The 142,011-nt window shown below is 42.7% G+C and overlaps 9 protein-coding genes and 1 pseudogene across 22 annotated transcripts; 4 read left to right on the top strand and 6 right to left on the bottom strand.

Annotated features, from left to right (window-relative positions):
• Positions 1-291: 291 nt before the first annotated feature.
• Positions 292-5,486, bottom strand: LOC116358076 (uncharacterized). 2 transcript variants are annotated; one of them, XM_031807409.1, is made up of 7 exons: positions 4,497-5,486; positions 4,351-4,425; positions 3,565-3,669; positions 1,419-1,919; positions 954-1,238; positions 685-821; positions 417-520 (listed from the first exon to the last, which is right to left on the bottom strand). In XM_031807409.1, exons 1-7 carry the CDS (start codon positions 4,596-4,598, stop codon positions 475-477), a joined length of 1,251 nt encoding a protein of 416 aa, XP_031663269.1. In that variant the 5' UTR covers positions 4,599-5,486; the 3' UTR covers positions 417-474. The 2 variants fall into 2 exon arrangements, with proteins under 2 accessions (XP_031663270.1, XP_031663269.1); XM_031807410.1 differs by lacking the exon at positions 685-821 and having other exon boundaries at positions 292-520.
• A 2,209-nt stretch (positions 5,487-7,695) lies between these two features.
• Positions 7,696-13,970, bottom strand: LOC116358083 (uncharacterized). Of its 2 annotated transcripts, XM_031807442.1 has the most exons (7): positions 13,188-13,970; positions 13,042-13,116; positions 12,270-12,374; positions 10,124-10,624; positions 9,659-9,943; positions 9,390-9,526; positions 9,130-9,225 (listed from the first exon to the last, which is right to left on the bottom strand). In XM_031807442.1, the coding sequence occupies exons 1-7, from the start codon at positions 13,287-13,289 to the stop codon at positions 9,180-9,182; spliced, it is 1,251 nt and encodes a 416-aa protein (XP_031663302.1). In that variant the 5' UTR covers positions 13,290-13,970; the 3' UTR covers positions 9,130-9,179. The 2 variants fall into 2 exon arrangements, with proteins under 2 accessions (XP_031663303.1, XP_031663302.1); XM_031807443.1 differs by lacking the exon at positions 9,390-9,526 and having other exon boundaries at positions 7,696-9,225.
• Positions 13,971-24,159: 10,189 nt separating this feature from the next.
• On the bottom strand, positions 24,160-30,609 carry LOC116358075 (uncharacterized). 2 transcript variants are annotated; one of them, XM_031807404.1, is made up of 7 exons: positions 30,095-30,609; positions 29,949-30,023; positions 29,529-29,633; positions 27,376-27,882; positions 26,911-27,195; positions 26,642-26,778; positions 24,160-26,477 (listed from the first exon to the last, which is right to left on the bottom strand). In XM_031807404.1, exons 1-7 carry the CDS (start codon positions 30,194-30,196, stop codon positions 26,432-26,434), a joined length of 1,257 nt encoding a protein of 418 aa, XP_031663264.1. In that variant the 5' UTR covers positions 30,197-30,609; the 3' UTR covers positions 24,160-26,431. The 2 variants fall into 2 exon arrangements, with proteins under 2 accessions (XP_031663264.1, XP_031663265.1); XM_031807405.1 differs by lacking the exon at positions 26,642-26,778.
• Positions 30,610-37,652: 7,043 nt separating this feature from the next.
• LOC109873421 (uncharacterized) lies at positions 37,653-43,098 on the bottom strand. Of its 2 annotated transcripts, XM_031808253.1 has the most exons (7): positions 42,531-43,098; positions 42,385-42,459; positions 41,965-42,069; positions 39,812-40,318; positions 39,347-39,631; positions 39,078-39,214; positions 37,653-38,913 (listed from the first exon to the last, which is right to left on the bottom strand). In XM_031808253.1, exons 1-7 carry the CDS (start codon positions 42,630-42,632, stop codon positions 38,868-38,870), a joined length of 1,257 nt encoding a protein of 418 aa, XP_031664113.1. In that variant the 5' UTR covers positions 42,633-43,098; the 3' UTR covers positions 37,653-38,867. The 2 variants fall into 2 exon arrangements, with proteins under 2 accessions (XP_031664113.1, XP_031664114.1); XM_031808254.1 differs by lacking the exon at positions 39,078-39,214.
• Positions 43,085-45,967, top strand: rhbdd2 (rhomboid domain containing 2). 2 transcript variants are annotated; one of them, XM_031808256.1, is made up of 4 exons: positions 43,085-43,728; positions 43,943-44,188; positions 44,566-44,713; positions 44,961-45,967. In XM_031808256.1, the coding sequence occupies exons 1-4, from the start codon at positions 43,542-43,544 to the stop codon at positions 45,436-45,438; spliced, it is 1,059 nt and encodes a 352-aa protein (XP_031664116.1). In that variant the 5' UTR covers positions 43,085-43,541; the 3' UTR covers positions 45,439-45,967. The 2 variants fall into 2 exon arrangements, with proteins under 2 accessions (XP_031664116.1, XP_031664115.1); XM_031808255.1 differs by having other exon boundaries at positions 43,943-44,347.
• A 6,164-nt stretch (positions 45,968-52,131) lies between these two features.
• On the bottom strand, positions 52,132-75,421 carry LOC109872762 (NADPH--cytochrome P450 reductase-like; annotated as a pseudogene).
• tmem120aa (transmembrane protein 120Aa) lies at positions 75,390-99,938 on the bottom strand. Of its 3 annotated transcripts, XM_031807434.1 has the most exons (17): positions 99,795-99,935; positions 99,314-99,434; positions 99,094-99,155; positions 97,744-97,839; positions 97,354-97,443; positions 94,532-94,616; positions 92,477-92,595; positions 92,197-92,313; positions 91,897-91,956; positions 91,665-91,760; positions 91,149-91,238; positions 90,584-90,649; positions 90,223-90,284; positions 89,894-89,986; positions 88,508-88,572; positions 88,305-88,373; positions 87,663-88,135 (listed from the first exon to the last, which is right to left on the bottom strand). In XM_031807434.1, exons 4-17 carry the CDS (start codon positions 97,755-97,757, stop codon positions 88,022-88,024), a joined length of 1,140 nt encoding a protein of 379 aa, XP_031663294.1. In that variant the 5' UTR covers positions 97,758-97,839; positions 99,094-99,155; positions 99,314-99,434; positions 99,795-99,935; the 3' UTR covers positions 87,663-88,021. The 3 variants fall into 3 exon arrangements, with proteins under 3 accessions (XP_031663295.1, XP_031663294.1, XP_020319664.1); XM_031807435.1 differs by lacking the exons at positions 87,663-88,135; positions 88,305-88,373; positions 88,508-88,572 and adding an exon at positions 75,390-75,525 and having other exon boundaries at positions 99,795-99,938; XM_020464075.2 differs by lacking the exons at positions 97,354-97,443; positions 97,744-97,839; positions 99,094-99,155; positions 99,314-99,434 and having other exon boundaries at positions 99,795-99,933.
• Positions 99,939-100,042: 104 nt separating this feature from the next.
• prr11 (proline rich 11) lies at positions 100,043-105,037 on the top strand. 7 transcript variants are annotated; one of them, XM_031807432.1, is made up of 11 exons: positions 100,065-100,208; positions 101,069-101,187; positions 101,409-101,523; positions 102,442-102,515; positions 102,610-102,732; positions 102,816-103,058; positions 103,157-103,255; positions 103,414-103,532; positions 103,809-103,868; positions 103,986-104,082; positions 104,188-105,037. In XM_031807432.1, exons 3-11 carry the CDS (start codon positions 101,493-101,495, stop codon positions 104,254-104,256), a joined length of 915 nt encoding a protein of 304 aa, XP_031663292.1. In that variant the 5' UTR covers positions 100,065-100,208; positions 101,069-101,187; positions 101,409-101,492; the 3' UTR covers positions 104,257-105,037. The 7 variants fall into 7 exon arrangements, with proteins under 7 accessions (XP_020320540.1, XP_020320539.1, XP_031663292.1 ...); XM_031807433.1 differs by lacking the exon at positions 100,065-100,208 and adding an exon at positions 100,858-100,986 and having other exon boundaries at positions 102,819-103,058; XM_020464951.2 differs by lacking the exon at positions 102,442-102,515 and having other exon boundaries at positions 100,043-100,208; positions 102,819-103,058.
• Positions 105,038-105,189: 152 nt separating this feature from the next.
• Positions 105,190-113,978, top strand: LOC109872965 (protein SMG8). Its single transcript, XM_020464402.2, has 4 exons — positions 105,190-106,807; positions 106,984-107,129; positions 112,287-113,186; positions 113,476-113,978. Exons 1-4 carry the CDS (start codon positions 105,289-105,291, stop codon positions 113,689-113,691), a joined length of 2,781 nt encoding a protein of 926 aa, XP_020319991.1. The 5' UTR covers positions 105,190-105,288; the 3' UTR covers positions 113,692-113,978.
• An 8,144-nt stretch (positions 113,979-122,122) lies between these two features.
• On the top strand, positions 122,123-138,750 carry ypel2a (yippee-like 2a). Its single transcript, XM_020464616.2, has 5 exons — positions 122,123-122,318; positions 131,525-131,804; positions 136,125-136,168; positions 136,307-136,415; positions 137,010-138,750. Exons 2-5 carry the CDS (start codon positions 131,697-131,699, stop codon positions 137,097-137,099), a joined length of 351 nt encoding a protein of 116 aa, XP_020320205.1. The 5' UTR covers positions 122,123-122,318; positions 131,525-131,696; the 3' UTR covers positions 137,100-138,750.
• Positions 138,751-142,011: the final 3,261 nt, after the last annotated feature.

Genomic DNA, 142,011 nt, shown 5'->3' with positions numbered 1-142,011 from the left:
CCTCCAACTTTTCATTACATCATCTACAGCTACTGTTGTCATGTTATCATTATCTGCTAAGAAAGTTTGTGCTCTCTCATACTGGCCCTCTTCACTTCCCTTTGGCCAAAGAAGACCTAAGACCCCAATGCCAGACACTGCCCTGCGGCCGGTGCTGTCCTTCGGATGAGACTGTGCACACAGAGGTCCTATCTCTCTGTGGTCACTAAACATCTCATGGCACTTATGACATGAGTAGGGGTGTTGACCCTGCATCTCCTGGCTATATTTTCAAGCCTGATTACTACACGCTATGTAAATCCAACCCATTATCATACGCTACCCTAGTAGGCTGTATGGGAACCAATATAATTATTGGGTCTTTTTTATTTTTTTAAGAATGGTGCATATCTCAAAATATAACAATGAGACCAATATCAATAGTATGTGTGTGTGTGTGTGTGTGTGTGTGTGTGTTGTAGTAGTAGTTGGCCATTATTTCTTCGAACATCTCAGTTTGGGCAGCAGCCACTGGAGAAACCTGTCAATCAAACACAACAGGAGAATAAATAGTAGTTTGCCATTAAACATCAGATAGCTGCTCTTTCTCTGCTACCTCATTCAATTTCTATATTTCTCTACCTCATTCTATTTCTATAAATCTCTAAAACGCCCTTGTTATGTTCCCCTCTTCTATTTCCTCACCTCTTCCTCAGACTCTTCTTTTCATCTTTCTTGTCCTCCTTAGTTTCTCCAACATTTTCCACCTGCTGCATCTTACTGGCCTTCTCTTTCTTCACTTGCTTTTTTCCCTTGGTCTTTTTCCTTTTGACCTTCCTTTCCTGAATATTTTGGACAAGGAGATAAAGTAATATAAGCTTATGGCTATTTTCTACTCTTGAGCTATGGTATCTAGAGGTATGATATACTGTAGAAGGAAATATGGCTAATATTCCCTTCCTGTTTCCTCTCACCTGTGGCGTCACTCCTGACATTTTCTGGAGCAGCTTCCTGCCGTTCTCACTCAGGTTGGTGATTGGGGCCAGGCGAGGGCTGCGGTGGTATGGTAAGTACTCCACAGCAGGCGAAGCAACAATGACAGAGACAGGGCTTGGAGGTGTCGGAGGCTTTGGGACATCCTTTTGGGAGGGACGGGCCACAGCAGAGGGCAGGGCTTGTAGGGCTTCAGCCAGGGTCCGGGGTGCTGAGGTCACAAGAGGAGAGAGGCCAGACACAGGACCAGAGACTTTCCCTGGGCTCTGTAAGACCAGAAACAACAAACAAACTGTTAGGACAGTGCTATGTTATACAAAATCTGTAGATATACTGTATGACTAATCTATAAATACATTAGATACATGACTACACTCAATAAGTAAGATTCATTTACAAAGCTCTGGACATAGTTATTTTTTCTGCATTTCTGCCATGCTCTCTACCATTTCGGCCATCTCTCCAGTGCATTTCTTGAAGGCCACTTTCAACCTTTCCAAGTCATTCAGCCAACTGTCCAGGTTTACTGCCTCAAGATCACTTTCACTGCAGTTTCTCTTCATCACTTGGATCAGTGCCCTCACTTCCTCGCCCATCCTCCCTTTATCTTCCCTATTCACATCTTCATCCCTCAGTCTTTCCTCCTTCCTCTTCCCCATCCACTTCTCAATCCAGGCTCTGAAGCATCCCTCATTCTTCTGCCTCTCTTGGTTGATGTCCTGACCGTCGTTGACCTTGTTCAGGCCTTCCTCCAGGTCGAGCTCTATGGAGGCCAGTTTTTTTTTAATCCTCCTCAGGCTCTCCTCGTTGGTGTTGGTCCACTGTGTCTTCTTGTCCAGCTGCTCCCTGCAGGGCCGGACAGTAGGGACCAACTCCATCAGGCGTGATGCCTTCTTCAGGGCACTCACAGAGGCAGGGAGAAGGATGTTGGGCTTGGCCACAATAATCTGTACAGACATAAGGTCAAATCATTGAGATGTAACACACACTAGTGATGCATTGACTAATAAGCAGCAGTCCCGCGGTTATATCCACAGGGCGGCGGGTTTAGGGTCATGAAATATTATGTGGGAGGCGGTCGGGTTGAATAAAGAGAAAACAATACGTGAAAAAATTCCATACATGTATCATTCTTGTGTCATTTATATCTATAGGCTATTTAGCATTTGTACGTAAACCTAAGCTTTAGGGCCTAATTTGGCACGTGCCAAATAGACTAGACACCAATCACCAAACACTTTTGGGAAAGGGCAGAAAAAGTTACTGTTGATCCACTGACGCAAAAAGGACAATGTCAGAGTTTAATTCAATAAAAGGAAATCTACGAAATGGAGAGTTGAAAATAAAGAAGGGATGGCCAGAAAAGGAATGTTTGGAAAAGATTTGATGAAGTATTCAAAGAGGATGATGGCAGTGTCTCTATTATGTGTGAAGATTGTGAGGCACTATACAAACTCGACAGTCACAAGAGGGGGATTCAAATAGGCCTATGGCACATCAAGGGAACAAACTGTTCAGATGAGTTAAATGGAAACTGAAATCTGGACACTGACTGTAGATCTTTAATTAACCTCTCACAGTCTTAATATTAACTCCTGCAGAATTAAGCCTTTATTGCAGTAAAATGATAGGCGACAACAAATGTAGACTATATTTTGACTCGGGAACAGGAGTGGAGAAATATGATTTCTTTCAGCATCTTGAGAGAATGCGATTGTGCAGTTAGGGACTGCTTTATCAGCCTCCTAAAAGCTGATAGTAGTTTCCCTTTTTTTATCTTGAGTTTTTGCATTTTCTTCTTGCTCCGCGAAAGAATCAAAGATGACGGAGATCTTTACCGATGTCAACTAGATTGAAGCATTCATTCTACCATTTATAACATTATTCCGATGAGCAAGGGTTTATTTAGTCTTCTATCAATTTATAGACAAGTTGACTAACAAATAGCCTGCCAAAATGTCGGAAATGATAAGCAGAAACATATCCATATTAGCCACAACAAAATCCTGCACCCCCTGACAAAAAAATCGTTCCGTCTTCTCTGATGGTGTTCTATATTTGTGGACTAGGGTCAGGTTTTCACTTTTTCACATATAGTCGGGCGGTTGCGGATGGGTTATTAGCAATTGCGGGTGGGCTTGGTTGAACAAACAGCTGACCTGCGCACCACTAACACACAAATGTAAGAGAATACCAGTCGAGGGTCCTTCAGTGAAGCCCCTTTTCTCTGTGGTTCCTTTGAAGACCCTGGACTGTCCTCAGCAGAGGCATCATTGCCATTATCACACTGTGTCAGAGAGCTAGTTGGTCATAGTCCATTTTCCACATTCAGTCAAAGAGTTACTCAAATACATGGTGCAGAACATACCAGAAAGTCTGAATCATCCAAGGAGTGGAGAGACAGATTGTCGTCCTCTACCATTTCCCTCACTTCAAACTTTGTCACCTTTCCATCCTCCTTATCCTTCACTATCAGCGGTGGTGTCCTCCTTTCATGATCCTCATCAGACTGTGTATCAGAGTCAATTAGTCTGAGACTATTCTCTTCACAGTCATATCACTCAACACATCTATGGTGTACAACTCTCTTACCTCAGATTCACAGTCAGTGAAGGAGTAGATAGAGATGTCATCAGAGTTGGAGGATGAGATCACCCCATCATAATTTCTCTCCATCAGCCGAGTCACCCTTCCAGACTGAGGAGACAGACAAAGGCATGTACTTAGGGCAGCCATGGAATTCACTGGCATTGACTGCCAAGAAAATGTTGAATATTTAGGCAATCCAACATACTTGTACAAGTAGTGAGTAATTCATGGGTAATTGAAAATGCAAGTGGATTGAAATGCAATAAATGCAACTCCCATAACATTAGGGATGGGACTAAAGACCTTCCATACTGTAGGATTCTTTAGCATTTCCAATGAAGTATTGTCAATTCAACCAAGCCAACCAAAATTGCCATTTGAATCAACAGATTGATCTCTATGGGAACAGCAGAGATGTCTGACCTGGCTGAGACGCTCTGGATTCATGTCCCGTCCATCCCCAGATGTCTGTTCCTGCCCACAGTTCTCAATGATTGGCTGTGAACAGTAAAAAATATTTTGCTCATTTTGGCCTTGGAAATAAATGATGTAGCTATCAATAAATCATTTAAGTAGCTACTGTTGTGTGGTTGATTTGAATGTGACTTACAGGCCTTTTGTGGATCTGAGGGGTCTGCGCTGAAGTAGACTGTCAAGAGAGCATTCAATTTCAAATGAGTTTAGATGGGGAGGGATATCTGCAGTTGCTTTTATTGTGATAACTGCAGTTTGTACATGGAGCATAAGTAATGTTTATGTGTAATTGTTTTCAGGTCGGATTTGACTTACAGGCCTTGGTCTTCTGTGCACCTTACCGGTTGGCCACATCACAGAATCAGGGGAGTTCACCCTCACTGGATTCAACTGTCAACACAACACTCAATTTAAAATGTGATAACAAAGACAGAACACAAAATAAATAAATAGGTATTTACCACATAAGGGCGGCGCCTTAAAGCTCTTCTGATTCTCTCATCACTACGATCCATCTTGTTTTCTGAGGGATACATTTTCATCAATTGATTGGCACAAAACATATCCTAACACACACACACACACACAGACAAATGGCACGCCATTCCCTATATAGCGCACTTACTTTGACTTGTGCACATATTTTGATCTGAGCCCACTGGGCACAGGTCAAAAGTACTACACTACAGGGTGCCATTTGGGACCTCCCCAAAGAATGTAAGAGCCTACCAGACATTCTAAACTCCAAATCACCTTGTGCAGTGCGAACGGGTCTAACCAACCGTTTCCAATCGTAGTATTCTCTGCACAGCGTCAGCTAGGGCAGACTATGCGGCAAAAGATTAGCTGAAACAAGCTGATTGAAGAAAGAGATTGTACTGTTGATATCAAAGATGAACACAGTTCATGTAGCGAATTGATGCTTGGTTACGTCACAATAGGTCACCGTTTTATGGCCGCGCATAATACGTCACAAGAAAGGCGTGTAAGGGACCGGACTGGTGGTATCTTCCCCCTGGGTGTAATTTATAACTGTCAAATCAAATCTATGTAGCTATCTAACTCAAATGGCTGTTGAGGACTCTTTGATAATCACATTTGAGGCACATGTCAGCAGGTGGCAGTGTCTTCAAATGCAGTAGTTGATCCCCTGTGCAACAGTTGAGCAACTTTGAAGTTGTACACATTTTGGGGCTAGCAAGCTTGCCCGCATATTTCTACAATTCATCTTCTTATAAACGGATTTTAAACCTAACCACACTGCTGATGTAATGGCCCAACCTTAAATTAAGACCAAAACGCGTATTTTGGTTTTCATACATTTTTACGATATAGCCAATTACTACTTTGTGGCTGTGTTATCTAGTGGGAATCTCTTGCTAGCTAGTTATCTACCCTCTGGCGTTCCGTAATATTGGAGAAAAAATTGATTGATAATCCAAGTACTAGTTTGAAAAATATGTACTGGGCATCAAATTGATCTCCCGAATTGTTTTAAAAGATATGGTTCAGAGGTTCAAGAGTTTTACTCCTGAGTTCAGGCTGGGATTGTTTCTGTCATTATAGTATAATTTGTTTACTGTCACTAACGTTACATATTTCGGTTTATTAGAGGATGTCTTCAGTCTTGGAACGACTGAAGTACAAAAACACTTGACCGTCTCTCTTGATCCTAGGTCCTGGCAGAGTTGTGCAGACTCAGGACAACAGAGCTTTGGAGGAATTTAAAGAGGAGTCCGTAATTGGCTTTCTAATGATCATGATCTTTTCCTCAAAGAAGTTCATGAATTTATTACTGCTGAAGTGAAAGCCATCCTCACTTGAGGAATGCTGCTTTTTAGTTAGCTTTGCGACACTATAAAAAATAAATTTCTGATTGTTCTTATTTTCCTCAATTAAGTTGGAAAAATAGGATGATCGAGCAGGAAGGAGGGCTGGGTCACTGTCTTCCACCACAAGACAGTGACCCAGCTACTCCTCAGTATTGGGGTTCTGGGGCCTCTCTGGTGGCATTGAGAAGAGTGTGAGCACTGTTTGGTTTCTGCTGCTCTCTATCAGCACATGGGTGTTGTACAGCATACTGGGTCTGCTACTGTTTGGTGGAGGGGTTCATGCCAGTATCCTTCTCCTGTATGTGTATGGCCACAGTGCACTCATCGCAGGGGAGATCTGTATCCTTATTCCAACCTCATTGCGGTTCAAAATAAATGTGATACGCTCCTCTGCAGTATGTCACAGCTTTAGAAGTGTGCTTAGTAGTGTAGTTAAGTGTTATTAGGTTATAGGTCTTGTGTATGAGTCCTGCTGCTAAACATTATGGCATGTTTGTTTAGAAAAATCTTGCATCACTGCTTCACACATTCTCCTTAACTTGCACCGGTGAAACAGACGGAAAGGGCTTGCTCTCACTTCTGAACATGTCCGATGCCAGGGCATCAGTGCTGGATAAGAAGATGCCTTTCAGGCTGCTGAGGAACATTGGTGTCCTGTATGTCCCTGCATCAATAGAGGCGAGAAGGAAGACGGTCCACCCACCGTGAGTACTGAGAAAGCACCAGAACCATCATTTATCAGACAAGACATTAAATAACATTTGCTGTGTGCAAGCCAGAGCACATGATGTACTTGTATAACAGTATAACTTCGCCCTCGCCCATACCCGGGCGCGAACCAGGGACCCTCTGCACACATCAACAACAGTCACCCACGAAGCATCGTTACACATAGCTCCACAAAAGACGCGACTCTTGCAGAGCAAGGGGAACTACTACTTCAAGGTCTCAGAGCAAGTGACGTCACCGATTGAAACGCTATTTAGCGCGCACCGCTAACTAAGCTAGCCGTTTCACATCCGTTACACACTACAGTATAATGAGGTGCAGTTATAATAGATGATCCTCAGCTGTAATTGAATACTTTACAATAGGCACCTAGTGGTCCCCCATGATTAGATAGAGAATCACTGGTATAGAGAAGCTCTCTGAAATCTGTCTACGTTCTCATTGATTGCAGAATCATTCCAACACCAGGCTCCTGCCCAGATCAAGCCTACGCTCCAGTGTCCTCTACCTCCAACCTACAGGCTACCGAGACCCCACCAAAGAAATTTGAAGGCTGGGCCCACTCCTACTATACACAGGGGAGCCCTGTTCAGCTCATAGGTTTTTACGGACACAACCATGGGGGGCTTGAGGCCAAGTCACGGACATGGTCACAAGCATGGACACAGCTGCAGCCATGGACATAGTCACAAACACAGCTTTGGCCATGGACTCAGTCATGGGCATGCATCTGCCTCTCAAACCAGCAGTCACTGGGCTCCAGTGGCTCAACATCCACATTTTCAACATTCCCACCTCAGCCCACTGTCTGTCTGTCAGTGTCCCCCAGAGTTTCACAGCAAACATGCCGGAGTCACTATAACAGAATCTGTGACGGTTCATCCAGGAGCACCTGTGTCTTCACTGACAGATTGATGACTTCAATCAGTAACACCAAAACTCACTATAGCTCGATTGAAATTCAAAGGCAATGTTCTCAAAGATTGGAAATGACCTTTACATTTCAAGTGCGCTATTTTCAGCAATCACAATCCTTGTAAAAACGTCAACTTATGGTATAACTAATAACGTTTTTAAAAATGATGTCAGTGTGGTTATAAGCCGCTATAGCTCTGAACTTCAGCGATACAGATTTAATCGAGCCCATAGTTTTCATTCAATGTGTTTTCTGTCTCATGTTATACATTGAGATGTAATATGCTTGGACAAGTGGTTTGAGGCAGTACTTGAAGGTCCACTTTTTCTTCACGGATGTTTTTGGTTTGAATACACAAGCAGGCTCTGAATGTTCAAGGTCAAATCAATGCAAGAAAACTTTGATTGTCAGTTGATTGTAAAGACCTCCTTTTGGCTTGTGTGTTTTGTACTTTGTGTTTTTTTACCCATACAGTCGACAAATCTCTTGGTACTCTTGATTTATACAACCTAGATTAAAACAACGTTTTTCAAAACCCTTAGTAAATGGACCAACCAGACCCTCAAGACAGCCATGGGCAAGTCCCTTGATTGGTATCAGGAAGGGTGGGAGAACAACCTGAAGGTAATTCTCTTTGCACACAACAGCAGCATCCAGGCTGAGTATGGACGGGAGCCGCAGCTGTTGACTGAGGTAAACAATGCAATTGTATATACAATTATTGCATATACTGTAGTCTTTCAAAATTGGGATTGACTTAGTGTTTGTCTATTGCTATTTTTGCATAACGTGCTTTCAGATCACTGAAACCCCACCTGATGTGGTGGAAGTTGTCGAACCAGATCAGAACGCCTTTGAGTACTATCTTCAAGCACAGACTGAGAAGGACGTGGAGGTTTTTGACCAGGTAAAAATGATTGTCCTCTGTTAATGTATTTTCTGTCCCTCCAAGAGATATGTAAGAAATATATTTGTAATATGAAATATAATTGCATGTATTCCTGTCATCAATCAAGGTGAGACAGAACATGGACAAGGCGCAGGAGAAACAGAAGGAGAGCTACCGGAGTGTTTACGTCTCTGTCGCCTACCCTGTTCCCTTTAACTCTACTCCTGTTCTCCAGGAGCTAAGGGTCCTGCCCAACACCCAGACGTGGATCCACCCGATGTTCTCCATTACCAACCACCCTCCAACTTTTCATTACATCATCTACAGCTACTGTTGTCATGTTATCATTATCTGCTAAGAAAGTTTGTGCTCTCTCATACTGGCCCTCTTCACTTCCCTTTGGCCAAAGAAGACCTAAGACCCCAATGCCAGACACTGCCCTGCGGCCGGTGCTGTCCTTCGGATGAGACTGTGCACACAGAGGTCCTATCTCTCTGTGGTCACTAAACATCTCATGGCACTTATGACATGAGTAGGGGTGTTGACCCTGCATCTCCTGGCTATATTTTCAAGCCTGATAACTACACGCTATGTAAATCCAACCCATTATCATACGCTACCCTAGTAGGCTGTATGGGAACCAATATAATTATTGGGTCTTTTTTATTTTTTTAAGAATGGTGCATATCTCAAAATATAACAATGAGACCAATATCAATAGTATGTGTGTGTGTGTGTGTGTGTGTGTGTGTGTGTGTGTTGTAGTAGTAGTTGGCCATTATTTCTTCGAACATCTCAGTTTGGGCAGCAGCCACTGGAGAAACCTGTCAATCAAACACAACAGGAGAATAAATAGTAGTTTGCCATTAAACATCAGATAGCTGCTCTTTCTCTGCTACCTCATTCAATTTCTATATTTCTCTACCTCATTCTATTTCTATAAATCTCTAAAACGCCCTTGTTATGTTCCCCTCTTCTATTTCCTCACCTCTTCCTCAGACTCTTCTTTTCATCTTTCTTGTCCTCCTTAGTTTCTCCAACATTTTCCACCTGCTGCATCTTACTGGCCTTCTCTTTCTTCACTTGCTTTTTTCCCTTGGTCTTTTTCCTTTTGACCTTCCTTTCCTGAATATTTTGGACAAGGAGATAAAGTAATATAAGCTTATGGCTATTTTCTACTCTTGAGCTATGGTATCTAGAGGTATGATATACTGTAGAAGGAAATATGGCTAATATTCCCTTCCTGTTTCCTCTCACCTGTGGCGTCACTCCTGACATTTTCTGGAGCAGCTTCCTGCCGTTCTCACTCAGGTTGGTGATTGGGGCCAGGCGAGGGCTGCGGTGGTATGGTAAGTACTCCACAGCAGGCGAAGCAACAATGACAGAGACAGGGCTTGGAGGTGTCGGAGGCTTTGGGACATCCTTTTGGGAGGGACGGGCCACAGCAGAGGGCAGGGCTTGTAGGGCTTCAGCCAGGGTCCGGGGTGCTGAGGTCACAAGAGGAGAGAGGCCAGACACAGGACCAGAGACTTTCCCTGGGCTCTGTAAGACCAGAAACAACAAACAAACTGTTAGGACAGTGCTATGTTATACAAAATCTGTAGATATACTGTATGACTAATCTATAAATACATTAGATACATGACTACACTCAATAAGTAAGATTCATTTACAAAGCTCTGGACATAGTTATTTTTTCTGCATTTCTGCCATGCTCTCTACCATTTCGGCCATCTCTCCAGTGCATTTCTTGAAGGCCACTTTCAACCTTTCCAAGTCATTCAGCCAACTGTCCAGGTTTACTGCCTCAAGATCACTTTCACTGCAGTTTCTCTTCATCACTTGGATCAGTGCCCTCACTTCCTCGCCCATCCTCCCTTTATCTTCCCTATTCACATCTTCATCCCTCAGTCTTTCCTCCTTCCTCTTCCCCATCCACTTCTCAATCCAGGCTCTGAAGCATCCCTCATTCTTCTGCCTCTCTTGGTTGATGTCCTGACCGTCGTTGACCTTGTTCAGGCCTTCCTCCAGGTCGAGCTCTATGGAGGCCAGTTTTTTTTTAATCCTCCTCAGGCTCTCCTCGTTGGTGTTGGTCCACTGTGTCTTCTTGTCCAGCTGCTCCCTGCAGGGCCGGACAGTAGGGACCAACTCCATCAGGCGTGATGCCTTCTTCAGGGCACTCACAGAGGCAGGGAGAAGGATGTTGGGCTTGGCCACAATAATCTGTACAGACATAAGGTCAAATCATTGAGATGTAACACACACTAGTGATGCATTGACTAATAAGCAGCAGTCCCGCGGTTATATCCACAGGGCGGCGGGTTTAGGGTCATGAAATATTATGTGGGAGGCGGTCGGGTTGAATAAAGAGAAAACAATACGTGAAAAAATTCCATACATGTATCATTCTTGTGTCATTTATATCTATAGGCTATTTAGCATTTGTACGTAAACCTAAGCTTTAGGGCCTAATTTGGCACGTGCCAAATAGACTAGACACCAATCACCAAACACTTTTGGGAAAGGGCAGAAAAAGTTACTGTTGATCCACTGACGCAAAAAGGACAATGTCAGAGTTTAATTCAATAAAAGGAAATCTACGAAATGGAGAGTTGAAAATAAAGAAGGGATGGCCAGAAAAGGAATGTTTGGAAAAGATTTGATGAAGTATTCAACGAGGATGATGGCAGTGTCTCTATTATGTGTGAAGATTGTGAGGCACTATACAAACTCGACAGTCACAAGAGGGGGATTCAAATAGGCCTATGGCACATCAAGGGAACAAACTGTTCAGATGAGTTAAATGGAAACTGAAATCTGGACACTGACTGTAGATCTTTAATTAACCTCTCACAGTCTTAATATTAACTCCTGCAGAATTAAGCCTTTATTGCAGTAAAATGATAGGCTACAACAAATGTAGACTATATTTTGACTCGGGAACAGGAGTGGAGAAATATGATTTCTTTCAGCATCTTGAGAGAATGCGATTGTGCAGTTAGGGACTGCTTTATCAGCCTCCTAAAAGCTGATAGTAGTTTCCCTTTTTTTATCTTGAGTTTTTGCATTTTCTTCTTGCTCCGCGAAAGAATCAAAGATGACGGAGATCTTTACCGATGTCAACTAGATTGAAGCATTCATTCTACCATTTATAACATTATTCCGATGAGCAAGGGTTTATTTAGTCTTCTATCAATTTATAGACAAGTTGACTAACAAATAGCCTGCCAAAATGTCGGAAATGATAAGCAGAAACATATCCATATTAGCCACAACAAAATCCTGCACCCCCTGACAAAAAAATCGTTCCGTCTTCTCTGATGGTGTTCTATATTTGTGGACTAGGGTCAGGTTTTCACTTTTTCACATATAGTCGGGCGGTTGCGGATGGGTTATTAGCAATTGCGGGTGGGCTTGGTTGAACAAACAGCTGACCTGCGCACCACTAACACACAAATGTAAGAGAATACCAGTCGAGGGTCCTTCAGTGAAGCCCCTTTTCTCTGTGGTTCCTTTGAAGACCCTGGACTGTCCTCAGCAGAGGCATCATTGCCATTATCACACTGTGTCAGAGAGCTAGTTGGTCATAGTCCATTTTCCACATTCAGTCAAAGAGTTACTCAAATACATGGTGCAGAACATACCAGAAAGTCTGAATCATCCAAGGAGTGGAGAGACAGATTGTCGTCCTCTACCATTTCCCTCACTTCAAACTTTGTCACCTTTCCATCCTCCTTATCCTTCACTATCAGCGGTGGTGTCCTCCTTTCATGATCCTCATCAGACTGTGTATCAGAGTCAATTAGTCTGAGACTATTCTCTTCACAGTCATATCACTCAACACATCTATGGTGTACAACTCTCTTACCTCAGATTCACAGTCAGTGAAGGAGTAGATAGAGATGTCATCAGAGTTGGAGGATGAGATCACCCCATCATAATTTCTCTCCATCAGCCGAGTCACCCTTCCAGACTGAGGAGACAGACAAAGGCATGTACTTAGGGCAGCCATGGAATTCACTGGCATTGACTGCCAAGAAAATGTTGAATATTTAGGCAATCCAACATACTTGTACAAGTAGTGAGTAATTCATGGGTAATTGAAAATGCAAGTGGATTGAAATGCAATAAATGCAACTCCCATAACATTAGGGATGGGACTAAAGACCTTCCATACTGTAGGATTCTTTAGCATTTCCAATGAAGTATTGTCAATTCAACCAAGCCAACCAAAATTGCCATTTGAATCAACAGATTGATCTCTATGGGAACAGCAGAGATGTCTGACCTGGCTGAGACGCTCTGGATTCATGTCCCGTCCATCCCCAGATGTCTGTTCCTGCCCACAGTTCTCAATGATTGGCTGTGAACAGTAAAAAATTTCCTTGGAAATAAATGATGTAGCTATCAATAAATCATTTAAGTAGCTACTGTTATGTGGTTGATTTGAATGTGACTTACAGGCCTTTTGTGGATCTGAGGGGTCTGCGCTGAAGTAGACTGTCAAGAGAGCATTCAATTTCAAATGAGTTTAGATGGGGAGGGATATCTGCAGTTGCTTTTATTGTGATAACTGCAGTTTGTACATGGAGCATAAGTAATGTTTATGTGTAATTGTTTTCAGGTCGGATTTGACTTACAGGCCTTGGTCTTCTGTGCACCTTACCGGTTGGCCACATCACAGAATCAGGGGAGTTCACCCTCACTGGATTCAACTGTCAACACAACACTCAATTTAAAATGTGATAACAAAGACAGAACACAAAATAAATAAATAGGTATTTACCACATAAGGGCGGCGCCTTAAAGCTCTTCTGATTCTCTCATCACTACGATCCATCTTGTTTTCTGAGGGATACATTTTCATCAATTGATTGGCACAAAACATATCCTAACACACACACACACACACACAGACAAATGGCACGCCATTCCCTATATAGCGCACTTACTTTGACTTGTGCACATATTTTGATCTGAGCCCACTGGGCACAGGTCAAAAGTACTACACTACAGGGTGCCATTTGGGACCTCCCCAAAGAATGTAAGAGCCTACCAGACATTCTAAACTCCAAATCACCTTGTGCAGTGCGAACGGGTCTAACCAACCGTTTCCAATCGTAGTATTCTCTGCACAGCGTCAGCTAGGGCAGACTATGCGGCAAAAGATTAGCTGAAACAAGCTGATTGAAGAAAGAGATTGTACTGTTGATATCAAAGATGAACACAGTTCATGTAGCGAATTGATGCTTGGTTACGTCACAATAGGTCACCGTTTTATGGCCGCGCATAATACGTCACAAGAAAGGCGTGTAAGGGACCGGACTGGTGGTATCTTCCCCCTGGGTGTAATTTATAACTGTCAAATCAAATCTATGTAGCTATCTAACTCAAATGGCTGTTGAGGACTCTTTGATAATCACATTTGAGGCACATGTCAGCAGGTGGCAGTGTCTTCAAATGCAGTAGTTGATCCCCTGTGCAACAGTTGAGCAACTTTGAAGTTGTACACATTTTGGGGCTAGCAAGCTTGCCCGCATATTTCTACAATTCATCTTCTTATAAACGGATTTTAAACCTAACCACACTGCTGATCTAATGGCCCAACCTTAAATTAAGACCAAAACGCGTATTTTGGTTTTCATACATTTTTACGATATAGCCAATTTGTACTTTGTGGCTGTGTTATCTAGTGGGAATATCTTGCTAGCTAGTTATCTACCCTCTGGCGTTCCGTAATATTGGAGAAAAAATTTATTGATAATCCAAGTACTAGTTTGAAAAATATGTACTGGGCATCAAAATGATCTCCCGAATAGTTTTAAAAGATATGGTTCAGAGGTTCAAGAGTTTTACTCCTGAGTTCAGGCTGGGAATGTTTCTGTCATTATAGTATAATTTGTTTACTGTCACTAACGTTACATATTTCGGTTTATTAGAGGATGTCTTCAGTCTTGGAACGACTGAAGTACAAAAACACTTGACCGTCTCTCTTGATCCTAGGTCCTGGCAGAGTTGTGCAGACTCAGGACAACTGAGCTTTGGAGGAATTTAAAGAGGAGTCCGTAATTGGCTTTCTAATGATCATGATCTTTTCCTCAAAGAAGTTCATGAATTTATTACTGCTGAAGTGAAAGCCATCCTCACTTGAGGAATGCTGCTTTTTAGTTATCTTTGCGACACTATCAAAAATAAATTTCTGATTGTTCTTATTTTCCTCAATTAAGTTGGAAAAATAGGATGATCGAGCAGCAGTGAGGGCTGGGTCACTGTCTTCCACCACAAGACAGTGACCCAGCTACTCCTCAGTATTGGGGTTCTGGGGCCTCTCTGGTGGCATTGAGAAGAGTGTGAGCACTGTTTGGTTTCTGCTGCTCTCTATCAGCACATGGGTGTTGTACAGCATACTGGGTCTGCTACTGTTTGGTGGAGGGGTTCATGCCAGTATCCTTCTCCTGTATGTGTATGGCCACAGTGCACTCATCGCAGGGGAGATCTGTATCCTTATTCCAACCTCATTGCGGTTCAAAATAAATGTGATACGCTCCTCTGCAGTATGTCACAGCTTTAGAAGTGTGCTTAGTAGTGTAGTTAAGTGTTATTAGGTTATAGGTCTTGTGTATGAGTCCTGCTGCTAAACATTATGGCATGTTTGTTCAGACGGAAAGGGCTTGCTCTCACTTCTGAACATGTCCGATGCCAGGGCATCAGTGCTGGATAAGAAGATGCCTTTCAGGCTGCTGAGGAACATTGGTGTCCTGTATGTCCCTGCATCAATAGAGGCGAGAAGGAAGACGGTCCACCCACCGTGAGTACTGAGAAAGCACCAGAACCATCATTTATCAGAATCTTGCAAGAGGTCATTAAATAACATTTGCTGTGTGCAAGCCAGAGCACATGATGTACTTGTAACAGTATAACTTCGCCCTCGCCCATACCCGGGCGCGAACCAGGGACCCTCTGCACACATCAACAACAGTCACCCACGAAGCAATGTTACCCATCGCTCCACAAAAGCCGCGGCTATTGCAGAGCAAGGGGAACTACCACTTCAAGGTCTCAGAGCAAGTGACGTCACCGATTGAAGCGCTATTTAGCGCGCACCGCTAACTAAGCTAGCCGTTTCACATCCGTTACACACTACAGTATAATGAGGTGCAGTTATAATAGATGATCCTCAGCTGTAATTGAATACTTTACAATAGGCACCTAGTGGTCCCCCATGATTAGATAGAGAATCACTGGTATAGAGAAGCTCTCTGAAATCTGTCTACGTTCTCATTGATTGCAGAATCATTCCAACACCAGGCTCCTGCCCAGATCAAGCCTACGCTCCAGTGTCCTCTACCTCCAACCTACAGGCTACCGAGACCACACCAAAGACATTTGAAGGCTGGGCCCACTCCTACTATACACAGGGGAGCCCTGTTCAGCTCACAGGTTATTATGGACACAACCATGGGGGGCTTGAGGCCAAGTCACGGACATGGTCACAAGCATGGACACAGCTGCAGCCATGGACATAGTCACAAACACAGCTTTGGCCATGGACTCAGTCATGGGCATGCATCTGCCTCTCAAACCAGCAGTCACTGGGCTCCATTTTCAACATTCCCACCTCAGTCCACTGTCTGTCTGTCAGTGTCCCCCAGAGTTTCACAGCAAACATGCCGGAGTCACTAACAGAATCTGTGACGGTTCATCCAGGAGCACCTGTGTCTTCACTGACAGATTGATGACTTCAATCAGTAACACCAAAACTCACTATAGCTCGATTGAAATTCAAAGGCAATGTTCTCAAAGATTGGAAATGACCTTTACATTTCAAGTGCGCTATTTTCAGCAATCACAATCCTTGTAAAAACGTCAACTTATGGTATAACTAATAACGTTTTTAAAAATGATGTCAGTGTGGTTATAAGCCGCTATAGCTCTGAACTTCAGCGATACAGATTTAATCGAGCCCATAGTTTTCATTCAATGTGTTTTCTGTCTCATGTTATACATTGAGATGTAATATGCTTGGACAAGTGGTTTGAGGCAGTACTTGAAGGTCCACTTTTTCTTCACGGATGTTTTTGGTTTGAATACACAAGCAGGCTCTGAATGTTCAAGGTCAAATCAATGCAAGAAAACTTTGATTGTCAGTTGATTGTAAAGACCTCCTTTTGGCTTGTGTGTTTTGTACTTTGTGTTTTTTTACCCATACAGTCGACAAATCTCTTGGTACTCTTGATTTATACAACCTAGATTAAAACAACGTTTTTCAAAACCCTTAGTAAATGGACCAACCAGACCCTCAAGACAGCCATGGGCAAGTCCCTTGATTGGTATCAGGAAGGGTGGGAGAACAACCTGAAGGTAATTCTCTTTGCACACAACAGCAGCATCCAGGCTGAGTATGGACGGGAGCCGCAGCTGTTGACTGAGGTAAACAATGCAATTGTATATACAATTATTGCATATACTGTAGTCTTTCAAAATTGGGATTGACTTAGTGTTTGTCTATTGCTATTTTTGCATAACGTGCTTTCAGATCACTGAAACCCCACCTGATGTGGTGGAAGTTGTCGAACCAGATCAGAACGCCTTTGAGTACTATCTTCAAGCACAGACTGAGAAGGACGTGGAGGTTTTTGACCAGGTAAAAATGATTGTCCTCTGTTAATGTATTTTCTGTCCCTCCAAGAGATATGTAAGAAATATATTTGTAATATGAAATATAATTGCATGTATTCCTGTCATCAATCAAGGTGAGACAGAACATGGACAAGGCGCAGGAGAAACAGAAGGAGAGCTACCGGAGTGTTTACGTCTCTGTCGCCTACCCTGTTCCCTTTAACTCTACTCCTGTTCTCCAGGAGCTAAGGGTCCTGCCCAACACCCAGACGTGGATCCACCCGATGTTCTCCATTACCAACCACCCTCCAACTTTTCATTACATCATCTACAGCTACTGTTGTCATGTTATCATTATCTGCTAAGAAAGTTTGTGCTCTCTCATACTGGCCCTCTTCACTTCCCTTTGGCCAAAGAAGACCTAAGACCTTCGGATGAGACTGTGCACACAGAGGTCCTATCTCTCTGTGGTCACTAAACATCTCATGGCACTTATGACATGAGTAGGGGTGTTGACCCTGCATCTCCTGGCTATATTTTCAAGCCTGATAACTACACGCTATGTAAATCCAACCCATTATCATACGCTACCCTAGTAGGCTGTATGGGAACCAATATAATTATTGGGTCTTTTTAATTTTTTAAAGAATGGTGCATGTCTCAAAATATAACAATGAGACCAATATCAATAGTATGTGTGTGTGTGTGTGTGTGTGTTGTAGTAGTAGTTGGCCATTATTTCTTCGAACATCTCAGTTTGGGCAGCAGCCACTGGAGAAACCTGTCAATCAAACACAACAGGAGAATAAATAGTAGTTTGCCATTAAACATCAGATAGCTGCTCTTTCTCTGCTACCTCATTCAATTTCTATATTTCTCTACCTCATTCTATTTCTATAAATCTCTAACACGCCCTTGTTATGTTCCCCTCTTCTATTTCCTCACCTCTTCCTCAGACTCTTCTTTTCATCTTTCTTGTCCTCCTTAGTTTCTCCAACATTTTCCACCTGCTGCATCTTACTGGCCTTCTCTTTCTTCACTTGCTTTTTTCCCTTGGTCTTTTTCCTTTTGACCTTCCTTTCCTGAATATTTTGGACAAGGAGATAAAGTAATATAAGCTTATGGCTACTTTCTACTCTTGAGCTATGGTATCTAGAGGTATGATATACTGTAGAAGGAAATATGGCTAATATTCCCTTCCTGTTTCCTCTCACCTGTGGCGTCACTCCTGACATTTTCTGGAGCAGCTTCCTGCCGTTCTCACTCAGGTTGGTGATTGGGGCCAGGCGAGGGCTGCGGTGGTATGGTAAGTACTCCACAGCAGGCGAAGCAACAATGACAGAGACAGGGCTTGGAGGTGTCGGAGGCTTTGGGACATCCTTTTGGGAGGGACGGGCCACAGCAGAGGGCAGGGCTTGTAGGGCTTCAGCCAGGGTCCGGGGTGCTGAGGTCACAAGAGGAGAGAGGCCAGACACAGGACCAGAGACTTTCCCTGGGCTCTGTAAGACCAGAAACAACAAACAAACTGTTAGGACAGTGCTATGTTATACAAAATCTGTAGATATACTGTATGACTAATCTATAAATACATTAGATACATGACTACACTCAATAAGTAAGATTCATTTACAAAGCTCTGGACATAGTTATTTTTTCTGCATTTCTGCCATGCTCTCTACCATTTCGGCCATCTCTCCAGTGCATTTCTTGAAGGCCACTTTCAACCTTTCCAAGTCATTCAGCCAACTGTCCAGGTTTACTGCCTCAAGATCACTTTCACTGCAGTTTCTCTTCATCACTTGGATCAGTGCCCTCACTTCCTCGCCCATCCTCCCTTTATCTTCCCTATTCACATCTTCATCCCTCAGTCTTTGCTCCTTCCTCTTCCCCATCCACTTCTCAATCCAGGCTCTGAAGCATCCCTCATTCTTCTGCCTCTCTTGGTTGATGTCCTGACCGTCGTTGACCTTGTTCAGGCCTTCCTCCAGGTCGAGCTCTATGGAGGCCAGTTTTTTTTTATCCTCCTCAGGCTCTCCTCGTTGGTGTTGGTCCACTGTGTCTTCTTGTCCAGCTGCTCCCTGCAGGGCCGGACAGTAGGGACCAACTCCATCAGGCGTGATGCCTTCTTCAGGGCACTCACAGAGGCAGGGAGAAGGATGTTGGGCTTGGCCACAATAATCTGTACAGACATAAGGTCAAATCATTGAGATGTAACACACACTAGTGATGCATTGACTCATAAGCAGCAGTCCCGCGGTTATATCCACAGGGCGGCGGGTTTAGGGTCATGAAATATTATGTGGGAGGCGGTCGGGTTGAATAAAGAGAAAACAATACATGAAAAAATTCCATACATGTATCATTCTTGTGTCATTTATATCTATAGGCTATTAAGCTTTAGGGCCTAATTTGGCACGTGCCAAATAGACTAGACACCAATCACCAAACACTTTTGGGAAAGGGCAGAAAAAGTTACTGTTGATCCACTGATGCAAAAAGGACAATGTCAGAGTTTAATTCAATAAGAGGAAATCTACGAAATGGAGAGTTGAAAATAAAGAAGGGATGGCCAGAAAAGGAATGTTTGGAAAAGATTTGATGAAGTATTCAAAGAGGATGATGGCAGTGTCTCTATTATGTGTGAAGATTGTGAGGCACTATACAAACTCGACAGTCACAAGAGGGGGATTCAAATAGGCCTATGGCACATCAAGGGAACAAACTGTTCAGATGAGTTAAATGGAAACTGAAATCTGGACACTGACTGTAGATCTTTAATTAACCTCTCACAGTCTTAATATTAACTCCTGCAGAATTAAGCCTTTATTGCAGTAAAATGATAGGCGACAACAAATGTAGACTATATTTTGACTCGGGAACAGGAGTGGAGAAATATGATTTCTTTCAGCATCTTGAGAGAATGCGATTGTGCAGTTAGGGACTGCTTTATCAGCCTCCTAAAAGCTGATAGTAGTTTCCCTTTTTTTATCTTGAGTTTTTGCATTTTCTTCTTGCTCCGCGAAAGAATCAAAGATGACGGAGAACTTTACCGATGTCAACTAGATTGAAGCATTCATTCTACCATTTATAACATTATTCCGGTGAGCAAGGGTTTATTTAGTCTTCTATCAATTTATAGACAAGTTGACTAACAAATAGCCTGCCAAAATGTCGGAAATGATAAGCAGAAACATATCCATATTAGCCACAACAAAATCCTGCACCCCCTGACAAAAAAATCGTTCCGTCTTCTCTGATGGTGTTCTATATTTGTGGACTAGGGTCAGGTTTTCACTTTTTCACATATAGTCGGGCGGTTGCGGATGGCTTATTAGCAATTGCGGGTGGGCTTGGTTGAACAAACAGCTGACCTGCGCACCACTAACACACAAATGTAAGAGAATACCAGTCGAGGGTCCTTCAGTGAAGCCCCTTTTCTCTGTGGTTTCTCTGTGGTTCCTTTGAAGACCCTGGACTGTCCTCAGCAGAGGCATCATTGCCATTATCACACTGTGTCAGAGAGCTAGTTGGTCATAGTCCATTTTCCACATTCAGTCAAAGAGTTACTCAAATACATGGTGCAGAACATACCAGAAAGTCTGAATCATCCAAGGAGTGGAGAGACAGATTGTCGTCCTCTACCATTTCCCTCACTTCAAACTTTGTCACCTTTCCATCCTCCTTATCCTTCACTATCAGCGGTGGTGTCCTCCTTTCATGATCCTCATCAGACTGTGTATCAGAGTCAATTAGTCTGAGACTATTCTCTTCACAGTCATATCACTCAACACATCTATGGTGTACAACTCTCTTACCTCAGATTCACAGTCAGTGAAGGAGTAGATAGAGATGTCATCAGAGTTGGAGGATGAGATCACCCCATCATAATTTCTCTCCATCAGCCGAGTCACCCTTCCAGACTGAGGAGACAGACAAAGGCATGTACTTAGGGCAGCCATGGAATTCACTGGCATTGACTGCCAAGAAAATGTTGAATATTTAGGCAATCCAACATACTTGTACAAGTAGTGAGTAATTCATGGGTAATTGAAAATGCAAGTGGATTGAAATGCAATAAATGCAACTCCCATAACATTAGGGATGGGACTAAAGACCTTCCATACTGTAGGATTCTTTAGCATTTCCAATGAAGGATTGTCAATTCAACCAAGCCAACCAAAATTGCCATTTGAATCAACAGATTGATCTCTATGGGAACAGCAGAGATGTCTGACCTGGCTGAGACGCTCTGTATTCATGTCCCGTCCATCCCCAGATGTCTGTTCCTGCCCACAGTTCTCAATGATTGGCTGTGAACAGTAAAAAATATTTTGCTCATTTTGGCCTTGGAAATAAATGATGTAGCTATCAATAAATCATTTAAGTAGCTACTGTTATGTGGTTGATTTGAATGTGACTTACAGGCCTTTTGTGGATCTGAGGGGTCTGCGCTGAAGTAGACTGTCAAGAGAGCATTCAATTTCAAATGAGTTTAGATGGGGAGGGATATCTGCAGTTGCTTTTATTGTGATAACTGCAGTTTGTACATGGAGCATAAGTAATGTTTATGTGTAATTGTTTTCAGGTCGGATTTGACTTACAGGCCTTGGTCTTCTGTGCACCTTACCGGTTGGCCACATCACAGAATCAGGGGAGTTCACCCTCACTGGATTCAACTGTCAACACAACACTCAATTTAAAATGTGATAACAAAGACAGAACACAAAATAAATAAATAGGTATTTACCACATAAGGGCGGCGCCTTAAAGCTCTTCTGATTCTCTCATCACTACGATCCATCTTGTTTTCTGAGGGATACATTTTCATCAATTGATTGGCACAAAACATATCCTAACACACACACACACACACACAGACAAATGGCACGCCATTCCCTATATAGCGCACTTACTTTGACTTGTGCACATATTTTGATCTGAGCCCACTGGGCACAGGTCAAAAGTACTACACTACAGGGTGCCATTTGGGACCTCCCCAAAGAATGTAAGAGCCTACCAGACATTCTAAACTCCAAATCACCTTGTGCAGTGCGAACGGGTCTAACCAACCGTTTCCAATCGTAGTATTCTCTGCACAGCGTCAGCTAGGGCAGACTATGCGGCAAAAGATTAGCTGAAACAAGCTGATTGAAGAAAGAGATTGTACTGTTGATATCAAAGCTGAACACAGTTCATGTAGCGAATTGATGCTTGGTTACGTCACAATAGGTCACCGTTTTATGGCCGCGCATAATACGTCACAAGAAAGGCGTGTAAGGGACCGGACTGGTGGTATCTTCCCCCTGGGTGTAATTTATAACTGTCAAATCAAATCTATGTAGCTATCTAACTCAAATGGCTGTTGAGGACTCTTTGATAATCACATTTGAGGCACATGTCAGCAGGTGGCAGTGTCTTCAAATGCAGTAGTTGATCCCCTGTGCAACAGTTGAGCAACTTTGAAGTTGTACACATTTTGGGGCTAGCAAGCTTGCCCGCATATTTCTACAATTCATCTTCTTATAAACGGATTTTAAACCTAACCACACTGCTGATGTAATGGCCCAACCTTAAATTAAGACCAAAACGCGTATTTTGGTTTTCATACATTTTTACGATATAGCCAATTACTACTTTGTGGCTGTGTTATCTAGTGGGAATCTCTTGCTAGCTAGTTATCTACCCTCTGGCGTTCCGTAATATTGGAGAAAAAATTGATTGATAATCCAAGTACTAGTTTGAAAAATATGTACTGGGCATCAAAATGATCTCCCGAATAGTTTTAAAAGATATGGTTCAGAGGTTCAAGAGTTTTACTCCTGAGTTCAGGCTGGGATTGTTTCTGTCATTATAGTATAATTTGTTTACTGTCACTAACGTTACATATTTCGGTTTATTAGAGGATGTCTTCAGTCTTGGAACGACTGAAGTACAAAAACACTTGACCGTCTCTCTTGATCCTAGGTCCTGGCAGAGTTGTGCAGACTCAGGACAACAGAGCTTTGGAGGAATTTAAAGAGGAGTCCGTAATTGGCTTTCTAATGATCATGATCTTTTCCTCAAAGAAGTTCATGAATTTATTACTGCTGAAGTGAAAGCCATCCTCACTTGAGGAATGCTGCTTTTTAGTTAGCTTTGCGACACTATAAAAAAAAAATCTGATTGTTCTTATTTTCCTCAATTAAGTTGGAAAAATAGGATGATCGAGCAGGAAGGAGGGCTGGGTCACTGTCTTCCAGCTACTCCTCAGTATTGGGGTTCTGGGGCCTCTCTGGTGGCATTGAGAAGAGTGTGAGCACTGTTTGGTTTCTGCTGCTCTCTATCAGCACATGGGTGTTGTACAGCATACTGGGTCTGCTACTGTTTGGTGGAGGGGTTCATGCCAGTATCCTTCTCCTGTATGTGTATGGCCACAGTGCACTCATCGCAGGGGAGATCTGTATCCTTATTCCAACCTCATTGCGGTTCAAAATAAATGTGATACGCTCCTCTGCAGTATGTCACAGCTTTAGAAGTGTGCTTAGTAGTGTAGTTAAGTGTTATTAGGTTATAGGTCTTGTGTATGAGTCCTGCTGCTAAACATTATGGCATGTTTGTTTAGAAAAATCTTGCATCACTGCTTCACACATTCTCCTTAACTTGCACCGGTGAAACAGACGGAAAGGGCTTGCTCTCACTTCTGAACATGTCCGATGCCAGGGCATCAGTGCTGGATAAGAAGATGCCTTTCAGGCTGCTGAGGAACATTGGTGTACTGTATGTCCCTGCATCAATAGAGGCGAGAAGGAAGACGGTCCACCCACCGTGAGTACTGAGAAAGCACCAGAACCATCATTTATCAGACAAGACATTAAATAACATTTGCTGTGTGCAAGCCAGAGCACATGATGTACTTGTATAACAGTATAACTTCGCCCTCGCCCATACCCGGGCGCGAACCAGGGACCCTCTGCACACATCAACAACAGTCACCCACGAAGCATCGTTACACATCGCTCCACAAAAGACGCGACTCTTGCAGAGCAAGGGGAACTACTACTTCAAGGTCTCAGAGCAAGTGACGTCACCGATTGAAACGCTATTTAGCGCGCACCGCTAACTAAGCTAGCCGTTTCACATCCGTTACACACTACAGTATAATGAGGTGCAGTTATAATAGATGAGCCTCAGCTGTAATTGAATACTTTACAATAGGCACCTAGTGGTCCCCCATGATTAGATAGAGAATCACTGGTATAGAGAAGCTCTCTGAAATCTGTCTACGTTCTCATTGATTGCAGAATCATTCCAACACCAGGCTCCTGCCCAGATCAAGCCTACGCTCCAGTGTCCTCTACCTCCAACCTACAGGCTACCGAGACCCCACCAAAGAAATTTGAAGGCTGGGCCCACTCCTACTATACACAGGGGAGCCCTGTTCAGCTCACAGGTTTTTACGGACACAACCATGGGGGGCTTGAGGCCAAGTCACGGACATGGTCACAAGCATGGACACAGCTGCAGCCATGGACATAGTCACAAACACAGCTTTGGCCATGGACTCAGTCATGGGCATGCATCTGCCTCTCAAACCAGCAGTCACTGGGCTCCAGTGGCTCAACATCCACATTTTCAACATTCCCACCTCAGCCCACTGTCTGTCTGTCAGTGTCCCCCAGAGTTTCACAGCCAACATGCCGGAGTCACTATAACAGAATCTGTGACGGTTCATCCAGGAGCACCTGTGTCTTCACTGACAGATTGATGACTTCAATCAGTAACACCAAAACTCACTATAGCTCGATTGAAATTCAAAGGCAATGTTCTCAAAGATTGGAAATGACCTTTACATTTCAAGTGCGCTATTTTCAGCAATCACAATCCTTGTAAAAACGTCAACTTATGGTATAACTAATAACGTTTTTAAAAAATGATGTCAGTGTGGTTATAAGCCGCTATAGCTCTGAACTTCAGCGATACAGATTTAATCGAGCCCATAGTTTTCATTCAATGTGTTTTCTGTCTCATGTTATACATTGAGATGTAATATGCTTGGACAAGTGGTTTGAGGCAGTACTTGAAGGTCCACTTTTTCTTCACGGATGTTTTTGGTTTGAATACACAAGCAGGCTCTGAATGTTCAAGGTCAAATCAATGCAAGAAAACTTTGATTGTCAGTTGATTGTAAAGACCTCCTTTTGGCTTGTGTGTTTTGTACTTTGTGTTTTTTTACCCATACAGTCGACAAATCTCTTGGTACTCTTGATTTATACAACCTAGATTAAAACAACGTTTTTCAAAACCCTTAGTAAATGGACCAACCAGACCCTCAAGACAGCCATGGGCAAGTCCCTTGATTGGTATCAGGAAGGGTGGGAGAACAACCTGAAGGTAATTCTCTTTGCACACAACAGCAGCATCCAGGCTGAGTATGGACGGGAGCCGCAGCTGTTGACTGAGGTAAACAATGCAATTGTATATACAATTATTGCATATACTGTAGTCTTTCAAAATTGGGATTGACTTAGTGTTTGTCTATTGCTATTTTTGCATAACGTGCTTTCAGATCACTGAAACCCCACCTGATGTGGTGGAAGTTGTCGAACCAGATCAGAACGCCTTTGAGTACTATCTTCAAGCACAGACTGAGAAGGACGTGGAGGTTTTTGACCAGGTAAAAATGATTGTCCTCTGTTAATGTATTTTCTGTCCCTCCAAGAGATATGTAAGAAATATATTTGTAATATGAAATATAATTGCATGTATTCCTGTCATCAATCAAGGTGAGACAGAACATGGACAAGGCGCAGGAGAAACAGAAGGAGAGCTACCGGAGTGTTTACGTCTCTGTCGCCTACCCTGTTCCCTTTAACTCTACTCCTGTTCTCCAGGAGCTAAGGGTCCTGCCCAACACCCAGACGTGGATCCACCCGATGTTCTCCATTACCAACCACCCTCCAACTTTTCATTACATCATCTACAGCTACTGTTGTCATGTTATCATTATCTGCTAAGAAAGTTTGTGCTCTCTCATACTGGCCCTCTTCACTTCCCTTTGGCCAAAGAAGACCTAAGACCCCAATGCCAGACACTGCCCTGCGGCCGGTGCTGTCCTTCGGATGAGACTGTGCACACAGAGGTCCTATCTCTCTGTGGTCACTAAACATCTCATGGCACTTATGACATGAGTAGGGGTGTTGACCCTGCATCTCCTGGCTATATTTTCAAGCCTGATAACTACACGCTATGTAAATCCAACCCATTATCATACGCTACCCTAGTAGGCTGTATGGGAACCAATATAATTATTGGGTCTTTTTTATTTTTTTAAGAATGGTGCATATCTCAAAATATAACAATGAGACCAATATCAATAGTATGTGTGTGTGTGTGTGTGTGTGTGTGTGTGTGTGTTGTAGTAGTAGTTGGCCATTATTTCTTCGAACATCTCAGTTTGGGCAGCAGCCACTGGAGAAACCTGTCAATCAAACACAACAGGAGAATAAATAGTAGTTTGCCATTAAACATCAGATAGCTGCTCTTTCTCTGCTACCTCATTCAATTTCTATATTTCTCTACCTCATTCTATTTCTATAAATCTCTAAAACGCCCTTGTTATGTTCCCCTCTTCTATTTCCTCACCTCTTCCTCAGACTCTTCTTTTCATCTTTCTTGTCCTCCTTAGTTTCTCCAACATTTTCCACCTGCTGCATCTTACTGGCCTTCTCTTTCTTCACTTGCTTTTTTCCCTTGGTCTTTTTCCTTTTGACCTTCCTTTCCTGAATATTTTGGACAAGGAGATAAAGTAATATAAGCTTATGGCTATTTTCTACTCTTGAGCTATGGTATCTAGAGGTATGATATACTGTAGAAGGAAATATGGCTAATATTCCCTTCCTGTTTCCTCTCACCTGTGGCGTCACTCCTGACATTTTCTGGAGCAGCTTCCTGCCGTTCTCACTCAGGTTGGTGATTGGGGCCAGGCGAGGGCTGCGGTGGTATGGTAAGTACTCCACAGCAGGCGAAGCAACAATGACAGAGACAGGGCTTGGAGGTGTCGGAGGCTTTGGGACATCCTTTTGGGAGGGACGGGCCACAGCAGAGGGCAGGGCTTGTAGGGCTTCAGCCAGGGTCCGGGGTGCTGAGGTCACAAGAGGAGAGAGGCCAGACACAGGACCAGAGACTTTCCCTGGGCTCTGTAAGACCAGAAACAACAAACAAACTGTTAGGACAGTGCTATGTTATACAAAATCTGTAGATATACTGTATGACTAATCTATAAATACATTAGATACATGACTACACTCAATAAGTAAGATTCATTTACAAAGCTCTGGACATAGTTATTTTTTCTGCATTTCTGCCATGCTCTCTACCATTTCGGCCATCTCTCCAGTGCATTTCTTGAAGGCCACTTTCAACCTTTCCAAGTCATTCAGCCAACTGTCCAGGTTTACTGCCTCAAGATCACTTTCACTGCAGTTTCTCTTCATCACTTGGATCAGTGCCCTCACTTCCTCGCCCATCCTCCCTTTATCTTCCCTATTCACATCTTCATCCCTCAGTCTTTCCTCCTTCCTCTTCCTCTTCCCCATCCACTTCTCAATCCAGGCTCTGAAGCATCCCTCATTCTTCTGCCTCTCTTGGTTGATGTCCTGACCGTCGTTGACCTTGTTCAGGCCTTCCTCCAGGTCGAGCTCTATGGAGGCCAGTTTTTTTTTAATCCTCCTCAGGCTCTCCTCGTTGGTGTTGGTCCACTGTGTCTTCTTGTCCAGCTGCTCCCTGCAGGGCCGGACAGTAGGGACCAACTCCATCAGGCGTGATGCCTTCTTCAGGGCACTCACAGAGGCAGGGAGAAGGATGTTGGGCTTGGCCACAATAATCTGTACAGACATAAGGTCAAATCATTGAGATGTAACACACACTAGTGATGCATTGACTAATAAGCAGCAGTCCCGCGGTTATATCCACAGGGCGGCGGGTTTAGGGTCATGAAATATTATGTGGGAGGCGGTCGGGTTGAATAAAGAGAAAACAATACGTGAAAAAATTCCATACATGTATCATTCTTGTGTCATTTATATCTATAGGCTATTTAGCATTTGTACGTAAACCTAAGCTTTAGGGCCTAATTTGGCACGTGCCAAATAGACTAGACACCAATCACCAAACACTTTTGGGAAAGGGCAGAAAAAGTTACTGTTAATCCACTGACGCAAAAAGGACAATGTCAGAGTTTAATTCAATAAGAGGAAATCTACGAAATGGAGAGTTGAAAATAAAGAAGGGATGGCCAGAAAAGGAATGTTTGGAAAAGATTTGATGAAGTATTCAAAGAGGATGATGGCAGTGTCTCTATTATGTGTGAAGATTGTGAGGCACTATACAAACTCGACAGTCACAAGAGGGGGATTCAAATAGGCCTATGGCACATCAAGGGAACAAACTGTTCAGATGAGTTAAATGGAAACTGAAATCTGGACACTGACTGTAGATCTTTAATTAACCTCTCACAGTCTTAATATTAACTCCTGCAGAATTAAGCCTTTATTGCAGTAAAATGATAGGCTACAACAAATGTAGACTATATTTTGACTCGGGAACAGGAGTGGAGAAATATGATTTCTTTCAGCATCTTGAGAGAATGCGATTGTGCAGTTAGGGACTGCTTTATCAGCCTCCTAAAAGCTGATAGTAGTTTCCCTTTTTTTATCTTGAGTTTTTGCATTTTCTTCTTGCTCCGCGAAAGAATCAAAGATGACGGAGATCTTTACCGATGTCAACTAGATTGAAGCATTCATTCTACCATTTATAACATTATTCCGGTGAGCAAGGGTTTATTTAGTCTTCTATCAATTTATAGACAAGTTGACTAACAAATAGCCTGCCAAAATGTCGGAAATGATAAGCAGAAACATATCCATATTAGCCACAACAAAATCTTGCACCCCCTGACAAAAAAAATGGTTCCGTCTTCTCTGATGGTGTTCTATATTTGTGGACTAGGGTCAGGTTTTCACTTTTTCACATATAGTCGGGCGGTTGCGGATGGGTTATTAGCAATTGCGGGTGGGCTTGGTTGATCAAACAGCTGACCTGCGCACCACTAACACACAAATGTAAGAGAATACCAGTCGAGGGTCCTTCAGTGAAGCCCCTTTTCTCTGTGGTTCCTTTGAAGACCCTGGGCTGTCCTCAGCAGAGGCATCATTGCCATTATCACACTGTGTCAGAGAGCTAGTTGGTTATAGTCCATTTTCCACATTCAGTCAAAGAGTTACTCAAATACATGGTGCAGAACATACCAGAAAGTCTGAATCATCCAAGGAGTGGAGAGACAGATTGTCGTCCTCTACCATTTCCCTCACTTCAAACTTTGTCACCTTTCCATCCTCCTTATCCTTCACTATCAGCGGTGGTGTCCTCCTTTCATGATCCTCATCAGACTGTGTATCAGAGTCAATTAGTCTGAGACTATTCTCTTCACAGTCATATCACTCAACACATCTATGGTGTACAACTCTCTTACCTCAGATTCACAGTCAGTGAAGGAGTAGATAGAGATGTCATCAGAGTTGGAGGATGAGATCACCCCATCATAATTTCTCTCCATCAGCCGAGTCACCCTTCCAGACTGAGGAGACAGACAAAGGCATGTACTTAGGGCAGCCATGGAATTCACTGGCATTGACTGCCAAGAAAATGTTGAATATTTAGGCAATCCAACATACTTGTACAAGTAGTGAGTAATTCATGGGTAATTGAAAATGCAAGTGGATTGAAATCTGAGGGGTCTGCGCTGAAGTAGACTGTCAAGAGAGCATTCAATTTCAAATGAGTTTAGATGGGGAGGGATATCTGCAGTTGCTTTTATTGTGATAACTGCAGTTTGTACATGGAGCATAAGTAATGTTTATGTGTAATTGTTTTCAGGTCGGATTTGACTTACAGGCCTTGGTCTTCTGTGCACCTTACCGGTTGGCCACATCACAGAATCAGGGGAGTTCACCCTCACTGGATTCAACTGTCAACACAACACTCAATTTAAAATGTGATAACAAAGACAGAACACAAAATAAATAAATAGGTATTTACCACATAAGGGCGGCGCCTTAAAGCTCTTCTGATTCTCTCATCACTACGATCCATCTTGTTTTCTGAGGGATACATTTTCATCAATTGATTGGCACAAAACATATCCTAACACACACACACACACAGACAAATGGCACGCCATTCCCTATATAGCGCACTTACTTTGACTTGTGCACTTATTTTGATCTGAGCCCACTGGACACAGGTCAAAAGTACTACACTACAGGGTGCCATTTGGGACCTCCCCAAAGAATGTAAGAGCCTACCAGACATTCTAAACTCCAAATCACCTTGTGCAGTGCGAACGGGTCTAACCAACCGTTTCCAATCGTAGTATTCTCTGCACAGCGTCAGCTAGGGCAGACTATGAGGCAAAAGATTAGCTGAAACAAGCTGATTGAATAAAGAGATTGTACTGTTGATATCAAAGCTGAACACAGTTCATGTAGCGAATTGATGCTTGGTTACGTCACAATAGGTCACCATTTTATGGCCGCGCAAAATACGTCACAAGAAAGGCGTGGTAAGGGACCGGACTGGTGGTATCTTCCCCCAGGTTGTAATTTATAACTGTCAAATCAAATCTATGTAGCTATCTAACTCAAATGGCTGTTGAGGACTCTTTGATAATCACATTTGAGGCAAATGTCAGCAGGTGGCAGTGTCTTCAAATCTGTGCAACTTTGAGGTTGTTGATAATTGAAATGCGGAAGTCTAGTACATTTGTTTTGGCTGAGCAAGCGTGTTCGCATATTTCTACAATTAATCTTCTTAAAATCGGATTTTAAACTTATTCATACTGCTAACCCAATGCCACAACCTTAAAATAAGACCAAAAAGCTTATTTCTTTCATTAATTTTCTACGACATAGCCAATACTACTTTGTGGCTGTGTTATCTATTGGGAACCGCTAGCTAGCTAGCTATACTCTGGCTAAAGGTACTGCAATTTTGTATAAAAGTTGATTGATTATCCAAGTACTAGTTTGAAAAATATGCACTGTGCATCAAAATGATCTCCGAATAGTTTAAAAGATATGGTTCAGAGGTTCAAGAGTTTTACTCCTGAGTTCAGGCTGGGATTGTTTCTGTCATTATAGTATAATTTGTTTACTGTCACTAACGTTACATATTTCGGTTATTAGAGGATGTCTTCAGTCTTGGAACGACTGAAGTACAAAAACACTTGACCGTCTCTCTTGATCCTAGGTCCTGGCAGAGTTGTGCAGACTCAGGACAACAGAGCTTTGGAGGAATTAAAGAGGAGTCCGTAATTGCTTTCTAATGATCATGATCTTTTCCTCAAAGAAGTTCTGGAATTTATTACTGCTGAAGTGAAAGCCATCCTCACTTGAGGAATGCTGCTTTTTAGTTAGCTGTTGCGACACTATAAAATAAATTTTCTGATTGTTCCCTTATTTCCTCAATTAAGTTGGAAAAAAGATGCTATCGAGCCAGGGAGGAGGGCTGGGTCACTGTCTTCCACCACAAGACAGTGACCCAGCTACTCCTCAGTATTGGGGTCTGGGGCCTCTCTGGTGGCATTGAGAAGAGTGTGAGCACTGTTTGGTTTCTGCTGCTCTCTATCAGCACCATGGTGTTGTACAGCATAACTGGGTCTGCCTACTGTTTGGTGGAGGGGTTCATGCACAGTATCCTTCTCCTGTATGTGTATGGCCACAGTGCACTCATCGCAGGGAGATCTGTATCCTATTCCAAACCTCATTGCGGTTCAAAATAAATGTGATACGCTCCTCTGCAGTATGTCACAGCTTTAGAAGTGTGCTTAGTAGTGTAGTTAAGTGTTATTAGGTTATAGGTCTTGTGTATGAGTCCTGCTGCTAAACATTATGGCATGTTTGTTTAGAAAATCTTGCATCACTGCTTCACACATTCTCCTTAACTTGCACCGGTGAAACAGACGGAAAAGGGCTTGCTCTCACTTCTGAACATGTCCGATGCCATGGGCATCAGTGCTGGATAAGAAGATGCCTTTCAGGCTGCTGAGGAACATTGGTGTCCTGTTGTCCCTGCATCAATAGAGGCGAGAAGGAAGACGGTCCACCCACCTGTGAGTACTTGAGAAAGCACCAGAACCATCATTTATCAGACAAGACATTAAATAACATTTGCTGTGTGCAAGCCAGAGCACATGATGTACTTGTATAACAGTATACTTCGCCCCTCGCCCATACCCGGGCGCGAACCAGGGACCCCTCTGCACACATCAACAACAGTCACCCACGAAGCATCGTTACACATAGCTCCACAAAAGACGCGGACTCTGCGAGCAAGGGGAACTACTACTCAAGGTCTCAGAGCAAGTGACGTCACCGATTGAACCGCGATTTAGCGCGCACCGCTAACTAAGCTAGCCGTTTCACATCCGTTACACACTACAGTATAATGAGGTGCAGTTTATAATAGATGATCCTCAGCTGTAATTGAATACTTTACAATAGGCACCTAGTGGTCCCCCATGATTAGATAGAGAATCACTGGTATAGAGAAGCTCTCTGAAATCTGTCTACGTTCTCATTGATTGCAGAATCATTCCAACACCAGGCTCCTGCCCAGATCAAGCCTACGCTCCAGTGTCCTCTACCTCCAACCTACAGGCTACCGAGACCCCACCAAAGAAATTTGAAGGCTGGGCCCACTCCTACTATACACAGGGGAGCCCTGTTCAGCTCATAGGTTTTTACGGACACAACCATGGGGGGCTTGAGGCCAAGTCACGGACATGGTCACAAGCATGGACACAGCTGCAGCCATGGACATAGTCACAAACACAGCTTTGGCCATGGACTCAGTCATGGGCATGCATCTGCCTCTCAAACCAGCAGTCACTGGGCTCCAGTGGCTCAACATCCACATTTTCAACATTCCCACCTCAGCCCACTGTCTGTCTGTCAGTGTCCCCCAGAGTTTCACAGCAAACATGCCGGAGTCACTATAACAGAATCTGTGACGGTTCATCCAGGAGCACCTGTGTCTTCACTGACAGATTGATGACTTCAATCAGTAACACCAAAACTCACTATAGCTCGATTGAAATTCAAAGGCAATGTTCTCAAAGATTGGAAATGACCTTTACATTTCAAGTGCGCTATTTTCAGCAATCACAATCCTTGTAAAAACGTCAACTTATGGTATAACTAATAACGTTTTTTAAAAATGATGTCAGTGTGGTTATAAGCCGCTATAGCTCTGAACTTCAGCGATACAGATTTAATCGAGCCCATAGTTTTCATTCAATGTGTTTTCTGTCTCATGTTATACATTGAGATGTAATATGCTTGGACAAGTGGTTTGAGGCAGTACTTGAAGGTCCACTTTTTCTTCACGGATGTTTTTGGTTTGAATACACAAGCAGGCTCTGAATGTTCAAGGTCAAATCAATGCAAGAAACTTTGATTGTCAGTTGATTGTAAAGACCTCCTTTTGGCTTGTGTGTTTTGTACTTTGTGTTTTTTTACCCATACAGTCGACAAATCTCTTGGTACTCATTATACAACCTAGATTAAAACAATTTTTCCAAACCAACCAAAATTGCCATTTGAATCAACAGATTGATCTCATGGGAACAGCAGGATGTCAACCTGGGTGAGACGCTCTGCATTCATGTCCCGTCCATCCCCAGATGTCTGTTCCTGACCACAGTTCTCAATGATTGGCTGTGAACAGTAAAAATATTTGCTCATTTTGGCCTTGGAAATAAATGATGTAGCTATCAATAAATCATTTAAGTAGCTACTGTTATGTGGTTGATTTGAATGTGACTTACAGGCCTTTTGTGGATCTGAGGGGTCTGCGCTGAAGTAGACTGTCAAGAGAGCATTCAATTTCAAATGAGTTTAGATGGGGAGGGATATCTGCAGTTGCTTTTATTGTGATAACTGCAGTTTGTACATGGAGCATAAGTAATGTTTATGTGTAATTGTTTTCAGGTCGGATTTGACTTACAGGCCTTGGTCTTCTGTGCACCTTACCGGTTGGCCACATCACAGAATCAGGGGAGTTCACCCTCACTGGATTCAACTGTCAACACAACACTCAATTTAAAATGTGATAACAAAGACAGAACACAAAATAAATAAATAGTATTTACCACATAAGGGCGGCGCCTTAAGCTCTTCTGATTCTCTCATCACTACGATCCATCTTGTTTTCTGAGGGATACATTTTCATCATTGATTGGCACAAAACATATCCTAACACACACACACACACACACAGACAAATGGCACCGCCATTCCCTATATAGCGCACTTACTTTGACTTGTGCACATATTTTGATCTGAGCCCACTGGGCACAGGTCAAAAGTACTACACTACAGGGTGCCATTTGGGACCTCCCCAAAGAATGTAAGAGCCTACCAGACATTCTAAACTCCAAATCACCTTGTGCAGTGCGAACGGGTCTAACCAACCGTTTCCAATCGTAGTATTCTCTGCACAGCGTCAGCTAGGGCAGACTATGCGGCAAAAGATTAGCTGAAACAAGCTGATTGAAGAAAGAGATTGTACTGTTGATATCAAAGCTGAACACAGTTCATGTAGCGAATTGATGCTTGGTTTACGTCACAATAGGTCACCGTTTTATGGCCGCGCATAATACGTCACAAGAAAGGCGTGTAAGGGACCGGACTGGTGGTATCTTCCCCCTGGGTGTAATTTATAACTGTCAAATCAAATCTATGTAGCTATCTAACTCAAATGGCTGTTGAGGACTCTTTGATAATCACATTTGAGGCACATGTCAGCAGGTGCAGTGTCTTCAAATGCAGTAGTTGATCCCCTGTGCAACAGTTGAGCAACTTTGAAGTTGTACACATTTGGGGCTAGCAAGCTTGCCCGCATATTTCTACAATTCATCTTCTTATAAACGGATTTTAAACCTAACCACCACTGCTGATGTAATGGCCCAACCTTAAATTAAGACCAAAAACGCGTATTTTGGTTTTCATACATTTTTACGATATAGCCAATTACTACTTTGTGGCTGTGTTATCTAGTGGGAATCTCTTGCTAGCTAGTTATCTACCCTCTGGCGTTCCGTAATATTGGAGAAAAAATTGATTGATAATCCAAGTACTAGTTTGAAAAATATGTACTGGGGCATCAAAATGATCTCCCGAATAGTTTTAAAAGATATGGTTCAGAGGTTCAAGAGTTTTACTCCTGAGTTCAGGCTGGGATTGTTTCTGTCATTATAGTATAATTTGTTTACTGTCACTAACGTTACATATTTCGGTTTATTAGAGGATGTCTTCAGTCTTGGAACGACTGAAGTACAAAACACTTGACCGTCTCTCTTGATCCTAGGTCCTGGCAGAGTTGTGCAGACTCAGGACAACAGAGCTTTGGAGGAATTTAAAGAGGAGTCCGTAATTGGCTTTCTAATGATCATGATCTTTTCCTCAAAGAAGTTCATGAATTTATTACTGCTGAAGTGAAAGCCATCCTCACTTGAGGAATGCTGCTTTTTAGTTAGCTTTGCGACACTATAAAAAAAAAAATCTGATTGTTCTTATTTTCCTCAATTAAGTTGGAAAAATAGGATGATCGAGCAGGAAGGAGGGCTGGGTCACTGTCTTCCAGCTACTCCTCAGTATTGGGGTTCTGGGGCCTCTCTGGTGGCATTGAGAAGAGTGTGAGCACTGTTTGGTTTCTGCTGCTCTCTATCAGCACATGGGTGTTGTACAGCATACTGGGTCTGCTACTGTTTGGTGGAGGGGTTCATGCCAGTATCCTTCTCCTGTATGTGTATGGCCACAGTGCACTCATCGCAGGGGAGATCTGTATCCTTATTCCAACCTCATTGCGGTTCAAAATAAATGTGATACGCTCCTCTGCAGTATGTCACAGCTTTAGAAGTGTGCTTAGTAGTGTAGTTAAGTGTTATTAGGTTATAGGTCTGTGTATGAGTCCTGCTGCTAAACATTATGGCATGTTTGTTTAGAAAAATCTTGCATCACTGCTTCACACATTCTCCTTAACTTGCACCGGTGAAACAGACGGAAAGGGCTTGCTCTCACTTCTGAACATGTCCGATGCCAGGGCATCAGTGCTGGATAAGAAGATGCCTTTCAGGCTGCTGAGGAACATTGGTGTACTGTATGTCCCTGCATCAATAGAGGCGAGAAGGAAGACGGTCCACCCACCGTGAGTACTGAGAAAGCACCAGAACCATCATTTATCAGACAAGACATTAAATAACATTTGCTGTGTGCAAGCCAGAGCACATGATGTACTTGTATAACAGTATAACTTCGCCCTCGCCCATACCCGGGCGCGAACCAGGGACCCTCTGCACACATCAACAACAGTCACCCACGAAGCATCGTTACACATCGCTCCACAAAAGACGCGACTCTTGCAGAGCAAGGGGAACTACTACTTCAAGGTCTCAGAGCAAGTGACGTCACCGATTGAAACGCTATTTAGCGCGCACCGCTAACTAAGCTAGCCGTTTCACATCCGTTACACACTACAGTATAATGAGGTGCAGTTATAATAGATGAGCCTCAGCTGTAATTGAATACTTTACAATAGGCACCTAGTGGTCCCCCATGATTAGATAGAGAATCACTGGTATAGAGAAGCTCTCTGAAATCTGTCTACGTTCTCATTGATTGCAGAATCATTCCAACACCAGGCTCCTGCCCAGATCAAGCCTACGCTCCAGTGTCCTCTACCTCCAACCTACAGGCTACCGAGACCCCACCAAAGAAATTTGAAGGCTGGGCCCACTCCTACTATACACAGGGGAGCCCTGTTCAGCTCACAGGTTTTTACGGACACAACCATGGGGGCTTGAGGCCAAGTCACGGACATGGTCACAAGCATGGACACAGCTGCAGCCATGGACATAGTCACAAACACAGCTTTGGCCATGGACTCAGTCATGGGCATGCATCTGCCTCTCAAACCAGCAGTCACTGGGCTCCAGTGGCTCAACATCCACATTTTCAACATTCCCACCTCAGCCCACTGTCTGTCTGTCAGTGTCCCCCAGAGTTTCACAGCCAACATGCCGGAGTCACTATAACAGAATCTGTGACGGTTCATCCAGGAGCACCTGTGTCTTCACTGACAGATTGATGACTTCAATCAGTAACACCAAAACTCACTATAGCTCGATTGAAATTCAAAGGCAATGTTCTCAAAGATTGGAAATGACCTTTACATTTCAAGTGCGCTATTTTCAGCAATCACAATCCTTGTAAAAACGTCAACTTATGGTATAACTAATAACGTTTTTAAAAAATGATGTCAGTGTGGTTATAAGCCGCTATAGCTCTGAACTTCAGCGATACAGATTTAATCGAGCCCATAGTTTTCATTCAATGTGTTTTCTGTCTCATGTTATACATTGAGATGTAATATGCTTGGACAAGTGGTTTGAGGCAGTACTTGAAGGTCCACTTTTTCTTCACGGATGTTTTTGGTTTGAATACACAAGCAGGCTCTGAATGTTCAAGGTCAAATCAATGCAAGAAAACTTTGATTGTCAGTTGATTGTAAAGACCTCCTTTTGGCTTGTGTGTTTGTACTTTGTGTTTTTTTACCCATACAGTCGACAAATCTCTTGGTACTCTTGATTTATACAACCTAGATTAAAACAACGTTTTTCAAAACCCTTAGTAAATGGACCAACCAGACCCTCAAGACAGCCATGGGCAAGTCCCTTGATTGGTATCAGGAAGGGTGGGAGAACAACCTGAAGGTAATTCTCTTTGCACACAACAGCAGCATCCAGGCTGAGTATGGACGGGAGCCGCAGCTGTTGACTGAGGTAAACAATGCAATTGTATATACAATTATTGCATATACTGTAGTCTTTCAAAATTGGGATTGACTTAGTGTTTGTCTATTGCTATTTTTGCATAACGTGCTTTCAGATCACTGAAACCCCACCTGATGTGGTGGAAGTTGTCGAACCAGATCAGAACGCCTTTGAGTACTATCTTCAAGCACAGACTGAGAAGGACGTGGAGGTTTTTGACCAGGTAAAAATGATTGTCCTCTGTTAATGTATTTTCTGTCCCTCCAAGAGATATGTAAGAAATATATTTGTAATATGAAATATAATTGCATGTATTCCTGTCATCAATCAAGGTGAGACAGAACATGGACAAGGCGCAGGAGAAACAGAAGGAGAGCTACCGGAGTGTTTACGTCTCTGTCGCCTACCCTGTTCCCTTTAACTCTACTCCTGTTCTCCAGGAGCTAAGGGTCCTGCCCAACACCCAGACGTGGATCCACCCGATGTTCTCCATTACCAACCACCCTCCAACTTTTCATTACATCATCTACAGCTACTGTTGTCATGTTATCATTATCTGCTAAGAAAGTTTGTGCTCTCTCATACTGGCCCTCTTCACTTCCCTTTGGCCAAAGAAGACCTAAGACCCCAATGCCAGACACTGCCCTGCGGCCGGTGCTGTCCTTCGGATGAGACTGTGCACACAGAGGTCCTATCTCTCTGTGGTCACTAAACATCTCATGGCACTTATGACATGAGTAGGGGTGTTGACCCTGCATCTCCTGGCTATATTTTCAAGCCTGATAACTACACGCTATGTAAATCCAACCCATTATCATACGCTACCCTAGTAGGCTGTATGGGAACCAATATAATTATTGGGTCTTTTTTATTTTTTTAAGAATGGTGCATATCTCAAAATATAACAATGAGACCAATATCAATAGTATGTGTGTGTGTGTGTGTGTGTGTGTGTGTGTGTGTTGTAGTAGTAGTTGGCCATTATTTCTTCGAACATCTCAGTTTGGGCAGCAGCCACTGGAGAAACCTGTCAATCAAACACAACAGGAGAATAAATAGTAGTTTGCCATTAAACATCAGATAGCTGCTCTTTCTCTGCTACCTCATTCAATTTCTATATTTCTCTACCTCATTCTATTTCTATAAATCTCTAAAACGCCCTTGTTATGTTCCCCTCTTCTATTTCCTCACCTCTTCCTCAGACTCTTCTTTTCATCTTTCTTGTCCTCCTTAGTTTCTCCAACATTTTCCACCTGCTGCATCTTACTGGCCTTCTCTTTCTTCACTTGCTTTTTTCCCTTGGTCTTTTTCCTTTTGACCTTCCTTTCCTGAATATTTTGGACAAGGAGATAAAGTAATATAAGCTTATGGCTATTTTCTACTCTTGAGCTATGGTATCTAGAGGTATGATATACTGTAGAAGGAAATATGGCTAATATTCCCTTCCTGTTTCCTCTCACCTGTGGCGTCACTCCTGACATTTTCTGGAGCAGCTTCCTGCCGTTCTCACTCAGGTTGGTGATTGGGGCCAGGCGAGGGCTGCGGTGGTATGGTAAGTACTCCACAGCAGGCGAAGCAACAATGACAGAGACAGGGCTTGGAGGTGTCGGAGGCTTTGGGACATCCTTTTGGGAGGGACGGGCCACAGCAGAGGGCAGGGCTTGTAGGGCTTCAGCCAGGGTCCGGGGTGCTGAGGTCACAAGAGGAGAGAGGCCAGACACAGGACCAGAGACTTTCCCTGGGCTCTGTAAGACCAGAAACAACAAACAAACTGTTAGGACAGTGCTATGTTATACAAAATCTGTAGATATACTGTATGACTAATCTATAAATACATTAGATACATGACTACACTCAATAAGTAAGATTCATTTACAAAGCTCTGGACATAGTTATTTTTTCTGCATTTCTGCCATGCTCTCTACCATTTCGGCCATCTCTCCAGTGCATTTCTTGAAGGCCACTTTCAACCTTTCCAAGTCATTCAGCCAACTGTCCAGGTTTACTGCCTCAAGATCACTTTCACTGCAGTTTCTCTTCATCACTTGGATCAGTGCCCTCACTTCCTCGCCCATCCTCCCTTTATCTTCCCTATTCACATCTTCATCCCTCAGTCTTTCCTCCTTCCTCTTCCTCTTCCCCATCCACTTCTCAATCCAGGCTCTGAAGCATCCCTCATTCTTCTGCCTCTCTTGGTTGATGTCCTGACCGTCGTTGACCTTGTTCAGGCCTTCCTCCAGGTCGAGCTCTATGGAGGCCAGTTTTTTTTTAATCCTCCTCAGGCTCTCCTCGTTGGTGTTGGTCCACTGTGTCTTCTTGTCCAGCTGCTCCCTGCAGGGCCGGACAGTAGGGACCAACTCCATCAGGCGTGATGCCTTCTTCAGGGCACTCACAGAGGCAGGGAGAAGGATGTTGGGCTTGGCCACAATAATCTGTACAGACATAAGGTCAAATCATTGAGATGTAACACACACTAGTGATGCATTGACTAATAAGCAGCAGTCCCGCGGTTATATCCACAGGGCGGCGGGTTTAGGGTCATGAAATATTATGTGGGAGGCGGTCGGGTTGAATAAAGAGAAAACAATACGTGAAAAAATTCCATACATGTATCATTCTTGTGTCATTTATATCTATAGGCTATTTAGCATTTGTACGTAAACCTAAGCTTTAGGGCCTAATTTGGCACGTGCCAAATAGACTAGACACCAATCACCAAACACTTTTGGGAAAGGGCAGAAAAAGTTACTGTTAATCCACTGACGCAAAAAGGACAATGTCAGAGTTTAATTCAATAAGAGGAAATCTACGAAATGGAGAGTTGAAAATAAAGAAGGGATGGCCAGAAAAGGAATGTTTGGAAAAGATTTGATGAAGTATTCAAAGAGGATGATGGCAGTGTCTCTATTATGTGTGAAGATTGTGAGGCACTATACAAACTCGACAGTCACAAGAGGGGGATTCAAATAGGCCTATGGCACATCAAGGGAACAAACTGTTCAGATGAGTTAAATGGAAACTGAAATCTGGACACTGACTGTAGATCTTTAATTAACCTCTCACAGTCTTAATATTAACTCCTGCAGAATTAAGCCTTTATTGCAGTAAAATGATAGGCTACAACAAATGTAGACTATATTTTGACTCGGGAACAGGAGTGGAGAAATATGATTTCTTTCAGCATCTTGAGAGAATGCGATTGTGCAGTTAGGGACTGCTTTATCAGCCTCCTAAAAGCTGATAGTAGTTTCCCTTTTTTTATCTTGAGTTTTTGCATTTTCTTCTTGCTCCGCGAAAGAATCAAAGATGACGGAGATCTTTACCGATGTCAACTAGATTGAAGCATTCATTCTACCATTTATAACATTATTCCGGTGAGCAAGGGTTTATTTAGTCTTCTATCAATTTATAGACAAGTTGACTAACAAATAGCCTGCCAAAATGTCGGAAATGATAAGCAGAAACATATCCATATTAGCCACAACAAAATCTTGCACCCCCTGACAAAAAAAATGGTTCCGTCTTCTCTGATGGTGTTCTATATTTGTGGACTAGGGTCAGGTTTTCACTTTTTCACATATAGTCGGGCGGTTGCGGATGGGTTATTAGCAATTGCGGGTGGGCTTGGTTGATCAAACAGCTGACCTGCGCACCACTAACACACAAATGTAAGAGAATACCAGTCGAGGGTCCTTCAGTGAAGCCCCTTTTCTCTGTGGTTCCTTTGAAGACCCTGGGCTGTCCTCAGCAGAGGCATCATTGCCATTATCACACTGTGTCAGAGAGCTAGTTGGTTATAGTCCATTTTCCACATTCAGTCAAAGAGTTACTCAAATACATGGTGCAGAACATACCAGAAAGTCTGAATCATCCAAGGAGTGGAGAGACAGATTGTCGTCCTCTACCATTTCCCTCACTTCAAACTTTGTCACCTTTCCATCCTCCTTATCCTTCACTATCAGCGGTGGTGTCCTCCTTTCATGATCCTCATCAGACTGTGTATCAGAGTCAATTAGTCTGAGACTATTCTCTTCACAGTCATATCACTCAACACATCTATGGTGTACAACTCTCTTACCTCAGATTCACAGTCAGTGAAGGAGTAGATAGAGATGTCATCAGAGTTGGAGGATGAGATCACCCCATCATAATTTCTCTCCATCAGCCGAGTCACCCTTCCAGACTGAGGAGACAGACAAAGGCATGTACTTAGGGCAGCCATGGAATTCACTGGCATTGACTGCCAAGAAAATGTTGAATATTTAGGCAATCCAACATACTTGTACAAGTAGTGAGTAATTCATGGGTAATTGAAAATGCAAGTGGATTGAAATCTGAGGGGTCTGCGCTGAAGTAGACTGTCAAGAGAGCATTCAATTTCAAATGAGTTTAGATGGGGAGGGATATCTGCAGTTGCTTTTATTGTGATAACTGCAGTTTGTACATGGAGCATAAGTAATGTTTATGTGTAATTGTTTTCAGGTCGGATTTGACTTACAGGCCTTGGTCTTCTGTGCACCTTACCGGTTGGCCACATCACAGAATCAGGGGAGTTCACCCTCACTGGATTCAACTGTCAACACAACACTCAATTTAAAATGTGATAACAAAGACAGAACACAAAATAAATAAATAGGTATTTACCACATAAGGGCGGCGCCTTAAAGCTCTTCTGATTCTCTCATCACTACGATCCATCTTGTTTTCTGAGGGATACATTTTCATCAATTGATTGGCACAAAACATATCCTAACACACACACACACACAGACAAATGGCACGCCATTCCCTATATAGCGCACTTACTTTGACTTGTGCACTTATTTTGATCTGAGCCCACTGGACACAGGTCAAAAGTACTACACTACAGGGTGCCATTTGGGACCTCCCCAAAGAATGTAAGAGCCTACCAGACATTCTAAACTCCAAATCACCTTGTGCAGTGCGAACGGGTCTAACCAACCGTTTCCAATCGTAGTATTCTCTGCACAGCGTCAGCTAGGGCAGACTATGAGGCAAAAGATTAGCTGAAACAAGCTGATTGAATAAAGAGATTGTACTGTTGATATCAAAGCTGAACACAGTTCATGTAGCGAATTGATGCTTGGTTACGTCACAATAGGTCACCATTTTATGGCCGCGCAAAATACGTCACAAGAAAGGCGTGTAAGGGACCGGACTGGTGGTATCTTCCCCCAGGTTGTAATTTATAACTGTCAAATCAAATCTATGTAGCTATCTAACTCAAATGGCTGTTGAGGACTCTTTGATAATCACATTTGAGGCAAATGTCAGCAGGTGGCAGTGTCTTCAAATCTGTGCAACTTTGAGGTTGTGATAATTGAAATGCGGAAGTCTAGTACATTTGTTTTGGCTGAGCAAGCGTGTTCGCATATTTCTACAATTAATCTTCTTAAAATCGGATTTTAAACTTATTCATACTGCTAACCCAATGCCACAACCTTAAAATAAGACCAAAAAGCTTATTTCTTTCATTAATTTTCTACGACATAGCCAATACTACTTTGTGGCTGTGTTATCTATTGGGAACCGCTAGCTAGCTAGCTATACTCTGGCTAAAGGGTACTGCAATTTTGTATAAAAGTTGATTGATTATCCAAGTACTAGTTTGAAAAATATGCACTGTGCATCAAAATGATCTCCCGAATAGTTTTAAAAGATATGGTTCAGAGGTTCAAGAGTTTTACTCCTGAGTTCATGCTCACGAGTGGGATTGTTTCTGTCATTATAGTATCATTTGTTTTGTTTACTGTCACTACATTTTTCGGTTTATCAGAGGATGTCTTCAGTCTTGGAACGACAGTTTTTGACAATGGTCATGGTAAGTTAGCTAGGAGGGGCTGAGTGAATCAACAATCATATGCTAGGTAGCTACTTGGAATGGGAGTGTTGTAACGTTAGCTAGCGTCCTAAAACGTATGGCTAACGTAACCGACGGTGCCAGTAGACTACAGCAGCAAGCTACAACATCACGGCATGTTTATATCTTTCAACTCTATTATGTATGTTTTAAACCTTTTCCTCTTCCTTTCCAGTGCACAAGCTCATCACATACTCCTTCCACCACAAGTCAGTGACCCAGCTACTCCTCAGTATTGGGGTTCTGGGGCCCCTCTGTGGTGGCATTGAGAAGAGTGTGGGCACTGTTCGGTTCCTCTTCATGTTTCTTCTGCTCTCTATCAGCACAGGGGTGTTGTACAGCATACTGGGTCTGCTACTGTTTGGTGCATCTGCCCAGAACCAGGTGGAGGGGTTCATTCCAGTATCCCTCTCCCTTATGGGTATGGCCACAGTGCACTCCCGTATGGTTAAGGGCTTTCTTTTCGGGGTTACTGTACCCATGTTAGCCCTGCCCTGGCTGTTTCTGTTCATCATAACACTTTTGGTCCCACACACTGTCTTCCTTTGCAATGTCATCGCCATCATCGTAGGGGGGATCTGTATCCTAACTTCAACCTCATTGCGGTTCGAAATAAATGTGACACGCTCCTCTACAGTATCTCACAGCTTTATAAGTGTGCTTAGTAGTGTAGTTAAGTGGTATTAGGTTATAGGTGTTGTATATGAGTCCTGCTGCTAAACATTATGGCATGTTTGTTTAGAAAAAATCTTGCTTCACTGTTTCACACATTCTCCTTAACTTGCACTGGTGAAACAGACGGAAAGGGCTGGCTCTCACTTCTGGACATGTCCGATGCCAGGGCATCAGTGCTGGACAAGAAGATGCCTTTCAGGCTGCTGAGGAACATTGGTGTCCTGTATGTCCCTGCATCAATAGAGGCGAGGAGGAAGACTGTCCACCCACCGTGAGTACTGAGAAAGCACCAGAACCATCATTTATCAGACAAGACAAGAGGTCATTAAATAACAATTGCTGTGTGCAAGCCAGAGCACATGATGTACTACAGTATAATGAGGTGCAGTTATAATAGATGATCCTCAGCTGTAATTGAATACTTTACAATAGGCACCTAGTGGTCCCCCATGATTAGATAGAGAATCACTGGTATAGATAAGCTCTCTGAAATCTGTCTATGTTCTCATTGATTGCAGAATCATTCCAACACCAGGCTCCTACCCAGTCCAAGCCTATGCTCCAGTGTCCTCTACCTCCAACCTACAGGCTACTGAGACCACACCAAAGACATTTGAAGGCTGGGCCCACTCCTACTATACACAGGGGAGCCCTGTTCAGCTCTCAGGTTATTACGGACACAACCATGGATATTTCATCAAGGATAGCTTTGGGCCAAGTCACAAACATGGACACAGCTGCAGCCACAGCCAAGGTCATGGACATAGTCATGAACACAGCTTTGGCCATGGACTCAGTCATGGGCATGCATCTGCCTCTCAAACCAGCAGTCACTGGGCTCCAGTGGCTCAACATCCACATTCTCAACATTCCCACCTCAGTTCACTGTCTGTGTCTGTCAGTGTCCCCCAGAGTTTCACAGCAAACATGCCGGAGTCACTAACAGAATCTGTGACGGTTCATCCAGGAGCACCTGTGTCTTCACTGACAGATTGATGACTTCAATCAGTAACACCAAAACTCACTATAGCTCGATTGAAATTCAAAGGCAATGTTCTCAAAGATTGGAAATGACCTTTACATTTCATGTGCTCTATTTTCAACAATCCTTGTAAAAACGTCAACTTATGGTATAACTAATAACATAAAACAAATTATATCAGTGTGGTTATAAACCGCTATAGTCTGAACTTCGGCGATACAGATTTAATAGAGCCCATAGTTGTCATTCAATGTGTTTTCTGTCTCATGTTATACATTGAGATGTAATATGCTTGGACAAGTGGTTTGAGGCAGTACTTGAAGGTCCACTTTTTCTTCACTGATGTTTTTGGTTTGAATACACAAGCAGGCTCTGAATGTTCAAGGTCAAATCAATGCAAGAAAACTTTGATTGTCAGTTGATTGTAAAGACCTCCTTTTGGCTTGTGTGTTTTGTACTATGTGTTTTTTACCCATACAGTCGACAAATCTCTTGGTACTCTTGATTTATACAACCTAGATTAAAACAAAGTTTTTCAAAACCCTTAGTAAATAATAACTGTTTTTACTTCAAACTGGTAGGATATTTTAATCACCCTTAACTACACTGAACAACAATATAAATGCAACATGTAAAGTGTTGGTCCCATGTTTCATGAGGTGAAATCAATCATTTCAGAAATTTTCCAAATGTACAAAAATCTTATTTCACAAATTTGATTAAATCCCTGTTATTGGGCATTTCTCCTTTGCCAAGATAATCCACCCACCTGACAGGTGTGGCATATCAAGAAGCTGATTCAACAGGATGCTCATTACACTGGTGCATCTTGTGCTGGGGAGACTAAAAGGTCACTCTAAAATGTGCAGTTTTGTCACACAACACAATGCTACGCTTTGAGGGAGCTTGCAATTGGCATGCTGACTGCAGGAATGTCCACCAGAGCTGTTACCAGAGATTTTAAAGTTAATTTCTCTACCGTAAGCCAAATCCGATGTCGTTTTAGAGAATTTGGCAGTACGTCCAACCGGCCCCTCACATCCGCAGACCACGTGTAACCATGCCAGCCCAGGACCTCCACAGTTAGCTTCTTCACCTGCGGGATTGTCTGACAGCCACCTCATGAAACTGAGTTTGCACAGCCAAATAATTTCTGCACAAACTGACAGAAACCATCCCAGGGAAGGTCATCTGGTTGCTCGTCATCCTCACCAGGGTCTTGACCTAACTGCATTCAGCGTTGTAACTGACCCCAGTGGACAAATGCTCACCTTCTATGGCCACTGGCATGCTGGAGAAGTGTGCTCTTCATGGTTGAATCCCGGTTTCGGCTCTACCTGGCAGATTTATGACTGCAAAATTAATTGCCTCGGAGGACAAAGTTTAACTGTGTGGGTGAGCGGTTTGCTGATGTGAAGGTTGTGAGCAGAGTGCCTAATGGTGGCAGTGGGGTTCTGGTATGGGCAGGCATAAGCTACGGACAACGAGCAACATATTTGCACAGCCGTTGAAGAGGAGTGGGACAACTTTCCACAGGCCACAATCAACAGCCTGATCAACTCTATGCGAAGGTGATGCGTCGCGCTGCTTGAGGCAAATGGTGGTCACACCAGATACTGACCGGTTTTCTGATCCACGCACCTACCTTTCTTTTTAGGTATCTTATGACCAACAGATGCATATCTGTTTTCCCAATCATGTAAAAAGGCACATTTCTTATTTAAATGACATGTACCATGTCATATTTGATTCTGTATCACTACAATAGTTGAGGGGTTTTTATATTTAAAGAAACACAAGATGACATGCTAAAATGATAGACTGCTGAACATTTGTAATTAGGCTTTCAACCATCAGCATAATAAAATAAAACTACATAAAGTTCTACCAGAATTAGTGATTATCAGAACACACATAAATGACAATAATTAGCCGGCTGGCTAAAACCGGCACTTTTACTGAAACGTTGATTAATGTGCACTGTCCCTGTAAAAAATAAACTCAAACTCAATAGATCTATTCATGTTGACTGCAAGTGCACATACCATACAACACATTTTGCATTGCCTAAATGCCGAGGTAGTGTCCAGCTAAACATAACTAGTCGGCACTAAGCATTACAGTCGGAGAGGATGAGAAAAAAACCACCATTTAATCGAATACCTTTTCTGTAATGAACCGATGAAGATCAAGGCTCAATGACTAAACAGTTACTGCAATTTAAATGTATGAATTGTACAGTATGGTACAATATGAATATGCTACTAGTTTGCATATTTGACTCATCTTGCACTGCTCTGTATTTACACAACCTTCGTGCATCTGAATAGTCAGCCATGTTGAACTTGTAAATGCATTTAAAGACGGCAAATATAGAATGCTTTCAATGCCTTAGACATTTCAGATAAGTTAATTGACAATATATATGTATATGTTTTCACCTTGTGGGTACTTCACAGCATGATAAACGTCCAGAGGCAATATTTCATATCATAATCACCTCTGTTTACTCCTAGTTACACTTACAAAAACAATGTGTAACATTCAATGTATAATATCTCCAACTTTTCTAATCTGATGGGAAACAGTGAAGGTCTGCACTCTATTTTAATTAAAAACGAATTGGTTTAAAAATGTCCATAACCCTAAAAGGAGCGCATGGACCAAATGTACACTGAACAAAAATATGGATGCAACATGCAACAATTTCAAAGATTTTACTGAGTTACAGTTCATAAGGAAATCATTCAATTTAAATAAATAAATTAGGCCCTAATCTATGGATTTCACATGACTAGCAGTACAGATGTGTGTCTGACAAAAAAAAGTACGGGTGTGGATCAGGAAACCAGTCAGTATCTAGTGTGACCACCATTTGCATCATGCAGCGTGACATCTCCTTCACATAGTGTTGATCAGGCTGTTGATTGTGGAATGTTGTCCCACTCTTCTTCATTGGCTGTGCGAAGTTGCTGGATATTGGCGGAAACTGGAAAAAACTGTCATGCATGTCAATCCAGAGCATCCCAAGTCTGCTCAATGGGTGACATGTCTGGTGAGTATGCAGGCCATCGAATAACTGGTACATTTTCAGCTTCCAGAAATGGTGTACCGATCCATGTGACATGGGTTCATGCATTATCATGCTGAAACATGGCAGGACAATGTAAAGTGTTGGTCCCATGTTTCATGAGGTGAAATCAATCATTTCAGAAATTTTCCAAATGTACAAAAATCTTATTTCACAAATTTGATTAAATCCCTGTTATTGGGCATTTCTCCTTTGCCAAGATAATCCACCCACCTGACAGGTGTGGCATATCAAGAAGCTGATTCAACAGGATGCTCATTACACTGGTGCATCTTGTGCTGGGGAGACTAAAAGGTCACTCTAAAATGTGCAGTTTTGTCACACAACACAATGCTACGCTTTGAGGGAGCTTGCAATTGGCATGCTGACTGCAGGAATGTCCACCAGAGCTGTTACCAGAGATTTTAAAGTTAATTTCTCTACCGTAAGCCAAATCCGATGTCGTTTTAGAGAATTTGGCAGTACGTCCAACCGGCCCCTCACATCCGCAGACCACGTGTAACCATGCCAGCCCAGGACCTCCACAGTTAGCTTCTTCACCTGCGGGATTGTCTGACAGCCACCTCATGAAACTGAGTTTGCACAGCCAAATAATTTCTGCACAAACTGACAGAAACCATCCCAGGGAAGGTCATCTGGTTGCTCGTCATCCTCACCAGGGTCTTGACCTAACTGCATTCAGCGTTGTAACTGACCCCAGTGGACAAATGCTCACCTTCTATGGCCACTGGCATGCTGGAGAAGTGTGCTCTTCATGGTTGAATCCCGGTTTCGGCTCTACCTGGCAGATTTATGACTGCAAAATTAATTGCCTCGGAGGACAAAGTTTAACTGTGTGGGTGAGCGGTTTGCTGATGTGAAGGTTGTGAGCAGAGTGCCTAATGGTGGCAGTGGGGTTCTGGTATGGGCAGGCATAAGCTACGGACAACGAGCAACATATTTGCACAGCCGTTGAAGAGGAGTGGGACAACTTTCCACAGGCCACAATCAACAGCCTGATCAACTCTATGCGAAGGTGATGCGTCGCGCTGCTTGAGGCAAATGGTGGTCACACCAGATACTGACCGGTTTTCTGATCCACGCACCTACCTTTCTTTTTAGGTATCTTATGACCAACAGATGCATATCTGTTTTCCCAATCATGTAAAAAGGCACATTTCTTATTTAAATGACATGTACCATGTCATATTTGATTCTGTATCACTACAATAGTTGAGGGGTTTTTATATTTAAAGAAACACAAGATGACATGCTAAAATGATAGACTGCTGAACATTTGTAATTAGGCTTTCAACCATCAGCATAATAAAATAAAACTACATAAAGTTCTACCAGAATTAGTGATTATCAGAACACACATAAATGACAATAATTAGCCGGCTGGCTAAAACCGGCACTTTTACTGAAACGTTGATTAATGTGCACTGTCCCTGTAAAAAATAAACTCAAACTCAATAGATCTATTCATGTTGACTGCAAGTGCACATACCATACAACACATTTTGCATTGCCTAAATGCCGAGGTAGTGTCCAGCTAAACATAACTAGTCGGCACTAAGCATTACAGTCGGAGAGGATGAGAAAAAAACCACCATTTAATCGAATACCTTTTCTGTAATGAACCGATGAAGATCAAGGCTCAATGACTAAACAGTTACTGCAATTTAAATGTATGAATTGTACAGTATGGTACAATATGAATATGCTACTAGTTTGCATATTTGACTCATCTTGCACTGCTCTGTATTTACACAACCTTCGTGCATCTGAATAGTCAGCCATGTTGAACTTGTAAATGCATTTAAAGACGGCAAATATAGAATGCTTTCAATGCCTTAGACATTTCAGATAAGTTAATTGACAATATATATGTATATGTTTTCACCTTGTGGGTACTTCACAGCATGATAAACGTCCAGAGGCAATATTTCATATCATAATCACCTCTGTTTACTCCTAGTTACACTTACAAAAACAATGTGTAACATTCAATGTATAATATCTCCAACTTTTCTAATCTGATGGGAAACAGTGAAGGTCTGCACTCTATTTTAATTAAAAACGAATTGGTTTAAAAATGTCCATAACCTTAAAAGGAGCGCATGGACCAAATGTACACTGAACAAAAATATGGATGCAACATGCAACAATTTCAAAGATTTTACTGAGTTACAGTTCATAAGGAAATCATTCAATTTAAATAAATAAATTAGGCCCTAATCTATGGATTTCACATGACTAGCAGTACAGATGTGTGTCTGACAAAAAAAAGTAAGGGTGTGGATCAGGAAACCAGTCAGTATCTAGTGTGACCACCATTTGCATCATGCAGCGTGACATCTCCTTCACATAGTGTTGATCAGGCTGTTGATTGTGGAATGTTGTCCCACTCTTCTTCATTGGCTGTGCGAAGTTGCTGGATATTGGCGGAAACTGGAAAAAACTGTCATGCATGTCAATCCAGAGCATCCCAAGTCTGCTCAATGGGTGACATGTCTGGTGAGTATGCAGGCCATCGAATAACTGGTACATTTTCAGCTTCCAGAAATGGTGTACCGATCCATGTGACATGGGTTCATGCATTATCATGCTGAAACATGGCAGGACAATGGCCCTCAGGACCTCGTCACGGTATCTCAGTGCATTCAAATTGCCATCGATAAAATGCAATTGTGTTTGTTGTCAGTAGCTTATGCCTGCCTGCCTGCCCATACCATAACTCCACCCCATACACGCTGTCTGCCATCTGCCCGGTACAGTTGAAACTGGGATTAATCCGTGCAGAGCACACTTCTCCAGCATGCCAGTTGTCATCGAAGGTGAGCATTTTCCCACTGAAGTCGGTTATGGTGCCGAAATGCAGTCAAGTCAGACCCTGGTGAGGACGACGAGCACGCAGATGAGCTTCCCTGAGATGGTTTCTGACAGTTTGTGCAGAAATTCTTTGGTTGTATAAACCCAGTTTCATCAGCTGTCCGGGTGGTTGGTCTCAAACGATCCTGCAGCTGAAAGAGCCGGATGTGGAGGTCCTGGGCTGGCGTGGTTACACATGGTCTGCGGTTATGAGGTCGGTTGGAATTCTCTAAAATTACGTTGGAGGTGGCTTATGGTAGAGAAATGTAAATTAAATTATCTGGCAACAGTTCTGGTGCCAATTGCACGCTCCCTCAAAAGATGAGACATCTGTGGTGGCGTTGTGTTACAAAACTGCACATTTTAGAGTGGCCTTTTATTGCCCCCAGCACAAGGTGCACCTGTGTAATGATCATGCTGTTTAATAAGCTTTTTGATTATCTTGGCAAATGAGAAATGCTCACTAACAGTGAAGTAAACATATTTGTGCACAACATTTGAGAGAAATAAGCTTTTTGTGTGTATGGAACATTTCTGTGATCTTTTATTTTAGCTCATGAAACATGGGACCAACACTTTACATGTTGCATTTATATTTTGGTTCCGTGTACATGAAAGGACTGGGGGTTAGGGGTCAATTTGGAGTATGAGACCATTCCCAACAAATCTTGAATGAATTGCACACCCTCTCAGCACGAGTCTCCACAAAATGCTGTCAGTAAGATTACACACCAAAACAATAAGTACAACAAACATTCATCCATACGTCTTTCCATTTAGTGATTATGTGCTGACCTTCTAAAACAGTTCACCGTTACCACTCACCCTCCACCAGAATTAAATAGGTTAACATAGGGATTTGTGAGTGTGTGATGTAACATTAGCTTCATCTTCTTTAGCTCCACACGTCCTGAGAGTAGCAGCCCTTTGTCATCAGCTTCTTGATGTAAGCCACAGCCTGTGTGTGTGTGAGGCCTCCCACCTCCTCAGCAGTGCCATAGAAGGCATTCTGCGCCATGTTCCGAGCATCCCTAGGAAAAGACAAGTGGCAGCCATATTTACAGAGGGCACACAATAATGATAGATTTTCCTTTTCAAAAAACCCTCAAAGCATTTACAGTGTCTTCAGAAAGTATTCACACCCACATGTTGTTGTGTTACAGCCTGAATTTAAAATTGAATAAATGTAGATTTTCTGTCACTGGCCTACACACAATACCCCATAATGTCAAAGTGGATTTATGTTTTTAGAAATATTTAGAAAGCTACAAAGAATGAAAAGCTCCAATCTCTTGAGTCAATAAGTGTTAAACCCCTTTGTTATGGCAAGCCTACATAAGTTCAGGAGTAAAAATGTGCTTAACAACTCACATAATAAGATGTATGGACTCACTGTGTGTGCAATAATAGTGTTGAACATGATTTTTGAATGACTACCTCATCTTTGTACCCCACACATACAATGATCTGTAAGGTCCCTCAGTCAAGCAGTGAATTTCAAACACAGATTCACCACAAAGACGAGGGAGGTTTTCCAATGCTTCGCAGAGAAGGGCACCTATTGGTAGATGGGTAAAAATAAAAAAGCAGACATTTGATATCCCTTTGGGCAAGGTGAAGTTATTAATTACACTGTGGATGGTGTATCAATACACCTAGTCACTACAAAGATACAGGCGTCCTTCCTAACTCAGTTGCCGGCTGTGATAGGAGAAAACTGAGGATGGATCAACAACATTTAAATTACTCCACAATACTAACCTAAATGACAGAGTAAAGAAGGAAGCCTGTACAGAATACACATTTTCCAAAACACGCATTCTGTTTGCAACAATGCACTAAAGTAAAACTGCAAAAAATGAGGAAAGGAAATTAACTGTCCTGAAAAGAAAGCATTACATGTTATGTTGGATTTTTCCCAAACATCACTGAGTACCCCTCTTCATATTTTCAAGAATGGTGGTGGTTGCATCATGTTATGGGTATGCTTATCTTTGGCAAGGACTAGGGAATTTTGGGGGATAAAAATAAATGGAATAGAGCTAAGCATAGGCAAATCCGAGAGGAAAACCTGGTTCAGTCTGCTTTTCAACAGACACTGGGAGACAAATTCACCTTTCAATAGGACAATAACCTTAAACACAAGGCCAAATATACACTGGAGTTGCTTGCCAAGACGACATTGAATGTTCCTGAGTGGCCTAATTACAGTTTTGAAATCGTCTTGAAAATCTATGGCAAGACTTCAAAATGGCTGTCTAGCAATGATCATCAACCAACTTGAACTTGAATAATTTTAAAAGGAATAATGTCCAAATATTGTACAATACAGGTGTGCAAAGCTCTTAGAGAGACTTACCCAGAAAGACGCACAGCTGTAATCGCTGCCAAAGGTGGTTCTAATATGTATTGACTCAGTGGTGTGAATACTTATGTAAATGAGATATTTCTGAATATCATTTTCAATAAATTAGCAAACATTTCTAAAAACTTTGTCATTATGGGTTATTGTGTGTAGATGGGTGAATTAAAAAAAATATTTAATCCATTTTAAATTCAGCCTAACAACAAAATGTGGAATAATTCCAAAATGTAGAATAATTTCTTCCTAGGTTCTGGCCTTTCTTTCCTAGCCACCGTGCTTCTACACCTGCATTGCTTGCTGTTTGGGGTTTTAGGCTGGGTTTCTGTACAGCACATGGTGACATCAGCTGATGTAAGAAGGGTTTTATAAATAAATGTGATTGAAATTTGATTGATTGAAGGGGTATGAATACTTTCTGAAGACACTATACATATACAGCTGGTCTGAAATGGTTCTTACCCACAAATGTAGATGTGAGCATTGTCAGTATGGATCAGCTTCCACAGGTGTTCATTGTTCTTCTTCAGGAGATGCTGGACGTACACCTGAGCATGGATAATCAAACAATTAGCCTAACTGAACAATTAATTTAAGTGATACAAAAGACATTCTCTTGAAGTCTGCAGGTTCTTAAGGCAATACGAATCATAGGAAGTATCAACAATTGTATCTTATCTAAGTCATAGATAGATAAGAGTGTATTGAATCTTATCCCATAGTTAACGCCTCAGAGCTGACAGAGAAGTTAAGGTGTGCTGTGTTACCTTCTCCTCTTGGTCTCTGGAGAAGGCCACGTTGAGCTGAGTCAGCACGCCCACCTTCTCAAACTCTACCAGTTCCTGCTGGTACATGAAGTCCTGATATCTGTGGCGACAGCCGAAGTACAGTATCGTCTCGCCGACATCCTTCCCTGATAGAAAAACAACACACTCTTTTATTTACTTATTTTATTTAACCCTTATTTTACCAGGTAAGTACACACTCTTGATGTGAAACTGTGTCACACTGGCACTCTTTTCCCTTATGCTAACATATTAAAAGATACTTGTTGAAAACAAATTCAGGTCAACCTAATTTACAGTAGAACATGGAGACTTGCTTGCTGTGGACTCCATCTATTCTATGCACAAACACTTCTGTTTTAACAGATGTTCTTCAAAATCACAAAATACCAGAAAATCCACACTCTGGACACATTTCAATTTTCCAATTCAATAAGTAGACTTAGATGCCAGACGAGGCCCAGGCTTTCTTCCTCCCTAGCTGGTTACCTTGCTCCTTCATCCAGCCTCTCTCCTGGAGGAAGCCCATGAAGGGGGCGATGCCTGTGCCGGGCCCAATCATCACCACCGGGTTGCTGGCCTTGAAGGGCAGCTGGAACTGGGACTTGCGGACGTACATGGGCACCGTGGCCTTGTGGCCGTTGTCCGTCACCACCAACTTGTTCTTCAGCCAGTTGGTGGCCACTCCCTTGAAGCTCCGCCCTGTGCTGGTCTGGAACTCCACCACCACCACCGCACAGATGCTCACCATGTCGGAGTACACCTGACATCAAGACAATACACAGTTATTAAGTAAACATAAAGAAACAAATAACTGAAAAAGTGGGAACTGAACTGGCAATAACAGGTCTGCTGTTCTCCGATTCCTAGTATCATATCCTGAACTCCTATATTGCTCTCCCTTCATGGGCTCTGCTGTACAAATGTATATTTCTCCCTAAAATGGACAACGTATTATTATTATTTCTAATAGTGGGTCTCAACTCGCCAGAGGAGGCGATGGAGTAGTAGCGAGCCTGTAGGCGGGGCAGCAGCTCACACAGGTGGTCTATGGTAGGGTGGAGGGACGGCATGTCCTCCAACACAGCCAGGATGTTCCTCTGAGAATCCAGCACCCAGCTCTGGTACAGACCCTGACAGAGAGACACAGACAGACAACAGTTACTCTCCATTGAGTATGTTTACATACACACTAATAATTCAATATTAAACTGATTATGGCAGAAGGCAGAGTACGGCATTCGTCATGTAAACACCTAACTCTGCTTATCTTAATCGGTGTAAGGTCATAATGGAAGTAAGCATACGCCGATTAAAACACCTGGTTTTCTGAGCAATCTTTTCTAAATATTAGGACATGTAAACAGCTTAGTTGGCATTCCAGTGGTGTATTTGATCTGCACATGTGCCAGCAGCGGGTAGTGCCAGCAGCGGGTAGTGTCAGCAGAGGGTAGTGTCAGCAGCGGGTAGTGTCAGCAGCAGGTAGTGTCAGCAGCGGGTAGTGTCAGAAGCGGGTAGTGTCAGCAGAGGGTAGTGTCAGCAGCGGGTAGTGTCAGCAGCGGGTGGTGTCAGCAGCGGGTAGTGTCAGCAGAGGGTAGTGTCAGCAGCGGGTAGTGTCAGAAGCGGGTAGTGTCAGCAGCGGGTAGTGTCAGCAGAGGGTAGTGTCAGCAGCGGGTAGTGTCAGCAGCGGGTAGTGTCAGCAGCGGGTAGTGTCAGCAGCGGGTGGTGTCAGCAGCGGGTAGTGTCAGCAGAGGGTAGTGTCAGCAGCGGGTAGTGTCAGAAGCGGGTAGTGTCAGCAGCGGGTAGTGTCAGAAGCGGGTAGTGTCAGCAGCGGGTAGTGTCAGCAGCGGGAAGTGTCAACAGCAGGTAGTGTCAGCAGCGGGTAGTGTCAGAAGCGGGTAGTGTCAGCAGAGGGTAGTGTCAGCAGCGGGTAGTGTCAGCAGAGGGTAGTGTCAGCAGCGGGTAGTGTCAGAAGCGGGTAGTGTCAGCAGCGGGTAGTGTCAGAAGCGGGTAGTGTCAGCAGCGGGTAGTGTCAGCAGCGGGTAGTGTCAGCAGCGGGTAGTGTCAGAAGCGGGTAGTGTCAGCAGCGGGTAGTGTCAGCAGCGGGAAGTGTCAACAGCAGGTAGTGTCAGCAGCGGGTAGTGTCAGAAGCGGGTAGTGTCAGCAGAGGGTAGTGTCAGCAGCGGGTAGTGTCAGCAGAGGGTAGTGTCAGCAGCGGGTAGTGTCAGAAGCGGGTAGTGTCAGCAGCGGGTAGTGTCAGAAGCGGGTAGTGTCAGCAGCGGGTAGTGTCAGAAGCGGGTAGTGTCAGCAGCGGGTAGTGTCAGAAGCGGGTAGTGTCAGAAGCGGGTAGTGTCAGAAGCGGGTAGTGTCAGCAGCGGGTAGTGTCAGAAGCGGGTAGTGTCAGAAGCGGGTAGTGTCAGAAGCGGGTAGTGTCAGCAGCGGGTAGTGTCAGAAGCGGGTAGTGTCAGAAGCGGGTAGTGTCAGAAGCGGGTAGTGTCAGCAGCGGGTAGTGTCAGAAGAGGGTAGTGTCAGCAGCGGGTAGTGTCAGCAGCGGGAAGTGTCAACAGCAGGTAGTGTCAGCAGCGGGTAGTGTCAGAAGCGGGTAGTGTCAGCAGAGGGTAGTGTCAGCAGCGGGTAGTGTCAGCAGAGGGTAGTGTCAGCAGCGGGTAGTGTCAGAAGCGGGTAGTGTCAGCAGCGGGTAGTGTCAGAAGCGGGTAGTGTCAGCAGCGGGTAGTGTCAGAAGCGGGTAGTGTCAGCAGCGGGTAGTGTCAGAAGCGGGTAGTGTCAGAAGCGGGTAGTGTCAGAAGCGGGTAGTGTCAGCAGCGGGTAGTGTCAGAAGCGGGTAGTGTCAGAAGCGGGTAGTGTCAGAAGCGGGTAGTGTCAGCAGCGGGTAGTGTCAGAAGCGGGTAGTGTCAGAAGCGGGTAGTGTCAGAAGCGGGTAGTGTCAGCAGCGGGTAGTGTCAGAAGCGGGTAGTGTCAGAAGCGGGTAGTGTCAGCAGCGGGTAGTGTCAGAAGCGGGTAGTGTCAGCAGCGGGTAGTGTCAGCAGCGGGAAGTGTCAACAGCAGGTAGCGCAAGCTTCTCTCTTATGCTCGAGTGAAGTGAGTTCGAAAAAACTGAAAGTATGCATCTTATAAATAGTTTTCACATACAAACTTTATATGTCTGAATCAAATAGTCTGAACAAAAATAACATGGTCACTGTAGTAGAACGTTTAATTTGATTGGTGATTTTCAGCATTCATCAAAAGTCCCATCAGGTAGACTGATGTCAGATGTGTCCATACAAACAGGATTATTAGGGAAATGGTTCTTCTTGCAAAGCATGTAAACGTTTTAAACAAACTATTCTATTAACCTGACTATCCACAATAATCACATTATTGTATGGATGTAACCGTGCTCAATGATACAGAGCATTTACAGTTATTCAACCCTATTGACAGCATGCATTTCTGGGTGGGCAGTGGAGTGTCAGTCAGTCAGAGGTTTGAGGGGTGCCAACCTTGCCCTCGGGGGAAGTGTAGGCCATCTTGCGCAGGATGTCCTGGTCCTTGGGGTCGGTGACGTACTGGGCCAGCTCAAATAGTGGGTCAGAGCCGTGCGGTACGTTGTCGGACACGGGAATGGGTGCTTCTTATTGGACTCCTCTGAAACACACACAGATGAAGAATCTTATCAGCATCATTGTTTAAGATTCAAGTTCTCTTTATTTTGAGGCCACTGCATCCATTTTGGTTGTTAATGGTGGACCACATGGTTTAGTTGACAATGTGTGCAGCAGTATCTTTTCAACCTCTAGATCATGTGCATTATATGGCAACCAAATATTATGGAAAATGCCAATAGAAAAAATAACTACTCCAATGCAAATACAGATGCAAAGTAGCTCACATCATGTCCCTGAGCCATGATTTAGAACTGACTTTCAAGGTTGTTGAGAGAGATAACAGTGTCCAGGTCAGCATCCAGGATCTGACCTATTCTGTTCACTATTGACACGTCATTAATGGGGTAAACAGCAACGTGGTCTCCAGAGTCATATCTACAGGGAAGGTGAAAGACACGGGAGATGGATGAACAAGACTTCCCACTGTATTTATCTAACAAGCAAATGTCATTACATATACAAGATATTTACATGCTTTTTGCCAGTGTGTGAAAAATAAAATAAAATTGATTAACCAACTTGACACTTGTTAGCAGACAGAAGTAATGCAGTAGGCATAGGAAGGCAGAAATGCATTATATTTAAAGGCCCACTGCAGACAAAAATGTGATTTTCCTTTGTTTTATTTATATTTCCACACTTTGACGTTGGAATAATACTGTGAAATTGTGAAAATGATAATGCCCTTTTAGTGTAAGAGCTGTTTGCAAAGACTGCCTGAAATGTGGGATGGAGCTTTGGCCTGCCATCACCAGGTTGTAAATAGGTTAATAGCCCAATAAGAGAGTTCCATACCTAACAATATTTTCTGTTTTCCAGACCAGACAGTCTTAGCAAAATTCTTGCTTGGGAAATGTTTATTTTTTGACCATTTTAATTGAAAACAATCACAGTAAGGTACTTAATTGTTACCCAGAAATGATTTGATATTAAGATAAAAACAACTGCATTGGACCTTTAATGGCATAGGACTTTTCATATAAAATATGAATAAAAGAGCAGATACCTGATTTGGGAGCCTGAGATGTCCAGCTCTAGATGCGTCAGATGTCGGTCGCCGGCTTAGTTCAGCTGGCGGTTAACCGCTACCGTGGTCAAGTAGGGGTTCTTAGCATCAAAACGCCTCCAATGACAAATAATACTGGAGTTATCACAAAGCCATTTCAGACAAATGGAGAAAAGTGCTACTGTTGTAAAAAGGGTTCAATAAATAACTAACATTTGAGAGGAGATTTCTAATATTAAGGATAAAATTAAAATTAAATGATCTGAGAAGACAGGTGAAGGCACTTTGGCCAAGGTCTATAGAGGGATTTAGTTTACACCTGTCTAGTTCTCTCAGATCAGTGCAGATGAAGGAAAATATAATTTAGACTAGACTATTGAGATGCACCCTAAAAGCACACTGTCTTTGCTGTTGGCATTGGGGAGATGGTGAGAATCATGTCAGCGTCATGACAACAGTCATCCCTTTATTGCCCTGAACAACAATCATAATCTATTAATTCCATTCCATGACAACACAGCTCTGTCATTACGCCTGTGTGAGTGAAGTTGTCAACTCACGGTTTCTGGGTCTCAAAGCTCTTGAGGCGACCCATCTCCCCAGTATACACCTTATTCATGTTGATATCAGTTGGAAACACCAACTCGTACTGCTGGTTGCTAAAGGAGAGGAAGAAACGGACAGGTGGTTACTTCCTGCTCCGCATCTCCACCAATCATGATCACACACCTTTGAAGTCTAAAAATAACCCATCAGTGCAGCTAAGGACCGATATCAAATCAAACTTTATTTGTCACATGCGCCGAATACAACAAGTGTAGATCTTACCGTGAAATGCTTATTTACAAGCAGTGCAGATCAAGAAATGTTAAGAAAATATTTACCAAATACACTAAAGTAAAAAATTATAAAAAGTAACACAATAGCATAACAATAACGAGGCTATATACAGGGGGTACCGGTACCGAGTCAGAGTGCAGAGGTACAGGTTAGTTGAGGTAATTTGTACATGTAGGTAGGGGTGAAGTGGCTATGCATAGATAATAACAGCAAGTATCAACAAATGGAAGGGGGGGGGGGGTCAATGTAAATACATGGTGGCCATTTGAGATGAATTGTTCAGCAGTCTTATGGCTTGGGGGTAGAAGCTGTTAACGAGCCTTTTGGTCCTAGACGTGGCGCTCCAGTACTGTTTGCCGTGAGGTAGCAGAGAAAACAGTCTATGACTTGGGTGACTGGCGTCTCTGACAATTTTATGGGCTTTCCTCTGACACCGCCTATTGTAGAGGTCCTGGATTGCAGGAAGCTTGGCTCCAGTTATGCACTGGCCCGTACACACTACCCTCTGTAGCGCCTTACGGTCAGATGCCGAGCAGTTGCCATACCAGGCGGTGATTCAACCGGTCAGGATGCTCTCGATGGTGTAGCTGTAGAACTTTTTGAGGATCTGGGCACCCAGACCAAACATTTTCAGTCTCCTGAGGGGAAAAGGTTTTGTCGTGCCCTCTTCATGACTGTCTTGGTGTGTTTGGACCATGATAGATCGTTGGTGATGTGGACACCAAGGAACTTGAAACTCTCAACCCGCTCCACTGCAGCCCCATTGATGTTAATGGGGGCCTGTTCGGCCCGCCTTTTCCTGTAGTCCACAATCAGCTCCTTTGTCTTGCTCACATTGAGGGAGAGGTTGTTGTCCTGGCACCACGGCCCGTTCTCTGACCTCCCTATAGGCCGTCTCATCGTTGTCGGTGATCAGGCCTACCACTGTTGTGTCGTCTGCAAACTTAATGATGGTATTGGAGTTGTGTTTGGCCACGGAGTCATGGGTGAACAGGGAGTACAGGAGGGACTAAGTACACACCCCTGGGGGGCTCCAGTGTTGAGGATCAGCGTGGCAGACATGTTATTGCCTACCCTACCCGGGCTGCCCCCCGTCAGGAAGTCTTGGATTCAGTTGGAAAGTGAGGTGTTTAGTCCCAGGGTCCTTAGCTTAGTGATGAGCTTCGTGGGCACTATGGTGTTGAACACTGAGCTGTAGTCAATGAATAGCATTCTCACATAGGTGTTCCTTTTGTCCATGTCGGAAAGGGCAGTGTGGAGTGCGATTGACATTGTGTCATCTGTGGATCTGTTGGGGCAGTATGCGAATTGGAGTGGGTCTAGGGTATCTGGGAGGATGCTGTTGATGTGAGCCATGACCAGCCTTGCAAAGCACTTAATGGCTACCAAAGTGAGTGTTACAGGGGCGGTAATCATTTAGGCAGGTTACCTTCGCTTCCTTTGGCACAGGGACTATGGTGGTCTGCTTGAAACATGTAGGTATTACAGACACGGTCAGGGAGAGGTTGAAAATGTCAGTGAAGACACTTGCCAGTTGATCCGCGCATGCTTTGAGTACACGTCCTGGTAATCCGTCTGGATATGGACAGCCACATACGCTTTTAGTGGGGTTCGCTCTCTGTGATGCAAATGCTATGATGCATGTGCGTATGGTAAAAGGGTTGGATGCCATGCAGAGCAGAGTGAAAAGCCTCAAAGCACAGGGGAGACATTCATGTCAGGCACTATTATGCATGCAAACAGAATTTGAAATGGAAATGTGCCATTGTTTAACCAAATGTGTTAACCAGGTTTGTTATTCGCAGTTGAAGCTTTATGGTTGTTTTTCTGAAAACATGCAAACAATGTCAGGGTCTATCAAACATGACTTATTCAATTGTTTACTATATCTGATATGTCCAGGATTCATAGCTGGTGATATTACCAAGATCCCTTGTTCTGTATTGAATTGGAATACAAAGTAAAACATTATAGGCTGGTTTCCCAGACACAGATTAAGTCTAGTCCTGGACTATAAAGCTTTTCAATGGAGAATCTCAATTGAGAATATTTTTTTATCCTGAACTAGGCTTAATTTGTTTCTGGGAAACCAGCCCTCTGGGTCATTAAAAAACATGTATAAAATGATGTACATCTGCTCCTAGAGCTCCATAGTAAATATCTCTACTTGGCAACCAGTTTGACCAGGAGAGAGAGAGGGGGTAGCCAACTAGCTATTAACTGGTGTTATCTCCTGTGGCCTCCACCCTAAAGTGTTCACACACAGCAGGCCAGAACGGCTCCTTCCATGATACAAAGTCTTCCTCAAGGCTGGGGAAGAGGGTAAGACAGACATAGAACACAGTCATAGGATATTTTGATAAGATAAAAACATACATATTTATGAATATGGATTAATTTATTACTCACGTGCCATCATCGTCTCCCATTCCCAGGTCATAGATCCTCCTGCCACCCAGCTCTTCCAGTCTCTTGTCAGTATACTTTCCCATTGCATTGAAGTGCTCATATGTTTTATTCCCCAAGCCAAACACCTGCACAGTTCAAAGGCAGATGCTATCAGCTATCATAGTAGATCAAAATGAATTAACTACATATAAATGTAAAGCTTCCATGATATACAGTACCAGTCAAAAGTTTGGACACACCTACTCATTACAGGGTTTTTCTTTATTTTTTACTATTTTCTACATTGTAGAATAATAGTGAAGACATCAAAACTATTAAATAACACATTTGATTCCAAGAACACAGGATGAGATGTTGCTATCCTTTGTGCAAGCACTTCCAAGAGTTAATGAACAGTGAGCCTGGTGAAATTTGGGGAGCGCATCGTCAGTAGTGTACCTTTGGTTCCTAGGGTGTTTCGGCCTTTCACACTATACACCCTCCCCAAAGGCGGCCAGCGACAGGGTGATCAATCCTACGCTTGCGTCCCATTCCCAATTAGTCATAGGAGTTGCCTTGTTGATGATAGCCAACATCCCATGGGACTATGCATGGCAGGGGCGTCCTCCTCCTTGAGTCAAGCATTGTTGACCGCATACCTCCTGGCCCTCTCACTTCGGGGCCCAGCTGGGGTCTTTCCTCTTCATCCAGAGCCACTGACTGCTGCCTTCTGTCGCCTCCGATACAGCTTTGATTGCCGAACGCTGGCTCTGGCCCTTAATTCCAAGGTCTCTAAGCAGTCACAAAACCACAAAACAAAACCACAAAACCTCTGCAGCCCACCTCCACTGGTCGGACTTCTGTGTTCCAGCCATGATGCCGTGCTTCGGCAGCTAGATCGGCATAGCGCAGATGCTTTCGCTCATAAGCCTCATCTACTGAGTCCTCCCAGGGTACTGTGAGCTCAATGATGAAGACCTTCTTGAGCGAACGGGACCAGAGCACCATGTCAGGTCTTAGGGTGGTGGTTGCGATCTCCGGAGGAAACACAAGTTGCCGGCCAATGTCAGCTAGCATTTTCTAGTCGCGGGCCAAGCGCAGCTGGTCTCGCTCTAATGGTGTCGAGCCGCGCTTCGGTGGTTTAGCCCCTTCGCGGACAAAGTTTGTCCGTAAGGGGTGTGATGCTGCTGGGGGTGGTAGGGAGTTGGTGGCAGCTCGCTTGTCCTCCAGGGCGGACGCAAGGTTTTTAAGGACTTGGTTGTGTCGCCAAGTGTAGCGTCCTTGGGTGAGGCTTGTTTTACACCCCGTGAGAATGTGCCTGAGGTTGGCTGGCATGGAACAGAGGGCACAGTCCGGATCTTCACCATACCATTGGTGAAGATTAACTGGAGTTGGAAAGACGTCATATGTTGCTCTGATGGAAAAGCTCAACCGCCTCGCTTCCATGGCCCACAGATCCTTCCAGCTGATCTTCCTCTTCTCCACACTGTCCCATCGAGTCCACTGTCCCTGTTTGGAAAGAGAGACTGCCTTGGCCCACCTTGCAGCCTCCTCCTGATGGCGTACTTCCTGCACTACCATCTTCCGCCGCTCTGGTGCAGTGGCCTTACTCCAAGCAGCACGGCTAGTTAGCCCAAGGCCTCCTCTCCCTTGCTGAACATGACCCACAATGTCAGCATGTCTGAGGGCTACTGTTGCCTCCTGGACTGCTTTTCCTGGCCTCCATTTGCGCCCAGTTGCCAAGGTCGGCGCGTTGTTGCTCACCACTGGGTCTCGAGATTCATTCAGTGTCATCTGGAGCCTGGTTTTTGAACACATGAATTCCTCTGTTAGACTGCTGAGGGGCAGCTTGAGGACACCATCTCCATAGAGGCCGATGGTGGTAAGGCATCGTGGAACTCCGAGCCACTTCTTTAAGTAGCCTGTGACTCCTCTTTCCATCTTCTCCACTGTTGAGATTGGAACCTCATACACTGCTAAGGGCCACAACACCCGGGGTAGGAGACCAAACTGCAGACACCAGGCCTTTAACTTTCCAGGTAGCTGGGTGTTGTCGATGGACTGTAGGCTACTACTGATGTCTTTGCGCAGCTGTTGCACCTGGTCTTTGTCCTTCAGGCTTGCATCATACCACCTTCCAAGGCTTTTTACCGGCTGCTCAGACACTGTTGGGATTTGGTCATCTCCGATGAAGAATTTCAGGTCAGAGAGTACTCCCTTCACAATCGAGATGCTGCGTGACTTGGATGGTTTAATCTTCATACGGGCCCAGCTGATGTTCTCCTCGAGTTTTCTGAGCAGTCTCCTGGTGCATGGGACAGTGGTGGTCAATGTTGTAATGTCGTCCATGTAGGCTCTGAGTGGAGGGAGGCGGAAACCAGAGTCGACTCGCTGTGCACCAGCAACCCATTTTGAGGATCTGATGATAACCTCCATTGCCATTATGAATGCCAACGGAGAAATGGTACATCCTGCCATTATACCTACATTCAGGCACTGCCATGAGGTGGTGAACTCTGAGGTGGTGAAGCAGAACTGCAGATCCTGGAAGTACGACTTCACCAGGGTTGTGATGGTGTCCGGTATGTGGAAAGATCTGAAGGCAGACCACAGGAGTTCATGGGGCACAGAGCCAAATGCATTGGCGAGGTCGAGAAAGACTACACGGAGGTCCCTTTTCTCCACCTTGGCCATTTGGATCTGGTGCCAGATCATGCTGGAATGTTCCAAGCAGCCAGAGAACCCTGATATTCCTGCCTTCTGTACAGATGTATCGACGTACGCATTCCTTTGCAGGTACTCGGCCATCCTCTGGGCAATGACCCTAAAGAAGATTTTACCCTCGACATTCAGTAAGGAGATTGGGCGGAATTGGCTGATGTTCACTGCATCCTTCTCCTTAGGGATCAGGACCCCGCCTGCCCTACGCCACACTTTGGGTATTATCTTATTTTTCCAAGCTGTTCTCATAAGCCTCCAGAGGAACCTCAGGACGTCTGGTGCGTTCTTATACACTTTGTACGGGACTCCATTTGGCCCCGGGGCTGATGCTGTTCTTGCCCCTCGAACTGTGTTTTCCACCTCTTTCCATGTCGGAGGGCTGGTCTCAATATGATGTTCAATGGGTGGGATATCTGATGGGATGGCCAGATGTTCATGTCGCTTTGAGTCAAAGTTTGTTGTTCTCAGGTGCTCCTCTAGGTCTTTCTTTGTTGTTTTTAGAGCTCCACTTCTTTCCTTCGTGAAGAGACTTTTAAGGAACTTGAAGGGATCTTTATAGAATCGAGTTCTAGTTTGTTCTTTCTTCCTTCTGCGTTTCCGTAGGTTCTCTGCTCTACGGAGGGATGCCAACCGGGTTTTGATATCAGCCTGAAGTGCCTCTATGCCCTCCTTCTCCACTTCCGAGGCCTTCTTCCACTGTTTCTTAAGCTGTCGCCTTTCTTGAACGAGGCGCTTGATTTCTTGTTGCCTCCTGGAAACTGGTGGGGTTGGAACCTTTCTCCTGCCTTTTGCCTCTTCCACTCCAAATCTTTCTGTCCCGTACTCATAGATAATGTCCCCCATCCTCTCCAACTTCTTCTCCACTGTGCCTCGAAGTTTCTCGAGGGTCAAGGTAAGGTCAGTATTCACTGTTTCCCACAACTTCTTGTCACTGGCGCCGGGCCACTTCACATATGGTCTGTGCCCTGGTAGTCTCCTCTCGACTGCAGGTCTGGGAGGCTCGGTGAGTTCCACTCCTGTTGTTGGTTCCACCTCAGTTGTTACTTCGGTGCTTGAGTTTACGTCCTCCATGACAGTGGTACTGATGCACTGCAAACTATGGTTTGCGTCCAGTTGCTGTGCTTCATTCGACTGATTTGATCGCTTTCGCAGAAAGTAATCAATGCGAGGCCTCTGTCTCTCTTTACCCAAACACCCCTTCTTCCCCTGGTGGATCCTCAACCCATGGTGTGATGTAACTTTCCTCCAACCACAGACACATACCTGCATCTGTTTGTGGCCCGCTGTTGCAGCAGAACTTGTGACAGTTGCTGTGGTGTTCTCTTGTGCTGTGCTCTCATTACTCGTAGTCGTTTGCGGTCCAGTCGTTACCATGTTGTCAGCCGATGAGTCATCTTCCGCCCCCGCCCCCGCTTGGAATCATGCAGTAACCAAAAAAGTGTTAAACAAATCAAAATATATTACACATTTGAGATTTTTCAAAGTAGCCACCCTTTGCCTTGATGACAGCTTTACATACTCTTGGCATTCTCTCAACCAGCTTCATGAGGTAGTCACCTGGAACGCAGTTCAATTAACAGGTGTGCCTTGTTAAAATGTATTTCCTTCTTAATGCGTTTGAGCCAACCAATTGTGTTGTATACCATCCCCCCAAGGTAGGGGTGGTATACAGAATATACGGACTTGGTCTTTTACCAAATAGGGCTATTATTAAGAACAGCTGTCAAGAACACCTGACCTTAGAGAGACTTTTTATGTCTCTATTTGGTTTGATCAGGGTGTGATTTGGGTGGGCATTCTATGTTCTGTTTTCTATGTTTTTGTATTTCTATGTTTTGGCCGGGTATGGTTCTCAATCAGGGACAGCTGTCTATCGTTGTCTCTGATTGGGAATCATACTCAGGCAGCCTTTTTTCCCTTTTGTCATTGTGGGAAGTTGTCTTTGTTAGGGTTATTATAGCCCTTGTAAGCTTCACTGTCGTTTTTGTTGGCGTCATTTTAACAAATAAAGGAAAATGTACACTCACCACGCTGCACCTTGGTCTCATTCCGACACCGGCCGTGACAACAGCTTAAATAAGCAAAGAGCAACGACAGTCCATCATTACTTTAAGACATGAAGGTCAGTCAATCAGGAACATTTCTTTAATTGCAGTCGCAAAAAACATCAAGCGCTATGATGAAACTCTCATGAGGACCGACACAGGAAAATAAGACCCCGAGTTACCTCTGCTGCAGAGGGTAAGTTCATTCGAGTTACCAGCCTCAGAAATTGCTTCACAGAGTTCAAGTAACAGACACATCTCAAAATAAACTGTACAGAGGAGACTGTGTGAAATCAGGTCTTAGTGGTCAAATTGCTGCAAAGAAACCACTACTAAAGGACACCAATAATAAGAAGAGACTTCCTTGGGCCAAGAAACACGAGAAATGGACATTAGCAATGGACACTGATCTTCGGTCTGATGAGTCCAAATTTTTGATTTTTGGTTCCAACCTCCATGTCTTTGTGAGATGCAGAATAGGTTAAAGGATGATCTCTGCATGTGTGGTTCTCACCATGAAGTATGGAGGAGAAGGTGTGATGGTGTGATGGTGCTTTGCTAGTGACACTGTCAGTGATATATTTAGAATTCAAGGCACACTTAACCATTATGGCTACCAGAGCATTCTGCAGCGATACGCCATTCCATCTTGTTTGCGCTTAGTGGGACTATAATTTGTTTTTCAACAGGACAACAACCCAACACACCTCCAGGCTGTGTAAGGGCTATTTGACCAAAAAGGAGAGTGATGGAGTGCTGCATCAGATGACCTGGCCTCCACAATCACCTGACCTCAACCCAATTCTGATGATTTTGGGATGAGTTGGACCACAGAGTGAAGGAAAAGCAGCCAACAAGTGCTCATCATATGTGGGAACTCCTTCAAGACTTGGAAAAGCATTCCAGGTGAGGCTGGTTGAGAGAATCTCAAGAGTGTGCAAAGCTGTCATCAAGGCAAAGGCTGGCTAGTTTGAATAATCTCAAATATTTTTGAATTTGTTAACCACTTTTTTGGTTACCACATGATTCAATGTGTTATTTCATAGTTTTGATGTCTTCACTATTATTCTACAATATAGAAAATAGTAAAAAAATAAAGAAAAACCCTTGAATGAGTAGGTGTGTCCAAACTTTTGACTGGTACTGTAGGTCAGGTAGGGCCTATATCATAATGCAAATCTGAGTTGACTGTAAATGCAGTAATACCCTATCTCCTCTTGTCCAAGCTGTACATTTTGTCACGCCCTGACCTTAGAGATTATTTTATTCTCTATTTTGGTTAGGTCAGGGTGTGACTAGGGTGTGTAGTCTATTTTTTTTTCATTTCTATGTTGGCCTGGTATGGTTCCCAATCAGAGGCAAGCTGTCTATCATTGTCTCTGATTGGGGGGGATCATATTTAGGCTGCCTTTTCCCACAGTTTTTTTGTGGGACCTTGTTTTTTGTGTAGCTGCCTGTGAGCAGCCCAGAACGTCATGTTTCGTTTTCTTCTATATTGTTTTTGGTGAGTTTCAGATTTATTAAACATGTGAAACTCTAAGTACGCTGCGCCTTGGTCCATTCATTCAGACGATCGTGACCCATTTACTCAATTACACCATATGGATCAGATCTGTAATCTAAGTGGCTTTCTATGGCTGGATGCACAACAAATGTCAAGACCAAGAAAATATGGATTTCCCAGATAAAATGCCACAACCACATCACAATGCTGTCTCAGGTGAGTCACACAGTGAGACCCAGAAGAATCCATGGTTAACATTGTTCAGTATTGATGTCAATGAGAAAACACTCCAAAATGGAGACACCCAATGTCTCCAAGCTGCCAGTGCTCTCCTGCTCCAGCCTTGAGGTTGGTCAGGCCCATAGCTTTGTGTGGCAGGACCACATGTTTCCAATCCCTACCTCCCCTTCAATGGAGATGCAATATGACTTCTGTGTGGATCCTGTCATAGCTAAACATGCTGCACCGCACACCAATGTTGATGCCCATGCTCCTTGATGCACCTACTACAGATCAATCTCAATACTAAATTCAGAGAGCAAAATACAAACCGCAAAGTTGACTCTGTTCAGTTCCCCATTGGTCTCCTGCATCCAGTCGTAGAAGTCCTGAGCGTTGTCTGTGGGGTCCCCCTCCCCATAGGTGGCCATGCAGAACACAGCCAGGGAGTTGTCGATCTCCACAAGACGAGGCAGCTCTGACTGATGAGAGAAAGGAAGAAAAATACATTGGAAATTGAAACGGGATTCGTTCACCAAACAGCTCTCAGGATGCAACAATCAAGTCATTAGCTCTCCTAATGTTATTAATATAATAAATATACATTTTTGGATTTAACTTGAAATAAACAAAAATACACAAGAACCTAAATATTCACCACAAAGCTTCTGGAGGTTACATGCAGTATGTAGAACACTGATACAATATAAATAGTGTACTATACACATGTATAGCCAATGTGATTAAGACCAGTACCATGTCATATTCTTCAAGGTCAGCTGACATGCCGCTCATTCCGTAGCGCTGGGCGTCTTTGGCCAATCGGCCGCAGAACTCCTCAGCTGTGCCCGTCTGAGAGCCATAGAATACCACCATGTTCCTGTTCTGGAGAGGCAGAGGGAGATGGCATCATCACCAGTCATCCTACATTATAGAGGACTTTTTAAAGTTTCTTAGCTGGACCCATTGGGAACATTGCTTACATCTGATATGACAGGCTCATTGTCCACCCTCCCTCCCAAAAGCCTGGGAGGAATGAGAGAGCCAAGCCTCAGGGTCGGTAGCTTCAGTCCAACATCACACACACACACAAACATTTATTTTGTCTATCTCCGATAAGCTACCAAGGAAAGGGCTAAGAATAGCCCATACTCATATGTGTAGCCTTAGAAATAAGGTTCATGAAATCAATAACTTGCTAACATCAGATAATATTCATACTGGTCATCTCTGAAACTAATTTAGATAATTATAGGGTACAACAGTAGCGATACAGAGATATAACATTACAGAATAGACAGGAATGCCTATGGGGGAGGTGTTGCTGTATATCTTCAGAGCCATATTTCTGTAAAGCTTAGATAGGATCTCATGTCAAATGTTGTTAAAGTGTTGTAGTTGCAAGTTCCCCTGCCTCATCAAGCCTCTTCTTTTAGGTAGCTGTTAAAGACCAAGTTCTAACAGTCAGTATTTGGATAATATGTGTGCAATGCTTGATAAATGTGTGTGATGTTAACAAGAGAGGTCTATTTTCTGGGTGACTTGAACATTGACTGGTTAGCAACTAGCTGTCCTCTCAAGAGGAAGCTTCTAACTGTGACTTATGCCTTAATACGACCCACGTTATCACTCAAACAACTAGAGTGTATACCAATAGTGTTGGATCTGTGACATCCATTTGTATTGATCATATATTCACTAATGCTGCAGAGATTTTCTGCAAAGCAATATCAATTTCCATTGGTTGTAGTGACCATAAGATTGTGGCAATAAGAAGGAAAGCCAAGTGCCAAAGTTTGGGCCCAAAGTAATTTATTAGAGATCATACAAAATATTTTCACAGGACTCTTGTTGAAGATGCAAAACATGTATGTTGGTGTATTAGGAAGTGAATCCAGATGCAGCACTGGAAGTATATATAAATAGTTGACAAACATGCAGCTGTTAAGAAACTAACTGTGAGAACTGTTAGAGCCCCTGGATTTATTATGACATTTAAAACAATTGTTGTTCAAAGAAACTTTGCAAAAGTTGTGGCAAACAAGTCAGGCTGCTCAGCAGGTTTATATTCTGAAAATTGAGAAATGTTGTGACTAAACTTAACAAAAAGAACAATAAATTATATTACCAAACACAATGGAAAAGAGACTTTGGAGTACCATAAATTATACTGAACAAAAATATACACCCAACATGTGAAGTGTTGGTCCCATGTTCCATGAGCTGAAATAAAAAAAGCTTAATTCTCTAAAATGTTGTGCACAAATGTGTTTACATCCCTGTTAGTAAGCATTTCTCATTTGCAAAGATAATCCATCCACCTGACAGGTGTTGCATATCAAGAAGCTGATTAAACAGCATGATCATTACACAGGTGCAGCTTGTGTTGGGGACAATAAAAGGCCACTCTAAAATGTGCTGTTTTGAGGGAGCATGCAGTTGGTATGCTGACAGCAGGAATGTCCACCAGAGCTGTTGACAGAGAATTTAATGTTAATTTCTCTACCATAAACCGCCTCCAATGTCATTTTAGAGAATCTGACAGTGTGTCTAACCGGGCTCACAACCGCAGACCAAGTGTATTATATCTTGTGGTTGAGTGGTTTGCACATTGTGAACAGAGTTCCCCATGGTGGTGATAGGGTTAAGGTATGGGTAGGCAGAAGGTATTTTATAAAAAATATAAAACATACTCCATTCTGAACTTAAATGACTAAAACCAGGTAGAAAGTGTGTAGAAATTATAATGAACCTATACTTATAAATAATTCAACCTCAACTATTTTTCTTCAATCACAGTATTTTTGGATTTGGTTGATTTTGTAGTCTCAAATCAGTGAGCTTAACATTCTTCATCAAGAAAATTGGCAAAATTGAATTATTGTCAGTGAAATGTTGGGACTGTTGTTCCCTTGTCATATAATTGGTACATTTAGAATATAACATTAAACATAGTTTTCCAGATTGCATTTTGGCAACAACAACAACAACAAATTAGTTGAGAATATTGGACTGAGAATATAAACTGGTCTAAAAATCAACACCATCATCCCGGAAACCCTAGACCCATTTCAATTCGCATACCGCCCCAACAGATCCATAGATGATGCAATCTCAATTGCACTCCACACTGCCCTTTCCCACCTGGATAAAAGGAACACCTATGTGAGAATGCTGTTCATTGACTACAGCTCAGCGTTCAACACCATAGCGCCCACAAAGCTCATCCCTAAGCTAAGGACCCTGGGACTAAACACCTCCCTCTGCAACTAGATCCTGGACTTCCTGATGGGCCCCAGGTGGTAAGGGTAGGCAACAACACATCTGCCACGCTGATCCTCAAGCGTGCTTAGTCCCCTCCTGTACTCCCTGTTCACCCACGACTGTGGCCAAGCACGACTCCAACACCATCATTAAGTTTGCTGACGACAACGGTGGTAGGCCTGATCACCGACAACGATGAGACAGCCTATAGGGAGGTCAGAGACCTGGCAGTGTGGTGCCAGGACAACAACCTCTCCCTCAACGTGAGCAAGACAAAGGAGATGATCGTGGACTACAGGAAAAGGAGTTCCGAACACGCCCCCATTCACGTCGACAGGGCTGTAGTGGAGCGGGTCGAGAGTTTCAAGTTCCTTTGGTGTCCACATCACCAACAAACTATCATGTTCTAAACACACCAAGAAAGTCATGAAGAGGGCACGACAACACCTTTTCCCCCTCAGGAGACTGAAAAGATTTGGCATTGTATTTGATTCAAAACATTCTCTAAGACCTAAACCTCATAAGCGTGTGACCATTGAGCAAGTTGAGGAAGCTAAACTCCTAGGTATAACATTGGATGATCAATTATCATGGTCAAGTCATATAAGTTGTTGTGAAGATGGGAGGGGTATGTCTGGTATGAAAATATGTTCTGTGTTTTTACACAAATCAACTGTACTAGTTTTTCAGGCTCTAGGTCTTGTCCCATCTTGATTACTGTCCAGTAATATGGTAAAGTGCAGCAAAATAAACTGAGCAGTACGCCTTGCCCTTAATTGCGCTACAGAACTAATATCAACAACATTCATGCCAGTCTCTCCTGGTTGAGGGTTGACGAGAGATTTAATTGCTTCTCATTTAGTTTTTACTGTGACGAAAATTCCAGATTTTCTGCATAATCAACTAACATTCAGCTCAGACACCCATACACACCACACAAGACATGCACCAGGGGTCTCTTCACAGTCCCCAAGTCCAAAACGAATTCACAGCCAGGCACAGTTTTATACAGAGTCATGATCACATGGAACTCCCTTCTATCTCCATTTACTCAAGCAAACAGCTAAATTACCTTTAGAAATGTATAAAACAACATCTCATGGAACGGTGGGGACTGTGAGAGGACACAGACATTTTTTGTTGTATTAAACATTTGTGTGACTGTCCTTGTATTTATTATGGATCCCCATTAGTTGTTGCCAAGGCAGCAGCTACTCTTCCTGGGGTCCAGAAAAATTAAGGCATTTATATAAAAAAATTTATACAATTCAATACATTTTACAACACATTAAGCGTGTGCACTCAGGCCACTACTCTACAACACAAAATCCATGTGTATGTGTGTGTATAGTCCGTATGTTATTGTGTGTACGTGTGTGACTGTGCATCTGTAGTCATGGCTCTATGTAGTACTGTGTGCCTCCTATAGTCTATTCTGGACCTGGGGACAGTGAAGAGACCTCTGGTGGCATGTCTTGTGGGGTATGCATGGGTGTCCTAGCTGTGTGCTAGTAGTCTAAACAGACAGCTCAGTGCATTCAACATGTCAATACCTCTCACAAATACAAGTAGTGATGAAGTCAATCTGTCCTCCACTTTGAGCCAGGAGAGACGGACATGCATATTATTAATATTAGCTCTCTATGTACATTTAAGGGCCAGCTGTGCTGCCCTGTTCTGAGCAAATTGTAATGTTCCTAAGTCCCTCTTTGTGGAACCTGACCACACAACTAGACAGTAGTCCAGGTTCGACAAAACAAGGGCCTGTAAGACCTGCCTTGTTGATAGCGTTGTTAAGGCAGAGTAATGCTTTATTATGGACAGATCTCTCCCCATCTTAGCTACTGTTGCATCAATATTTATTGACCATGACTGTTTACAATCTAGGGTTACTCCAAGCAGTTTAGTCTCCTTAACTGCTCAATTTACACATTATAAGATTTAGTTGAGTTTTAGGGTTTATTGAATATTTGTCCCAAATACAATACAATCCCCTTTTAGTTTTAAAAAAATATTTAGGACTAACTTATTTCTTGCCACCCATTCTGAAACTGACTACAGCTCTTTGTCTTATCAGTGTATCAGTGTTTTGTTACTTTTCATGTTTTGTGCTGATTATGGACCTCAGGAAATGTAGCTGCTGCTTCTGCAAAAGCTAATATCGCCCATATATACCCTGACTAGAAACCACATGTTTTAATATGACAGTCACCAAAGCAAGTTAAGTGGCATATAGCCTACATATCCATTTACTACATAAATAGACATAATTTTGTCTAAACTAATTGCTTTCTACATATGACACAGCATTTAGCATAAAGCTACTAACCGTTTTCTTCATTTTCTCAATGAAGCTGGTTTCTCGCTGTGAGGTGACTCTGGAGAAAAAGACAAAGCAGATGTTAAAGGAAAACATCCACATGTTAACTTAGTCATTCAATCTACTAAATGGCTATTACACTGCCTCGTAAATAAGAGGCCATTTGAGGAGGGAGAGTAGAACATGTTTTTTACTCTGGCATTCTCAACCCCTTCTGACCCCATGGGAGAGATTTTCGTATGAGTCACACCCACTTGCTAACATGCACCACAGTACTGAAATCCCTTCACAAGTCATGGAAAAGCAGAACAGAAATAGCTCAGTTGATCATTGGTAAAAACTTTGAACAAAGACAGTAACTGCGTGTAAAACTCACCAATGAAAATAACATGTCAATTGTCAATTAAATGTGTGCTCCTTAGCAAAGAACATTGGGGGTATCATTTCAAGTTATGCGCTTGCAACAGAATTATCAAGAGGAAGTCCTTCAAGAAGTGACAAGTGTTGCATGTGGTGAAAGTATCTTAAGTAAACAGTTTGGCTACTTGTACTGCACACACCTGTAATTCAGACTGTAGCCTTTTTGATGACAGGATATCATAATCATAACATTCTGCAACATTGATTGATTTCTAAAACACTGGTAAGCAGCCTGGGAAGCTGACGTGCAAATGAGCTAATCAAGTCTAATCTTTTCCAACAGTAACACACATTTCCCTGAAGAGCATTAACATGATAGACAGTGAAGAGAGCATAGTTGAACAAGCTGTCACACACACACACACACACACACACACACAGAGAGAGAGAGAGAAAGCGACTAACCTGGCTGCTGCTACCTGTCTTTCTTTGGGCAGAGGGAACACACATCCCATGGCTAGAGGCAGTGTTCTCCAGCGCCCCACAGAACATGTGTCTGATCCACAGTGGGACACAATCCAATAAAGCAGTTGCGGAAGAAGCCCCCTCAGGACGGACTAAGGGCTGGCCTCTCCATAGTGAATTATGCCGATGCAGGAGCGAATCTGTCTCTCACTGAACATGTCGGGTTTTGGTGGTGCGGAGGGGAGGGGAGGGGAGCCAGGGGATAACACAGAGGGAGAGAGGCAGTTGAAAAAGAGAGAGAGAGGAGAACGAGAGAGTGAGGAGAAAGAGCAAGAGAAAAAGGGAGAGGAAAGAGAAACAACTCATGACCAATAATTATTTAAGAATTTACATTGTATATAACTTACAAGTAATAGCGTAACCATCATCCATGTACATTTAGTTGTTTATTTATTAGCCATTCTCTCTTTTTATTTTGTATAGTATTATTTATCCTCATTGCATTGTACTGTATTTACTGAAATGCTGTACCACTATTGCTTTGGCAATAACTACAAAAGAGAGCGAGAGAGAGTTTGAGGTTTAAAAAAACCTTTGGGTCTGGGAACCAACACAATAAACACTCAAATCAACAAAAACATGGTTAAACATAAATAAAAAACACCACCAAATCTTCCTCCACAGTAACTAAACACAACAACCTCTGAATACCCCATATGCTCATAAACAGCCCAATGTTATTAACCAGTTTGTAATAGGAAAACTCAACCCTCAGTCTCGCTGCCAACATCCCCTCCAACATGCCCACCACGTCCCCAGACCCCTGTCCCCGAATACTGTTCTTTCGTGTCTTCCAAATTGCTAATTTATAAAGTTAAGTAAGAGAACTAAACCCCTTCGACTAAACCTGTACTTTGGTCCAAATATAAACTGTTGGGAAGAGAGAACCTCTCCCATAGCTGAGAACCAGCTAGTGATCAGGTCAATCATCCTGACCAGCCTGGGACTCACAGGTGGACACCCCTCCCCAGCAGTAGGCTCCAGGTGTACCAGATGCATATTGGTGGTTATAGCTCCATGTATTATCCTCCATTGGAGGTCAGCTGTCCTCTTATCAATAGGCAGTTTATAAAACGACCGCCAACAGCCTTTTGGGGAGGCACCTGGACCAAACTGTCAGATGTGTGCATACTGGTAGTGAAGTCAGGTGCAGGAGAGCAGAGATTTGTGAACAGGCGCACACTTTATTTAGGCAAAAGTGCAAAACACGCAAAACAGTCACAAGAATTATGTTTAACTTCATTGGGATAGGGGGCAGTATTTTCACGTCCGGATGAAAAGCATGTCCAAAGTAAACTGCCTGCTACTCAGGCCCAGAAGCTAAAATATGCATATATATGCATTAGTAGATTTGGATAGAAAACACTCTGAAGTTTCTAAAACTGTTTGAATGATGTCTGTGAGTATAACAGAACTTATTTGGCAGGCGAAACCCCGAGGACAAACCATTCAAAATTTTGTTTTTAGGTCACTCTTTTCAATGGGTTTTCATTGGGAATCCAGATTTCTAAGGGACTTGCTTGCAGTTCCTATTGCTTCCACTGGTTGTCAAAGTCTTTAGAAATTGTTTGAGGTTTTTCCTTTGAGAAATGAAGAATTAGCACTGTTAAAAACGAGGGTAGAGAGAAGTGTACTCTGTTAGAGGCGTGTGACCTGAAAGCTCGCTACACTTTGTTTTCCTCCGGTATTGAACACAGTTTATCCCGTCTTCAATTTGATCAATTATTTACGTAAAAAATACCTAAAATTGTATTAGGAAAATTGTTTGGACAAAGATTACAGGTAGCTAATGAGATATTTTGTAGTCATGTTGCGCGAGTTGGAACCGGTGTTTTTCTGGATCAAACACACCACATAAATGGACATTTTGGATATACACTGCTCAAAAAAATAAAGGGAACACTAAAATAACACATCCTAGATCTGAATGAATGAAATATTCTTATTAAATACTTTTTTCTTTACATAGTTGAATGTGCTGACAACAAAATCACACAAAAATGATCAATGGAAATCAAATTTATCAACCCATGGAGGTCTGGATTTGGAGTCACACTCAAAATTAAAGTGGAAAACCACACTGCAGGCTGATCCAACTTTGATGTAATGTCCTTAAAACAAGTCAAAATGAGGCTCAGTAGTGTGTGTGGCCTCCACGTGCCTGTATGACCTCCCTACAACGCCTGGGCATGCTCCTGATGAGGTGGCGCATGGTCTCCTGAGTGATCTCCTCCCAGACCTGGACTAAAGCATCCGCCAACTCCTGGACAGTCTGTGGTGCAACGTGGCGTTGTTGGATGGAGCGAGACATGATGTCCCAGATGTGCTCAATTGGATTCAGGTCTGGGGAACAGGCGGGCCAGTCCATAGCATCAATGCCTTCCTCTTGCAGGAACTGCTGACACACTCCAGTCACATGAGGTCTAGCATTGTCTTGCATTAGGAGGAACCCAGGGCCAACCGCACCAACATATGGTCTCACAAGGGGTCTGAGGATCTCATCTCGGTACCTAATGGCAGTTAGGCTACCTCTGGCGAACACATGGAGGGCTGTGAGGCCCCCCAAAGAAATGCCACCCCACACCATGACTGACCCACCCCAAACCGCTCATGCTGGAGGATGTTGCAGGCAGCAGAACGTTCTCCACGGCGTCTCCAGACTGTCACGTCTGTCACATGTGCTCAGTGTGAACCTGCTTTCATCTGTGAAGAGCACAGGGCGCCAGTGGCGAATTTGCCAATCTTGGTGTTCTCTGGCAAATGAAAAACGTCCTGCACGGTGTTGGGCTGTAAGCACAACCCCCACCTGTGGACGTCGGGCCCTCATACCACCCTCATGGAGTCTGTTTCGGACCGTTTGAGCAGACACATGCACATTTGTGGCCTGCTGGAGGTCATTTTGCAGGGCTCTGGCAGTGCTCCTCCTTGCACAAAGGCGGAGGTAGCAGTCCTGCTGCTGGGATGTTGCCCTCCTACGGCCTTCTCCACGTCTCCTGATGTACTGGCCTGTCTCCTGGTAGCGCCTCCATGCTCTGGACACTACGCTGCCAGACACAGCAAACATTCTTGCCACAGCTCGCATTGATGTGTCATCCTGGATGAGCTGCACTACCTGAGCCACTTGTGTGGGTTGTAGACTCCGTCTCATGCTAACACTAGAGTGAAAGCACCGCCAGCATTCAAAAGTGACCAAAACATCAGCCAGGAAGCATTGGAACTGAGAAGTGGTCTGTGGTCACCACCTGCAGAACCACTCCTTTATTGGGGGTGTCTTGCTTATTGCCTATAATTTCCACCTTTTGTCTATTCCATTTGCACAACAGCATGTGAAATGTATTGTCAATCAGTGTTGCTTCTGAAGTGGACAGTTTGATTTCACAGAAGTGTGATTGACTTGGAGTTACATTGTGTTGTTTGTGTTCCCTTTATTTTTTTGAGCAGTGTATATCGACGTAATTAATCAAACAAAAATACCATTTGTGATGTTTATGGGACATTTTGGAGTGCCAACAGAAGAAGCTCGTGAAAGGTAAGGCATGAATTATATCTTTATTTCTGCATTTTGTGTCACGCCTGGCGGGTTGAAATATGATCGTCTGTGTTTGTTTGCTGGGGTGCTGTACTCAGTTATTAGCATCGTTTGCTTTCGCCGTAAAGCCTTTTGAAATCTGACACGTTGGCTGGATTTTTGGTGTATTGGTGTAATTTGGTGTATTGGTGTAATTTGGTGTATTGGTGTAATTTGGTGTATTGCGTGTGTGATTTCATGAAAGTTAATATTTATTGTAATTGATTTGAATTTGGCGCTCTGCATTTTTACTGGATGTTGGCCAGGTGGGACGCTAGCGTCCCACATATCCCAGAGAAGTTAATAATAAACATCTTTGTAAAAAATAACACGGAAAAAACAAGCCAATACACACGTAACACAAACAATCTTACACAAAGACATGATGAGGAACAGAGGAATAAGTACATGTAGATTGATTGGGGAATGAAAACCAGGTGTGCAGGGAACAAGACAAAACAACAAATGGATACATGAAAAATGGAGCGCCCGAACAAGGAGAGGAGCCGACTTCGGCGGAAGTTGTGACAAACACACCCGCTCACCTCCTCCATTTGACCCCTTCCTGGGAAGAAGCACGGGACACTTTTACACATTATGTACATGGCCTTCTTTCTCACCTCCCAGCTCCGGGGTATGGAAGGAAAGCAGCATCCCCACTTCCTCCTCTAATGCCCCCGCCGCAGCACTAACATTCAGCGCAGGGAACACATAATCCAGACCCTCCGTCCACCAATCAGAGTTGGAAGTATCAGTCACATTCTGCCGATGAGGTACTGGAAAGGAATATCAGACCTCAGCTACGACCTTCCTCAGTAGGTGAGATAATCGGATTCCCACTCTTTCTCCTAGCTCCTCCAACGCTCTGCTCCTGCTCCGCATCAGATGACCCAGCTTGGTACGCCCCACACCTAACATGCATGAACATAGGCTGGCTGAACCCACAGCATGGGACTGGATCAGAGGCTCTTCAAAAAGCCACATCCCTGGTGGCGTACCAGCCTTACGGGACATATCGGACACTCTCCAAGAATGCATAACAGACTCATAGAATGGAGTCAGGCCAGACAAATCACCCCCCTCTAGTTTTAAGAGGAAAAGGGGCTTGTCTATGCCCAAACGGCCCGCTCTCCTCATCGTGTAGACTGTATTGACCCAGCTAGAACCGTCACTGTACAACAGTCTCTGGGCTGCTTGAAGCCGGGAAAGCCAAGAAATGTCCACCAGGCCTTGCCCACCCTTGTGCAGTGGCAGGTACAGGGCAGCAACTTTAATCCAATGTTGTCCAGACAAGAAGAAATTGACAAGTGTCCTCTGAAGCTTTTGTATCAGGCGGATAGCTGTAAAATCATTAGTCTGTGCCACAAGGTAGAGGCGGCTAGGTTATTGGCTAGCAGAACCCTTCACCTATAAGACAGCTGGGGTAGCTCCCATTTCCACCTAGACGATCTGGCACACACCTTCTCCACTACACCCTCCCAGTTCTTTTTCTGATGTACATCAGAGCCTAGAAAAAAAAACAAAGTCTTCATCCCAACTCTGCCCCACTGGAGCCCCCCTGGTAACCGTGGAGCGAACCCTATCTGAAGCTGACCTGCCCACAGTGATTCACTCTTTTCCCAATTAACGCTAGCTGAGGAGGCCCCCTCATACACCTTCAGAGCGTTTGAGAGAAGCTTAACATCCTCACCCCCTGTAATAAAAACTGTCATCATCTGCATACACAGACAGTGCTATCGTAGGTCCCTTCATAACCCCTGGCTCAGAGAAACCAGTAAGCCTCGCTCTTAAAAAACAAAGCATTGGTTCAATTGTCAGACAATATAACTGTCCTGAATTTGGGCATCCCAGCCTGATACCCCTCTGGACGGGGATGGGGCAGCTCAAACCACACCCCCACCTTCACGATACATGAGGCCCCAGCATACAGTAAACTCATCCATGACAAAAAAAACATCCCCAAACCCAAAGGCTTTTCATTGTTTTGAACAAGTACTGGTGGTCCACACGGTCAAAAGCCTTCTCCTGATCCAAAGAAAGAAAACCCACATTCACATCAGACAGTTTACAAATGTCAAAAACATCTCTTATTAGAAATAAGTTATCAACAATAGAGTGGTCAGGTACACAGTAAGACTGGTCCAGATAACAGCCCAAGATATTCATTTCAACCCGTTTGAGATTCACTTCGATATAATTTGATATTCTGTACACAGGATGCCATTTGTTTTTGGTTTTTTTTTGGGGGGGGGGGGGGGGGGGGGGGCAACAATGAAAGCACAGCATGTTGACAGGATACAGGAAGAGAACCCTCATTGAAAGATTCACACCGCACTTCATAAAAAATCCCCCCAATAGACCCCCAAAAGTTGTTATACAACTCAGATGGTAAACCATCAACGCCAGGGGCTCGCTGCATAACTGAAATGGAAAGCTCCTGAAGAGTAATGTCAGAGTCCAAAGCAGCTCTCTGCTCAGGGCCCAAATTGAGGAAGTCCATGTAACAACCATCCTCCGCCTTATAGAGGGACAGAATAGAAATCCACAGCATGTTGGCACATCTTACCGCCATCCGTGGTCATCTTCCTTTTTACTCCATACATTTTCCCTGACACCCAAAAGTACTGTAACGAGCCTGGGTTTATAAGCGCGGAAATCGACCCTGCCGCACGAGCATGCTTTTGCGGCACAGTCGATAGCGCACCGGACGTCGGGCTAGAAGGTCGAGGGTTCGAGACCTGCTCCCTACTGTTTCATTATAGTACTTGTTACATTTTTGAATGCTTAGCAGGACAGGAAAATGGTCCAATTCACGCACTTATCAAGATAACATCCCGGGTCATCCCAACTACCTGATCTGGCGGATTCACTAAACACAAATGCTTTGTTTGTAAATTATGTCTGAGTGTTTGGGTGTGCCCCTGGCTATCCGTAAAATAGAAAAAATAAAAATCATGCCATCTGGTTGGCTTAATATAAGGAATTTGAAATGATTTATACTTTTACTTTTGATACTTAAGTACATTTTATCAATTACATTTACTTTCGATACTTAAGTATATTTAAAACCAAATACTTTTAGACTTGTACTCAAGTAGTATTTTACTGGGTGATGCTCACTTTTACTTGAGTCATTTTCTATTAAGGTATCTTTACTTTTACTCAAGTATGACAATTGGGTATTTTTTCCACCACTGGCTGGGCTGACTGTTAGGGGATACGATTAGGTTAAGGTTAGTGTTAGGAGTTAGATTAAAGGGTTAGAGTTAGGGGAAGGGTTAGCTAACATGCTAAGTAGTTGCAAAGTAGATCAAAAGTAGTAAGTACACTGAACAAAAATATAAAAACGCAACATGCAACAATTTGAAATATTTTACTGAGTTTGTATTTGTATTTATTATGGATCCCCATGATCTTCTCTTAGCTGATGCCTATCAGCTATTTCCTACTCTACTACCACATATCTACAACACAAAACACATGATAATGTATGCCCTATACACACATGTGTTTGTATGCATGTGTCTGTGCCTATGTTTGTATTCCGTCACAGTCCCTGTTGTTCCATAAGGTGTATTTTTATCATTTTTTCAAATCAAATTTTACTGCTGCATGAGTTACTTGATGTGGAATAGAGTAACATGTAGCCATGACTCTATGTAGTACTGTGCGCCTCCCATAGTCTGTATTGGACTTGGGGACAGTGAAGAGACTTCTGGTGGCATGTCTTGTGGGGTATACATGGGTGTCCTAGCAGTGTGCCAGTAGTTCAAACAGAGAGCTCGGTGCATTCAACATGTCAATACCTCTCACAAATGCAAGTAGTGTTGAAGTCAATCTCTCCTCCACTTTGAGCCAGGAGAGATTGACGTGCATATTATTAATGTTAGCTCGCTGCGTACAGCCAAGGGCCAGCTGTGCTGCCCTGTTCTGAGCCAATTGCAATTTTCCTAAGTCCCTCTTTGTGGCACCTGACCACATGACTGAACAGTAGTCCAGGTATGACAAAACTAGGGCCTGTAGGACCTGCCTTGTTGATAGTGCTGTTAAGAATGCAGAGCAACGCTTTATTATGGACAGATTTCTCCCCATCCTAGCTACTGTTGTATCAATATGTTTTGACCATGACAATTTACAATCCAGGGTTACTCCAAGCAGTTAAGTCTCCTCAACTTGCTCAATTTCCACATTATTCATTACAAGATTTAGTTGAGGTTTAGGGTTTAGTGATTTGTCCCAAATACAATGCTTTTAGTTTTTGAATAAATTAAGGGGCCTAGACAGCTACCCTTGGAATTCCTGATTCTACCTGGATTTTGTTGGAGAGGGTTCCATTAAATTACACCCTCTGTGTTCTGTTAGGTAACTCTTTATCCACAATATAGCAGAGGGTGTAAAGCAGTAACACATAAGTGTTTCCAGCAACAGATTATGATTGATAATGTTAAAATCCACACTGAAGTCTAACAAAACAGTTAATATAGCCCTAATCTATGGATTTCACGACTGGGAATACATATATGCATCTGTTGGTCACAGATAACTTTTTTTTTATTTTTTGTTGTCCCACTCCTCTTCATGCCAATTGCATGCTCCCTCAACTTGAAACATCTGTGGCATTGTGTTGTGTGACAAAACTGCACATTTTAGAGTGGCCTTTTATTTTCCTCAGCACAAGGTGCACCTGTGTAGTGATAATGCTGTTTAATCAGCTTCTTGATATGCCTGTCAGGTGGGTGGATTATCTTGGCAAAGGAGAAATGCTCACTAACAGGGATGTAAACAAATGTGTGCACAAAATGTGAGACAAATACTATTTTTGTGCATATGGAACATATCTGGAATATTTTATTTCAGCTCATGAAACATAGGACTAACACTTTAGAAGTTAAGTTCATATTTTTGTTCAGTGTAGTTGCAAAGTTGCGAATTAGCTCAAATGCTAAAGTTGTTCATGATGAGATTAGAACACACAACCTTTGTTGCTAGACATTCATTTTTGCTTTACCAAACTTAATATATCATACTAATTTGAATGTCCTGGGTTGACGTTTACTATGTTACGTCTAATCAATGTAATGTAAGATAAAGTAACATATCATACTAAATGAAGTGGCAAGGATTTTTGTTTAAGGTGCACTATGCAGAAATCGCTTCGTTATTTCCTGGTTGCAAAAATTCGAATAGTTTGCCTAATTTCCATTTATTTGACAAAACAAGCAAGTATAGTGTAGAGAATAATTTTACCATCTAAACCGCTGTGAAATAGATTTTCCATAACCCAAAATATTATATTTTCAGTTGTTTGAAGCTGGTTTACAAAACCAAAAGACGCAAAACGAAACTTAAGAATGGGAAGCATATAGAACAGATCGACCACGTCTTTCAAGTAATCGACAGATCTATATATCTATATTTCTATGTGAATTTGGTCTGGTCTCCCAAAAAGTTACATATTGGAATATAATAAGTTACATATTTTAAATATAATAAGTTTGCTCTGAGACCAGGTTAAACATTTTGGTTGCTAGAGTTTTGCTTAATATACACACCTCCCTTCACCCCAGCCAACAACCCTGTTTAGTTTTTTTTATTCCGCAAGAGGCCTTTTGCTAGGCCGTCATTGTAAATAAGAAAACCTACTCTCCATACCAAATTGTAACATATCATACTTATGTGTCCCAGATACATTTTTTACTATGATACCTCTAGTAAATGTAATATAACTGTACATAAAGTAACATATTATACTCAAAGGAATAACATATTTTTTTTTCAAATATAACGTTTTATCTCTGAGACCAAGGTTTGTGACTTTGTGGCTGTGGTAACTCCAGATGAGCTTCACATTTATGTACATGGTGCTAAAGGCCTGCAGATGGCGATAATGAGTCATTTCATCTTACCATTCAAAGGGAATGTGTGCAGCCAGCTATACACTCCTATCCCCCTTGGACCAGTTCATACATAAAACATTCTCCATTCAGGCTGGCAAGAACGCGGAAAAAAATGGGGGAAATATGCATACTTTTTTTCTCCTTTACAAAAAAAGATTGCACTCAGAGTGCTGTCACGGTTTTTGTAATGGACGGACCAAGGCGCAGCGTGGGCACCGGCGCAGAGGAGAGCTCCGGCCATGGAGCTGGGTTGGATGCCGTGCCTGGAATGGGCACCGGCGCAGAGGAAGGCTCCTGCCATGAAGCTGGACTGGACGCTGTGCCTGGACTGGGCACAGGCGCAGAGGAGAGCTCCGGCCATGGAGCTGGGTTGGACGCCGTGCCTGGACTGGGCACCGGCGCAGAAGGCGGCTCCGGCCTAGGAGCGGGACTGGGGAGGCACACTGGAGGCCTGGTGCGTGGAGCCGGCACAGGTGGCACCGGACTGGTGACACGCACTTCAGGGAGGGTGCGGGGAGCTGGCACAGGACGTACCGGACTGGGGAGGCGCACTGGAGGCCAGATGCGTGGAGCCGGCACAGACGTCACCAGACTGCTGACAGGCTCTTTATGTCAAATGTTGAGCAGAACCCACCTGCACAACAGCTCTCTCCTCTCGCTCTCCCAACTTCTCCATCACCTCCCTGACGGTCTCTGGCTCTTCAGGGTGAGTACGAGGAGCTGGCACAGATGACACGCTCTTCAGCACGCCTGCGCTGCAGCAGACTCCTCACTAACTCTTCTCTCCGGTATCCCTCATTGCACTCCTCCAGCGACTCCCATTCGGGGTCTGGCACTCTCCGCTGCTCAGCCGGCCACTCCATGTGCCCCCCCCCCCGGAAATCTTGTGGTTTCTGTGGCCGAGGCCCCCGGCGTCATCGCTGTCCTTCCCAATTACTCTGCGACTCCCGCCAAGGAAGGGTCTAGCAACCTCCCATTATCTCTTCCCAGGTCCAACTCACTTTTCCATCCGTTGGAAGCTGCTTGGTCCTTTCGTGGTGGGATATTCTGTCACGGTTGTTGTAATGGACGGACCAATGCGCAGCGTGTGTAGAGTTCCACATCTATATTATGGTGAAAACTTTTTAAAAAATAACTCAACAACAAAACCGTGACATCAGTGGTGCAACAAACACAATATCCCACAAATCAGGTGGGAGAAAGGGCTTCCTAAATATGATCCCCAATTAGAGGTAACGATTACCAGCTGCCTCTAATTGGGAACCATACAACCCACCAACATAGAAATAGAATGACTAGAACACCCCCCTAGTCACGCTCTGACCTAAACACCAAAGAGATCCAAGGGCTCTCTATGGTCAGAGCGTGACAATAACTGCATTATGCTGCAAACACTGTGTCCAAAATAACAGTTTTTTTACTGTAGTAATTTTGCAGTATAACTGCAGTACAATGCAGTTATTCTGCAATAACTGCGTCTAAAATACCATTGTCAACTGCAGTTACTGCAGTTTCAAAACGGCAATCTTTTTTGTAAGGGATGAAACACTATTTTCCATCACCATGTGGCTAATGCTAGTCCTGGATGTTATGTAATGCATTCAGCCAATAAGGTTGCAGTAGTTTTTTCACGGTCAGTGCTATCTGGGATCCTTGGGACTTCTCTACCCTTACCTTAATCATTTTTTATTTAAACTTTAATGGGGTAGGGACGTTGCAAAGACCCTGGCTGTGCCTGTGTCCAATCCACCTGGTCCTGCTACCTATCCTGTGCTGCTGACTACCTGGCGTGCCCTAGAATGATGTCCGACTGCCATGCCCCTTACCATTACACCCACATACATTGAATTCCTAAAACATGCACACTATTCATTATGTGTTTCAGGCTGAACATCTGTAAAACACTTGTTGATGTCAAAAGGGCTTTAGAAAATAAATGTTTTGAAGTGTGCTGCCTTCCATTTTGTTATATATTATCAGATAAAATTCCCTTATAAGATCCAATTTGTTTTATTGATATTATTTGACTATTAATTACATTTTTCAGATTGCACAAATTTATGAACATATAATTTAATAAACCTCTAAACAAAACTATCATTACATTAATTGCATGTTGCATCTGGGGTGAAAAATACATGTATTTTACTCTTAATCTAATTTTTACTTCATAACTTCACTGCATAAATGTTTAATCTTTCTTATTAAAACTATGAATAATGTTCTGTAAATGAGTTCATGGCAACAAATATAATTACATGTAATTTTGAAACTATCAGATCAAATATGAAAAAATTTACTGATACAACCTGATTGGCTGAACGCGTTACGCAACATCCGGGACTAGCATTAGCCACTCTAGCATGGTGGTGGAAAACGGCTTCATAAAGAAAGTATGCATATTTTCAGTTTTTTCCGCCTTCTCGCCATTAAATCGATTTAAAGTTGAAAAACAGACTCCTTCACAGCCTGAATGAAGAATATTTGATGTACGAACCAGTCCACAGGGGATACGAATGTATAGCCGGCTGCACACATTCCCTTTGGATGGTAGATGAAACGACTCGATATCGCCATCTGCTGGCCTTTGGGCTATAGTGAAATGTGATAACACCATGTTCCTGAAAGGTCCGATAATTGAATTAAATAGAATTCACTTTGGTATCAACCATCCTATCAAACCATCGAGAAGAAGACTATCCGTCTTCAAAATAGTATCAGCCAAGAAGAAGAAAGTAAAATTGTCAACATATCCCTAACATATCAGTGGTAATACACATGGCATAGTCTCCTGATGAGACATTTAATGAACAAAGCACAGACTCGGTCAGTGGCTTATTAATGCAGTGAGCTCTCTTTTGACACAGCTGAACATGTAGACAGTTTAGTGACAGTCAGTGCAAGGCATGTAATTCTCTTCCACTATAATATCTCCAACCTATTCAGGTAATCTCACACACAATTAAATCATACGATGATGAAAGTGACAAGCTGCATTTCTCAGAAAAACAAAGAACAATGTGGTTCAACATTTCTACTCAAAACTAAACACATTAGATAAAATGGTACAACAGAAAAAGTAAACGTTTACAAGACAAACGCATAAAATAGACATAAAAAGCATATTAGTATAAAACACCTTTTGCACATATTCTTTTGAATAAATCTTTCTTTTCAAGTCTTATAGGCTCTTGGACTTGTCTTGGTTGTGGATGTACTTATGGTAGACTACTCCAAGTGTGGTGGAGAAGTTCCCCATGAACAACACAAGGTAGGAGCAGCCACACATGAAGACCTGTAGGGTGGGGAGGGAGGACAGGTTAGGAATACTGTTGCAAATGCTCACTATAAATTTGACAGTCAACAAAATAAACAACAAAAAACTAAAGGAGCTTGCCATATATTAATATAAGTTTCATTCATTTCTCTGTGAAATGAAAAGAGCATCTGTGAAATGCACTGACTTGCCACTCTTTACACTCTGGGAGCTGGGCCATCCTGAACAGTGTTAGGCCATTGTAAAGCTGCCAGAACTACAAACACACAGAACATAGTGGTGTCACTCTCTCTAAAAACAATACATACAACTGTAGAAACAACAATATCCAGAAATAACTTTGGTACTTTCAATAACCCCCCCCCCCCCCCCCCCCCTGCTGATACTCACATGACCAAAGAACAGGAAGGGCAGAAGGAAGGTCAGGCCTCGCCACATCCACGACTGGAAACCCTCTGAGGTGGTGGAATGTTTGTTTATGTCACTAAATACACTACATGACCAAAGTATGTAGACACCTGCTCGTTGAACATCTCATTCCCAAATCATGGGCATTAATATGGAGGTGGTCCCCTTTGCTGCTATAACAGCCTCCACTCTTCTTGGAAGGCTTTCCACTAGATGTTGAAACATTGCTTCCAATCATACATAAGAGGATTAGTGAGGTAGGGCAATGATGATGGGCGATTAGGCCTGGCTTGCTGTCAGCGTTCCAATTCATTCCAAAGGTCTTAGATAGGGTTGAGGTCAGGGCTCTGTGCAGGCCAGTCAAGTTCTTCCGCACTGATCTCGACAAACCATTTCTGTATGGACCTCGCTTTGTCCACGGGGGTATTGTCATGCTGAAACAGGAAAGGGCCTTCACCAAACTGTTGCCACAAAGTTGGAAGCCCAAAATCATCTAGATTGTCATTGTATGCTGTAGTCTTAAGATTTACCCTCACTGGAACTAATAGCCCTGGACCATTATTCCTTCTCCACCAAACTTTACAGTTGGCACTATGCATTGGGTTCCCACTGATCCAGTGTCCAATGGCGGTGAGCTTTACACCACTCTAGCTGACTCTTGGAATTGTGCATGGTGATCTTAGGCTTGTGTGCGGCTGCTTGGCCATGGAAACCCATTTCAAGAAGCTCCAGACGAACAGTTCTTGTGCTGATGTTGCTTCCAGAGGCAATTTGGAAGTAGCGTTGTAACCGAGAACAGACGGTTTTTACGCGCTACGCGCTTCACTACTCGCGTCCTGTTCTGTGAGCTTGTGTGGCCTACCACTTCACGGCTGACCTGTTGTTGCTCCTAGACGTTTCCACATCACAATAACAGCACTTACAGTTGACCGGAGCAGCTCTACCAGGGCAGAAATTTGACGAACCAACTTGTTGGAAAGGTGCTATTCTACGACGGTGCCACGTTGAAAGTCACTGAGCTCTTCATTAATGCCATTCTATTGCCAATGTTAGTCTATGGAGATTGCATGGCTGTGTGCTCGATTTTATACACCTGTCAGCAACGGGTGTCAAACTAATTTGAAGGGGTGTCCACATACTTTTGTATATATAGTGTATATGGAATGCACATATAATAACCATGTACTATACAATATCAGTAAACATGTACGATACAGCTGCAAACTACACTATGTGTTGATGATGATATCAGGTCAATGAGGAGTGATGGAGGAGGATGCGTTTTTGTAATTTTGGTCATGTTACTCTTAAACACGTGATCAGTGAGTAGTCATGATGACACACAACAATATGTGACTTCTCACTCACCAACTGTCAAGTCCATGTTGTGACTCTCTCCCAGGGCTCGAAGTCTGTACAGACAGCCACTCTGGTAGTAGTACTGGAGAAACTGGACAAAACCTATTTTGCACAGACAACACAACAGAAGTGTATTGTATTAATATTGACACTGTTCTATTTCGTCCCAGGTTTCAGGTCAATCCCAGTTCAAAGGTGAATCAATTGAAATGCCTATTCAAAAGTTGAATGGTGCCATTTGTTTTCAATAATGATAGCTTCATATTAAAAACAACTGTATGTGATTTACTCCATAGTCATTCTATCTCGCACTTAAAGATATTACAGTTGTGTCTTACTTTGGTACAAGCAGTAGGTGAGAAACTGATTCCTGAACATCTGGTAGAGTATGCCTTCCGGCCTGTAGGACGGACAGGGCAGTTAGATAAGTACTATGGTGCAAATTCCATTCTAGCCAATCAGAGGTAAAAAATAAATAAAATGCATTTGGGTTAAAGGTCAACAAGCTACCTAATCTGTTCTTCTTGTCTTGTGCACTCATAAATATGGTAATAAAAATGGTAACATGGTAACTTACTAAAACTCCAGGCCTCTGGGGCTGCAGTGTTCAGTGTCTCCCTCGTGCTTAATTTGATCACACGCCCAGCCATAGTTAGAGTGATATCATATTGCAGATGTAGAACATTGGGGAGTACTTACCAAGTCAGCATCACTCCAGACAGGAAGCAGAACACATAGTGATGAAACACCCACCAACCCTTGATCCTGAAGGAACAAACAAACAAGTCACACCAAGATCTATGTACAGGCCACAGCGAATAAATAGCTAGAATGGACAGTACATATGAGATATAAATCTAAGTGTATTATACAGGCAGGATTGTACATCAAAGTACAGTAGTTAGTATCAATTCAGGACTGCAGTGTGTGATGTAAAAAGCCTCACAGCATAAAAATCCTAATAAAATTGAATTGTGAGGATTTTTACATCACACACTGTGCAGGTAGGTATACGGAAGACGACAAAGAAAAATAGTATCGTATAGAAGTCAATCTATAGTGCAGGCAAAGTATCCTTATGTTTCACACAAGAGATGGCATATGCTGAGGGGACAAAGCAGCATCAACATGCCTCCGTTTAATGAGGCTGACACAAACAAGGTACTGTTTCATTGGACCACTGTTGTAGCCCAAACACACAGTGGTGCAGTGTCTTCAGCTGAATACACACACACACCAGCAGTATGAAGTGCTGACTACTGACCTGGAGCCATTGCTAATGAGGATACTCTCCCGAATGGTCAGTGTGCAGTAGTACCACACCAGCAGGAAGTTGAAGAGAGCATCTATGGCTCTGCCAAACAAAGACAGACATAACCACAAACACTAGTTCACCAAGTTCACAGTTAAGTTCACAGAGTTCAGAGTCAAAGACAAACAGGAGCAAATGTAATTTATAGGTATTACTGCATAATAACAATATATTACAGCTAATAATACATACAATAGTGGAATGTTTTTAATGAGTTGCTAATTTTATCGTAGCCTAGTGGTTAGAGCGTTGGACTAGTAACTGAAAGGTTGCAAGATCGAATCCCCGAGCTGACAAGGTACAAATCTGTCGTTCTTCCCCTGAACAAGGCAGTTAACCCACTGTTCCTAGGCCGTCATTGAAAATAAGAATTTGTTCTTAACTGACTTGCCTAGTTAAATAAAGGTAAAATAAAAATTCTAAATAAATATGGATTGTCAATAAAATGGTATATGAGAGGTTACTCACCTGTAACTAAATACAAAGCGACATGTGAATGAGAAGACGAGGAGTAGGACGGTGAGGACCAATTTGAATTTCTCATATTCATCTTTGTAGGCAAATCTTGTGGCGAGAGAACAGAGAAAAAGCATCTGTTATGTTCACCAAGAGGCAAACAGTTTGAGTATGAGTTCTCATTATCATGTTGACTTCATTATTACATTGCAATACATTTGTTAAATTACTGAAAAGCTCTTACTTGGAGTGCTTGTTGAGCAATGTTACATTCACGTTCCCAAGAACGAGACTGAGGTATAACCTGTACAGCAAAGGGGAGAGAATTTTATCAAGAAAATAATTGTCTACAAATCTTCTCTAATAGAGAGCCAAACTCATGTTGTCTAGTAGTGAGCCAACCCGTATCAAGCTAAACTGTTTTACACTGACAGTTTGGACTACACACTATGTGCTTAAGGCGTGTTGTAGTAGATAGCATAACACCGAGACGGTAGCCTGCGAGAAGCTACTGCTATGCAAAAGACGCCTATATTTGTTTTACCCATTCTTCTTTGGCAGGAAAGACTCCATTTCAAAGAAAACATTTGGTCTGTCCTTGATAGATTCCTGGATCCCATTTATTGCATTAATTTCCTCTGGACTCGGTGTTTCTTTGCATCTAAAGAGGAAAAGCACAACATGATTTAGTAATAAGTACAAAGCGGACCAATAGAATAATGAGAATTATGACTACAGTGAGGTCTATTACACTGTGATTACTAGATAATTGAAAAATGTGAAGTTCCATGTGTCCTATTACATCAACTGTGCTTGATACTCACTCTTCCAGCGACACTGTGAGCTCTTTTAATTTCTTCCTCTGTCGTGCTATGGCATTGGAACAGCTGTCTTGAAGCTTGGAGACCTCCTCAAGCTTCTGTTTATACAGACGGTGAGTCTCCTAGAGGAAAATAGAGATGGTAAGAACAATTTTGCATCTCTGTGGTGCATATGCAGCACGCTGTATCATCTCAGTCACTCAGCAATGAGGTTGCACTAGATATGATGGGATATTCCACTGACACTTATTGTCATTGCACGTAACCTAAGAATGACCATAAGAGCTGTATTAAAGCTTGCTTGTGCTGAGCCAATTCATTTTGTTTAGGTTAAGTGTTACAATCTACCTTGACATTTGTACAGACTTAACCGGATGTGGCCTAGGTCTCACACTTTGGAAATTATGGAAATCAATTTCTAAATGTTGGTCTAGTTGTACTGCTTGCTTGTGAGGCTTCCAATGCAGCTGTTTTTATCTCAATATCAACAACTTTCGGGATAACAATTAAGTACCTTACTGTGATTGTTTTTAATTGAAATGGTCAAAAAGAAAACAAAAGTAGCTTCTTAGCAAAGAGCAATTTCTCTAGCAAGAATTTTGCTTGGACTGTCTGGGAGTCATCTGAGTATGGAGGAGAAAACAGAAAACTCTTATGGACAAAGAGGTTTGGAACTCTTGGTCTATAACTAATTTACTCCCTGGTGATGTCACCTGGCAGGCCAAAACTTCCTCCCACCACAACAGGCTAACATTTTAAGCGGTCTTTTCAAACAGCTCTTACACTAAAAGAGCATTGTTGTAATTTCAGGAAAATCACATTGACCGCAATGGGCCTTTAAAAAAGAAGAAGAAAAGTGATAGCTACTGATCTGTATGTCCTCCAATGTTATAACTTCTCAAGAGTTTGTCCATTTACAGTAATAAGTTCTATTAGAAATTTTAATTAGTTCCAAATATATTTCATAGCGATAGCTTTTGTAGGTAGAAATCAGTTACTCTGGAAGCAGCCTAATATCACCAGGTTGTATACAGAACGTGTTTGATATCATAGTGGAATTGAATATGATATATTTAAGCAATAAGGCCCAAGGAAGTGTGGTATATGGCCAATATACCACAGCTAAGGGTTGATCTTAAGCATGACACAACGCGGAGTGCCTGGACACAGCGCTTAGCCGTAGTATATTGGCCATATACCACAAACCCCCGAGGTGCCTTACTGCTATTATAATCTGGTTACCAACGTAATTAAAGCGGTAAAAATAAATGTTTTGTCATACCCGTGGTATACAGTCTGATATACCAAAGCTGTCCGCCAATCAGCATTCAGGCCTCGAACCACACAGAGTATAAAGTATGATATATTACATGTATTCAATTTAGTATTGTACTGTGGTATGATTGTTGAATGTATTTTGGGAAATTAATAATTATATGTCAAGGTACAATTAAACAAAAAAACTGTTTACGACATTGTTATGCCTGTCCAACTACTGCTGTAATAAGAACCTGTGTGCCCGTTTTTATTTAATAAAATAAAATATGTATCCTAAAAAATGAAATCAGATGATCAAAACAGCTTTCAAACAAATTTCTGCTGTAGTGGCTTTCAACAAGTTTTTGGTCTGGAGTGGTCCATACAATTATCCTACTGAAGAACCTTCATTCTTGCATTCTTTCTTGGGTGTGCTAGCTAGCCAGCTAGGTTGACGGTTTGCCAGAGCAGTGGCAAACTGAGTGTGGACAGCTTGTTTATGAATACCCAATGCCATTAATAATTCCCATGACATTTCGTTAGATTACTATTTCAAGTAACTCGCTAACGTTAGTCAGTTCAGGATTGTAAAATGTGCAATCACACCTAGCTAGCCTACAAATACATGTTTCTGGATTGGCGAGCATTTGCTGCCAACGTTACCTACCTAGCTAGCTGTCGTAAACAAACATTGTGCGGATTAGCTCGTTTATGGGCGACTGGCTGTAGCGAATTGGCGAACCGATAACTTGAAGTCAGCAAGTTTGTAGGAAATATACTTTTCTAAAACATGCCCCTTACCTGGACCCGTTGAAAGTCCTTTTCCAGACCCTCCCACTCCTGTAAGCAATCAGCCAAACTAGTTTGGTTGAATAACATTTTATTCCTATGTGGGCAAAGGCAAGAACACAAGAAATGTCAGCTGTGCAACAGTTGTAAGACCTATCACTTCGAGGACACCTCATCCAACTGTTTATCCAATGACGTGTCCCGATTCATTTCTTGAAGTTTTCAACGCCCACGCGTGAGCCAATGAACGCGTTCGAACAATAGAACAGCTGATTGGGTGACTGTTATTACCGTATTTTCTGCGCAAGTTCATGGTGTCTTCAGTGGCGGAAAAAGTACCCAATTGTCAAATTTAAGTTAAAGTAAGACACATTAATATAACAGGACTCAAGTAAAAGTGAAATTCACCCAGTAAAATACTACTTGAGTAAAACTCAAAGTATTTGGTTTTAAATATACGAAAGTAAATGTAATTGCTAAAATATAATTAAGTATCTAAAGTAAAAGTATACATAATTTCAAATTCCTTATATTAAGCAAACCACCCGACACGATTGTATCGTTTTTTTAATGAATGGATTGCCAGAGGCACACTCCAACATAATTTTCAAAAGAATAATTTGTGTTTAGTGAGTCTGCCAGATCAGAGGCAGTAGGGATGACCAGGAATGTTATCTTGATTAGGGCGTGATTTGGACAATTTTCCTGTCCTGCTAAGCATTCAAAATGTAAGGAGCACTTTTGGGTGTCAAGGAAAATGTATGGAGTAAAAAATACATTATTTCATTTAGGAATGTAGTAAAGTAAAAGTTGTCAAAAATATAAATAGTAACGTAAAGTAAAGATATCCCCCAAAACAACTTTAGTAGTACTTTAAAGTATTTTTACTTAAGTACTTTACACCACTGGGTGTGCCACTGGACCTTATCATTACATTGATTACATAATCCTGACAAGGTCTCATTCAGCATTCCTATGAAATTCTCAGGACTTCTGATTCCAGAATATCAGCAGGACAAATGTATTACTAAGATTCCAGAATATCAGCAGGACAAATGTATCAATGTGCATAAGTTGTTTTAGCTGCACCAATGCCTGGGTCTTCAGAAATAATAATATTGCATTACATATGGAAAGTGAATATCTTACAATGAACTGATGATCAGCAAGCCTATGGCCTGACAAGCAATACTTGCAAGCTGGTTCTCACATACTTATGTGTCAGTGTATGTGTACTATGACCATACTTTAAATATTTGTGAGAAATTGGTGCTCATTGCATACAAATGTCATCAACCACCCAAGAAGGTCAATATAAAGGAGGAAGGGAACTTCATGACAATATCCATGTACTTTTTAAAATGTTCATTGGGTAAATAGTGTTCCAGTGAATTACAGGGCTCTGGTGCCATTAAGGTCTGGACTAATTCAAATGAGCTACTGTCTTAATAGCAGGGCACTGCAATATCAGTCATTCGTCTACCCAGTGTGTGCAGCTCCCAGTCGGACAGCTGTTGTACAAACCCTCAGTTTGGCCTCAAATTGGTTTTACATTGCAGGACAAGTTCCCAGACCTCCTGCAGTGAGAAAATTGCCATCAATATCATAATGGTGTGGCAAGAATAACAGAAAATGTGTCACTTACTAAATGCAGTAGCTTACGAGTTAGTTGAGGTAATATGTACATGTAGGTTGGGGTAAAGTGATTATGCATAGATAATAAACAGAGAGTAGCAGCATGTGTGAAAGCATGTGAATGTGTGTGTGTGTCATCAATATGCATGTGCGTGTCTGTGTGTGTGTGTTCTGTGTGTTGGAGTGTCAATGTAGTATGTGTGAGTGTGTGGTTAAAGTCCTGTGAGTGTATGTCAAGCCTGTGCAAGAGAGTCAGTGCAAAAAAATAAGAATAAAATAAGGGGGTCGATGCAAATAGTCCTGGTAGCCATTTGATTAACTGTTCAAAAGTCTTATGGCTTGGAGGTAGAAGCTGTTAAGGAGCCTTTTGGTCCCAGACTTGGCACTCTGGTACCGATTGCCGTGCGGTAGCAGAGAGAACAGTTTATGACTTGGGTGGCTGGAGTCTTTGACCATTTTTAGGGCCTTCCTATACTATAAACACGAAGTATTATCATTACTAAGCCAATCAACATTTCTTCAGATTCCCAAAACAGAAACTGGAACAGCCTGAACTTCACTATTTATATTACACATTCCAAAGAAGACAGGAAAATATATAAATATAACTTGCCCCTAATGTATATTTCAAGTGGTGCAAAAGAAAAGCTATGGCTGCAGCACTACAGCGGCTTATTCTGTGACTTGAAAAAATCTGAACTGCAGATCCAGTGTTGAGACGAGATCCTAAATGGGGAACATTTGCAACACAATAAGGTCTCATGTTTCATGAGCTGAAATAAAAGATCTTGGAAATTTTCCAAACACACAAAAAGCGTATTTCTCTCAAATGTTGTGCACAAATTTGTTTACATCACTACTGGTGAGCATTCCTCCTTTGCCAAGATAATCCATCCACCTGACAGTTGGAGCATTCCTCCTTTGCCAAGATAATCCATCCACCTGACAGGCGTGGCATAATAAGAAGCTGATTAAACAGCATGGCCATTACACAGGTGCACCTTGCGCTGGGGACAATAAAAGGCCACTCTAAAATGTGCCACAGATGTCTCAAGTTTTGAGGGAGCATGCAATTGGCATGCTGACTGCAGGAATGTCCACCAGAGCTGTTGCCAGATAATTTAATGTTAATTTATCTACCATAAACCGCCTCCAACGTTGTTTTAGAGAATTTGGCAGTACGTCCTTCTCATACCGACCATGTGTAACCACGCCAGCCCTGGAGCTCCACATCCGGCTTCTTCACCTGCAGGATCATCTGGGACCAGCCACCGGGACAGCTGATGAAACTGAGGAGTATTTCTGTATGTAATAAAGCACTTAAGAAAAACTCATTCTAATTGGCTGGGCCTGACTCTCCAGTGGGTGGGCCTGGCTCCCAAGTGGGTGGGCCTAAGCCCACCCAGGCTCACTCATGGCTGCGCCTCTGCCCAGTAATGTGAAATCCATAGATCAGGTCTAATGAATTTATTTCAATTGAATGATTTCCTTATATGAACTGTAACTCAGTAAAAATCTTTGAAATTGTTGCATGTTGCGTTTATATTTTTGTTCAGTATAAAAAGTGGAAGAAAATACATGCAGCCTACCAATAAAAACACATATCCTCTCAAAACTGGAGTACATCAGCCTCCACGGAATCTGCCACATTAATGTGACGGATGGTGTGGTTTCCTTTTTCCAACCTAATTTCAAAAGAAAAACATTTTATTGAAACAACTATTTAGGACATGCTCCTTTGGCATGTAAATACGAGTCCTCACACACATGACTAGTGTGTGAGACATTAACAAGTGCACTCAGTTTTAGGTCTTTTAGGACGTGGGGACTGATAGCCTGCTTGTAATCGCCTAGGTAGAGTTGACCTGGCAAGAGCTCTACTTTATAAGGCCTCAAGCTCTCAAATTCCTACATTCACATGAACGAAACAGACAGCAGAACAATCTATGCAAATCACAACTTTGAAAGACTTATCACCTGAGTATGTTTAGCAATTTCTCAACAGATTCTCACAATATGAAGCAAATGTTTGGAGCAATGGAGGTGTTACCTTTATTGTGTAAAGGATTTTCTGTGTTTTAAAGAAAGGATTCAAGGATGAGAACCCTTTCAGATAGCCTCCTTTCAGAATCTGGATAGGATAGCAGTTTGATTTTGTCATGGCCTTCCATAGCCTAACACACACACCATTCTTACATATCTCTCTGATGGGATATCATGGATTTAATATCATTGTCAATCATTGGGGCGGCCGGTAGCCTAGTAGTTAGATCGCTGGACTAGTAACTGAAAGGTTGCAAGATCAAATCCCAGAGTTGATGAGGTAAAAATCTGTGGTTCTTCCCTGTACAAGGCAGTTAACCCACTGTTCCTAGGCCGTCATTGAAAATAAGAATTTGTTCTTAACTGACTTGCCTAGTTAAATAAAGGAAAAATACAATTGACAAGCCGTTTATATTCAATTAAGAACGGTTGAGATTAATTTAATTTAGCCTCACACAAAGCTTAATTGAAACTAGTCAAACACATACAAAAAGTATTATTTTTCATTCATCATGTCATAAACCACAATATTCCTCATACTCTCCACCTCCACAAGCATAATGAATTTGCCTTTAGATTCCATCTCAACTATTTTTTATTTTATTAAATTGAACCTTTATTTAACTAGGCAAGTAAGTCAGTTAAGAACAAATTCTTATTTACAATGATGGCCTACTGGGGAACAGTGGGTTAACTGCCTTGATCAGGGGCAGAACGACAGATTTTTACATGGTCAGCTCAGGGACTCTATCTTTCGTTTACTGGCCCAACACTCTAACCACAAGGCAACCTGCCGCCCCCATTGAACATTGCAACTTAATTGAAGCAGAGTATTTTGAACCTAAGGTGGGATGAGCTATTTTGTACTGTGTTAATGACTGATTTGACACTCATACCTATTTTGTATTTCTGGCAGTGATGATATGGCTGGCATTGTACTGTCCTTTAGCACGAGCATCTGAGGAAACAGCACAACCATTTGTCCACTTTTTATAAAAGGCAACTTTGATTGTATTGTTAGACTGAATCGTTGAAATAAGTTATGTTTATCAACACAATGGATTTGTTTAAATCGTGTTGAACCAATATGACAGTCAGCCCCCACTGGCCTCTTACCAATCAAACAGAGGTAGTTTAACTGTGGTAGTCTGGACAGGCGAGTGTACTGATTAAGAATGTTGTAAAGCTCAGACACATCGCAAAAGGTTGTTCCAGCCATTATAGGAAGCCTGACAACCTGAAAATAAAAAGTCAGTGTTTTCAAAACCCCGCATTGGACTACTACCCTAGCTAGTTAGCTAACGTTAGCTTGCTAACATCATGCTTCAAATACTAGCTAACTTGTTTCAGGAACAATATTTGTTCTCAGTATATCAACATCTTTCTGTAGATAACGTTAGCTAGTTTTCAAACAAACATCAGATATGGTAGAGCACCCTAGATAGCTAGCTACCTAATTAGCCTAATGTCGGTCTCTGCCATTGACTGTGACGTTAGGTCTCTGCTAACAACACACATACTTGGCTATCTCATTCCCTGATAATGCTAGTAAAGAAAATGCAGGCAGTTAACGTTACAGGTTAGGGCAGAAACTTACCTGGTTAGGGTGAAAATGGCAAAACGACTTTTCCCGCTCAAGTTAACTAACCAAGGGCACTTAGCTAGTTAGCTACAACATTTCTAATACATTTCTGAATTAACCACACAAAATGTAGAGAAAATTACACAGGTTTGTTTAGGTTTTGTTGCTAGGTAACACAATAACGGACATTGCGTTTGGCTGGATAGTAGTCATTTGTGATTGGTCATTCTAGCTACTTCTGTATTCAGTAGCCTATCCACGTAAGTCTTCATCCAGCTGTGTGCAATACGTTTCTTGATTTGTTGAAGCGACTAGTTGTACATTTTGAAAATCCTTGTTGAGCAAAGCAAACATTGTACAAATATCCGTTTTTTTTTTTAAATCCTCTAGCTAGTTTGAATACGTTTTTTTTTTATGGCTGGATCATGGGTATGTAACGTCAGTTATAAGGTTCACTAACTTGCATGAATAGGTTAAAAAACAGAGAAGGCTGAACGAAACTAGCGCCACGAATACAGATGTGTGTTAACGTCTATGGTCGGCCGGTGTTAGGTAGCTAGCATGCTGTGTTGCAAAAGCGTTGCTGGCAGGCAAAACCTATCTTGTTCGTGCATTTGCTTGGCTATTGAAGTAGTAACGTTTTGCGTTGGCAATTTATATACATTCTTTAAAACAGTTTGTATACCGTAGCTAGCTAGGTATGAAAAGCAGGAAGTCCAGCCTGTTTGTTGTTACGTTAATTGTCATTTAGCTAGATACAATGACAATGGTAATCAAGATATTAAATTATTGGACCTAGGCCAGGGGTGTTAAATTCAATTTGCCCGGGGGCCGCATTCGGTTTTCAACGAAAATTGGTCCTTTTTCCTCACCCCCAACATTTGCAGAAAAAAATGTCCTCTTCCGATGCTCCCTGACTGTCTAGCTTTCATTTTGGTGATTTTGTAATTTTATAGTCTACACAGTTGCGATTTGGTTTTAGTCATTTGAAGGTATATTCAACCCCCCCCCCCTTTTAGTTATTATTATAACCCCACCCCCTTTAATTAATTTGGTATTATTTATGTTTTACTCAACCCAACCGCGGGCTGGATTGGACCCTCTCGCAGGCCATATATTTGATACCACTCACCTATGCTATGGGCTGCCAATAGTAAACGTGGCTGGCTAATTTGTCAAATTGGATATTGCCCAATTACCATTACTGGTGTGTAAATAACTAACTTGTCTATTAACCCATACATATTTTGAAATGTAACTGAATCTGACTCTCTTCACTGTGCATTTAGAGACCAAGCAAAGCCTTCCTGCAACGCAGGAAGAAGAGGGCCAGCAGCAGACGCTGGGCTGTTATGAGTAAAAGGCTTCAAGAAACACCTAAGCCCATCGTCACACCTGTAATCACACAGTGAGTCAATCTATGGCTGTCATCACTGCAACATTTTAGTTCATACAGTAGAGTTGTTGTTGACTGGCAACCCTTATTAGTCTAGACTACTGACAGTTGTCCTTCTATTGTTGCCTACAATGTCAACATGAATCCATGGATGGCTGAATGATCGTGCACAGGAGGGAGCACAACGCTTTCCTCAACTCTCTTAACACTTATCATTCTGTGTGTATTTTTAGACTTGGAAATTGTGACCCAATCACCCAAACCAGTCCAGTTCCTTTGCTGGGTGTCAGAGGGTTGCTGCTGGCTTTTGGCAGGGTATGCCAAATCTGGAGGAACTGCCTGAGCCAGGTAGGTTTCTACAGCATGGCTGTTTGTAACAGGGCTGTTTTGGTAGAGGGAAATGTTATGTTAGATTTCATTCCCAAGCACTTACCTATATGATTCACTCTATATGTCAGTGACACTAACCACATTTCCATCCACAGTTTTTATGCGAGTAAAGTCATACTGTGTAAAAAAATAAAAATTTAAACCACAACAGCTGTGATGGAAACAGGAAGTTGTGGTAAAATTGTATATATCCCGCTCAATAATTTGTTCGTTCGACATGGTGGGATCTTTAGTGTTTGCAAAATGAATTATGTGAGAAATTGCGGCGGAAGCGTTTTTTATACGCATCATATCACGACTCCAAGTTAATCAACTTTGAGTCACGTGATGATATGGTATGTGATCCTCCCACTATGACTTGGGGAAACTATGCAGTTTATTAGGCTATAGAAGAAATCATTTATGATGAACTTCACAGGGTGGTGAAAGTGCACAGTGATCTTGATTCTCCTTTCCAATAAATATTGAGGATCCTATTCTGGTGACATGATGATCGATGCTTGACTGCCGTTTGACAAATAAAAATATATTCTTACTCTTATCCATAATAATCTCATCATACCCGTACAGCCTAACTGCACTGTATCTGTGAGCTGTTGGCTAGAGCGCACATGACAAGACCAGAGTAAGCACATTTGCTATTTAACACAACTATCTGTAGAGTTGAAAATGCAAAGGAAACGCATTGAACTTTCTATTTTTATTCGGTACATGAAATCTTAAGTGAAAAAGTCATTTTTGTGGGCACTGTGTCATCACTCACTGATTTTTATCCACACTAAGTCAGTTTGGTGGAGAAACTACACTGCTGGGAAAATGCACATTTTCTTTATGCAGATTTTAGAATATTTGCATGAAAATCTGTTACCAATAAAGATGGAGGAATTCAGATATTACGTCACTGTAACGGAGAGAAATGTACGGCGAACTTAGCAAACAAGGCATTTATGGTGAGTACATGGGGGCTGCCCTCTTTATGCACCTTCGCCATTGGATGGAAACCTTGCTACAGACCCAATTTCTACTTCCATCTATCTATTGCAGTCATTTTCTGGATTCTTGAAAACATTTTTCTTCTGGCGGGGGTATGCCAAACAATTAGAGACCCTCCAGAATCAAATGGCTGAGCTGCAGAGGGAGATGGATGCCTTGCATTCTGCTCTTCAGGTGAGACACCAACAATTACACTCAACTGAATGTACCTTATGATGTGACAAACAGCCACATGTCACTAAAGCCTGTCTTATCAGCAGGGGGGTAGCACTGCATGCCACTGCCATGGGACTGTGGCTGGTGGCTTAGTCCGTCCAATGTTCCCTACTCCTCCCCCTCTTCCGTTGGGCTGTGGGTCCAGTGTAGACCCTCTCCCTGCTCTCACACCACCAGTCCCAGCTCCTCCACCACCTCCACCACCGCCACCTCCTCCTCCCCCATCTACCACTTTTCTGCAGCCCTACGTCCCTAAAAAAAGAGTGGCCTCCAATGCTCAACAGGTAAGAACTTAACTCACTGTTCATTATTTTTAATTTGGTGGTCATAGATCGATTTCAGTCTCATATCTCCTATGATGGGACCTCTGTCTGTCACTTAGAGCTCCAAGGAGAAGCAGGACTTACTGGTGGCTGTGACCCTCAGGGATTTACAGACTGTTAAACTGAGAAAGGTCATTGTCAGCAGTGTGAAATCAAAGGTAAGCAAGGCATATCCTTAACCTACTCAAAGTAATGAGCGCTTCCACCTGTCCAAAATGTAAGATCCACAGGACAGTCCCACATAGCATGCAGTATTGTGCCTGCTTCTCTTGCATTTCCAGCATAAACGTGTGCATTGTCTCTATTTCTATTTCAGAGGACTCCAGAGAAAATACGTGCCCCTCTGGTCACTGTGGCAGACCTGCAGAATGTCCGTCTGAAACGATCCCACTGCCAACTGCTCCCTAAGCTCCCCAAATGCCTTAGCGCTGGCAGGTAAACCTATCCCCTATTTCTTCATCTGCTGCCATTGTTTTGTGACCATAAGATTATCAGTGTTCTCCATCATGGTCCTGGGGATCCACCACATGTTGTGCAGGCTTTTGTTCAAGGCCAATACTGATAATAATTTGAATCATGTTTATCAGGCCTGGAACAAATGCCTGCACACCTGGATGAGAATTAAAATAATCGCTTTTGAAATAATTGTTTTCTTTATTGGATTTGTGTTGTCTTACTGTGGAGATGATCAAATGTTATTTCCCACTCTAGAACACCTTCTAAAAACCCCATGAGTCTGCGTACACAGCTGAAGAGAGTTCAAATCAATAGGTAATGTGTTTCAACACTCAAGTGCTTTATTCTGGGGTTCTTGTGTTTCCTGAAAACAGGAAGTCAAAGGACTATAATCAAGTGAGAGCTCAGTCTGACATTTTCTCTATTCGTTAGGAGTCCTGGTGGTACTCCTCTGTTTGACAAGGAGAATATGGAGGCAGGCACTGGCCTCACCCCCATCATGACTCAGGCTCTGCAACGCAAGTTCCAGGTAGGTCACTCACTCCACTCGGAGCACCACAACTTTAGAGCCCATGTGCATGGTTATAAAGGTGTGTCCCCTTTTTCACTACTTTTGTTTTATTTATTCCCTCAGAGTGCCTTACCACGAGGACCGTCTCCAAAGGCAAAGAATTGCAATGGAAGCTTTGATAATCAAAACTGAGACATTTGTTGATAAATACACAATGTCGGTCCAGACGAGTTGAAATGTAACAGTGAAAAGCAGCTGCTCTGTTGTATGCGGATGGTATGCAAGCTATGGATGTAACTATTGGCGCAATGCACATTTACTAGCGCATTCTGCTTTCCACTGCTGAATGGGTTACTCCTTTCCTTTGCTGGATGGGTTACATAATGCTTTCCATTGCTGAATGGTTTATTAAGTGCTAGGGAGATTGAGGATGAGAAGAGGAAACACTGTTTTGTCTTGAACCACTTTTAAAATGAACATAAATTCTGAAAGCAAGCATTTTCTGTGAAAGCTGCTTTTACAGAACAGTCCTGTTAATTCATTGAATGACAGATGAGGACTTGCCTTGACTGCCCCTCTGTATCAGACATAGGATTGGTTAATCCCAACACTGCCTTAAAGCCTCATGGTTCTTGGAACAGTGATATTAAGTGAGCCATACTGAGATTTAAAAGGCAGTAGTTGAGATACTCTGTACATGTTGAGGAAACACAATCTGTGATGAGTTACTTGAACTGAGTGAGATGCATCACATGTTTTTAATGTGAGTTCAGTTAGTAGTCATTTTTATGAGGAAGTAAACATATCTGAGGGACTTTGTTTGGAAATTGCACATTGACTAGGGACCCAATATGTTTGTGAGCTATTGTGTTTTGATCTTTGTTTATATAGCTTTTTTTCTAAAATCTTATTGCATGATATTTTTAATTTGCTACTGTAACCAAATAAAATCTGTTACATTTTTAAAGTTTTATTGAATGTATTTTTACCAATATTGTGCTTATAAGAATACAATTACATTTGTGAATTCCTAGACATGTTTTTAAGTATTATTATAAAACATTAATTTTTTACACAATTTCGGTATCCATAAAAGACCATACCTGTTTTGGTTGCGGGAACACAAATGTCCCTTGTTTCTACACGGAACATTTTACTTGTGTCCACGGAAAGTGGCCTTGTGCGCATATATTTATCTTCCCCACATTGATTTGGCCGGAAGAAATGGCTTTGCCCATGAGTTTGGGAGTGCTTCTAGAATCAGAAGTAATAGAGGATCCATTGTACAAAGATGACGGTCTCTGTGTACTTGGTTTATTCGGTAAGACTGCGATGCAAGCCGGATCGCCAAAAGAGTTTCTAATCAACACGCTCGCGGACAAGCACATCTATGATCTCTTCCGACTGGATGAGACCGACAATCAGAACAGTGGAGGCTTGATTCAGGCATACTACAGCCAAGAAAACCGCGTATTGTATCTGGTGCTTACTTCAGTTTGTGACAACCGACAGCTTTTGCGGGCGTGTGAGTCTTTGAGTGCGGGCATCGGACACTCCGATGCGCATGAATCGTGGAAAGGGGCGGATAAACAGCATTGTTTAGCATTGCTCTATCTCTTCTCCTTGTGCCATGTCCTGCTACTGGTCCATCCTACATGCTGTTTTGATGTCACCTATGACAGATTGTTCCGTGCTGTGGATGCACTTCGTCAGAAAACTCTGCCACTACTACGTGCTGCCATTAAGGATTCCAACATATCCAAAGAATGGAAGGTGAACTGCCGCCCCTGTCCCCCACGCCTCCTATTTGTATTCCAGATGAATGGAACCCTGAGAAGCTGTGGTGGAAATGGTTCAGATCCTTCTGGGGGAAATGCTGACAAGCCCAAGAAACACTCTCCACGAAGACGCCTACAGCATGCATTGGAGGACCAGATATATCGCATTTTCCGGAAAAGTCGGGTCCTCACCAACCAGAGCAGTAATTGCTTGTTCACTGTCCCTGCTAACCAGGCGTTTGTGTATGTGGTGCCAGGGCCAGAGGAGGACCCAGTGGCAGCCGTGCTGGGGCAGCTGCGCTCCAACTGCGCCCTGCGGGAAAATGACACCAATACCTCAGTATCTGGACCCAGGCGCTATCAACAAATGCGTCACTCTGCTAGACATCCATCCTTCAATGTAGAAAGCAGCAGCCTCTCAGGAGGGCAACATGTGGACTGTAGTCTGAAGGAGTTCCTTTGGCAGCATGTCGAACTGGTGTTGACCAAGAAAGGCTTTGACGACAGCGTCGGTCGCAATCCACAGCCTTCCCATTTTGAGCTTCCAACTTACTCCAAGTGGGCCCAAGTGGCCTACATGCTGCATCAGGTTATGATAGCCAACACAGATGAGGAAAGTGCTGAGCTATCTGTAAAAGTGCAGAGTCAGCTTAAAGTGTTGGAGGGTTTCCTGGACACGGATGCCAAGTTCTCTGAGAACCGCTGTCAGAAAGCCCTGCCGCTGGCACATAGCACCTACCAGTCCAACCTTCCCCATAACTATACCACCACGGTGCACAAAAACCAACTGACACAAGCACTTCGGGTCTATAGTCAGCATGCACGTGGCGTAGCTTTTCAGCGCTATGCCTTGCAGTTGCATGAGGACTGCTACAAGTTCTGGAGTAATGGGCATCAGCTATGTGAAGAGCGCAGTCTGACGGACCAACACTGTGTGCACAAGTTTCACCTGCTGCCTCGGCCAGGTAAAGCCTCAATCACTACCATACAGAAAATGAGAAGTTATAGTATTTTCCATATTTAAAACACATAGGTATCATAACAGGTATCAACATAGTTGGTAATCGGTGTATCTCAGAATATCAATTTTGAACTATATTGTTATGGCTAACAACTGTCTTCTATGTTACTATATCTGCAGGTGAGAAGCCAGAGATGGACCACAACCCGCCCATCCTCAACCACAACAGCAGGGGGCGTTCCACTGGCTCGTGTAACTGTGGCCGGAAGCAAGCCCCTCGTGAGGACCCCTTTGCCATCCAAGCTGCCAACTATGACTTCTACCAAGTTAGTATCTATCATTGTTTATGCAGAACTTTGTTCTAAAGCGGTATCCACACCCATTGGATTTAGTGAACATAATAAAGTGGCCATATACAGAAAAGCCAAAGGCTGGGCCTAAAATAGTGTCAGATTATATAACACATTTAGTAGTGATTCATTATATAAAAATAAATAAATAAACAGTTGGTCTGCTGTGTGTAACGTGGAGCATCCAGACACTGCACTTGATGCATTTATGACATTGTTTCATCCAGTTATTGATAAGCCTGGCCCTATTAAGACACTGACTGATAGAATTGATGAGGAATTGGAAAACTGTATGTTTGAGAGCGATGAAGCAAAAGGAGTGGCTAATAAGTCTAGCTGCACATCTGATTGGCAAACTTACTGTAAATTGAGAAATTGTGACTGAACAAAAAGAAAACTACAAAATGAAGACGAATAATATAAAGTATGATGGAAAAAAGCTTTGGAGTACATTTAAATTAAATTATGGACAGAAAGACATTTAACTCCACATTTTATTGAAACAGAAGGCTCAGTCATCACAAAACATTTTGATATTGGCAATTATTTTAATGACTATTTCATTGCCAAAGTGGGCAAACTCGAGCATGAAATGCCAACAACAAACTGTGAGACATCATATTCATGCATAAAATACCTAATATTTAAAGGAAAGCATTGTAATTTAGAATTCTGTAAATATAGTGTGGGAGAGGTGGGGAAAGTATTGTTGTCCATCAGTAATGAGAAACCACTTGATATATTTAGATGGAAAGCTACTGACAATGTTGGGGGACTATATTGTCACTCCTGTTTAACTTGAATCTGAGCCCCTGAAAAGTGTTTGTCCTTGGACCTGGATGGAAGAAAAAGTCTGGACATTGGGACATACAGTGCATTCGGAAAGTATTCAGACCCCTTCCCGTTTTCCACGGTTTATGTTAACAGCCCTATTCTAAAATGGGATCAATTATTTTTTCCCCTCAACAATCTACACACAAATACCCCATGATGACAAAGTGAAAACAGGTTTTTAGACATTTCGGCAAATGTATAAAAAGCCACAAGTATTCAGACCCTTTGCTATGAGACTCGAAATTGAGCTCGTGTGCATCCTATTTCCATTGATCATCCTTGATGTTTTTACAACTTGATTGCAGTCCATCTGTTGTAAATAAAATTTATTGGACATGATTTGGAAAGGCTGTGTATATAAGGTCTCACAGTTGGCAGTGCATATCAGAGCAAAAACCAAGCCATGAGGTCGAAGGAATTGTCTGTATACCTGCAAGACAGGTTTGTCAAGGCACATATCTTGGGAAGGGTATCAAAACATTTCTGCACCATTGAAGGTCCCCAAGAACACAGTGGACTTTATCATTCTTAAATGGAAGAAGTTTGGAACCACCAAGATTCTTCCTAGAGCAGGCCGCCTGGCCAAACTGAGCAATCTGAGGAGAAGGACATTGGTCAGGGAGGTGACCAAGAACCCGATGGTCACTCTGACAGAGCTCCAGTTCCTCTGTGGAGATGGGAGAACCTTCCAGAAGGACAACCATCTTTGCAGCACTCCACCAATTAGGCCTTAATGGTAGCGTGTCCAGATGGAAACCACTCCTCAGTAAAAGGCACATGACAGCCCACTTGGAGTTTGCCAAAAGGCAGCAAAAGGAATCAGACCATGAGAAAGAAGATTCTCTGGTCTGATGAAACCAAGATTCTTGGTCACCTTCTTCCCCGATTGCTCAGTTTCGCCGGACAGCCAGCTCTAGGAAGAGTTTCGGTGGTTCCAAACTTCTTGGACCTTCAATGCTGCAGAATTTGTTGGTACCCTTCCCCAGATCTGTGCCTGGACACAATCCTGTCTCGGAGCTCTACGGACAATTCCTTCAACCTCATGGCTTGGTTTTTGCCTTGACATGCACTGTCACCTGGAGACAGGTGTGTGACTTTCAAAATCCTGTCCAATCAATTGAATTTACCACCGGTGGACTCCAAGTTGTAGAAACATCTCAAGGATGATCAATGGAAACATGATGCACCTCAGCTCAATTTCGAGTCTCATAGCAAAGGGTCTGAATACTTACGTAAATAAGGTATTTCTGTTTTTTATATTTAATATACTTGCCCCCCCAAAAATTGCTTTGTCATTATGGGGTGTTGTGTGTAGATTGAGGGGGAAAATATATATAATCATATATAACGTTACAAAATGTGGAAAAGGTGAAGGGGTCTGAATACTTTCTGAATGCACCGTATGTGTATGTACTGTTGTGTCAGCAATGTGTGTAACTGTTTTATTATTTTAAATGTGTGTAGTTCAGTCCTTGAGCTGTTCTTGTCTATTGCTGTTCTGTGTTTTGTGCTTCAGAATACTAAAGTACTATATCCACCAACAGATCTCTGCAGACAGCCTGGTCTCATAGACTAGACCGGGACTCTCAAATTAGTATGATATGTTACATTTGATATGGTTACATGAGCCAGATGGTTTTTGTTGTTTTTTTTTCTCCCCAATTTTGTGGTATCCAATTGGTAGTAGTTACTGTCTTGTCTCATCGCTGCAACTCCCATACGGACTCGGGCGAGGCGAAGGTCGAGAGCCATGCGTCCTCCGAAACACAACCCAACCAAGCCACACCAATGTGTCGGAGGAAACACCGTACACCTAGCGACCTGGTCAGCGTGCACTGCGCCCGGCCTGCCACAGGAGTCACTACTGTGCGATGAGACTAGGATATCCCTCCTGGCTAACCTGGACGACGCTGGGCCAATTGTGCGCCTCCCGGGCGTGGCCTGCTGCGACAGAGCCTGGGCTCGAACCCAGAATCTCAGGTGGCACAGTGCCTTAGACCATTGCGCCACCCAGAGGCTGGTTACTTAAGGCAAAAATGAAAGTATGGTGGTTGGTAATGGGTGTACCTATAATGCGAATGTCTTGCAAATTAAAGGTTGTGAGTTCGAATCTCATTATACTACGCTAGTATTTTAGCTAATGACCAACTTTTCAACTACTTGACACCTACTTAGCGTGTTAGCTAACCCTTAACCCTAGCCTAGCTAACGTTAGCCAGCTAGCTAGAATTCCTAACATGTTTTTCAAATTCGTAACATATTGTACATTTCGCCAATTTTTTACATAATATTAATTGTTATTTGTATCATAAGAAATGAGCGCTGGACATCCACAAATTAGTACATACTAGAGGTCGACCGATTATGATTTTTCAACACCAATACCGATTTATAGCAATTGATTTTTTGTATTTAAAAAAAAAAATAATAATAATAAATAATAATAATAAAAAATATACAGTTTATTTTTATAAGGACAATTACAACCGTACTGAATGAACACTTATTTTAACTTAATATAATACATCAAAATCAATTTAGCCTCAAATAAATAATGAAACCTGTTCAATTTGGTTTAAATAATGCAAAAACAAAGTGTTGGAGAAGAAAGTAAAAGTGCAATATGTGCCATGTAAGAAAGCTAACGTTTAATTACATTGCTCAGAACATGAGAACATATGAAAGCTGGTGGTTCCTTTTAACATGAGTCTTCAATATTCCCAGGTAAGAAGTTTTAGGTTGTAGTTATTATAGGAATTATAGGACTATTTCTCTCTATACGATTTGTATTTCATATACCTTTGACTATTGGATGTTCTTATAGGCACTTTAGTATTGCCAGTGTAACAGTATAGCTTCCGTCCCTCTCCTCGCCCCTACCTGGGCTCGAACCAGGAACACATCGACAACAGCCACCCTCGAAGCAGCGTTACCCATGCAGAGCAAGGGGAACAACTACTCCAAGTCTCAGAGCGAGTGACGTTTGAAACGCTATTAGCACACACCCCGCTAACTAGCTAGGCATTTCACATCGGTTACACCAGCCTAATCTCGGGAGTTGATAGGCTTGAAGTCATAAACAGCTCAATGCTTGAAGCATTGCGAAGAGCTGCTGGCAAAACGCACAAAAGTGCTGTTTGAATGAATGCTTACGAGCCTGCTGGTGCCTACCATTGCTCAGTCAGACTGCTCTATCAAATCATATACTTAATTATAACATAATAACACACAGAAATACGAGCCTTAGGTCATTAATATGGTCGAATCCGGAAACTATCATCTCGAAAACAAGACGTTTATTCTTTCAGTGAAATACGGAACCGTTCCGTATTTTATCTAACGGGTGGCCATAAGTCTAAATATTTCTGTCACATTACACAACCTTCAATGTTATGTCATAATTTCGTAAAATTCTGGCAAATTAGTTCGCAACGAGTCCAGGCGGCCCAAACTGTTGCATATACCCTGACTCTGCATGCAATGAATGCAGAGAAGTGACACAATTTCACCTGGCTAATATTTCCTGCTAACCTGGATTTCTTTTAGCTAAATATGCAGGTTTAGAAATATATACTAATGTGGATTGATTTTAAGAAAGGCATTAACGTTTATGGTTAGGTACACGTTGGAGCGACGACAGTGCTTTTTCACGAATGCTCACCGCATCGATTATATGCAACGCAGGATATGCTAGATAACTAGTAATATCATCAACCATGTGTAGTTAACTAGTGATTATGATTGATTTTTTGATAAGATAGGTTTAATTCTAGCTTGCAACTTACCATGGCTTCTTACTGCATTCGCGTAACAGGCAGGCTCCTCGTGGAGTGCAATGAGGGGCAGGTGGTTAGAGTGTTGGACTAGGTAACTGTAAGGTTGCAAGATTGAATCCCAGAGCTGACAAGGTAAAAAGCTGTCGTTCTTCCCCTGAACAAGGCAGTTAACCCACTGTACCTAGGCCATCATTGAAAATAAGAATGTGTTCTTAACTGACTTGCCTAGTTAAAGGTGTAATTTTTTTTGTTGTTTCCTAAATCGGCGTCCAAAAATACAGATTTCCGATTATGAAAACTTGAAATCGGCCCTAATTAATCGGCCATTCCGATTAATCGGTCGACCTCTAGTACATACCATACGAAACGTAACAATTCATACTAAATGGAGTGTCGCCGATTTACATACGGAATAATACAAAATGCTCTGAGACCAGGTTGTTGCAGAGGACACCAGCATAACCCCCAACTGTACCTGTACCTATAGTATTTTTTCACTTTATCTCACCCTGTTGCCCTGTAGATGCTTGAAGAGAAATGCTGCGGGATGCTGGAGAGGATCGATTTTCCTGTTTTCCAGCCGAGCACCCCAGATCCAGCCCCGGCCTGCGAAGAAGCACCCAGGTCCCCTGAGGTGGAAGCCCCAGTCCTGTCGTCAGGGTCAGAGCCATCAGAGGTGGAGAAGCTGAAGGAGAGTATACCAGCATCCCACACCCCTGGGGAGAGCACCAGCCTCAGCCTGGCTCTCAGCCTGGGTCAGTCCACTGACAGCCTGGGGCCCTATGGAGACGGAGTGGGAGGCGAGGGCCAGGAGAAGAGGCCCGGCCTGGTAGACCGCCAGGCCTCCACCGTGGAGTACCTCCCAGGCATGCTCCACTCAGGCTGCCCCAAAGGCCTGCTGCCCAAGTTCTCTAGCTGGTCGCTGGTCAAGCTGGGCCCCGCCAAGGCCTACAACCCCCACACTGGCCTGGAGCAGCCAGGCTTCCTGCCTGGCTCCTCCTTTCTCCTGCCCTGGGACGTAGTGATTCGCTCCCGCTCTGAAGATGAAGTGGGCCTAACTGAGCCCCTGGATGGGGGACCCTCTTCCTGGCCGGCCCCCAACAAAGCCCTAGTGGGAAAGCGGGGGAGCACAGGGGGCCTTGGTAGGGGACGCAGGCGAGATGACGTGGCCCGGGCCTTCGTGGGCTTTGAGTACGAGGACAGTAGGGGTCGGCGTTTCCTTAGCTCAGGGCCTGATAAAGTGGTGAAGGTGCTGGGGCCTGGAGGGGCAAAAGAGCCGGCCACAAGGGCCCTGAACACAGACATGCCCCTGTACATCCCTTCTCCAGCCCAGGGGCGCGGCCTGAAACCCAACTATGCCCAGCTGGCGCGTCTCTACATTGTTGTACCTGAGGCCCACCTGGAGATAACACTTAACCCACAGGTACACTTGCCTGGCCTTCATTTACCTGTCAACTGGTGTTTGTCACAAGTTAATTATTCTCATGTTTTCCTCATCTATAAGTAAATTCCTCACTTCTCATGTTTTCCTGGTGACAAACACCAGTTATGCTAAACTCTCAATGCATTTAGAACTGGACTCATTTTGAGTTGTTAGTGTAGTAACAGGCTGTGTCGACTGGAGATTTTTAAAAAATGCAAATAGTCCCTTTGTTGATTGAGATGTAATGCTTTAATGTTGACTGTAAAACACTGCCCCTTTTTCTTCTTAGGTCCAACTGGGCTCTCCACCCTGTTCAGTGTTCCATCCAGAGCAGACGGAGCTGGTGCTGCCCCCTGATGGCCTGTGGGTCCTACGTTTCCCTTACTCCTACGTCACAGACCGTGGCCCATGTTACCCACCTAAAGACAATCAGCCCCTGGCCAACTACAAGGTCCTCAGAGGCATCTTGCGTGCCAACACTGCCAGCCCCCTTCCACCACAGTAACCCCCACTCATAACATTGTACCGCAAAGTGGCTCTCACTTACTTGCAAGATTATTGTAAAAATGACTGTGTTGGTTGGACCGTGACCTCTTGCCTGGTGTTGTTTTATCCCCTAACAAATGATTTTGAGTTAAATGGAATTGGGCTGGATTAGTTTATTATGAATGGCAATCTCATAAAATAAAAGTGTTGGTCTGCGCACAACTGCATTTCCACTTGGATATATTCAAATTGAAGATATTGATCTCATGTCTATTAAGGAGAGAATAAATGGCATCTTATGGATGATCCTTGTCTGTTGGCTTTATTCACTGTTATTGTGCACACTCAATCCAACCTGTCCTGTATAGAGGCTTATTTTGAGTTTGACTCTAGTATGATCATTATTCAGACAACCATTGCTCGCCTGAGATAGAGTAGATCATGATAAGCTATAGACCACACTACCTAGAGAGTTTATCTGTATTTTTCGTAGCTGTTTACATACCACGAGACTGAGGCTGGCACTAAGACAGCATTTAAAAGAGCTGTAACCAAGAAAGCGCTCACCCGGAGGCGGCGCTCCTAGTAGCAGGGGACTTTAATGCAGGGAAACTTAAATCCGTTTCACCAAATTTCTATCCGCATGTTAAATGTGCAACCAGAGAGAGAGAAATTCTAGACCACCTTTACTCCACACACAGAGACGCATACAAAGCTCGCCCTCCATTTGGCAAATCTGACCATAACTCTATCCTCCTGATTCCTGCTTACAAGCTAAAAATTTAAGCAGGAAGCAACATTGACTCAGTCTATAAAAAAAGTGGTCAGATGAAGCGGATGCTAAACTACAGGACTGTTTTGCTAGCACAAACTGGAATATGTTCTGCGATTCCTCCGATGGCATTGAAGAGTACACCACATCAGTCATTGGCTTCATCAATAAGTGCACCAATGACGTCGTCCCCACAGTGACCGTACATACATACTAGAGGTTGACCGATTTAAGATTTTTCAACGCAGATACCAATTATTGGAGGACCAAAAAAAGCAGATACCGATTTAATCGGCTGATTATTATACATATTTGTAATAAATGACAATTACAACAATAATGAATGAACAATGAACACTTATTTTAACTTAATATAATAAATAAAATAAATATAGTCTCAAATAAATAATGAAACATGTTCAATTTGGTTTAAATAATGCAAAAACAGTGTTGGAGAAGAAAGTAAAAGTGCAATATGTGCCATGTAAAAAAGCGACTGTTTAAGTTCCTCAGAACATGAGAACATATGAAAGCTGGTGGTTCCTTTTAACATGAGTCTTCAATATTCCCAGTGAAGAAGTTTTAGGTTGTAGTTATTATAGGACTATTTCTCGCTATACCATTTGTATTTCATATACCTTTGACTATTGGATGTTTTTATAGGCACTTTAGTATTGCTAGTCTAATCTCGGGAGTTGATAGGCTTGAAGTCATAAACAGCATTGCTAAGAGCTGCTGTTTGAATGAATGCTTACGAGCCTGCTGCTGCCTACCACCTGTCAGTCAGACTGCTCTATTAAATATCAAATCATATACTTAATTATAATAAACATACAAATACGAGCCTTTGGTCATTAATATGGTCAAATCCAGAAACTATATTTTCGAAAACAAAGCATTTATTCTTTCAGTGAAATACGGAACCGTTCCGTATTTTATCGAAAGGGTGGCAAGTCTAAGTATGACTGTTACATTGCACAACCTTCAATGTTATGTCATAATTATATACAATTCTGGCAACTAAATTACTGTCTTTGTTAGGAATAAATGGCCTTTCAACCGTTTGCAACGAGCCAGGTGGCCCAAACTGCTGCATACAGTGGGGCAAAAAAGTATTTAGTCAGCCACCAATTGTTCAAGTTCTCCCACTTAAAAAGATGAGAGGCCTGTAATTTTCACTTCAACTATGACAGACAAAATGAGAAAAAAACATCCAGAAAATCACATTGTAGGATTTTTAATGAATTTATTTGCAAATTATGGTGGAAAATAAGTATTTGGTCACATACAAACAAGCAAGATTTCTGGCTCTCACAGACCTGTAACTTTTTCTTTAAGAGGCTCCTCTGTCCTCCACTCGTTACCTGTATTAATGGCACCTGTTTGAACTTGTTATCAGTATAAAAGACACCTGTCCACAACCTCAAACAGTCACACTCCAAACTCCACTATGGCCAAGACCAAAGAGCTGTCAAAGGACACCAGAAACAAAATTGTAGACCTGCACCAGGCTGGGAAGACTGAATCTGCAATAGGTAAGCAGCTTGGTTTGAAGAAATCAACGGTGGGAACAATTATTAGGAAATGGAAGACATACAAGACCACTGATAATCTCCCTCGATCTGGGGCTCCACGTAAGATCTCACCCCGTGGGGTCAAAATGATCACAAGAACGGTGAGCAAAAATACCAGAATCACATGGGGGGACCTAGTGAATGACCTGCAGAGAGCTGGGACCAAAGTAACAAACGCCTACCATCAGTAACACACTACGCCACCAGGGACTCAAATCCTGCAGTGCCAGACGTGTCCCCCTGTTTAAGCCAGTACATGTCCAGGCCCGTCTGAAATTTGCTAGAGAGCATTTGGATGATCCAGAAGAAGATTGGGAGAATGTCATATGGTCAGATGAAACCAAAATATAACTTTTTGGTAATAACTCAACTAGTCGTGTTTGGAGGACAAAGAATGCTGAGTTGCATCCAAAGAACACCATACCTACTGTGAAGCATGGGGGTGGAAACATCATGCTTTGGGGCTGTTTTTCTGTAAAGGGACCAGGACGACTGATCCGTGTAAAGGAAAGAATGAATGGGGCCATGTATCGTGAGATTTTGAGTGAAAACCTCCTTCCATCAATCAGCAAGAGCATTGAAGATGAAACGTGGCTGGGTCTTTCAGCATGACAATGATCCCAAACACACCACCCGGGCAACGAAGGAGTGGCTTCGTAAGAAGCATTTCAAGGTCCTGGAGTGGCCTAGCCAGTCTCCAGATCTCAACCCCATAGAAAATCTTTGGAGGGAGTTGAAAGTCCGTGTTGCCCAGCAACAGCCCCAAAACATCACTGCTCTAGAGGAGATCTGCATGGGGGAATGGGCCAAAATATCAGCAACAGTGTGTGAAAACCTTGTAAAGACTTACAGAAAACTTTTGACCTCTGTCATTGCCAACAAAGGGTATATAACAAAGTATTGAGATAAACTTTTGTTTTTGACCAAATACTTATTTTCCACCATCATTTGCAAATAAATTCATAAAAAATCCTACAATGTGATCTTCTGGATATTTTTTCTAATTTTGTCTGTCATAGTTGAAGTGTACCTATGATGAAAATTACAGGCCTCTCTCATCTTTTTAAGTGGGAGAACTTGCACAATTGGTGGCTGACTAAGTACTTTTTTGCCCCACTGTATAAATTGGCTTATTTGTATATTTTGAAGTGAAGTGTTTAAACGTTGTTTTAATTGTTAATGAACTAGTGTCAATGTTGATTAATCACATATCACAATCCTGCAATAAAGAGATGAATGTGTTCTGTCTGTAATGTTTCTGTGTTGTGTCCTGAAATGAACATTTCCTTTTTGTCTAGTTGTAAGTTCTCTACTCTGTTTTATTTGATTGCCACTCTCAGTACATCAGCTATGTTAATTCATTTTGCAGTCATATGCCTACAGCATGATGGCATTACTGGCTTTGTGGGCATCAGTCATCTGAAGCAGAGAATAGCTAAAGGAATACCTTGTTTACATGTTCAGCTATATGTTCTCAATTTAAAATGATACCATTAGACAATGTATATGAGGCAAACCAGATCCAGGCTGTATCATGTCCGGCCGCCATTGTAAATATGAATTTGTTCTTAACTGACTTGCCTAGTTAAATTAAAGTGCTGACATAAATTGTGTAATGCAAATCCAACCCTTGTAATTTAGGTACAGTATGAAAATAAGGTGATGACAATTAGGCTACAGGAGATGAGCTTTCCCACCCAACCCAACCCAACATGCATACATTCATTTTTTTTCCAACTGAGATACGTTCCGAATGGACCAGAGGACAGTCAGATCTGTTCCAAAAAGGCCTATGAAAAAACAAACCCGTGCTGGTTTAGACCCGTTCAGATCCAAGAATAGAAAGAAATCTCCAACTGGGCGCTGCCAGCGCCATCAATAAATGAGCGATGTTGGCCAAATGATCCACAGTTAGGCCCTACGTGTCCTTACCTGACTATAAAAAAATACAAAAACACTATTCGATGTGTATCATATTCACAACTTTATAGCTTATTTTATTGTTTTTACTGTCTTCAAACTATAATTGCCCAGCTCACCGTTCAGCTGTCGGGTATTTGAGTGCTAAATGCATCAGGGCATTGTATACATGTGTCCACTGTATGATATTTTAAAATATGTTCCCAAGACTGACATGCATTTCTTTAGACTTGTCTAAATACTGAGCACAAAATTAAAAACACAGTTCAAGCTTAATTTAGCCAACAAAAAACGAAAATATTTTGCATATTTAAAGAACTGGTTTAGATTATTTTAAGCCTACAATAATAATTACATACAATAATGATAAAACAATGATAATGAATACGAAAATAAATAAATTGGTAAAATTGCATCAAACCTGAATAGCGAGTTGCACACAGTCCTTTTTGCCGCGCCAACTTTCTTGTCTTTGTCCAGTACAATATTAAAACTTGTCCACGAGGACATTCCCCTTGTCGCCTTTTCACTATACTCCTTCTCTTCTAACTTTCGCTTTACTTTAATTAAAAAGGCCTCCATCTTCACAATTAACAGTACTTTCAACTCGCTCTCTTCTCAACAGCAGAGGTGAGCTACAAGCTTGCTCAGTTCTCATCACCTCACAGACATTAAATGAACAGAGGATGGGTCCCGTCAGTAAATACATTTGAATTGCACATACCGTGGCAATTATATCAGACCCACCCAGATCCTAGACAAAAAGTTTGAATTTTCCCAGGTCGGATCTCGGAATTTCGGGTTCAGTTGGACCCGTGAAGGCCTATAAGCTATAAAGTTTAGAATATGATACACATCGAATAGTGTTTTTGTAATTTGATATATGCAGGTAAGGACACGTAGGGCCTAACTGTGGATCATTTGGCCAACGTCACTGATTTATTGATGGCGCTGTCAGCGCCCAGTTGGAGATTTCGTTCTCTTTCTACTCTCGGATCTGTTTTCCCACAGGCCATTTTGTAACAGATCTGACTGTCCTCTGGTACACTCGAAACAGAATTATGTTTTTTTTATTTTTATGTATGTATGAGAAAGTCACGGATCCATTTCGGAACAGGTCCAAAGGACCCGTGAAGACCTCTAACATAGAGCAACCATGTACTGTTCATCTATGGGAGCAACTAAAATTAATGAAATTAAATTCACCTCATAAAATGTTACCTGTAATGCACATCTCCTGTAGCCTAAGTGTCATCTCCTTATTTTCTTAATGTACCTAAAGTCCAAAGGTTGGGCTCCCAAGTGGCGCAGCAGTCTAAGGCACTGCATCTCAGTGCAAGAGATGTTACTACAGTCCCTGGTTCAAATCCAGGCTGTATCACATCCGGCCGTGATTGGGAGCCCCGTAGGGCAGCGCACAATTGGCCCAGCGTCGTCTGGGTTTGGTCAGGATAGGCCATCATTGTAAAGAATAATTTGTTCTTAACTGACTTGCCTTTTACATTTAAAAAATATATATATATACTCTGTATCACTGACCCTGGATAAACTCGCGACTTGTTTAACATGGCCAATCGGTGCTTTTAGGTGCTTTAACTAGCTAGTTGGTTATACATAGGTAGTTTACGAGGTTAGCTGATTTTTCAAAAAAACTAACCTCATTGTAGCTAGCTACTTGTCCCTCAAGATACTTCAGAAACTTTATAAAATATATATTGATATGGCCAGCATTGTAGATCATTTCTCCTCGCTGGCTGCAGTTTTAGCCCATCTCGAAATAACAGAGAAATGCTGTGAAAACCAGCGTGTTTGGAATAGTAAATGAAATCTGGACACTGACTGTAGGCCTATAACCTCTCACATGTAACGTAATAGTAACTCCTGAAGAATTATGCAGTTCTTGCAGTGAAATTGTACAACAAATGTTAATTTTGTCTCAGGAAAAGGAGTGGAGAAATATGATTTAATATGATTTATTTCAGCATCTCCTCTTGAGAAAATGCGAATATGCATGCAATGTGTTATCTTTTACACTGTTATGCAATCAGACAGTATATTAAAATACGCACTCAAGACCCACTGAAGTCTTATCAGAAACGCGTTTTTTCGTTCTCAGGTTTTCATTTTCTTAAAACCAGTCAAACGGATGACATTTGGACATTTCGCACAGGACCAATCTGTTTTGGAGTTATTGCGTTTTCTCCCAGTCCCTAAACGAAACAGACAACTTTACCGGTGTTAACTAGATTACTAATGCATTTTATCAATATTCTAGTGACAGTATTCTAGTGAGCACTACTTTATTTAGTCTTCTGGAGCAAGAGATTATGAAATAAGAGAAGCTGCATGTATCAAACTATAGTTGACAAACAAATGGCCTACCAAATGCCGGATATTATAGTATGGCCTACCAAATGTCGGATATTATAGTATGGCCTACCAAATGTCGGATATTATAGTATGGCCTACCAAATGTCGGATATTATAGTATGGCCTACCAAATGTCGGATATTATAGTATGGCCTACCAAATGTCGGATATTATAGTATGGCCTACCAAATGTCGGATATTATAGTATGGCCTACCAAATGTCGGATATTATAGTATGGCCTACCAAATGTCGGATATTATAGTATGGCCTACCAAATGTCGGATATTATAGTATGGCCTACCAAATGTCGGATATTATAGTATGGCCTACCAAATGTCGGATATTATAGTATGGCCTACCAAATGTCGGATATTATAAGCATAAACTTGTCTAAATTAGGGGTGAATGTAGCCAGTAGTAAACTAATTATTATTGTTGTGGATCGAACTGCGCAGGTAGCCTACTTTTTTAAGTGATTTGTTTGACAATCAGATGAAAACATCACACAACCAAAATGATATGCGAAACTGAGCCTGCGCAGATCGAAAAAACAACAGTAAACAGGATAAGATGTTTGTTAAGATGTTTGTTTACATGCCACAGTATCCCGTCTTTAGATCAGCATATTCCAGGCATTTTATTTATTTCTCATAACCGGGATACAACATTTTTGAAGTTATTGTAAACGGAGTATGTTTTTCAACTCAAAAACACAATAATTGAGTATCCGAATAATAACGGAATATTGGTAGGCATATAAAGTGGTCACTGTTCCGAACCCTCTAGCTGATTTCTGCCATGGAACTTGGTCATGGCTAGAAATGAATTTGTCGAATGAACGCCATATTTGACATTAGAATAATTTACGTATTAGGATAAGACAATTGGGAAAGGGGTTAGGGTTAGCTAAACACGCACATTTGACAGAAGCTGGATCCTTTCTAGCCATGATGAGACTTATTTTGGGCTACTGGAACCCTAGCCACTGAATTATCAGATAAGGCACAGCATTACCCACTAGATGTCGCAGTTAACCAAGTTCTCGAGTGTGGTGTGAGAATTCTCTACATGGCCCCCTAACAGAAAGTCATATATTTGGTCTTTCCTTAATTGTGTCCTTCAGTGCTGTATGTATAGCATGGTCATGCATACTTCCAGCTTTTATTATAATGCTTAACATTAATATATGGTTCTGCAGGTACAAGGTTTGCTCTAATCAATGCGCCAAATACAACAAGTGTAGACCTGACCGTGAAATTCTTACTTACAAGTCCTTAACCAACAAGCAGTTCATGAAATAGAATTAAGAAAATATTTACTAAATAAACACGATAAAATAACAATTACGAGACTATATACAGGGGATGTCTGTATCAAGGCAATGTACGGGAATACAGGTCAGTCGAGGTAATTTATACACGTAGGTAGGGGTAAAGTGACTATATATAGATATAAATAGATATATATATATAGATAATATACAGCGAGTAGCATAATGTATTTAGACCTATTTGCTTTTCTACCATGACTGTAATTATGGACAATATTGACATTTTTCCATGTTGTTTGGTAAATTGGTAAGCTAACGTTACTTACTGAGGCGCAAAGTGTGCAAAGAACTTCTGTCTATGATCGCCACGCATGTGGTTCACTACTGCGCAACGTAGGCACCTAATGTTGCGGGTGTAAAAGAAAGTAGGCACTTGATGCTCACCGCGCAACGATTGGTCATCCGCATTACCATCTGTAGCCAATGGGAACAATGTTGCTATGCTGTAATGTTACATTGATTGGTTCCCTTGGATGTCAGTCTGCCCTAGACGGGGTACTGTCTTTGCTCAATTTAAACCGTGCGCTCTACAGTCAGTATCCGATTAACATCCTCTGTTTATCGAGGCTTGAAGTCAACGCGTAGAAGAAAACCCTTTAACAGAATGAGCAGGATTTGCAACACAAAGTTGTGATCTGCAAAGGACAAGAGGCGACGATTGCATTTTCTCTATCCAAAGGTACAGTCAATGCTTATTGTTATTGCACAACTGTACAGGTAGGTTTAAAACGGATTGCATCTTGTCCGAAAGTTCATAACGGGGCCTGAGACATGATTATAACTATTTTACAATTACACAATAACATTCCTGACCGACCATGCTTGGTGTATAACCTGCGGGTGTAGTTTATGATGCGAGTGGAATTGATGTCGAATGTCCGCAGTGGCACTGGATGCGCTGGTTTAGATTACACAAAGTTGGCAGTGGCGTATTCTGCACCACGGCTTCACTGTGGTCTACCCTAAGACGCGCGATGGAAGTGGAAGTTGCAAAAAGGAATGCGTTATGAAATTAAATTGGCTCTGACTTGTTTTTGTTGACAGTTTTGTCCAATGTTGAAAATCATTTTCCATTACTTCTGCCACATTAATATAATTGACAGGCTTAAATTGGTTGTTTTAACAGCTATTCAAAATATTACCATCGTTTAGTGGTTGTATTATAATTACTAATTCTATGGTTGTAACATTGTAACATCGATGTTATTGTCAAAGGTTCGACAATACCTGAAGTCAATCTTTCCTATTGATTTTCAGTGACCTCATAGCCCAGTGATGGCTCTATCGTTTTTCTCCATTCCTACAAAACCATACCAAAATAGTGAATCCAGTTTTATGGTGGGCCACATAAACAGATGGTTCCCCTTGATTAGTCTCATAGATCTAATTTACTCTAAATCAGCTTGACCGAGTTGGCAGAGAGGGTATGGGTAGCTATTTTTACCCACTGTAACATCTCTGTTCAGTTCGACATTTCATTATCATCCGAGTGTGCGAAACAGCGCCCCTCTGTCTCTCTTACGTGTAGGCCATCTATCTGATATCTGGTCCAAACGAATATTACATTTTTGCCTGCCATAGCGAAGCCAGGGAGCATTTGGCCTCCCTTGACCCCAAAAATAGAACAGTATTTCCAATCAGCATTGAGCTAAACTGAGCGAGCACAACTGAATGGTCCTGGCAGAAAGAAAAGTGTCAAAGGAAGCCGGCTTGGATTTGTCTCTATCCTATCAAATCGCTTTGAGAGCATATGTCATTAACAGAAACAACTTGAATTGTTGCATCTCATTGTGTTATTGGTCTCTGGTGTCTAGCTAGCTAAAATTGTCCTAAATTAGCTATGGATGTAGATAGGGATTTGGAATTGTGGTTTTCCTTAATTCTCCGTACTGGCCAATGATTATAACGACGATTCTGATCCAACCATTAATTTCATACATTGTTGTGCCCCTGGCCTGAGAGGATGGACGTTCAAAATGTAGCTAGATGTAGAAGGCTAATATTAGCTAGCTAATGTTGCCCATGAATGGAAGTTAGGCTAGCGAGCAAGCATTTTAGCCACATAGCCTAAGATAACAAAAAATAAAAGTGTGTATTGTGATAGGGTGATAGACATGAAAGAGAGGAGGATGGCATTGGTGTTTCTCTACAAGTAGGGTGCTTGGCTTCCCCGTTGATTTTTACCCATCCACTGCTACTGCTTAGGTTCCTATTTAGCCATAACCTTAACTGGCAAATTAATAAATCAACCACTTAATAGGTAGTTTTAAAACCACCCAATTGAAGCTACCTAATGGAACACAGCAGATGAATCACTTGATATTGTCAAGCGCTCAATGTTTGTCACCTCTTTCTTAGCCAGTCAGTACTATGACAAAAAACAGCCTTTTAAATAATTGTAAGCACAAAATCCTAGCGTTTGTCATGAAGTCAGTGCCAGGACGTCAAGCAGTGCAACAGAGATATAGCTGTGTGGGAGTGTTGTTGTGAGCCCCAGGGCCTTCTGAGTAGGAGGCTATCTCTCAGTCAGTCTGCATACGAATGGCTGTGTATGGCTAGACTGAGGTTAGTACGGTAGCTCACTTTGCCATTCAATCGCCACAACAGAGACAAAAAAAATCAGAGCATACAGGGCAGGTATAATACAGTCAAGCTGGTGATACTCATAGTCAAGAATCTTACAATTCTTACAACTTCCATTTCCCCTGAACAGCCTACAGTGTTGTATGTTCAGTCAGTGTTTACTCCATACTTTGCATCTTGGTAGGGTTGTGAGAGGTAACGCCGGTATAGTATACATACCCTAATGCGCATCACATATGCAACAGAACACTGTACAAGTCCATAGACCCCAACTGGATATGATATTAGTGTGTATCTTCTTCACCGCTTCATAGCATCTTGTGTGTGTAGAAAGAGTGCTATTCAAAAGACACTGCTGGGTCCTCATATGGCAGTGAATCAATTCAGAGACCAGCTGTCTGCATTGGCCCTTTCATTCACCCAATGCTAATAAATGGAGGGAGAGAGCATGTTTACACGTTCTATCCAGCTGGTCACACCTATTTCCTGCCAGTCATTCACACCAGCTGGGACATTAGCAGAACGTTCTACACCCCCTCCACACATTCAGGAGTTTGTCCTGTGTTGTGAAGGATGTGGTACATTCCATGTCTACGTTTTGAACAGGATCTGATTGACATGAAAATCTGTGGTAATAATAGACTACCACCACATATCAACTGGGAATCATATCAAATGTTATTTGTCACATGCTCCGTAAACAACAGGTGTAGACTAACAGTGAAATGTTTACTTTACAGGCCCTTCCTAACAACGCAGAGAGAAAAATAATAGAAAAAAGTCATAAATACACAATGGTTAATGATAACTTGGCTCTATACACAGTGTACTAATACTGAGTTAATGTGCAGGGCTACAAGGTAATTGAGGTAGGTACTGTATAAAATTGAGCACACAGCCATGCAATCTCCATAGACAAACATCAACAGTAGAAGAGCCCGTACTGAAGAGCTCAGTGACTTTCAAATTGGCACCATCATAGGATGCCACCTTTACAACAAGTCAGTGTGTCAAATTTCTGCCATGCTAAAGCTGCCCCTGTCAACTCTAAGTGCTGTTATTGTGAAGTGGAAACGTCTAGGAGCAACAATGGCGCAGCCGCGAAGTGGTATTTTATAATGCATTTTTATTTAACCTTTATTTAACTAGGCAAGTCATTTAAGAACAAATTCTTATTTAACAATGACGGCCAAACCCTCCCCTAACCCGGACGACGCTGGGCCAATTGTGCGCCGCCCTATGGGACTCCCGATCATGGCTGGTTGTGATACAGCCCAGGATCAAACCAGGGTCTGTAGTGACGCCTCTAGCAGTGAGATGCAGTGCCTTAGACCACTGCGCCACTCGGGAGCCTCATAAGCTCACAGAACGGGACTGCCGAGTGCTAAAGCGCGTAAAGTGTAAAAATCCTCTGTCCTCGGTTGCAATACTCACTATTGAGTTCCAAACTGCCTCTGGAAGCAACGTCAGCACAAGAACTGTTCGTCGGGAGCTTTGTGAAATGGGTTTCCATGGCTTAGCAGCTGCACACAAGCACAAAGGCAAGCTTTGGCTGGAGTGGTGTAAAGCTCGCCACCATTGGACTAGAGCAGTGGAAACACGTTCTCTGGAGTGAAGAATTGGGCTTCACCATCTGGCAATCCGACGGAAGAATCTGGTTTTGGCAGATGCCAGGAGAACGCTGCCTGCTCCAATGCATAGTGCCAACTGTAAAGTTTGGTGTAGGAGGAATAATGGTCTGGGGCTGTTTTTCATGGTTCGGGCTAGGCCCCTTAGTTCCAGTGAAGGGGAATCTTAATGCTACAGCATACAATGACATTCTAGGATTCTGTGCTTCCAACTTTGTGGCATCAGATTAGTGAAGGCCCTTTCCTGTTTCAGCATGATAAATCCCCAGTGCACTAATATAGGTCCGTACAGAAATGGTTTGTCGAGATCGGCGTGGAAGAACTTGACTGGCATGCACATTGCCCTGACTTCAACCTCATCAAACACCTTTGGGATGAATTGGAACGCCGACTACGAGCCAGGCCTAATCGCCTAACATCAGTGCCCTAATGCTCTTGTGGCTGAATGGAAGCAAGTCCCTGCAGTAAAGTTCCAACATCTAGTGGAAAGCCTTCCCAGAAGAGTGGAGGCTGTTATAGCAGCAAATGGCAACCAACTCCATATTAATGCCCATGATTTTGGAATGAGTAGTTTGATGAGCAGGTGTCCACATACCTTTGGCCATGTAGTGTAAGTAGGGTTAAAGTGAATAGGTAACAGAATAGATCAGGAGTGGGAACCCTGTTCCTGGAAGGGCCCAGGTACTACAGGATTTTGTTCTAACTAGGCACCACACCTGTCCAACTGAGCTAATTGATCAGTTCAGTGATTGCCTAAATTCAACACACCTGGTTTTTTCAGGTCAGTTAAATTAAAAATAGGAAGTGCCTGTGGCACTCCAGGATCAGGGTTGCCTACCCCTGGGATAGATTATAAACAGTAGCTGCAGCGTATGTGATGAGTGTGTGTGCTTGATTCTATGTTTATTTTTATCAATGTGTGTGTGTATTGTGCATGTCAAAATGTGTGCAGGCCAATGTAGACCTACATGCATGTCAATGTGTGTATCCATCCTCCGCCGACGTCATCGGCCAGCCATCCCTCAGTGGCCCAGCCCCCTGACTGTCTGTCTGGCCAGACCCTGTGCTTTGCTTTGCCCCCTGTGGGTCTGCTGCTCTGCTACTGAATGATAGGTAGCCTAGTGGTGGTAGCCTAGCAGTGGTAGCCTAGCAGTGGTAGCCTAGCAGTGCCGAGTTACTGGGAGCCGTATGTGCAGTCTGGTGATGGAGTGGCTGGCCTACATAACGCAGCAGCCTAGTCTGGCCATGTAGCTGTATACTGTCACACTCACAAGCACCTGACACCAGTACTACTGCTGCCACTGACCTGCTTCTCCAACTCTCTCCTTTATTTATTTATCATTTTATCATGTCTCTATCTTTCCCTCATCCTACTGCAGTCTTCCATTCTCTTTATTTCTCTCTAAGTTGGCAGAGGGGTGAATGGGTAGCTATCTTTACCCACAGTAACATCTCTGTTCCTTTGGACTTTTCATTGTCATCTGACTTAAGGACATTATGATGAAATAGCAACCTAACTGGTAAATAAACAAATCAACCACTTAATAGGTAGTTTTAAAACCACCCAAATGAAGCTACCTATGGAACACATCATAGAAGATGCATCACTTGATATTGTTAAGCGTTCAATGTTTGTCACCTTTTCCTTGGCTCTGTATCATGTCAAAAAATGCCTTTTCAGCCTTTTAAATAATTGGAAGCATAAGCACAAAATCCTAGCGTTTGTCATGAAGTCTGTGCCAATACGTCAAGCAGTGCAACAGAGATATAGCTGTGTGGGAGTGTTGTTGTGAGCCCCAGGGCCTTCTGAGTAGGAGGCTTTCTCTCAGTCAGTCTGCATATGAATGGCTGTGTATGGCTAGACTGAGGTTAGTACGGTAGCTCACTTTGTCATTCAATCGCCATCACAGAGGCTGGAAAAATCAGAACATAATGTCCCTAACACCAGTACTACTGCTGCCACTGACCTGGTTCTCCCACTCTCTCTCCTTTTATTTATTTATCATATTTTATAATGTCTCTATCTCTCTCTCAACCTACTGTTGTCTTTCATTCTCTTTATTTATTTATTTCTCTCTCTGGTTTTCTTATTCTCTTTCTCTTCCTGCTGCTCTCTTGTACTTGTCACCATTTCTCTCTCCATCTCTGTCCTCGTTTCTCTCTCCATCTCTTGTCCTCGTTTCTCTCTCCATCTCTGTCCTCGTTTCTCTCTCCATCTCTGTCCTCGTTTCTCTCTCCATCTCTGTCCTCGTTTCTCTCTCCATCTCTGTCCTCGTTTCTCTCTCCATCTCTGTCCTCGTTTCTCTCTCCATCTCTGTCCTCGTTTCTCTCTCCATCTCTTGTCCTCATTTTGCCTTCCCTTTTTTAGATGATCTCTCTCACACCCTTTCATTCTCTTTTCCGACCCCTGTGTTTTCTAATGACCGTCACTCATGCCATGCCAGCCTCATCTCCGTTCCCAGGGCACGTGCCTTTGTTGTTTTAGCTAGTTGGCTGAGCAAAACCTCACAAACACTAACAAATGTAACCTTAACTGATTACTCTTCGTCAGTTAGCTAATGAGAACATGTGTCAGATCATTATATCTCAGATGAATGATGCTGTTTCAACAGTCTCCTTCAAAATAATAAGCATGTTTTTGGTAAGGTTCATTCTCTTCTCACTATAGCATGCTGGTTCCTGGGTGTCCTCCAGATCCTACAGTCTGCAACATCTCTTTTGTTGTGCAAACGTGAAGAGCCCTGCCATTGACAGAGGACCATTTGAAGCAACCTCCACCAAGGCTAGTTCCTTTGTTATTCAATGGCGGCGATTTGGTTGCAGTCTGTAATCTCAATTTGAAAAGGGGGGATGAAGAGGGAGAGGGCCCTTCTCCGTTGGGGGTGTTCCTGGGTGATCTGAAATCATGAAGGACAATGGAGAATTTCCTTCCCCATGGAGAGGTGTCTCCTTCAGTGACTTGTGAATATTGGTCGGAGTCGCTGTCCTGTGTTGAATGTAGGTTTTAGATGTGGATTGGGAGAAGGAGGTGTCCTACCTGGCCAGACGGTGTGGGTGAGGGCAGTGGGGGGTGAGGTGTCGCTACATAAGGCCTATAGTAGATGAATCCAGATCCTACATGGGATGGTTGGATGACTGGGGCTCATTGGTAGCCAGGCAGTCATTTCCAGACTATTTAAATGGTTGCTGGGTTAGTTTTTAGGCCTATTTGAAACGACCTCACCATGATAGCTTGTCATCTCTTATCTTTGCTGTCTGGCTGTTGTTTCAGTCTTTCATCTTTTGATATGTGTGTTTATTTTTAACCGCTTTGCTGGGGTGAAGGTAGACCTGTTATCGAGGCTCCGTTAATGAACCGTGTAGAGGCTTGCTTTTGTTTTCATTGGTTTTGCCCAGAGGGAAGACATTAAGGATGGAGTCTGTCATTTGTGCTTGTTAGGGTAGAGAATAGCTAGTGATGCCTGCCCACACCGCATACACACGCACGCACACACACAGACACGTGCAGTCTGTGTGAGGTGCTGCAGTTGTTGCCCACAGACAAAGCTGACAATGTATGGCTTCTACAGCCCAGCCAACCTCTTTTTGTTTGGAGATGGGTGTCATTTTTCTCTTCTCGGGCTGACATGGTTAGACTAAGCTATAAGTTATTGATTGGGGCTTCTGGATGGGCAGGATGGCAATGATTAGACATTAGGTATCTATGGGCACAGTTCCTTTTTCATATCAATGGTGGTCACAGTAAATGAACGTTTGTAATCCCAAGCTTGATTCCGTCAAAAGGCGATGTGTGTTTATTTGAACAGGCTCGACTGATACAGCTAGCGCCTTTAATCATTTGAGATTGCGCTTGACTGATTGATTGGCCATTTGGAATGGTACACACACACACACACACACACACACACACAAAGACACACACACACACAGTGTCAGCTCAGAGGTAACAGTGGACCTTAGTGTCATGGCTGTTGTCACTTTGACTGGCCACCATGGCGGTGACCCTTGCCCAGAGAGAGAGAGATAGCTCAGCACTTCCATTCTTCTCTCAGAGGGTGGTGGGTGCCCCCTACATATTGTGCCAGGCCCTAGGTCCTTAGTCAGCAGGCTTTACAGCAGGCTTACATGGCATGAGCCGCTTACCTAGCGCGAACTGCTGAGTAGGGATACAGGAGTGAGCATTCTGGACTCCCTCTGTATGGCTAGTGTGCACTAACAGTATAGGGCCCCTGTAAAGGACAAAATACGGGCACGGCCATTGTTTATGTGGCCAGAGGGGGAAATGTGGTAGCCCTTCTTCACAGGATGGAATCATCATAAGAGTCATCCCAAAAATGTTACAAATGGGAAACCTTACATGAATCTGAATTAGGAGTCTGTCTGCTTCCTTCTTGCTGTTGTCTTGCAGTCAGACCAGGTGAAATGTAGACCTATGAAAAAGCAGGGTATGTTTTTATTTGTCAAGGGTAGTTGGAATGCTATTTTTCTATGAAGCAGACTACCTTTTTAATCACGTTGCGTGTCAAAGCACGTGATCAGTGGTTGTGACAAAGGGTGTGATAAGTGGGTACAGTACAGCAGTAGTGTACCCTTCCTCCATTTCTGCTTGTCTGTTATCTCTTCAGCACTGGCTTTGCCACTTTAGCCTTTGTGGTGCTGATGTCACAACCCTCTGATCACAGCATCTAATCAATCGCCTGTGTGTGTGTGTGTACGCGAGCGAGGCTAACCACTCTGCCATATGTTTGATTAGCTCAACAAATCTTTCCTCTCATTCAATTAGCAAGGTAAAGATCTCTTCTTATCATGTTCTTTTTGCTCTACTGACAGTTCCTTTCCTCAATGTGCTTGGTATATTGACGTTGACCACTCAAAAACTATATTTTGGTATTTGTTTCATTAGTCCACTGATGATACAGTCCCAAAATGTTTTTAATGTCAGAAATTATGCTTTCAAGATATAGAACATTCAAAATGCAGAAATGTTCACATATGACGTGTGTACAGCAGGTTATGTTTTAATTAGGCCTGTTTTAGAATTCAAAGCCACTGCTAACATTGTACAGGTGGATATCATTCCAGAGCTTTTAAAAAGTGCAACACCAGCGAAAATGGAAAACTATTCTAAGAAAAACTATGTTGTGAGTACATATGAGTACATAAAAAAATATTTAAAAAACACGATAATGTACATCAATGTTGACCATTTTGGTGCTGGAACAGTAGCAGGCCACTGAGGCCAGTAGAAGTAGCATTTTACTAGCTCCGCCACTACTGCATACACATCCTGTCCTACACACCTTTCCTTCCCTCAGCTCCCCTTTGTGGGTGTTTGGTTGCCGTAGTCTATAGACCACACACATACATTTAGCTACACACTCCTGATGGAGAGCATTGTATTGAATTGGGTAATAATTCACAAACACTTTCCACCATTCTTTAATAAGAGAGAGCCTCAAGTAAGACTTGTTGGAAAGATTGGGTCATTTTTCAAAATGATTTTCCCACTCCGTGGAGTGTAGGTCTGGATCATTGTGTCTGTGTGCGTGCACATGTGTGCGTTTATGCATGTGTGTAATATTCATATTTGGCATTCTCAACGCAAAATATTTCTGTGCCTTGACGATAAACATGATCTGTTATCGTGGATCCATATTAAAGTGTCCCCCCCCAGGTGTGTGCCTCCCACCCCGCGCCCCACCACGGCCCTCACCTGTGTGTTGCGGTGCTTCCCCTGCGAGCCGTCCTGGGCCGGCAGCCCCTTCCTGCACCGCCCCCATACTTCGCCCAGCAACAGCAACGCCGTCGCCCCTGAAACCGCCGCTGTCTCCCAGGCAACTGTCATCATGACGCGCTCCAAGACCTTCCAGGCTTACCTGCCCAACTGCCACCGTACCTACAGCTGCATCCACTGTCGAGCTCACCTGGCCAACCATGACGAGCTCATCTCCAAGGTAGGCTTTTTCGACAAGGACAAAAAAGTTGAAGTATATTTGTGAACAGGGCAGCTATGTCATGTGTATGAAGCTGCATAGCAGAGGAGCGCTGCAGTTGTAGTTAAACCCCATATTTTAACAGCTGTTAATCCTTATGCTGGCACACTTCCTAGCATCTACTGTAGAGCCTTAGTGTGTGTGTGTGTGTGTGTGTGTGTGTGTGTGTGTGTGTGTGTGTGTGTGTGTGTGTGTGTGTGTGTGTGTGTGTGTGTGTGTGTGTGTGTGTGTGTGTGTGTGTGTGTGTGTGTGTGTGTGTGTGTGGTTGCATTTGACCGAGACTAGATTCTGTCTCAATGCGATTGCTTCCATTTGCTCATTTGCTTACGATAACATTGGACATTCATCGTGTTCCACCAGGTTGACCTGGGTTCACTTTATTCCACCAGTTGTTGTGGTCATTAACACAGTAACGGCCCTGAATTACTTAACACATGTCAGGAACAAGGAAAAGCCCTTAATCTATTTAGCTTTGTGTGCAACTGCAAGAGAGAAATAACGAAGGAAATGAGAGCGAGATCAAACCATAAAAGAGAGGGGCGAGAGAGGTCATCATATTACTGTCACCTCCTGGAACTCTCTAGACTAGAGCATCATGGGTAATATCCCCGGGTGGATGAAGAGGCCAGGCCACAAAGCTCCCTAATACACAGACACACACAGCTTTTCATAGACACTAGTGGGATTTTAGTGTAAGCCAGCAGCACATCAAAGCAGATTGACTGTGTTCACTCTGCAAACACACAGTTTCCATGGAAGCAGCATGTTTTTATGTCAGACTAAAATAAAGAGGGCAATGATTGCATGTGTGTGTGGGTGGATGATTTTGTGTGTAATGTGTGTCTTTGTGAGAAAGCCAGAGAGAGAGAGAGTGAGAAAAAGAAAGGAGAGTTTGTAGGAGAAAATGTGTGCATGTGTGTCTGTTAAACCATAGAGGCTTCATGTTTATCTACAATATATTAGATAGCATGGAACATAGCCACAACACAGCTCCACACCAAACACCACATATACAGCACAGCTCCACACCACCCCATACATAACACTACACCACACGCCACAGTACCACACTACCACATCAGCGCTGTCAAATCCAAAGCGACTTACAGTCATGCGTACGTACATTTTATGGGTGGTCCTGGCCTGGGAATCAAACCCACTATCCTGCCGTTGCAAAGCTCCATGCTCTAGCAACTGAGCTACATAGGACCACCCCATACCATATAGCTCCATCCCCCCACCATACACACCACAGAGATCCATCCCCCACCATACACACCACACAGATCCACCCAGGCTCCTGGTGGCTACGGAGCTACACACATGTCACATTGCAACACACACTACCAGCTTGGCAAAAGCAGCCAATCGTAAAGCCTTCTCCCTCAGGGCTGTTTTTTTCTATGGCCATATGGTAGGGCAGAACTCTGACTCGGCCTATCAAAAGGCTTGTATTATGTGTCTCCTGTGAACTCCTTTGTCGTTGTTGAAAATACGTTGTCGTTAAAATCTTGAATTGATAAAGGTTAAAGGGTACGGTACGTACATACCTTTAACCTTTATCAATTCAAGCTTTTACCATATAAGTGGCTAGGTAGGTACGTACGGTATAGGTAGGTATGTACGGTACATACCATATAAGTGGCTAGGTAGGTACATACGGTATAGGTAGGTATGTACGGTACATACCATATAAGTGGCTAGGTAGGTACGTACGGTATAGGTAGGTATGTATGGTACATACCATATAAGTGGCTAGGTAGGTACGTACGGTATAGGTAGGTATGTACGGTACATACCATATAAGTGGCTAGGTAGGTACGTACGGTATAGGTAGGTATGTATGGTACATACCATATAAGTGGCTAGGTAGGTACGTACGGTATAGGTAGGTATGTATGGTACATACCATATAAGTGGCAAGGTAGGTACGTACGGTATAGGTAGGTATGTATGGTACATACCATATAAGTGGCTAGGTAGGTACGTACGGTATAGGTAGGTATGTATGGTACATACCATATAAGTGGCTAGGTAGGTACATACGGTATAGGTAGGTATGTACGGTACATACCATATAAGTGGCTAGGTAGGTACGTACGGTATAGGTAGGTATGTATGGTACATACCATATAAGTGGCTAGGTAGGTACGTACGGTATAGGTAGGTATGTACGGTACATACCATATAAGTGGCTAGGTAGGTACGTACGGTATAGGTAGGTATGTATGGTACATACCATATAAGTGGCTAGGTAGGTACGTACGGTATAGGTAGGTATGTATGGTACATCCCATATAAGTGGCAAGGTAGGTACGTACGGTATAGGTAGGTATGTATGGTACATACCATATAAGTGGCTAGGTAGGTACGTACGGTATAGGTAGGTATGTACGGTACATACCATATAAGTGGCTAGGCAGGTACGTACGGTATAGATAGGTATGTATGGTACATACCATATAAGTGGCTAGGTAGGTACGTACGGTATAGGTAGGTATGTACGGTACATAGCATATAAGTGGATAGGTAGGTACGTCCGGTATAGGTAGGTATGTACGGTATAGGTAGGTATGTACGGTACATACCATATAAGTGGCTAGGTAGGTACGTACGGTATAGGTAGGTATGTACGGTATAGGTAGGTATGTACGGTACATACCATATACGTGGCTAGGTAGGTACGTACGGTATAGGTAGGTACGTATGGTATAGGTAGGTATGTACGGTACATACCATATAAGTGGCTAGGTAGGTACGTACGGTATAGGTAGGTATGTACGGTACATACCATATAAGTGGCTAGGTAGGTACGTACGGTATAGGTAGGTATGTACGGTATAGGTAGGTATGTACGGCACATACCATATAAGTTGCTAGGTAGGTACGTACGGTATAGGTAGGTATGTACGGTATAGGTAGGTATGTACGGTACATACCATATAAGTGGGTTGGTAGGTGCGTACGGTATAGGTAGGTATGTACGGTATAGGTAGGTATGTACGGTACATACCATATAAGTGGCTAGGTAGGTACGTACGTTATAGGTAGGTATGTACTGTATAGGTGGGTATGTACGGTACATACCATATAAGTGGCTAGGTAGGTACGTACGGTATAGGTAGGTATGTACGGTACATACCATATAAGTGGGTAGGTTGGTACGTACGGTATATGTAGGAATGTACGGTACATACCATATAAGTGGCTAGGTAGGTACGTACGGTATAGGTAGGTATGTACGGTACATACCATATAAGTGGCTAGGTAGGTACGTACGGTATAGGCAGGTATGTACGGTATAGGTAGGTATGTACGGTACATACCATATAAGTGGCTAGGTAGGTACGTACGGTATAGGTAGGTATGTTCGGTATAGGTAGGTATGTACGGTACATACCATATAAGTGGCTAGGTAGGTACGTACGTTATAGGTAGGTATGTACTGTATAGGTAGGTATGTACGGTACATACCATATAAGTGGCTAGGTAGGTACGTACGGTATAGGTAGGTATGTACTGTATAGGTAGGTATGTACGGTACATACCATATAAGTGGCTAGGTAGGTACGTACGGTATAGGTAGGTACATACCATATAAGTGGCTAGGTAGGTACGTACGGTATAGGTAGGTATGTACGGTATAGGTATGTATGTACGGTACATACCATATAAGTGGCTAGGTAGGTACGTATGGTAATTGTAGGTATGTACGGTACATACCATATAAGTGGCTAGGTAGGTACGTACGGTATAGGTAGGTATGTATGGTACATACCGTATAGGTGGCTAGGTAGGTACGTACAGTATAGGTAGGTATGTACGGTACATACCATATAAGTGGCTAGGTAGGTACGTATGGTATAGGTAGGTATGTACGGTACATACCATATAAGTGGCTAGGTAGGTATGTACGGTATAGGTAGGTATGTACGGTACATACCATATAAGTGGCTAGGTAGGTACGTACGGTATAGGTGGGTATGTATGGTACATACCATATAAGTGGCTAGGTAGGTACGTACGGTATAGATAGGTATGTACGGTACATACCATATAAGTGGAAAAACAATACCATGTTAGCATATCAATGAGATTTAATGGGATAGAGAATGGGATACCTTTGTTTTAGGAACGTGAGTGATGCCATGTGTCTGCCTTGATGCTAGCATCGCTGTGGAAAACAGGTGGGAAAAAACAACAGACCAATAATGTCTACTCCCGTGATAGGATTGTGACTTTTCTCATCCTGTTCTCCCTCTCTCTTTGTCTCTCATCCAGTCCTTCCAAGGAAGTCAAGGTCGAGCTTACCTCTTCAACTCAGTGTAAGTACCTGAGCCTATTTTTATTATTCTCCAAATCAAACTCTCATTTTATCACTTTGACACCCCTCTCTATTTTTTACATTTTATTTTCTTCACCTTTCTCTCCATTTATCACACTCCTCTTGCTCTCCGTCTCAGGGTGAACGTGGGGTGTGGACCAGCAGAAGAGAGGGTTCTGTTGACAGGGCTTCACGCGGTGGCTGATATCTACTGTGAAAACTGTAAAACCACGCTGGGCTGGAAATACGTAAGTAGCTAATTACATAGGAATCCTCCACAAACAGATCTCTAGACATGCAGGTCTATAACACATCTATAGACATGATAAACAAATGCTCCACATTGCTGTTGTCCCTGGCTTCGCTTTGTGGGGTAACTATGTGGGTGTGTGGAGGTCAGTGAGAGAGACCCGGGTGGTACGTGGCCTTGTAGTGTTTTATGGTGTTGCCATCTGTGTGATGTTATTAATATCCTCCACGAGGCCTAATGCTCCAGCACTGTCAAGGGGCCAAAAGTGCTGCTGCCGACCTAGTACACCCATCAACAGGGGGATGATAAGCACACAAACACACACACTCTCACCCATGCATATGCACATACAAGCACTCTACGTCACACGCACAAACACACACACTCTCACCCATGCATATGCACATACAAGCACTCTACGTCACACGCACAAACACACACACTCTCACCCATGCATATGCACATACAAGCACTCTACGTATTTTATTAGGATTACGTATAAAATAACAAGAAAGGGAGATTACCCCAGATAGAAAATCACACTGTTCACATTCACGACAATGCTCCAGTGTGTCTCTCTTTCTCTCTGCAGGAGCATGCCTTTGAGAGCAGTCAGAAGTACAAGGAGGGGAAGTTCATTATCGAGCTGGCCCACATGATCAAGGACAATGGCTGGGACTGAGGGGGCTTACCTAACCCCTAAGGTTTACTGCTAGCTCATCCACATGGCCCTATTCACCTGAGACACAGCTCATGTACTCCCACAATACACAGGTGTAATGGTGTGTGTGCGCGAGTGTGCGTGCATGTGTGTTTACCAGAATGATAATCTCCAGTCTAAAGCATATACAGATATGCACAAACACACACACACAGTTGCACAGAGACGCGTGTTTGAATTCACTCTGCATGCTGAAGCTTTTCCAGGCCTCAGGGTGGACAGGAGCCCACAGGTTAAGGGTTATAGGTCATAGGTTATGGTCTCTCTGGGGATGAATGAGATGAACAATGACCATGGTAATGGACAGACAAGAATGGACCCCTCCAACCCCCCAAGACCCACTAACCCTACAATGAGGTGAAATTCTGTTCAACATTCCGTTTTTTACCTGCAATCACCCTCACTACCCTACATGGATCCTTCCACATGAATGCATTTTTTGGTTACTATGTTTCAATGGACTCCATTGAATTAGGAATTAGAATCATTGTATAGGATCTCTATGATGGGCAGACTCATGGAAGACACCAACCAACCAGAATCACCAGACTTCTTGAAGCCTGAAATCGTCCAAAACTCCTTTCAACCAAATCAGCACCTTATCGGGATTGAGTTTGAAACAGATTGTCGTAAATCTAATACTGCTTGATTGTTCATCTGAAAAAAAAATCTTTGCTGTTCTTAGTTTTTTTATTCGAGCATTTGTTTAAGCTATGGATATATTTGTTAATTTATTTGGTATTGTTTGGGGACAATCCCCTTTTCCCCCCTTGTTAAAAGGTAGTAGCTTTGTTGGTTCCCCCCTCACTTCCAATGGTAGCAATCTTAAAAAGGAGGTGTCATTCAAGTTGTCATCCCTTTGCCGATCTGAGTGCTATTACCACCCTCTGTGAATGTTTTAGTAATGGCAGTGTGTGAGAGGAACCCAGATTGCACAAGGTTTACATGTCAACTGGGTAAAGAGACCGGGGGGGGGGGAAGTAGCACCCGTAGCTCTTTTCAGTCTCAAAGCAATGCAGACATGAAGGTGATGCAAACTGATGAGGAAATTAGGCATGTGAAGTGCCCCTTTCCTAGACGCTGATCTGAAGTCAGTGTTGTGTCACCCCCCAGAGGTTAAGGTTAGGATATAACGAGGGAAAACTGATCCTAGAGCTGCAACTTCTATCAGGCACCTCACACAGACTGATGGTTGTGAACTGGTGGTTCTCTGTTTACCTGGGTCTGCATCCTCCACTGCCTCCTTGCTTTGTTTTGTTGTTGATTTGATAAGATTTGAGAATTACAACATTTAAAATGGACTTTCTACAGTCTGGAACAGGAGAACCAATCAAAAGCCACAGAATACCCAATCAGAGGGTGTCACACATCCCAGCACAACAACCAAAGACTCCCATCAACAATAAGTTGACCAAACAATGGACCTTGCGATTGATTGCTAGTATCAGGAAGTTGCCGAATGAAAGATTGTGATTGGCCGAGAGCCACTGTCGAACCTTGGCCTTTCTCTGTGAGATAATGCATTGTTTGGTTGCGACAATTACAATGTTAATACCTGTATATTCACTATGAACATGTGCATTATTATGTAATGATAAACAGTATTACACCATGTAAATAGCCATATTCAATGTTTTATTTATAATTATTTTAGTCTATGCTCTGCTGTCTGTCTTGGGGCCCCTTGGACAGTTAGATTTCCTACTTTTTTACTATTTGGAGAGAGAAAAAATAAGAAAAAAAGTATTTTGCAAAGGAAGGAAAATTGATGGAAATATACAGTATGGAGACTCAATAAAGATATTCATTTGATTGATCTGAAACAGAGGCCAGAGTATGTTTTATACTCGCCTGGTTGCTAGTCTTGTACTTTAGCCAACCCCTTTGGCTTTTGAGATGACAACAACCACAGGTAGCCTAGTGGTTAGAGCATGGGGCCAGTAGCTGAATGGTTGCTGGATGAAATCCCCCGAGCTGACAAGGTAAAAATCTGTCATTCTGCCCCTGAACAAGGCAGTTAACCCACTGTTCGCCGGTAGGCCGTCATTGTAAATAAGAATTAGTTCTTAACTGACTTGCCTAGTTAAATAAAATAAATAAAAACCACAAATGAGCTGGCTAAAACAGACACAGACCTGGCAACCAGGGTCATTGTATTGTACATACAGTGCCTTCAGAAAGTATTCATACCCCTTGACTTATTACACATTTTGTTGAACCGGGATTCAAAATTGATTCAATATTTCTTTCTTACCCATATTCACACGCACACACACACACACACACACACACACACACCACCCCATCATGATAAATTGAAAACATGTTTTTAGAAATGTTTGCACATTTATTGACAAAGAAATACAGAAAGATCTAATTTACATAAGTCAGTCAATACATGTTAGAATCACCTTTGGCAGCGATTACAGCCGAGAGTTTTTTGGGGTCAGTCTCTAAGACACCTGGATTGTACAATATTTGCACATTATTCTTTTTTTAAATTCTTCAAGGTCTGTCAAGTTGTTTGTTGATAATTGCTCAACAGCCATTTTCGAGTTTTGCCATAGATTTCCAAGACGATTTAAGTCAAAACTGTAACTAGGCCACTCAGGTACATTCAATGTCGTCTTGGTAAGCAACTCCAGTATATACAGTACATGTGTTTTAGGCTACTGTCCTGCTGAAAGGTGAATCTGTCTTCCAGTGTCTGTTGGACAGCAGACTGAAGAAGGTTTTCCTCTAGGATTTTACCTGTGTTTAGCTCTTTTCTGTTTATTTTTAAACAACAAAAAAACATCTTAATCCTTGCTGATGACAGGCATACAAATAACATGATGGAGCCACCACCATGCTTGAAAATGAAGTGATATTCAGTGATGTCTTGTTGGATTTGCCACAAACATAAGGCTTTGTATTCAGAACATAAAGTTCCTTTCTTTGCCACATTTTTTGCAGTTTTACTTTAGTGCCTTATTGCAAACAGGATGCATGTTTTGGAATATTTCTGTACACGCAAACTTCTTTTCACTCTGCCATTTAGGTTAGTATTGTGGAGTAACTACAATGTTGTTGATGCATCCTCACAGCCATTAAACTCTGTAACTGTTTTAAAGTCACCATTTGCCTCATGGTGAAATCCCAGAGCTGTTTCCTTCCTCTCTGGCAACTTAGTTAGGAAGGATGCCGGTATCTCTGTAGTGAATGGGTTTATTGATACACAATCCAAAGCGTAATTAATAACTTCACCAAGCTCAAAGGGATATTCAATGTCTGCTTTTTTTCTTTTACCCACCTAACAATAGGTGCCCTTTGCGAGGCATTGGAACACTTCCCTGGTCTTTGTGGTTGAATCTGTCTTTGAAATTCAGTGCTCAACTATAATTGTATGTGTGGGGTACAGAGATGAGGTAGTCTTTCAAAAATCATGGTAAAGACTATTATTGCACAAAAACTGACTTCCGGGTTAAATGGGCATTGTGTCAAGAAGCTGGTTGGGTTGTGTTTCGGAAGACTCACAGCTCTCGACCTTCGCCTCTCCCGAGTCCGTACGGGAGTTGCAGCGATGAGACAAGACTGTAATTACCAATTGGATACCACGAAATTGGGGAGAAAAAGGGATAAAAAAAGAAATAATGAATCGAATGTAATAATATAAAAATATAAAAGCATTATTCGACTTTGACATTCTGGGGTATTGTGTGTAGGCCAGTGACATGAAATCTCAATTGAATCCATTTTAAATTCATACTGTAACACCATTTTTTTGGGGAAAAGGGGTGTGAATACTTTCTGAAGGCACTGTATGCTTTGACTTTCCAACTGCTAGGATAGCACCATTAAGATGGATTTCAGAGAAACTTGCATAACTGACAACTGTTCATGCATGCATTTATTATCCCATGAGACAAAATAATTTGTCTCAACATCTGCTGGACTCTCTAAGGCTGGTACATAATGTGTAAAAATAGATGCAGTTAGACATTTTGTACATTGGATGTCTGAAGAGGGTATTAGCCTCAGCTGGTTATCATCACCGGGCTCTCAGATGTGCCTGGACCTCCTGCTCTATTTCAATAGCAGCAGATGGTGGGACAGGGTCTCCTAGCAACTGGGTTTCAGGGGCAACAGTATGAATGGTTGGCATTAGTGTTCCCTGACTGGTACTCTGCATCATGGTACAATGCCACAGTAAAATTCTGGGTTGCCATCCCTTCCTATTATATTATTTTGCGTGGTTTTATTAGGGATATAAATGCTTAGTTGGGATATGTGTGCATGACTTGTTCTTGAGCCAAGATAAGAGCATTGAAAGCAATGGAAGAGAAGCATTAAAGTTTGAGTTGCATGTGAATATTCAATTGCAGGTCAGTTGCTGTAATGGTAACATCACACATTCAAATATAACTTATTTGATACCGTATTCAACATTAAGCTATATAGCAGTGGAACAGGGTTACTAAAATGCCCGACCCCACTTGCTAACCAGTACATCAACAAAAAATGTATATACAATGAACAAAAAGATAAAGGCAACATGTAAAGTGTTGGTTCCATGTTTCATGAGCTGAAAAAAAAAGATGAAAAATCACAGAAATGTTCCATACGCACAAAAAGCTTTATTTCTCTAAAAATGTTTTGCACTTGGCTCCTTTGCCAAGATAATCCATCCACCTGACAGGTGTGGCATATCAAGAAGCTGATTAAACGGCATGATCATTGCACAGGTGCACCTTGTGCTGGCGACAATAAAAGGTCACTTTAAAATGTGCAGTTTTGTCACACAACACAATGCCACAGATTTCTTATGTTTTGAGGGAGTGTGCAATTGGCATGATGCCTGCAGGAATGTCCACCAGAGCTGTTGCCAGAGAAT

Source organism: Oncorhynchus kisutch, linkage group LG28 (assembly GCF_002021735.2).
Source record: "Oncorhynchus kisutch isolate 150728-3 linkage group LG28, Okis_V2, whole genome shotgun sequence".
Lineage (NCBI taxonomy): Eukaryota > Metazoa > Chordata > Actinopteri > Salmoniformes > Salmonidae > Oncorhynchus > Oncorhynchus kisutch.
Note: the sequence above shows the minus strand (reverse complement) of the source record. Positions and strands in the feature narration are given on the sequence as shown.

What these genes read in the sequence shown, in the direction of transcription:
- LOC116358076 (XM_031807409.1), bottom strand. Translation starts at nt 4,598, where the DNA reads ATGTTTTGTGCCAATCAATTGATGAAAATGTATCCCTCAGAAAACAAG. An exon ending in TGCACAGAAGACCAAGGCCT is followed by an intron (nt 3,670 to 4,350) that starts GTAAGTCAAATC and finishes CTGTCTCCTCAG; the next exon opens with TCTGGAAGGGTGACTCGGCT. An exon ending in TGTCAGGAGTGACGCCACAG is followed by an intron (nt 822 to 953) that starts GTGAGAGGAAAC and finishes CAAAATATTCAG; the next exon opens with GAAAGGAAGGTCAAAAGGAA.
- LOC116358083 (XM_031807442.1), bottom strand. Translation starts at nt 13,289, where the DNA reads ATGTTTTGTGCCAATCAATTGATGAAAATGTATCCCTCAGAAAACAAG. An exon ending in TCACTGACTGTGAATCTGAG is followed by an intron (nt 10,625 to 12,269) that starts GTAAGAGAGTTG and finishes ATGTCTGTACAG; the next exon opens with ATTATTGTGGCCAAGCCCAA. An exon ending in CTGGAGAGATGGCCGAAATG is followed by an intron (nt 9,944 to 10,123) that starts GTAGAGAGCATG and finishes CTGGTCTTACAG; the next exon opens with AGCCCAGGGAAAGTCTCTGG.
- LOC116358075 (XM_031807404.1), bottom strand. Translation starts at nt 30,196, where the DNA reads ATGTTTTGTGCCAATCAATTGATGAAAATGTATCCCTCAGAAAACAAG. An exon ending in TCACTGACTGTGAATCTGAG is followed by an intron (nt 27,883 to 29,528) that starts GTAAGAGAGTTG and finishes ATGTCTGTACAG; the next exon opens with ATTATTGTGGCCAAGCCCAA. An exon ending in AAGAAGAGTCTGAGGAAGAG is followed by an intron (nt 26,478 to 26,641) that starts GTGAGGAAATAG and finishes TTTGATTGACAG; the next exon opens with GTTTCTCCAGTGGCTGCTGC.
- LOC109873421 (XM_031808253.1), bottom strand. Translation starts at nt 42,632, where the DNA reads ATGTTTTGTGCCAATCAATTGATGAAAATGTATCCCTCAGAAAACAAG. An exon ending in TGCACAGAAGACCAAGGCCT is followed by an intron (nt 42,070 to 42,384) that starts GTAAGTCAAATC and finishes CTGTCTCCTCAG; the next exon opens with TCTGGAAGGGTGACTCGGCT. An exon ending in TCACTGACTGTGAATCTGAG is followed by an intron (nt 40,319 to 41,964) that starts GTAAGAGAGTTG and finishes ATGTCTGTACAG; the next exon opens with ATTATTGTGGCCAAGCCCAA.
- rhbdd2 (XM_031808255.1), top strand. Translation starts at nt 43,542, where the DNA reads ATGATCTCCCGAATAGTTTTAAAAGATATGGTTCAGAGGTTCAAGAGT. An exon ending in AGTTTTTGACAATGGTCATG is followed by an intron (nt 43,729 to 43,942) that starts GTAAGTTAGCTA and finishes CTTCCTTTCCAG; the next exon opens with TGCACAAGCTCATCACATAC. An exon ending in CATCATCGTAGGGGGGATCT is followed by an intron (nt 44,348 to 44,565) that starts GTATCCTAACTT and finishes CTGGTGAAACAG; the next exon opens with ACGGAAAGGGCTGGCTCTCA.
- tmem120aa (XM_031807434.1), bottom strand. An exon ending in GGCTGGCGTGGTTACACATG is followed by an intron (nt 94,617 to 97,353) that starts GTCGGTATGAGA and finishes TTGCCCACATAG; the next exon opens with GAATAAAATGTTATTCAACC. An exon ending in CTCACAGTGTCGCTGGAAGA is followed by an intron (nt 92,314 to 92,476) that starts GTGAGTATCAAG and finishes TTTCCTCTTTAG; the next exon opens with ATGCAAAGAAACACCGAGTC.
- prr11 (XM_020464950.2), top strand. An exon ending in GGAGGAACTGCCTGAGCCAG is followed by an intron (nt 101,524 to 102,609) that starts GTAGGTTTCTAC and finishes TATCTATTGCAG; the next exon opens with TCATTTTCTGGATTCTTGAA. An exon ending in AAGAGAGTTCAAATCAATAG is followed by an intron (nt 103,869 to 103,985) that starts GTAATGTGTTTC and finishes TCTATTCGTTAG; the next exon opens with GAGTCCTGGTGGTACTCCTC.
- LOC109872965 (XM_020464402.2), top strand. Translation starts at nt 105,289, where the DNA reads ATGGCTTTGCCCATGAGTTTGGGAGTGCTTCTAGAATCAGAAGTAATA. An exon ending in CCAACTATGACTTCTACCAA is followed by an intron (nt 107,130 to 112,286) that starts GTTAGTATCTAT and finishes GTTGCCCTGTAG; the next exon opens with ATGCTTGAAGAGAAATGCTG. An exon ending in AGATAACACTTAACCCACAG is followed by an intron (nt 113,187 to 113,475) that starts GTACACTTGCCT and finishes TTTTCTTCTTAG; the next exon opens with GTCCAACTGGGCTCTCCACC.
- ypel2a (XM_020464616.2), top strand. Translation starts at nt 131,697, where the DNA reads ATGACGCGCTCCAAGACCTTCCAGGCTTACCTGCCCAACTGCCACCGT. An exon ending in GCTTACCTCTTCAACTCAGT is followed by an intron (nt 136,169 to 136,306) that starts GTAAGTACCTGA and finishes TCTCCGTCTCAG; the next exon opens with GGTGAACGTGGGGTGTGGAC. An exon ending in CCACGCTGGGCTGGAAATAC is followed by an intron (nt 136,416 to 137,009) that starts GTAAGTAGCTAA and finishes TTCTCTCTGCAG; the next exon opens with GAGCATGCCTTTGAGAGCAG.